The following is a 144,179-nucleotide window of genomic DNA, read 5'->3' as shown; positions in this document are numbered from 1 at the left end:
AAAAGGTAAAACACTTAGATTTATTTCGTAATGTTCGTAAACGTTTGGCATAAATTGCTCAAAAGGGGAAACGTTTGGTTTTGTTTCGTAACGTTTGTAAACGTTTAGATTAAATTGCTAAAAAGGTGAAACGCCTGCATTGGTTTCGTAACGTTTTAAAGGTGTGGATTTCTTTCGTAACATTTGTAAACACTTGGCTTAAATCGCTAAAAAGGTGAACCGTTTGGTTTTGTTTCGTATCATTTGTAAATGTTCGTCTTAAATCGCTAAAAAGGTTAAACGTTTGTCTTAAATCGCTAAAAAGGTGACACATTTGGATTTGTTTCGTAACGTTTGTAAACGTTCGATTAAATTGCTAAGAAGGGGAAATGTTTGGATTTGTTTCGTAACGTTTCTAAACGTTTGTCTTAAATTGCTAAAACAAGGAAACATTTGTATTTGTTTCGTAACGTTTCTAAACGTTTGGCTTAAATCGCTAAAAAGGTGAATTTTTTGGATTTGTTTCGTAACATTTGTAAATGTTTGGCTTAAATTGCTAAAAAGAGGAAACACTTGGATTTGTAAACGTTTGGCTTAAACGCTTGGATTTGTTTCGTAACGTTTGTAAACGTTTGGCTTAAATCGCTAAAAAGGCGAAACATTTGGATTTGTATCTTAACGTTTGTAAACGTTCGACTTAAATCGCTTAAAAGGTGAAACGTTTGGATTTGTTTTGTAATGTTTGTAAACGTTTGGCTTAAATCACTAAAAAGGTGAAACGTTTGGATTTGTTTCATAACGTTTGTAAACGTTTGGCTAAAATTGCTAAAATGCTTAAACACTTGGAATTGTTTCGTAACGTTTGTAAAGGATTGGCTTAAATTTCTAAAAAGATGAAACGTTTGGATTTGTTTCGTAACGTTTGTAAACGTTTGACTTAAATCGCTAAAAAGGTCAAACGTTTGGATTTGTTTCGTAACATTTGGCTTATATTGCTAAAATGGGGAAACATTTACAAACTTTACGAAACAAATCAAAACGTTTTACCTTTTTAGCAATTTAAAACAAATGTTTCCCCATTTTAGCGATTTAAGCCAAACGTTTTCAAACGTTACGAAACAAATTCAAACGTTTTGACATTTTTTGTGATTTAAGCCAAACGTTTACAAACGTTACGAAACAAATCCAAGCGTCTCACCTTTTTAGCAATTTAAGCCAAACATTTAAAAACGTTACGGAACAAAACCAAAAGTTTCACATTTTTGGCGATTTAAGTCAAACGTTTTACAAAAGTTACGAAACGAATCCAAACGTTTCACATTTTTAGTGATTTAAGCACTACGTTTATAAACGTTCCGAAACAAATCCAATCTAAACGTTTCCCCATTTTAGCGATTTAAGCCGAACGTTTTGTTTCAAAACCTTTGGTTTAAATTGCTAAAAAGGTGAAACATTTGGATTTGTTTTCTAATGTTTGTAAACGTTTAGCTAAATTCGCTAGAAACGTTTGGATTTGTTTCGTAATTTTTTAAACGTTTGGTTTAAATCGCTAAAATGGGGAAACGTTTGGATTTGTTTTGTAACGTTTGTAAACGTTTGGCTAAATCGCCAAAAATGTGAAACGTTTGGATTTGTTTCGTAACGTTTGAAAACGTTTGGCTTAAATCCCTAAAAAGGTGAAACAATTGGATTTGTTTCGTAACATTTGTAAACGTTTGGCTTAAATCGCTAAAAAGGTGAAATGTTTGATTTTGGTTTGTAACGTTTGTAAATGTTTGGCTTAAATCGCTAAAAATGTGAAACGTTTGAAATTGTTTTATAACGTTTGTAAATGTTTGGCTTAAATAACTAAAATGGGGAAACATTTGGACTTATTTCGTAACGTTTGTAAACGTTTGGCTTAAATTGCTAAGAATGGGAAACGTTTGGATTTGTTTTGTAACGTTTATAAACGTTTGGTTTAAATCGCTAAAAAGGTAAAACGTTTGGTTTTCTTTCGTAACGTTTGTAAACGTTTGGCTTAAATCGCTAAAAAGGTGAAACGTATGGATTTGTTTCGTAACGTTTGTAAACGTTTGGCTTATATCGCTAAAAAGGTGAATCGTTTGGATTTGTTTTGTAACGTTTGTAAACGTTTGGCATTAATCGCTAAAAAGGTGAAACATTTGGATTGGTTTTGAAACATTTATAAATGTTTGGCTTAAATTGCTAAAAATGTAAAACGCTTGGATTTTTTTTGTAACCCTTGTAAACGGTTGGCTTTGTTTCATAACGTTTGTAAAGCCTTTGGCTTAAACCGCTAATAATGTAAGACGTTTGCATTTGTTTAGAAACGATTTAAACGTTTCATTTTGTTCCGTTACGTTTGTAAACGTTTGGCTTAAATTGGTAAAAATGTGAAACGTTTGGATTTGTTTTGTAAATTTTATAAATGTTTTGCTTAAATCGCTAAAAAGGTGAAACGTTTGGTTTTGTTTCATAACGTTTGTAAACGTTTGGCTTAAATCGCTTTAAAGGTGAAACGTTAGGATTTGTTTCGTAACGTTTGTAAATGTTTGGCTTAAATCGCTAAATGTGAAACGTTTGGATTTGTTTGGAAACGTTTGGCTTAAATCGCTAAAAAGTTGAAACGTGTGGATTTGTTTTGTAACGTTTGTAAACGTTTGGCTTAAATCGCTACAATAGGTAAAACGTTTGGATTTGTTTCGTAACGTTTGTAAACATATGGCTTAAATTGCTAAAAATCTAAAATACTTAGATTTGTTTCGTAACGTTTGTAAACGTTTGGCTTAAATCGCTCAAAAGGTGAAATGTTTGGTTTTGTTTCGTAACGTTTGTAAAAGTTCAGATTAAATTGCTAAGAAGGTGAAATGCTTGGATTTGTTTCGTAACATTTTAAACGTTTGGATTTGTTTCGTAACATTTGTAAACTCTTGGCTTAAATCGCTAACAAGATGATACGTTTGGTTTTGTTTCGTAATGTTTGTAAACGTTCAATTTAAATCGCTAAAAAGGTTAAACGTTTGGCTTAAATAGCTAAAAAGGTGACACGATTAGATTAGTTTCGTAATGTTTGTAAACGTTCGAATTAAATTGCTAAAAAGGTGAAATGTTTGGATTTATTTTATAACGTTTCTAAACGTTTGGCTTTACCTACTAAAACAAGGAAACGTTTGGATTTATTTCGTAACGTTTGTAAACGTTTGGCTTAAATCGCTAAAAAGGTGAATTGTTTGGATTTGTTTCGTAGCGTTTGTAAACGTTTGGCTTAAATTGCTGAAAAGAGGGAACGCTTGGAATTGTAAACGTTTGGCTTAAATTGCTAAAAAGGTGAAACGCTTAGATTTGTTTCCTAACGTTTGTAAACGTTTGGCCTAAATCGCTAAAAAGGGGAAACGTTTTGGATTTGTTTCGTAGCGTTTGTAAACGTTTGGCTTAAATTGCATTAAAAGTGAAACGTTTGGATTTGTTTCGTACCATTTGTAAACGTTCGGCTTAAATCGCTAATAAGGTGAAACGTTTTGATTTGTTTCGTAACGTTTGTAAACGTTTGGCTTAAATTGCTAAAAAGGTGAATCGTTTGGATTTGTTTCATAACGTTTGTAAACGCTTTGCTTAAATCGCTAAACAGGTGAAACATTTGGTTTTGTAAGGTTATGAAACAAACCCAAACGTTTAAAAACTTAGGAAACAAATCCAAACGTTTCACCTCTTTAGAGATTTAAGCCGAAGCGTTTATAAATGTTTGGCTTAAATCGCTAAAAAAGTGAAACGTTTGGATTTGTTTCATAACATTTGGTTTCAATTGAAACGTTTGGATTTGTTTCGTAATGTTTGTAAATGTTTGGCTTAAATTACTAAAAAGGTGAAATATTTGGATTTGTTTCGTAACGTTTGTAAACGTTTGGCTTAAATCGCTGAAAAGGTGAAACATTTAGATTTGTTTTGTAACGTTTGTAAACGTTTGGCTTAAATCGCTAAAAAAGTGAAACGTTTGCATTTGTTTCATAACGTTTGTAAACGTTTGGCTTAAATCGCTAAAAAGGGGAAACGTTTGGATTTGTTTCATAACGTTTATAAACGTTTGACTTAAATCGCTAAAAAGGTGAAACTTTTGGATTTGTTTTGTAACGTTTGTAAAAGTTTGGCTTAAATCAGTAAAAAGGTGAAACGCTTGAATTTGTTTCATAACGTTTGTAAATGTTTTGCTTAAATTGCTAAAAAGGTGAAACGCTTGGAATTGTTTCGTAATGTTTGTAAACGTTTGGCTTAAATCGCTAAAAAGGTGAAACGTTTGGATTTATTTTGTAACGTTTGTAAACGTTTGGCTTAAATCGCTAAAAAGGTCAAAGGTTTGGATTCATTTTGTAACGTTTTAAACGTTTGGATTAAATCTGTAAAATGGGAAACGTTTGGATTTGTTTCGTAACATTTGTAAACGTTTGGTTTAAATCGCTAAAAAGGTGAGACGTTTGGATTTGTTTTGTAACGTTTGTAAACGTTTGGCATAAATCGCTAAAGATGTGAAACGTTTGTATTTGTTTTGTAACGTTTGTAAACATTTGACTTAAATTGCTAAAAAGGTGAAACGCTTGGATTTGTTTCGTAACGCTTGTAAACGTTTGGCTTTGTTTCGTAACGTTTGTAAAACGTTTGGCTTAAATCGCAAATAATGTAAAACATTTGGATTTTTTTCGTAATGTTTTAAACGTTTGGTTTTGTTCCATTACGTTTGTAAACGCTTGGCTTAAATTGCTAAAAATATGAAACATTTGGATTTGTTTTGTAATGTTTATTAACGTTTGGCTTAAATCGCTAGAAATGTGAAACGTTTGGTTTTGTTTCGTAACGTTGGTAAACGTTTGGCTTAAATCGCTAAAAAGGTGAAACGTTTGGATTTGTTTCATAAAATTGTAAACGTTTGGCTTAAATTGCTAAAAAGGTGAAACATTTGGATTTGTTTCGAAACATTTGTTAACGTTTGGCTTAAATCGCTAAAAAGGTGAAACGTGTGGATTTGTTTTGTAACGTTTGTAAACGTTTGGTTTAAATCGCTACAAAAGGTGAAACGTTTGGATTTGTTTCGTAACGTTTGTAAATGTTTGGCTTAAATTACTTAAAAGGTGAAACGTTTTGATTTGTTTCGTAACGTTTGTAAATGTTTGGCTTAAATTGCTAAAAGGGTAAAACCCTTAGATTTGTTTCGTAATGTTTGTAACTGTTTGGCTTAAATCGCTCAAAAGGTGATACGTTTGGTTTTGTTTCGTAATGTTTGAAAACGTTCAGATTAAATTTCTAAAAAGGTGAAACTCTTGGATTTGTTTTGTAACGTTATAAAATTTTGAATTTGTTTCGTAACATTTGTATAAGCATGGCTTATATCGCTAAAAAGGTGAAATGTTTGGTTTTGTTTCGCAACGTTTGCAAACGTTCGGCTTAAACCGCTAAAAAGATTAAACGTTTTGCTGAAATCGCTATAAAGGTGACACGTTTGGATTTGTTTCGTAACGTTTGTAAACGTTCAAATTAAATTGTTAAAAAGGAGAAATGTTTGGATTTGTTTCGTATCGTTTCTAAACGTTTAGCTTAAATTGCTAAAACAAGAAAATAATCGGATTTGTTTCGTAACGTTTCCAAACGTTTGGCTTAAATCGCTAAAAAGGTGAAACCTTTGGATTTGTTTCGTAACGTTTGGCTTAAATTGCTAAAAAGTGAAAACGCTTGGATTTGTAAATGTTTGGCTTTGCTAAAAAGGTGAATCGCTTGGATTTATTTCGTAACATTTGTAAACGTTTGGCTTAAATCGCTAAGAAGGTGAAACATTTTGATTTTTTTCGTAACGTTTGTAAACGTTTGGCTAAAATTGATTAAAAGGTGAAACGTTTGGATTTGTTTCGTAACATTTGTAACGTTAATCTTGAATCGCTAAAAAGGGGAAACATTTGGACTTTGTCACGACCCAATTTCATGGATCGCGACCGGCGCTAGGGCATGGGTATGGTCGTACCAAAACCCGTAGCAAGCCTAGCGGATAACCTTATAAAGAAATAAACCTGCAAGAAAACCACTGCTCGGGGGCAACCGAGACTCCAACCTAAGTCTAGCAGTTTAAACAACAGTTCTAATATCACAACTTGATAATAATCCGAAACTAGAAATCATGCATCAAACATAATAATCCAATGTAACATGCCAAAGTATAACAATATAAAAGTCGTACCACTACGACAAACCAAAGTATAAGATAATCGTGAATGACTAACTAGTTCTACTGCGGTCTAAGAGTATAAAACAGTTGACTAGCTTTATTAAACAAAAGAACCTCCGAAGGAATCAAGAAATCGGAGATCGACCAACTCTCTCAAATCATAAGCCTTGAAAAATTGGGAAAACAACGGGGTCAGATATACTGAGATGAGTTCATAATGCTATTTACATTTATTAAGTTTAAGACCCTTAAAACAAAATCCTTTTATACTAATATACTTATATACTTGATTATGGAATACAGTATTGAAATGAAATCCCAAAGTATATATATATCCCAAAGTATAATCCAAAGCAGATGGGAATAAATCCTCATCGAATCCCAAAGTAGGCCAGACATTGGTCAGCCAATCCCAAAGTACTTACCGGCGCACACAGTCTCGATACTCACCTATCGAGTAGCTCGTTTCAATCCAGATCCATAATCATTAAAAACAGTTCGCAAATAGTTGTAATACTAAAATAATTTGCTGTATAATAAAGCGGTAAATAACACTACAAACTCACTGCTTGCTTATCCACGTGATAATCTTGGCAAACAGCTAACCCTGCATAACAGCTAACCCTACAATCCATTTCCAAAGTAATTCCAAAATATAACAACAAGTTAAGCATGATTGAGTTCCCCTTTGAAATCATAATTCGGAAGCTTATATAACTTGAAAACCTTAAAACCAAAGTGAAATCCCAAAGTAGTGAATTATCCTTCAAGCTTAATCTCACATATCGGACGACCCAAGTCTATCCCGACTCAAAGATACCAAAGTAAATCAAAGTATGAATCCGGAACCTTTAAATCAAAACATTGCTCATTTGAAAATACGGAACTCAACCTAGCTTAACAACACAGATGCACATTTACATCAAACCCAAAACTAGCCACACTTGGCTAAAACACCCAAAGTAGACACAAGCGTGTCACAACACTTAAATAGGTTCTAAATATGCATATGAGTTCACCAACTCAGATATGAAAATAGATAAGCCAAATCAACCATTTACATGGCATAACAATTCCACCTTATATATTAACAACATGAAATCAAGCCAATGATCTTTAAATAATGCCAATATGTTACAAACATCTAAAACATCCTTAGAATCATTTATGGGCAGCCACTTATGTCTTGAGCAACAATCAAGTCAAAACAAGTTGAATACATGCAGTACGAATCCAAAAACTAACCTTAAATCTATCAAACAAGCCAAACAACATCAAGTTGAATTCATTGACCTACACCAGCCCTAAGTATGGATGTTCAGCAGTATAACATCCCTCGAAATAAGTAATTAATCATGACAATATCAAACCAAAGTCCTAGCATTCAATTCCATCGTTTTACATTGTAACTCTAGAGTGTAATTCAACCACAACACATACTAGAATCATCCTAACATACAATTCAAATTTGACATGATGAAAACAGTAAGTAAAATCATAATAGCAACGCAACAACGAATCTATAGAGCAATAACATGTTTAAACGAGAGAAACGGCACATACCGCGACAAGAATTACAAAACGAATCGAGGAACAAAGAAATTAGATTAGATCAGCCCCTTCAACACCCAAAGTCGCTGGAAAACAAAGATTGAACTATTACGAATCAAACAAAACGAAGGAGTAATGATAAACACGAGAAAAGATGAACGAAATACCAACCAAAGTCCGAAATTGAGAGGGGAGGGTGAAACAAGGATCAATCTCAGAGAGTGAAAGTGTTTTAGGTCGGCTAGGGTTACTAGGAATGAAATAAAAGTGTTTAATATCAGATAAGAGTCTATTTATATGCCAAAGAAATTGAATTTACACGACAGGCGCGATGCGAGGCGCGATGGCCCAACGCGCCTGCCGTCGTGCCTTCAACAAAGGCACAACAAGCCTGGGGCGCGTTGCGAGGCACGATGGCTTATCGCGCCTTCCAACGCGCCTCAAAATCAGATCCCACGGTTATCTTTCTTTCGGGCACAGCATATCCGAAAATGAGCCCGATCCAACGGTGCAATTGGGGGAAATGGATGTTTTATCAAAAGATGTCAGATTAAGAAGGCACACGAACACATCATCAATTATAATCCGGATACAAATCAAATTGCTATCGAAAACCAACACGAAACATGTGCTAATTCCATCATAAACGATCTAGAATCAAGACGGAAACACGACGAAATCATGACGGAAAATCACGGGATATTACAGATTTGTTTCGTAATTTTTGTAAACGTTTGGCTTAAATTGCTAAAAAGGTGAATCGTTTGGGTTTGTTTCGTAACGTATGTCAACGCTTGGCTTAAATCGATAAATAGGTGAAACGTTTTATTTTGTAAGGTTATGAAAAAAAACCAAACGTATAAAACCTTACGAAACAAATCGAAACGTTTCACCTTTTTAGCGGTTTAAGACGTAACATTTATAAACGTTTGTCTTAAATCGCTAAACAAGGGAAGCCTTTGGATTTTTTTTTCATAACGTTTGGTTTAAATTGAAAAGTTTAGATTTGTTTTGTAACATTTGTAAACGTTTGACTTAAATTACGAAAAGGTGAAATGTTTGGATTTCTTTCGTAACGTTTGTAAACATTTGGCTTAAATCGCTAAAAAGGTGAAACATTTGGATTTGTATCGTAACGTTTGTAAACGTTTCACTTAAATCTCTAAAAAGGTGAAACGTTTGGATTTGTTTTGTAACGTTTGTAAAAGTTTGGCTTAAATTGATAAAATGGTGAAACGTTTGGATTTGTTTCGTAATGTTTGTAAACATTTGGCTTGAATTGCTAAAAAGGTGAAACGGTTGGAATTATTTCGTAACGTTTGTAAACGTTTGGCTTAAATCGCTAAAAAAGTGAAACGTTTGAATTTGTTTAGTAACGTTTGGCTTAAATCGCTAAAAAGGTCTAACGTTTGGATTTGTTTCGTAACGTTTTAAATGTTTGGCTTAAATCGCTAAAAAGGTGAAACGTTTTGATTTGTTTAGTAACGTTTGGCTTAAATCGCTAAAAAGGTCTAACGTTTGGATTTGTTTCGTAACGTTTTAAACGTTTGGCTTAAATCGCAAAAATGGGAAACATTTGGATTTGTTTTATAACGTTCGTAAATATTTGGCTTAAATCGCTAAAAAGGTGAAACGTTTGGATTTGTTTTGTAACGTTTGTAAACGTTTGGCATAAATCGCTAAAAAGGCGAAACATTTGGATTTATTTTGTAACGTTTATAAACGTTTGGCTAAGATTTCTAAAAAGGTGAAACGCTTGGATTTGTTTCGTAACGCTTGTAAACGTTTGGCTTTGTTTCGTAGCGTTTGTAAAAAATTTGGATTAAATCGCGAATAATTTAAAACGTTTGGATTTGTTTCGTAACGTTTTAAACGTTTTGTTTTGTTTCGTTACGTTTGTAAACGTTTGGCTTAAATTGCTAAAAATGTGAAACGTTGGGATTTGTTTTGTTAAGTTTATAAACGTCTAACTTAAATAGCTAAAAAGGTGAAACGTTTGGTTTTGTTTCGTAACGTTTGTAAACGTTTGGCTTTAATCGCTAAAAAGGTTAAACATTTAGATTTGTTTCTGTTTACACTGGCCCAAAAAGAGCTCATATGGGCTAATTCGGGTTTTTGAGTCCAAAAGCTATTTATTTATCTCTTTTAATTTAATATTTTCTTATATATTTTTAGTTTAATATTTATCTAAATAAGAGATTGTATCTCATTAGGTTAGATTTTCTTACTAGGGTTTGTCCCCTATAAATAGTTAGCTTTAGGTTTGTATTCTGTACAACTCAAATTATCAATCAAACACAAACTTCAAAGCCCTGCGCTTTTCTATCCCAAATCCTCGTTGTTGGTTAACTTATGAGTAGGAGTAGTTCAAACAATAATCTCGCCTGGGGTTCTTAACCTCCAGATTAATGTTTTAATTTATATAAATCAAACCCCGTTCTACTTTTCGGACCGAACCGGTTAAAGCATCGATCCACAGTACCCATCTATAAATTCAAAGATTCGAGTTTGGAAATATTTCCATGCGAACATCTTTTGGCGACTCCACTAGGGACGCGTTTATGGTGAGCACAAAACCGGAACGACGAAGGAAAGTTACAGGTGCACTTGTTAACATACCCGAGTCCAATCCGAAGTAGGTCGCACATTGTCAGGCGATTCAAACTCAGGCTTGGAGGCGATCATGCCAAAGGGTGACAAGTCAGGGTTTCGGATGCCTGGGGACTTACGCACCCCCAACTAGAACAATGACTGTCAAGTTACATCCGCATGGGGACTTACGCACCCCCCGCTGGGACAAAGACCGTCGACCTCGTAGTCAAGTATCTGAACCAAGTACATGAGGAGACAAATGATTATGTCCGCGACCTACCTCCCACTCGCCCCTCAAGGACACACGCCGATTTCATAAGTGATGAGATAGCCTAAAAAATCGGCGGGTACTTGATGGGCGATTAATCAGATGGGTGATGCCATCAAAACAGTGATGAATGGTCACACAATCATTCAAAGGGAGATAAACGCGGATCTTGGTAGGTTAACAAGTGTTCATGGAATCATTGGCGGAAGTCTTGTCGGGGTCGTCGAGACTGCAAATAGAGTGGCCGAGTTGCCCCAAACATCGAATAGATTTGGAGTTCAGGGGGTATCGGCCAAACAAGGGCATCAACCCAACGGGTTCGGCATCCAAAATGGGTCAATAAGTATTTGAATCACCCATATGCCGAGTCTTCATATAGGGATGAGTATGTTGGGTACTGGAGGGTCTAATCTGAAGAAGGTTGCGCATCGTCAGAAGATTCAAACTCAGGCTTGGAGGCGATCATGACAAAGGGTGACAAGTCAGGGTTACAGCTGCCTGGGGACCTATGCACCCCCCGCTAGAACAATGACTGTCGAGTTACAGCCGCTTGGGGACTTACGCACCCCCCGCTGGGACAAAGACTGTCGACCTCTTAGTCGAGCATCCAAACCAAATACATGAGGAGGAGACAAATGAATATGTCCGCGACCTACATCCCACTCGCCCCTCAAGGTCACGTGCCGATTTCATAAGTGTGATGAGATAGCCCAAAAATTGGCGGGTACTTGATGGGCGATGAATAAAGTGGGTGAGACCAAAATAATGATTGGTGATTACACGGTCATTCAAATTGAGATAAAGGCGAATACTAGTATCTCAATCATTTGTGAAAGTCTTGTCAGGGAAACAAATCATCAAGGATGCCAATACAAGGGGCGAGTTGCCTCAAACATCAAATGGACTGAAGAGTCCATGGGATATCGGCTGAGCAAGGGTAGCAACCCAACAAGTTAAACATCCAAAATTTGTTAGTTAATATTTGGATTCGCCCTTATACCGATTTTTCATAGAGGGGCGAGTATAATAGGTACAAGAGGGAGAGTACCAAGTTCTCAACCCCCAAGTCTCCAGGTGCCGAGTCCTTAGCCTTCAAATCCTTAGATGCTGAGTACTACACTGATTATTCGGCGTTGGGCGAATCTAAATGTTGAGGGCACGATCAGTCACTATCTACCTTGATGGGTCCTTTCAAGTTGACCACGTCGGCGATCATTCAGAATGAAGTGGATAGAGGGTGAGTATCAGTTGCCCCAACAAAGGGCAAGTACCAACTCCTCAATTATTATGTCCTCAGGGCGAGTATTATAGGTGCCAAAGGGTGAATAACAAGTTCATAGGTTTTTGAGTACACAAGTGATCCATATAACTTTTGGTGAAGTGGGTGGCACATTGGCAGATGATCCATATACCTTTAGGCGAGTCAAGAGCTGGGAGCATGACGAAAGTCTTGTTAGGGTAACATATCGCCGATAGAAGGGCCGAGTTGCCCCAAACACCGAATAGACTCGGAGTCCAAGGGGTATCGGCTAAATGAGGGCAAAATCCAAACAAGTTCGGCGTCCAAAATAAGTCAAAATGCCGGGGAGCATAGCAAATTGTCATTCACTTTGGTGAGTTCTTCTAAATTTTGAAATTTGGGCGATCTAGTGGGTGATTACATTGTATCGCGAGGTGATTGAGCATCTCAATAAAAGAGTTCTTCTACCTTTAGAGAGAGAGTATTATCAACTCCAAAGGGCAACTTAATAGAGGGAGAGTACCAAGCCCTCGTTCCCTAACAAAATTGGCGAGTCATGAGGTTAAGGTTGTGATGTTACCATTTTACAATGAAATGGGTGATGGTGATTCTTGGGATGAACCTCATAAGATCAAGAAGTGGCCATGTTTGGTTGCCCAAATTTATTCAAGACGAGGCCTTGAGATGCATGTTGGCAACTTTTCAGTGATGGGTGATGTTTTAAGGGCGAGGCAAAGTACTTTGGGCCACGGTCGATCCTTATCTATCTCGATGAGTCCTTGTCATGTCAAAATTTGGGTGATTTAGCATGGCTATCATCCAAAATGAAAGCAAGGCAACAGTTGGGCGATTATTTTTGCGTGGCAAGATTATTGAGCATCTCAATGGAGGTTACGTTTAAGGATTCGTCTTCTTCAACCATTAGAGGGCGAATATTATCAAGCCCAGAGGGCGAAGATCATTAGTATCAATAGAGGGTGGGCATCGTGAGCACCGATTCATATAGGGGCGAGTAAAATGTTGGGGGCACGGATGATCTCCATCCAAGTTGATCAATCAAGACTCGATACGAAATAGACCGATAGAGGTTGTTGGGCGACCTTAAATATTAAGGGTGTGGCTAATCTATATCGGCTTGAATGAGACCTTTTAAATTGAACACTTCCAATATTTGGGTGATTTGCTTGGGCGATCATAAAAAATGGATGACAAGTCAACATTTGGGCGATTAAATTCGTTAAAGAAATAGTTCATGGACTTCATGGTAAATATAGGGACATTGTTTGACCGATATGATATGGCAAGAAAATACGTGGTTAAAGCGAATATATTGAGACTAATGAGCTGAATAGGAATCAGGTGGTTATCAAAAATATAGCTAGCTGATTATTATTTTGTTATGGAGAGGAAAAAATCTTAATAAATAATCGGCAAATGAAATTGGTGGTCTTTTGTTTAGCGATAAGTGGCGAGGACAGATGGAGAAATTGATCCATCAAAGAGCAACTTTGGACGATACTACATTTATGGCCAATCAAAAGGTGAATATTGATGTTTATGAAATTTAATTGGCCAATTAAATTGTGGTGTTAGATGGCTATTTAATAGTTGGACAAAATGCCTTTCTTTTATCATGGCTAGAGGGGTCCACTGTTGTTGCGCACATAATAAGGAAAAGGGAGGAAATGGTGCATCTTTGGACCTTTAAACAATCAACCAAATATAGACACTTCAAAAGCAATTTTATTTGATCGGCTACATTTGTTCACTCACAACTGAGTTAAAATTAGCCGATTAGATAATTAGTTGTCCATATTCTACATATAATCGGCCACAAACAAACATATAGTAGGTTCACTTATGGAATAAATATTGAGATCGGCAAAACATTTATCATTCTAAAATTTTATGACAATGAGGCCGATCAATTTTACAGTTACAAGAAATCTGATCGCCCAGAATAAATGTCGAAAATTTAATTTAATTTTCGGTTTGAGGGACCGATTAATAAATGATTTATGACATGCGATAAACTACATCTCTTCACCTTCCTTGACATCCAGACAAAAAAACGTGGGGGGCATTGTTTACACTGGCCCAAAACGAGCTCATATGGGTTAATTCGGGTTTTTGAGCCCAAAAGCTATTTATTTATCTCTTTTAATTACTAGTCATTTTCTTATATATTTAGTTTAATATTTATCTAAATAAGAGATTGTATCTCATTAGGTTAGATTTTCTTACTAGGGTTTGTCCCCTATAAATAGTTAGCTTTAGGTTTGTATTCTCTACAACTCAAATTATCAATCAAACACAAACTTCAAAGCCCCGCGCTTTTCTATCCCCAACCCCCACGGTTGGTTAACTTAGGAGTAGGAGTAGTTCAAACAATAATCTCGCCTGGGTTTCTTAACCTCCAGATTAATGTTTTAATTTAGATAAATCAAACCCTGTTCAACTTTTCGGACCGAAATGGTTAAAGCATCGATCCACACAGTACCCATCTATAAATTCAAAGATTCGAGTTTGGAAATATTTCCACGCGAACAGTATCGTAACGTTTGTAAACGTTTGGCATAAATCGCTAAAAAGGTTAAACGTTTGGATTTGTTTCGTAACGTTTTTAAATGTTTGGCTTAAATCGCTAAAAAGGTGAAACGTGTGGATTTGCTTCGTAACGTTTGTAAACATTTGGGTTAAATCGCTACGAAAGGTGCAACGTTTGGATTTGTTTCGTAACATTTGTAAACGTTTGGTTTAAATTGAAAAAAAGGTAAAACACTTAGATTTGTTTTGTAACGTTTGTAAATGTTTTGCTTAAGTCGCTCAAAAGGTGAAACGCTTGGTTTTGTTTCTTAACGTTTCTAAACGTTCAGATTAAATTTGTAAAAAGGTGAAACGCTGGCTTTGTTTCGTAACGTTTTAAATGTTTGGTTTGTTTCGTAACATTTGTAAACGCTTCGCATAAATCGCTAAGAAGGTGAAACGTTTGGTTTTGTTTCGTAACGTTTGTAAACATTCGGCTTAAATGGCTAAAAAGGTTAAACGTTTGGCTTAAATCGTTAAAAAGGTGACACGTTTGGATTTGTTTCCTACCGTTTGTAAACATTCGAATTAAATTGCAAAAAAGGTTAAATGTTTGAATTTATTTCGTAACGTTTATAAACGTTTGGCTTAATTTGCTAAAAGAAGGAAATGTTTGGATTTGTTTCGTAATGTTTGTAAACGTTAGGCTTAAATTGCTAAAAAGGGGAAACGCTTGGATTTGTAAACGTTTGGCTTAAATTGCTAAAAAGGGGAAACGCTTGGATTTGTTTCGTAACATTTGTAAACGTTTGGCTTAAATCGCTAAAATGGTGAAACATATGGTTTTGTTTTGTAACGTTTGTAAACGTTTGGCTTAAATCGCTTCAAAAGGTGAAACGTTTGGATTTGTTTCGTAACGTTTGTAAACGTTTGTCTTAAATTGCTTAAAAGGTGAAACTCTTCGATTTGTTTCGTAACGTTAATAAACGTTTGGCTTAAATTTGCTAAAAAGGTAAAATACTTATATTTTTTTTGTAACGTTTATAAACGTTTGGCTTAAATCGCTCAAAAGGTGAAACGTTTAGTTTTGTTTCGTAACGTTTGTAAACGTTCAGATTAAATTGCTAAAAAGAAGAAATGTTTGGATTTATTTCGTATCGTTTATAAACGTTTGACTTAAATTGCTAAAACAAGGAAACGTTTAGATTTGTTTTGTAACGTTTGTAAACGTTTGGCTTAAATTGCTAAAAAGGGGAAACACTTGGAGTTGTAAACGTTTGGCTTAAATTGCTAAAAAGGTGAAACGCTTGGATTTGTTTCAGAAAGTTTGTAAATGTTTGGCTTAAATCGCTAAAAAGGTGAAACGTTTGGATTTGTTTCGTAACGTTTGATTTAAATTGCTCAAAAGGTGAAACATTTGGATTTGTTTCGTAACATTTGTAAACGTTCGGCTTAAATCGCTAAAAAGGTGAAATGTTTGGATTTGTTTCGTAACGTTGTAAACGTTTGGCTTAAATTGCTAAAAAGGTGAATCGTTTGGATTTGTTTCATAACGTTTGTAAACGCTTGGCTTAAATCGATAATATAGGTGAAACATTTGGTTTTGAAAGGTTATGAAACAAAACCAAACGTTTAAAACCTTACGAAACAAATCCAAAGGTTTCACTTTTATAGCGATTTAAGCCGTAACGTTAATAAACGTTTGGCTTCAATCGCCAAAAACAAGAAACGTTTGGATTTCTCTCATAACGTTTGCTTTAAATTTAAACATTTGGACTTGTTTCCTAACGTTTGTAAACGTTTGACTTAACTAAAAAGGTGAAATGTTTGGATTTCTTTCGTAACGTTTGTGAATGTTTGGCTTAAATCGCTAAAAAGGTGAAAAGTTTGGATTTGTATCGTAACGTTTATAAACGTTTGGCTTAAATCGCTAAAAAGGTGAAACGTTTGGATTTGTTTCGTAACGTTTGTAAATGTTTGGTTTAAATTGCTCAAAAGGTGAAACGTTTGGATTTGTTTCGTAACATTTGTAAATGATCGGCTTAAATCGCTAAAAAGGTGAAATATTTGGATTTGTTTCGTAACGTTGTAAACGTTTGTCTTAAATTGCTAAAAAGGTGAATCGTTTGGATTTTTTTCGTAATGTTTGAAAACGTTTGGCTTAAATCGCTCAAAAGGGGAAACATTTGGTTTTGTTTCGTAACGTTTGTAAACGTTCAGATTAAATTGCTAAAAAGGTGAAACGCTTGGATTTGTTTTGTAACGTTATAAACGTTTGGATTTGTTTCGTAACATTTGTAAACGCTTGGCTTAAATCGCTAAATAGGTGAAATGTTTGGTTTTGTTTCGTAACTTTTGTAAACGTTCAGCTTAAATCGTTAAAAAGATTAAACGTTTTGCTTAAATCGCTATAAAGGTGACACGTTTGGATTTGTTTCGTAACGTTTGTAAACGTTCAAATTAAATTGATAAAAAGGAGACATGTTTGGATTTGTTTCGTATCGTTTCTAAACGTTTGGCTTAAATTGCTAAAACAAGGAAACATTCAGATTTGTTTCGTAACGTTTTTAAATGTTTGGCTTAAATCGTTAAAAAGGTGACACCTTTGGATTTGTTTCGTAACGTTTGTAAACGTTTGGCTTAAAATTCTAAAAAGGGAAACGCTTGGATTTGTAAACGTTTGGCTTAAATTGCTGAAAAGGGGAAACGTTTAGATTTGTTTTGTAGCGTTTGTAAACGTTTGGCTTAAATCGCTAAAAAGGTGAAACGTTTGGACTTGTTTCCTAACGTTTGTAAACGTTTGGCATAAATTTATAAAAAGGTGAAACGTTTGGATTTGTTTTGTAATGTTTGTAAAAGTTTGGCTTAAATCGCTAAAAAGGTGAAACGATTGAATTTGTTTCATAGCGTTTGTAAAAGTTTTGCTTAAATTGCTAAAATGGTGAAACGTTTTGATTTGTTTCCTAACGTTTGTAAACGTTTGGCATAAATTTCTAAAAAGGTGAAACGTTTGGATTTGTTTTGTAATGTTTGTAAAAGTTTGGCTTAAATCGCTAAAAAGGTGAAACGATTGAATTTGTTTCTTAGCGTTAGTATATGTTTGGCTTAAATCGCTAAAAAGGTAAAACGTTTGGATTTGTTTCGTAACGTTTGTAAACGTTTGGTTTAAATCGCTAAAAAGGTGAGACGTTTGGATTTGTTTTGTAACGTTTGTAAACGTTTGGCATAATTCGCTAAAAATGTGAAACGTTTGGATTTGTTTTATAACGTTTATAAACATTTAACTTAAATTGCTAAAACTGTAAAACGCTTGGATTTGTTTAGTAACGCTTGTAAACGTTTGGCTTTGTTTCGTAACGTTTGTAAAACTTTTGGCTTAAATCGCAAATAATGTAAAACGTTTGGATTTTTTTCGTAACGTTTTAAATGTTTGGTTTTGTTTGGTTACGTTTGTAAACGTTTGCCTTAAATTGCTAAAAATGTGAAACGTTTGGATTTCTTATATAAAGTTTATAAAAGTTTGGCTTAAATCACTAAAAAGGTGAAACGTTTGGTTTTGTTTCGTAACGTTGGTAAACGTTTGGCTTAAATCGCTAAAAAGGTCAAACGTTTGGATTTGTTTCGAAATGTTTGTAAACGTTTGGCTCAAATCGATAAAAAGGTGAAACGTGTGGATTTGTTTTGTAACGTTTGTAAATGTTTGGTTTAAATCGCTACAAAAGGTGAAACGTTTGGATTTGTTTGGTAATATTTGTAAACGTTTGGCTTAAATTGCTTAAAAGGTGAAACGCTTTGATTTGTTTCGTAACGTTTGTGAACGTTTGTCTTAAATTGCTAAAAAGGTGAAACGCTTGGATTTGTTTTGTAACGTTATAAACGTTTGGATTTGTTTCGTAACATTTGTAAACGCTTAGCTTAAATCGCTAAAAAGGTGAAATGTTTGGTTTTGTTTCGTAACTTTGGTAAACGTTCGGCTTAAATCGCTAAAAAGATTAAACGTTTTGCTTAAATCGCTATAAAGGTGACACGTTTGGATTTGTTTCGTAACGTTTGTAAACGTTCAAATTAAATTGCTAAAAAGGAGAAATGTTTGGATTTGTTTCGTATCGTTTCTAAACGTTTGGCTTAAATTGCTAAAACAAGGAAACATTCAGATTTGTTTCGTAACGTTTCTAAACGTTTGGCTTATATCGCTAAAAAGGTGAAACCTTTGGATTTGTTTCGTAACATTTGTAAACGTTTGGCTTAAACTGCTAAAAAGGGAAACACTTGTATTTGTAAACGTTTGGCTAAAATTACTTAAAAGGTGAAACGTTTGGATTTGTTTCGTAATATTTGTAAATGTTCTGCTTAAATTGCTAAAAAGGTCAAACGTTTGGATTTGTTTCGTAACGTTTGTAAACGATTGCCTTAAATTGCTAAAAAGGTGAATCGTTTAAATTTGTTTCATAACGTTTGTAAACGCTTGGCTTAGATCGATAAAAAGGTGAATCGTTTTGTTTTGTAAGGTTATCAAACAAAACCAAACGTTTAAAACCTTACGAAACTAACCCAGACGTTTCACCTTTTTAGCGGTTTACGATATAACGTTTATGAACGTTTGGCTTAAATCGCTAAACAGGTGAAACGTTTGGATTTTTTTCATAATGTTTGGTTTAAATTGAAACGTTTGGATTTGTTTTGTAACGTTTGTAAACGTTTGACTTAAATTACTAAAAGGTGAAATGTTTGGATTTCTTTCGTAACGTTTGTAAACGTTTGGCTTAAATCGCTAAAAAGGTGAAACATTTGGATTTGTATCGTAACTTTTGTAAACGTTTGGATTACATCTCGAAAAAGGTGAAACGTTTGGATTTGTTTTGTAACGTTTATAAAAGTTTGGCTTAAATCGCTAAAAAGGTGAAACGATTGAATTTGTTTCATAGCGTTTGTCAAAGTTTTGCTTCAATTGCTAAAATGGTGAAACGTTTGGATTTGTTTCCTAACTTTTGTAAACGTTTGGCATAAATTTCTAAAAAGGTGAAACGTTTGGATTTGTTTTGTAATGTTTGTAAAAGTTTGGCTTAAATCGCTAAAAAGGTGAAACGATTGAATTTGTTTCATAGCGTTTGTATAAGTTTTGCTTAAATCGCTAAAAAGGTAAAACGTTTGGATTTGTTTCGTAACGTTTGTAAACGTTTGGTTTAAATAACTAAAAAGGTGAGACGTTTGGATTTGTTTTGTAACGTTTGTAAACGTTTGGCATAAATCGCTAAAAATGTGAAACATTTGGATTTGTTTTATAACGTTTATAAACATTTAACTTAAATTGCTAAAAATGTAAAACGCTTGGATTTGTTTAGTAACGCTTGTAAAAGTTTGGCTTTGTTTCGTAACGTTTGTAAAACGTTTGGCTTAAATCGCAAATAATGTAAAACGTTTGGATTTTTTTCGTAACGTTTTAAATGTTTGGTTTTGTTTGGTTACGTTTGTAAACGTTTGGCTTAAATTGCTTAAAATGTGAAACGTTTGGATTTCTTTTATAAAGTTTATAAAAGTTTGGCTTAAATCGCTAAAAAGATGAAATGTTTGGTTTTGTTTCGTAACGTTGGTAAACGTTTGGCTTAAATCGCTAAAAAGGTGAAACGTTTGGATTTGTTTCGAAATGTTTGTAAACGTTTGGCTCAAATCGCTAAAAAGGTGAAACGTGTGGATTTGTTTTGTAACGTTTGTAAACGTTTGGTTTAAATTGCTACAGAAGGTGAAACGTTTGGATTTGTTTCGTAATGTTTGTAAACGTTTGGTTTAAATTGCTTAAAAGGTGAAACGCTTTGATTTGTTTCGTAACGTTTGTGAATGTTTGGCTTAAATTGCTAAAATGGTGAAACGCTTGGATTTGTTTTGTAACGTTATAAACGTTTGGATTTGTTTCGTAACATTTGTAAACGCTTGGCTTAACTCGCTAAAAAGGTGAAATGTTTGGTTTTGTTTCGTAACTTTGGTAAGCGTTCGGCTTAAATCGCTAAAAAGATTAAACGTTTTGCTTAAATCGCTATAAAGGTGACACGTTTGGATTTGTTTCGTAACGTTTGTAAACGTTCAAATTAAATTGCTAAAAAGGAGAAATGTTTGGATTCGTTTCGTATCGTTTCTAAACGTTTGGCTTAAATTGCTAAAACAAGGAAACATTCAGATTTGTTTCGTAACGTTTCTAAACGTTTGGCTTAAATCGCTAAAAAGGTGAAACCTTTGGATTTGTTTCGTAACATTTGTAAACGTTTGGCTTAAACTGCTAAAAAGGGAAACACTTGTATTTGTAAACGTTTGGCTTAAATTGCTGAAAAGGTGAAACGCTTGGATTTGTTTCGTAACGCTTGCAAATGTTTTGCTTAAATCACTAAAAAGGAAACGTTTGGATTTGTTTCGTAACGTTTGTAAACGTTTGGCTAAAATTGCTTAAAAGGTGAAACATTTTGATTTGTTTCGTAATATTTGTAAATGTTCTGCTTAAATTGCTAAAAAGGTGAAACGTTTGGATTTATTTCGTAACGTTTGTAAACGATTGCCTTAAATTGCTAAAAAGGTGAATCGTTTAAATTTGTTTCATAACGTTTGTAAACGCTTGGCTTAGATCGATAAAAAGGTGAATCATTTTGTTTTGTAAGGTTATCAAACAAAACCAAACGTTTAAAACCTTACGAAAGTAACCCAGACGTTTCACCTTTTTAGCGGTTTATGACATAACGTTTATGAACGTTTGGATTTTTTTCATAATGTTTGGTTTAAATTGAAACGTTTGGATTTGTTTTGTAACGTTTGTAAACGTTTGACTTAAATTACTAAAAGGTGAAATGTTTGGATTTCTTTCGTAACGTTTGTAAACGTTTGGCTTAAATCGCTAAAAAGGTGAAACATTTGGATTTGTATCGTAACTTTTGTAAACGTTTGGATTACATCTCTAAAAAGGTGAAACGTTTGGATTTGTTTTGTAACGTTTGTAAAACTTTGGCTTAAATTGCTAAAAAGGCGAAACGTTTGGATTTGTTTCATAACGTTTGTAAAATTTTGGCTTAAATCGCTAAAAAGGTCAAATGTTTGGATTTGTTTCGTAACGTTTTAAACGTTTGGATTAAATTACAAAAATGGGAAACATTTGAATTTGTTTTGTAACGATTGTAAACGTTTGGCTTAAATTGCTAAAAAGGTGAAACACTTGGATTTGTTTTGTCACGTTATAAATGTTTGGATTTGTTTGGTAACATTTGTAAACGCTTGTCTTAAATCGCTAAAAAGGTGAAATGTTTGGTTTTGTTTCGTAACTTTTGTAAACGTTCGGCTTAAATCGCTAAAAAGATTAAACGTTTTACTTAAATCGCTATATAGGTGACACGTTTGGATTTGTTTCGTAACGTTTGTAAACGTTCAAATTAAATTGCTAAAAAGGAGAAATGTTTGGATTTGTTTCGTATCGTTTCTAAACGTTTGGCTTAAATTGCTAAAACAAGGAAACATTCGGATTTGTTTCGTAACGTTTCTAAACGTTTGGCTTAAATCGCTAAAAAGGTGAAACCTTTGGATTTGTTTCGTAACGTTTGTAAACGTTTGGCTTAAACTGCTAAAAAGGGAAACGCTTGGATTTGTAAACGTTTGGCTTAAATTGCTGAAAAGAGGAAACTTTTAGATTTGTTTTGTAGCGTTTGTAAACGTTTGGCTTAAATCGCTAAAAAGGTGAAATGTTTGGATTTGTTTCCTAATGTTTGTAAACGTTTGGCATAAATTGCTAAAAAGGTGAAATGTTTGGATTTGTTTTGTAACGTTTGTAAAAGATTGGCTTAAATCGCTAAAAAGGTGAAACGCTTGAATTTAATTCATAGCGTTTGTAAAAGTTTTTCTTAAATTGCTAAAATGGTGAAACACTTGGAATTGTTTCGTAACGTTTGTAAACGTTTGGCTTAAATCGCTAAAAAGGTGAAACATTTGGATTTGTTTTGTAACGTTTGTAAACGTTTGGCTTAAATTGCTAAAAAGGTCAAACATTTGTATTTATTTCGCAACGTTTTAAACGTTTGACTTAAATCTGTAAAATGGGAAACGTTTGGATTTGTTTCGTAACATTTGTAAACGTTTGGTTTAAATCCCTCCAAAGGTGAGACGTTTAGATTTGTTTTGTAACGTTTGTAAACGTTTGGCATAAATCGCAAAAAATGTGAAACGTTTGGATTTGTTTTATAACGTTTATAAACATTTGACTTAAATTGCTAAAAATGTAAAACGCTTGGATTTGTTTAGTAACGCTTGTAAACGTTTGGCTTTGTTTCGTAACGTTTGTAAAACCTTTGGCTTACATCGCAAATAGTGTAAAACGCTTGGATTTTTTTCGTAACGTTTTAAACGTTTGGTTTTGTTCCTTTACATTTGTAAACGTTTGGCTTAAATTGCGTAAAATGTGAAACGTTTGGATTTGTTTTGTAAAGTTTATAAATGTTTGGCTTAAATTGCTAAAAAGGTGAAACGTTTGGTTTTGTTTCGTAAAGTTGGTAAAAGTTTGGCTTAAATCGCTAAAAAGGCGATACGTTTTGATTTGTTTCGTAAAATTGTAAACGTTTGTCTTAAATCGCTAAAAAGGTGAAACATTTGGATTTATTTCGAAACGTTTGTAAACGTTTGGCTTAAATCGCTAAAAAGGTGAAATGTGTGGATTTGTTTTGAAACGTTTGTAAACGTTTGGTTTAAATCGCTACAAAAGGTGAAACGTTTGGATTTGTTTCGTAACTTTTGTAAACGTTTGGCTTAAATTGCTTAAAAGGTGAAACGCATTGATTTGTTTCATAACGTTCGTAAACGTTTGGCTTAAATAGCTAAAAAGGTGAAACACTTGGATTTGTTTTGTAACGTTAAAACGTTTTGATTTGTTTCGTAACATTTGTAAACGCTTGGCTTAAATCGCTGAAAAGGTGAAATGTTTGGTTTTGTTTCGTAGCTTTTGTAAACATTCGGCTTAAATCGCTAAAAAGATTAAACGTTTTGCTTAACTCGTTATAAAGGTGACACATTTGGATTTGTTTCGTAACGTTTGTAAACGTTCAAATAAAATTGCTAAAAAGGAAAAATGTTTAAATTTGTTTCGTATCGTTTCTAGACGTTTGGCTTAAATTGCTAAAACAAGGAAACATTCGGATTTGTTTCGTAACGTTTCTAAACGTTTGGCTTAAATCGCTAAAAAGGTAAAACCTTTGGATTTGTTTCGTAACGTTTGTAAACGTTTGACTTAAATTGCTAAAAAGGGAAACACTTGGATTTGTAAACGTTTGGCTTAAATTGCTGAAAAGGTGAAACGCTTGGATTTGTTTCGTAACGCTTGTAAATGTTTGGCTTAAATCGCTAAAAAGGTGAAACGATTGGATTTGTTTCGTAACGTTTGTAAACGTTCGGTTAAAATTGCTTAATAGGTGAAACGTTTGGATTTTTTTCGTAACATTTGTAAATGTTCTGCTTAAATTGCTAAAAAGGTGAAACGTTTGGATTTGTTTCGTAACGTTTGTAAACATTTGGCTTAAATTGCTAAAAAGGTGAATCGTTTAAATTTGTTTCGTGACGTTTGTAAACGCTTGGCTTAAATCGATAAAAAGGTGAATCGTTTTGTTTTGTAAGGTTATGAAATAAAACCAAACGTTTAAACCTTACGAAACTAACCCAGACGTTTCACCTTTTTAGCGGTTTATGACGTAACGTTTATAAGCGTTTGGCTTAAATCGCTAAACAGGTGAAACGTTTGGATTTTTTTCATAATGTTTGGTTTAAATTGAAACGTTTGGATTTGTTTTGTAACGTTTGTAAACGTTTGACTTAAATTACTAAAAGGTGAAATGTTTGGATTTCTTTCGTAACGTTTGTAAACGTTTGGCTTAAATTGCTAAAAAGGTTAAACATTTGGATTTGTATCGTAACTTTTGTAAACGTTTGGCTTAAATCTCTAAAAAGGCGAAATTTTTGGATTTGTTTTGTAACGTTTGTAAAAGTTTGGCTTAAATTGCTAAAAAGGCGAAACGTTTGGATTTGTTTCGTAATGTTTGTAAACGTTTGGCTTAAATTGCTAAAAAGGTGGAACGCTTGAAATTATTTCCTAACGTTTGTAAACGTTTGGCTTAAATCACTAAAAAGGTGAAACGTTTGGATTTGTTTTGTAACGTTTGTAAATGTTTGGCTTAAATCGCTAAAAAGGTCAAACGTTTGGATTTGTTTTGTAACGTTTTAAACGTTTGGATTAAATCACAAAAATGGGAAACATTTGGATTTGTTTTGAAACGATTGTAAACGTTTGGCTTAAATTGCTAAAAAGGTGAAACGCTTGGATTTTTTTGTAACGTTTGGATTTGTTTCGTAACATTTGTAAACGCTTGGCTTAAATCGCTAAAAAGGTGAAATGTTTGGTTTCGTTTCGTAAATTTTGTAAACGTTCGGCTTAAATCGCTAAAAAGATTAAACGTTTTGCTTAAATCGCTATAAAGGTGACACGTTTGGATTTGTTTCGTAACGTTTGTAAACGTTTAAATTAAATTGTTAAAAAGGAGAAATGTTTGGATTTGTTTCGTATCGTTTCTAAACGTTTGGCTTAAATTGCTAAAACAAGGAAACATTCAGATTTGTTTCGTAACGTTTCTAAACGTTTGGCTTAAATCGAAAAAAATGTGAAACCTTTGGATTTGTTTCGTAACGTTTGTAAACGTTTGGCTTAAATTGCTGAAAAGAGGAAACTTTTAGATTTGTTTTGTAGCGTTTGTAAACGTTTGGCTTAAATCGCTAAAAAGGTGAAATGTTTGGATTTGTTTCCTAATGTTTGTAAACATTTGGCATAAATTGCTAGAAAGGTGAAATGTTTGGATTTGTTTTGTAACGTTTGTAAAAGATTGGCTTAAATCGCTAAAAAGGTGAAACGCTTGAATTTGTTTCATAGCGTTTGTAAAAGTTTTTCTTAAATTGCTAAAATGGTGAAACACTTGGAATTGTTTCGTAACGTTTGTAAACGTTTGGCTTAAATCGCTAAAACGGTGAAACGTTTGGATTTGTTTTGTAACGTTTGTAAACGTTTGGCTTAAATTGCTAAAAAGGTCAAACATTTGTATTTATTTCGCAACGTTTTAAACGTTTGACTTAAATCTGTAAAATGGAAAACGTTTGGATTTGTTTCGTAATATTTGTAAACGTTTTGTTTAAATCCCTCCAAAGGTGAGACGTTTGGATTTGTTTTGTAACGTTTGTAAACGTTTGGCATAAATCGCAAAAAATGGGAAACGTTTGGATTTGTTTTATAACGTTTATAAACATTTGACTTAAATTGCTAAAAATGTAAAACGCTTGGATTTGTTTGGTAACGCTTGTAAACGTTTGGCTTTGTTTCGTAACGTTTGTTAAATGTTTGGCTTACATCGCAAATAGTGTAAAACGCTTGGATTTTTTTCGTAACGTTTTAAACGTTTGGTTTTGTTCCTTTACGTTTGTAAATGTTTGGCTTAAATTGCGTAAAATGTGAAACGTTTGGATTTGTTTTGTAAAGTTTATAAATGTTTGGCTTAAATTGCTAAAAAGGTGAAACGTTTGGTTTTGTTTCGTAAAGTTGGTAAAAGTTTGGCTTAAATCGCTAAAAAGGCGATACGTTTTGATTTGTTTCGAAAAATTGTAAACTTTTGTCTTAAATCGCTAAAAAGGTGAAACGTTTGGATTTATTTCGAAACATTTGTAAACGTTTGGCTTAAATCGCTAAAATGGTGAAACGTATGGATTTGTTTTGTAACGTTTGGTTTAAATCGCTACAAAAGGTGAAATGTTTGGATTTGTTTCGTAACGTTTGTAAACGTTTGGTTTAAATTGCTTAAAAGGTGAAACGCTTTGATTTGTTTCGTAACGTTTGTAAACGTTTGGCTTAAATAGCTAAAAAGGTGAAACGTTTGGATTTGTTTTGTAACGTTAAAACGTTTTGATTTGTTTCGTAACATTTGTAAACGCTTGGCTTAAATCGCTAAAAAGGTGAAATGTTTGGTTTTGTTTCGTAACTTTTGTAAAATTCGGCTTAAATCGCTAAAAAGATTAAACGTTTTGCTTAAATCGCTATAAAGGTGACACATTTGGATTTGTTTCGTAACGTTTGTAAACGTTCAAATAAAATTGCTAAAAAGGAAAAATGTTTGGATTTGTTTCGTATCGTTTCTAGACGTTTGGCTTAAATTGCTAAAACAAGGAAACATTCGGATTTGTTTCGTAACGTTTCTAAACGTTTGGCTTAAATAGCTAAAAATGTGAAACCTTTGGATTTGTTTCGTAACATTTGTAAACGTTTGCTTAAATTGCTAAAAAGGGAAACGCTTGGATTTGTAAACGTTTGGCTTAAATTGTTGAAAAGGTGAAACGCTTGGATTTGTTTCGTAACGCTTGTAAACGTTTGGCTTAAATCGCTAAAAAGGTAAAACGTTTGGATTTATTTCGTAACGTTTGTAAACGTTCGATTAAAATGGCTTAATAGGTGAAACGTTTGGATTTGTTTCGTAATGTTTGTAAACGTTTGGCTTAAATTGCTAAAAAGATGGAACGCTTGGAATTATTTCTTAACGTTTGAAAACGTTTGGCTTAAATCACTAAAAAGGTGAAACGTTTGGATTTGTTTTGTAATGTTTGTAAATGTTTGGCTTAAATCGCTAAAAAGGTCAAACGTTTGGATTTGTTTCGTAACGTTTTAAACGTTTGGCTTAAATCACAAAAATGGGAAACATTTGGATTTGTTTTGTAACGATTGTAAACGTTTGGCTTAAATTGCTAAAAAGCTGAAACGCTTGGATTTGTTTTGTAACGTTATAAACGTTTGGATTTGTTTCGTAACATTTGTAAACGCTTGGCTTAAATAGCTAAAAAGGTGAAATGTTTGGTTTTGTTTCGTAACTTTTGTAAACGTTCGGCTTAAATCGCTAAAAAGATTAAACGTTTTGCTTAAATCGCTATAAAGGTGACACGTTTGGATTTGTTTCGTAACGTTTGTAAACGTTCAAATTAAATTGCTAAAAAGGAGAAATGTTTGGATTTGTTTCGTATCGTTTCTAAACGTTTGGCTTAAATTGCTAAAACAAGAAAACATTCGGATTTGTTTCGTAACGCTTCTAAACGTTTGGCTTAAATCGCTAAAAGGGTGAAACCTTTGGATTTGTTTCGTAACGTTTGTAAACGTTTGGGTTAAATTGCTAAAAAGGGAAACGCTTGGATTTGTAAACGTTTGGCTTAAATTGCTGAAAAGGGGAAACGTTTAGATTTGTTTTGTTGCGTTTGTAAACGTTTGGCTTAAATCGCTAAAAAGGCGAAACGTTTGGATTTGTTTCCTAACGTTTGTAAACGTTTGGCATAAATTGCTAAATGAAATGTTTGGATTTGTTTTGTAACGTTTGTAAAAGATTGGCTTAAATCGCTAAAAAGGTGAAACGCTTGAATTTGTTTCATAGCGTTTGTAAAAGTTTTTCTTAAATTGCTAAAATGGTGAAACGCTTGGAATTGTTTCGTAACATTTGTAAACGTTTGGCTTAAATCGCTAAAAAGGTAAAACGTTTGGATTTGTTTTGTAACGTTTGTAAACGTTTGGCTTAAATCGCTAAAAAGGTCAAACATTTGTATTTATTTCGCAATGTTTTAAACGTTTGACTTAAACCTGTAAAATGGGAAACGTTTGGATTTGTTTCGTAACATTTGTAAACGTTTGGTTTAAATCGCTACAAAGGTGAGACGTTTGGATTTGTTTTGTAACGTTTGTAAACGTTTGGCATAAATCGCAAAAAATGGGAAACGTTTGGATTTGTTTTATAACGTTTATAAACATTTGACTTAAATTGCTAAAAATGTAAAACGCTTGGATTTGCTTAGTAACGCTTGTAAACGTTTGGCTTTGTTTCGTAACGTTTGTAAAATGTTTGGCTTACATCGCAAATAGTTTAAAATGCTTGGATTTTTTTCGTAACGTTTTAAACGTTTGGTTTTGTTCCTTTACGTTTGTAAACGTTTGGCTTAAATTGCGAAAAATGTGAAACATTTGGATTTGTTTTGTAAAGTTTATAAATGTTTGGCTTAAATTGCCAAAAAGGTGAAACGTTTGGATTTGTTTCGTAAAGTTGGTAATAGTTTGGCTTAAATCACTAGAAAGGCGATACGTTTTGATTTGTTTCGTAAAATTGTAAACGTTTGTCTTAAATCGCTAAAAAGGTGAAACGTTTGGATTTATTTCGAAACGGTTGTAAATGTTTGGCTTAAATCGCTAAAAAGGTGAAACGTGTGGATTTGTTTTGTAACGTTTGTAAACGTTTTGTTTAAATCGCTACAAAAGGTGAAACGTTTGGATTTGTTTCGTAACGTTTGTAAATGTTTGGCTTAAATTGCTTAAAAGGTGAAATGCTTTGATTTGTTTCGTAACGTTTGTAAACGTTTGGCTTAAATAGCTAAAAAGGTGAAACGCTTGGATTTGTTTTGTAACGTTAAAACATTTTGATTTGTTTCGTAACATTTGTTAACGCTTGGCTTAAATCGCTAAAAAGGTGAAATGTTTGGTTTTGTTTGGTACCTTTTGTAAACGTTCGGCTTAAATCGCTAAAAATATTAAACGTTTTGCTTAAATCGCTATAAAGGTGACACATTTGGATTTGTTTCGTAACGTTTGTAAACGTTCAAATAAAATTGCTAAAAAGGAAAAAATTTTGGATTTGTTTCGTATCGTTTCTAGACGTTTGGCTTAAATTGCTAAAACAAGGAAACATTCAGATTTGTTTCGTAACGTTTCTAAACGTTTGGCTTAAATCGCTAAAAAGGTGAAACCTTTATATTTGTTTCGTAACGTTTGTAAACGTTTGGCTTAAATAGCTAAAAAGGGAAACGCTTGGAATTGTAAACGTTTGGCTTAAATTGCTGAAAAGGTGAAACGCTTGGATTTGTTTCGTAACGCTTGTAAATGTTTGGCTTAAATCGCTGAAAAGGTGAAACGTTTGGATTTGTTTCGTAATGTTTGTAAACGTTCGGCTAAAAATGCTTAATAGGTGAAACGTTTCGATTTGTTTCGGAACATTTGTAAATGTTCTGCTTAAATTGCTAAAAAGGTGAAACGTTTGGATTTGTTTCGTAATGTTTGTAAACGTTTCGCTTAAATTGCTAAAAAGGTGAATCGTTTAAATTTGTTTCGTAACGTTTGTAAACGCTTGGCTTAAATCGATAAAAAGGTGAATTGTTTTGTTTTCTATGATTATGAAACAAAACCAAACGTTTAAAACCTTTCGAAACTAACCCAGACGTTTCACCTTTTTAGCGGTTTAAGATGTAACGTTTATAAACGTTTGGCTTAAATCGCTAAACAAGTGAAATGTTTGAATTTTTTTCATAACGTTTGGTTTAAATTGAAACGTTTGGATTTGTTTGGTAACGTTTGTAAACGTTTGACTTAAATTACTAAAAGGTGAAATGTTTGTATTTCTTTCGTAACGTTTGTAAACGTTTGGCTTAAATCTCTAAAACGGTGAAACGTTTGGATTTGTTTTGTAACGTTTGTAAAAGTTTGGCTTAAATTGCTAAAAAGGCGAAACGTTTGGATTTGTTTCGTAATGTTTGTAAACGTTTGGCTTAAATTGCTAAAAAGGTGAAACGCTTGGAATTATTTCGTAAAGTTTGTAAACGTTTGGCTTAAATCGCTCAAAAGGGAAAACGTTTGGATTTGTTTCGTAACGTTTGTAAACGTTTGGCTTAAATCGCTAAAAAGGTCAAACGTTTGGATTTGTTTCGTAACGTTTTAAACGTTTGGCTTAATTCGCAAAAATGGGAAATGTTTGGATTTGTTTTGTAATGATTGTAAATGTTTGGCGTAAATCGCTAAAAAGGCGAAACGTTTGGATTTGTTTTGTAACGTTTATAAACGTTTGCCTAAAATTTCTAAGGTGAAACACTTGGATTTGTTTCGTAACGCTTGTTAACGTTTGGCTTTTTTCGTAACGTTTGTAAAACTTTTGGCTAAAATCGCTAATAATGTAATACATTTGGATTGGTTTCATAACATTTTAAACGTTTGGTTTTGTTTCGTTACGTTGGTAAACGTGTGGCTTAAATTGCTAAAAATGTGAAACGTTTGGATTTGTTTGCTAAGTTTATAAACGTCTAACTTAAATAGCTAAAAAGGTGAAACGTTTGGTTTTGTTTCGTAACGTTTGTAAACGTTTGGCTTCAATCGCTAAAAAGGTTAAACGTTTGGATTTGTTTCGTAACGTTTGTAGACGTTTGGCTCGCTAAAAAGGTTTAACGTTTGGATTTGTTTCGTAACGTTTGTAAATGTTTGGCTTAAATCGCTGAAAAGGTGAAACGTGTGGATTTGCTTCGTAACGTTTGTAAATGTTTGGGTAAAATCGCTACAAAAGGTGAAACGTTTGGATTTGTTTCGTAACGTTTGTAAACGTTTCGTTTAAATTGCTAAAAAGGTAAAACACTTATATTTGTTTCGTAACGTTTGTAAATGTTTGGCTTAAATCGCTCAAAAGGTGAAACGTTTGGTTTTGTTTCGTAACATTTATAAGCGTTCATATTAAATTTCTAAAAAGGTGAAACGTTGGCTTTGTTTCGTAATGTTTTAAACGTTTGGATTTTTTTTTGTAACATTTGGAAACGCTTGGTTTAAATTGCCAAGAAGGTGAAACGTTTGGTTTTGTTTCGTAACGTTTGTAAACATTCGGCTTAAATCGCTAAAAGGTTAAACTCTTGGCGTAAATCGTTAAACGTTCGAATTAAATTGCAAAAAAGGTTAAATGTTTAGATTTGCTTCGTAACGTTTATAAATGTTTGGCTTAAATTGCTAAAACAAGTAAATGTTTGGATTTGTTTCGTAATGTTTGTAAACGTTTGGCTTAAATTGCTAAAAAGGGGAAACTCTTGGATTTGTAAACGTTTGGCTTAAACTGCTAAAAAGGTGAAACGCTTGGATTTGTTTCGAAACGTTTGTAAACGCTTGGCTTAAATCGCTAAAAAGGTAAAACGTGTGGATTTGTTTTGTAACGTTTGTAAACGTTTGTCTTAAATCGCTACAAAAGGTGAAATGTTTTGATTTGTTTCCTAACGTTTGTAAACGTTTCGCTTAAATTGCTTAAAAGGTGAAACGCTTGGATATGTTTCGTAACGTTTGTAAACGTTTGGCATAAATTTTCTAAAAAGGTAAAACACTTAGATTTGTTTTGTAACGTTTGTAAACATTTGGCTTAAATCGCTCAAAAGGTGAAAAGTTTGGTTTTGTTTCGTAAGGATTGTAAACGTTCAGATAAAATTGCTAAAAACGTGAAACGCTTTGATTTGTTTCCTAACGTTTTAAACGTTTTGATTTGTTGCATAATATTTGTAAACGGTTGGCTTAAATCGCTAAAAAGGTGAAGCGTTTGGTTTTGTTTCGTAACGTTTGTAAACGTTCGGCTTAAATCGCTAAAAAGGTTAAACGTTTGGCTTATATCGTTATAAAGGTGACACATTTGGATTCTTTTTGTAACGTTTGTAAACGTTCGAATTAAATTGCTAAAAAGAAGAAATGTTTGGATTTGTTTCGTAACGTTTATAAACGTTTGGCTTAAATTGCTAAAACAAGGAAAAGTTTGGATTTGTTTCGTAACGTTTGTAAACGTTTGGCTTAAATTGCTAAAAAGCGGAAACGCTTGGATTTGTAAACGTTTGGCTTAAATTGCTAAAATGGTGAAACGCTTGGATTTGTTTCGTAACGTTTGTAAACGTTTTGCTTAAATCTCTAAAGAGGAGAAACGTTTGGATTTGTTTCGTAACGTTTGTAAATGTTTGGTTTAAATATCTTAAAAGGTGAAACGTTTGGATTTGTTTCATAACAATTGTAAACGTTCGGCTTAAATCGCTAAAAAGGTGAAATGTTTGGATTTTGTTTCGTATCGTTTGTAAACGTTTTGCTTATACTGCTAAAAAGTTGAATCATTTGGATTCGTTTCGTAACGTTTGTAAACGCTTGTCGTAAATCGCTAAAAAAGGTGAAACATTTGGTTTTTTAAGGTTATGAAACAAAACCAAACGTTTGGAACCTTACGAAACAAATCCAAACGTTTCACGTGTTTAGCGATTTAAGCCGTAACGTTTATAAAAGAGTGGCTTTAATCGCCAAAAAGGTGAAACGTTTGGATTTGTTTCATAACGTTTATAACCGCTTAGCTTAAATCGATAATATAGGTGAAACGTTTGGTTTTGTAAGGTTATGAAACAAAACCAAACGTTTAAACCCTTACGAAACAAATCCAAACGTTTCACCTTTTTAGAGATTTAAGCCGTAACGTTAATAAACGTTTGGCTTCAATCGCCAAAAAGGTGAAACGTTTGGATTTCTTTCATAACGTTTGCTTTAAATTGAAATATTTGGATTTGTTTCGTAACGTTTGTAAATGTTTGACTTAACTAAAAAGGTGAAATGTTTGGATTTCTTTTGTAATGTTTGTAAATGTTTGGCTTAAATCGCTAAAAAGGTGAAAAGTTTGGATTTGTATCGTAACGTTTGTAAACGTTTGGCTTAAATTGCTAAAAAGGTGCGTTTGGATTTGTTTCGTAACGTTTGTAAACGATTGGTTTAAATTGCTCAAAAGGTGAAACGTTTGGATTTGTTTCGTAACATTTGTAAACGATCGGCTTAAATCGCTAATAAGGTGAAATGTTTGGATTTGTTTCGTAACGTTGTAAACGTTTGTCTTAAATTGCTAAAAAGGTGAATCGTTTGGATTTGTTTCGTAACATTTGTAAACGCTTGGCTGAAATCTCTAATATAGGTGAAACGTTTGGTTTTGTAATATTATGAAACAAAACCAAACGTTTAAAACCTTACTAAACAAATCCAAACGTTTCACTTTTTTAGCGATTTAAGTCGTAACGTTAATAAACGTTTGGCTTCAATCGCTAAAAAGGTGAAAGGTTTGGATTTCTTTCATAACGTTTGCTTTTAATTGAAACATTTGGATTCGTTTCGTAACGTTTGTAAACGCTTGTCGTAAATCGCTAAAAAAGGTGAAACATTTGGTTTTTTAAGGTTATGAAACAAAACCAAACGTTTGGAACCTTACGAAACAAATCCAAACGTTTCACGTGTTTAGCGATTTAAGCCGTAACGTTTATAAAAGAGTGGCTTTAATCGCCAAAAAGGTGAAACGTTTGGATTTGTTTCATAACGTTTATAACCGCTTAGCTTAAATCGATAATATAGGTGAAACGTTTGGTTTTGTAAGGTTATGAAACAAAACCAAACGTTTAAACCCTTACGAAACAAATCCAAACGTTTCACCTTTTTAGAGATTTAAGCCGTAACGTTAATAAACGTTTGGCTTCAATCGCCAAAAAGGTGAAACGTTTGGATTTCTTTCATAACGTTTGCTTTAAATTGAAATATTTGGATTTGTTTCGTAACGTTTGTAAATGTTTGACTTAACTAAAAAGGTGAAATGTTTGGATTTCTTTTGTAATGTTTGTAAATGTTTGGCTTAAATCGCTAAAAAGGTGAAAAGTTTGGATTTGTATCGTAACGTTTGTAAACGTTTGGCTTAAATTGCTAAAAAGGTGCGTTTGGATTTGTTTCGTAACGTTTGTAAACGATTGGTTTAAATTGCTCAAAAGGTGAAACGTTTGGATTTGTTTCGTAACATTTGTAAACGATCGGCTTAAATCGCTAAAAAGGTGAAATGTTTGGATTTGTTTCGTAACGTTGTAAACGTTTGTCTTAAATTGCTAAAAAGGTGAATCGTTTGGATTTGTTTCGTAACGTTTGTAAACGCTTGGCTGAAATCTCTAATATAGGTGAAACGTTTGGTTTTGTAATATTATGAAACAAAACCAAACGTTTAAAACCTTACTAAACAAATCCAAACGTTTCACTTTTTTAGCGATTTAAGTCGTAACGTTAATAAACGTTTGGCTTCAATCGCTAAAAAGGTGAAAGGTTTGGATTTCTTTCATAACGTTTGCTTTAAATTGAAACATTTGGATTTGTTTCGTAACGTTTATAAACGTTTGACTTAACTAAAAAGGGGAAATATTTGGATTTCTTTCGTAACGTTTGTAAATGTTTGGCTTAAATCGCTAAAAAGGTGAAACATTTGGATTTGTTTCATAATGTTTGTAAACGTTTGGCTTAAATCGCTAAAAGGGGAAAACGTTTTGATTTGTTTTGTAACGTTTGTATATGTTTGGCTTAAATCGCTAAAAAGGTGAAACGTTTGGATTTGTTTCGGAACGTTTGGCTTAAATTGCTAAAAATGTGAAACACTTGGAATTGTTTCACAACGTTTGTAAACGTTTGGCTTAAATCGCTAAAAAGGTGAAACGTTTGGATTTGTTTTGTAACGTTTGTTAACGTTTGACTTAAATCGCTAAAAAGGTGAAACACTTGGAATCGTTTCGTAACGTTTGTAAACGTTTGGCTTAAATCGCTTGATTGATAAAATGTTTGGATTTGTTTTGTAAACGTTTGGCATAAATCGCTAAAAAGGTCGAACGTTTGGATTTGCTTCGTAACGTTTGTAAACGTTTGGCTTAAATCGCTAAAAAGGTGAAATGTTTGGATTTATTTTGTAACGATGTAAACGTTTGGCAGAAATTGCTAAAAAGGTGAAACGTATGGATTTGTTTCGTAACGTTTGGGTTAAATCGCTAAAAAGGTGAATCGTTTGGATTTGTTTTGTAACGTTTGTAAACGTTTGGTATAAATCGCTAAAAAGGTGAAACTTTTGGATTTGTTTTAAAACGTTTATAAACGTTTGGTTTAAATTGCTAAAAAGGTAAAACGCTTGGATTTGATTCGTAACCCTTGTAAACGTTTGGCTTTGTTTCGTAACGTTTGTAAAGCGTTTGGCTTAAATCGCTAATAAAGTAAGACGTTTGGATTTGTTTAGAAACGTTTTGAACGTTTAGTTTTGTTCCGTTACGTTTGTAAACGTTTGGCTTAAATTGCTAAAAATGTAAAACGTTTGGATTTGTTTTGTAAAGTTTATAAATGTTTGGCTTAAATCGCTAAAAAGGATAAATGTTTGGATTTATTCCTCAACGTTTGTAAACGTTTGGCTTACATTGCTAAAAAGGTGAATCGTTTGGATTTGTTTCATAACATTTGTAAACGCTTTGCTTAAATCGCTAAAAAGTTGAAACGTTTGGTTTTGCAAGGTTATGAAACAAAACTAAACGTTTAAAACATTACGAAACAAATCCAAACGTTTAAAACCTTACGAAACAAATCGCTAAAAAGATAAAACGTTTGGATTTGTTTCGAAACGTTTGTAAACGTTTGGCTTAAATCGCTAAAAAGGTTAAACTTGTGGATTTGTTTGGTAACGTTTGTAAACGTTTGGTTTAAATCGCTACAAAAGGTGAAACGTTGGGATTTGTTTCGTAACGTTTGTAAACGTTTGGCTTAAATTGATTAAAAGGTGAAACGGTTTGATTTGTTTCGTAATGTTTGTAAACGTTTGGCTTAAATTGCTAAAAAGGTAAAACACTTAGAGTTGTTTCGTAACGTTTGAAAACGTTTGGCTTAAATCGGTCAAAAGGGGAAACATTTGGTTTTGTTTCGTAACGTTTGTAAACGTTCAGATTAAATTGCTAAAAAGGTGAAACGCTTGGATTTCTTTTGTAACGTTATAAGTTTTTGGATTTGTTTCGTAACATTTGTATACGCTTGGCTTATATCGCTAAAAAGGTGAAATCTTTGGTTTTGTTTCGTAACGTTTGCAAACGTTCGGCTTAAATCGCTAAAAAGATTAAACTTTTTACTTAAATCGCTATAAAGGTGACACGTTTGGATTTGTTTCGGAGCGTTTGCAAAGGTCCAAACTAAATTGCTAAAAAGGAGAAATGTTTGGATTTGTTTCGTATCGTTTGTAAATGTTTGGCTTAAATTGCTAAAACAAGGAAACATTCGGATTTGTTTTGTAACGTTTCTAAACATTTGGCTTAAATCGCTAAAAAGGTGAAACCTTTGGATTTGTTTCATAACGTTTGTAAACGTTTGGCTTAAATTGCTAAAAAGGGGAAACGCTTGGATTTGTAAATGTTTGCCTTAAATTGCTAAAAAGGTGAAACGCTTGGATTTGCTTCGTAACATTTGTAAACGTTTGGCTTAAATCGCTAAAAAGGTGAAACGTTTGTAAACGTTTGGCTAAAATTGCTTAAAAGGTGAAACGTTTGGATTTGTTTCGTAACATTTGTAAACGTTCTTCTTGAATCGCTAAAAAGGTGAAACATTTGGATTTGTTTCTTAAATTTTGTAAACGTTTGGCTTAAATTGCTAAAAAAGTGAATCGTTTGGATTTGTTTCGTAACGTTTGTAAACGCTTGGCTTAAATCGATAAAAAGGTGAAACGTTTTGTTTTGTAAGGTTATGAAACAAAATCAAACGTTTAAAACCTTACAAAACAAATCCAAACGTTTCACCTTTTTAGCAGTTAAAGACGTAACGTTTATAAACGTTTGGCTTAAATCGCTAAACAGGAGAAACGTTTGGATTTTTTCATAACGTTTGGTTTAAATTGAAACGTTCGGATTTTTTCGTAATGTTTGTAAACGTTTGACTTAAATTACTAAAAGGTGAAATGTTTGGATTTCTTTCTCAACGTTTGTAAACGTTTGGCTTAAATCGCTAAAAAGGTGAAACATTTGGATTTGTATCATATCGTTTGTAAACGTTTGGCTTAAATCTCTAAAAAGGTGAAACGTTTGGATTTGTTTTGTAACGTTTGTAAAAGTTTGGCTTAAATTGCTAAAAAGGTGAAACATTAGGATTTGTTTCGTAATGTTTGTAAATGTGTGGCTTAAATTGCTAAAAAGGTGAAAGAGAGTACTGTGAATAATTGGCCTAATGTAATTTTAAAGGTTGATTTCCAAAGGTTGATTTCTAGAAGTTGACAAATTGTGACTTCAGAGGTTGATTTCCAAAGGTTGATTTCTAGAAGTTGACAAATTGTGACTTCAGAGGTTGATTTCCAAAGGTTGATGTCTAGAAGTTGACAAATTGTGACTTCAGAGGTTGATTTCCAAAGGTTGATGTCTAGAGGTTGACAAATTTTCTAAAGGATGATTTTCAAAGGTTGATTTTTAGAGGTCGACTACTCCAGAAGTTAAATCAAAAAGGTCAAAGTCCATTTGTAGAAGATTAAACCCAAATTTGAGATGGCCATAATATATTAATTTAAATGGCCCATAAGCCCAAGAAGTCTATTCCAGAAGAAAAGAAGTTAAAAAGCACGTGCAGCAGAAACAGAGACACGATTGACAGTTCTTGAAAGTGGGGAAGAACGTGTGCAGTTAACAGTTTTCAAAGGATAAAGCTATAAATAAGAGAAGAGAAGCCAATTTGCAGCCCCCGATCAAATCCAACAAAAACCAGCCCAAAGGCAAAAACACTCAGCACTTAGCAATTTTAATTTCTTCAATCAGTAAAGAACTTTACGATTGAACTTCTGCATTTTTTACTCAAACACTTGTATTTTCATTTCATTCAATTAGTAAACACATTTACAATTGGATTCTTTGTTTTAGCATTACTTGATTGGAGTACTTGTTATAAGGTTAACCAAACCCCAATCGCTCGTTTTAAGAAGTTAAGTTACATTTTGGAATCCGCTTCCTGGCACGCCCGCATTTCACACACTTGTTGTTACAAACGCAAAATGCTAGTAACAATTTTTGGCACGCCTAGTGGGACACTAAGAGTTATGGCTAGAACTCGAAGTGAAAAAAGAAAAGACGTTATTGAATCCCAGGATACAGTGGATGATCCTACTACTACAAATGTAGGACATGGAGACTATGTGGCTCACATGGTCAGAAGCATTGAAAAAGAAAATTTGCCTCTAGGAGAGGAAAGTGATGATGTGCCTCATGGCTTTGGAGAGCAATAGACACCAACTCGGCGAAAATCTGAGCCAAGATTGGTAGAGGCTTTAGACATGCTGTCAAAAGCCATGTTAGACATGAAACAGACTCAGGCTAGCTTTAACCAAGCACAGGCCGAGTTGACCAAGAAACATGAGGTGATGGATAAGAAGCAATTCGAAATGGAACGCTATTTGGCAGAATTGATAGTTGCTGTCAAAGTATCATCTCATGGTGGTGATGTACCAGAGGATGTCAACACGGCCAAATAAAATCCTAACGGACTCGGGGGGCAGTCATCTGCAGGAATCCAGGAGATTGGGAGCACTAGTCATGTGCCAATCTCGAACCCACCCTCTGAAGAAAGGTATGTACCTCCTCACAAAAGAGATGAACTTGTTCATTTTAATTCAATTAAAACTAATAATCAAACTGACCGGAATTCTAGGCCGTTTAATTCAGGTGCTAATCAACCTGCCATGGATGATCCAGAGGTTAACCAAAATTACACTAAACCTCTGGGCACTAGGGGCAATTATTTTCCCCAAGAGAGGAACCAACCTCTGCCATACCAACCTCTAGCACGGCCAATTGACATGGAGGCAGTGAGAGAGGCTGTCCAGGAGTTGTATGGTCCAGGTCTGAGACAAGTAGACCGACCTCAATTCCACAAACCATATCCAGACTATATTGACAGGGAAAATCCTTATCCTAGAGGATATAAGATCCCAAAGTTTTCATTATTTTCTGGAGAGGATGGCCACTCCACTATTGAACATGTTGCTAAATTTACTGTTCAGTGTGGGGTTTTGGCCAACCTTGACAATATTGCCAATTTTAAGTTACGTTTGTTCCCTAATTCCTTAACAGGTACGGCTTTTACATGGTATGCCACCTTACCAAGGAACTCAGTGTTAACATAGGCAGAGATGGAAAGATTGTTCCACACCCAGTTCTACCGGGCTGAGCCGGAGATTTGTATTGTTGAGTTATCCAGAATTTCTCAAAGGTCTGGAGAGGATGCCGACATGTATATCTATCGCTTTAAGAAAATGAGAAGCAGGTGCAAGATTGTCCTCCCAGAAACTGAGTATGTGAAAATGGCTCAGAGGGGCTTAGACATTGAGCTCCGGAAAAAGTTCCAAGGGATGGAGTTCAGGGACTTTTATGAGTTAGCTGCCAAAGTCTCTGAATATGAGGAACTCCTAAGAGAAGAAAGCCACAAGAAGAAGGTGGCAATGGGCACTTACTATCAAGAGGTGGGAGCATATGAAACCGCAGTAGCCGACCTCACGGCCACCGGTTCATGCACCTGCCCTATGTTGATTAAGAAGGCACCTGATGGCTGGAAGAAACAACAAAATTCTAATGCCCAACCTCTGTACACTTTTGAGGTATCAAAAACAGAAGAAATTTTCGACTTTCTGTTGAAAGAGAAGTTCATTACTCTGCCTCCTAATCATAAAATGCCTTCAAAGGAAGAGTTGAAAGGCATAGAATATTTCAAGTTCCACAACTCCTGGATCCACTCAACCAATTCTTGTTGGGGGTTCAAAAATATTATACATGATAGGATTGCCAAGGGAGTTTTGAAATTCCCAGAAAAGAAAGAGGCACTTGTAATAGATGAGGATCCTTTCCCAGCAGTGGCGTCTGTGAATGCCAGTGACCTTTCAGAGCTTGACTTGAGGTTGTTGTTGGACATAAAGAGAAAGCTCAGGATCAGAGAACAAAATGATCAAAGAGTTGAAAGGGAGAGGAGATCAGAGGTGAAGCGAGATTACAGAGGAGAGAGAGAAGGCAGCTATCTGGTTCTAGAAACTCTAATAATTTTGTTTCTACTAACCGTCCTCCTTTGAAAAAGCAAAACAGGGCCTCTTACTATCAAAGAAGGCTAGAAAGGCATGTCTTCCCGGAGAGGCGATCCTTCGTGTGGAAGAGGGAGGAACGGCCAAATGCTCCTTTGGCACCTAGGGAGGAAAAGCCAAAAGCTCCTTTGGCACTTAGAGAAAAACAGCCAGAAGTTCCTTCCACCTTTGAAAACCGAAAGAAATAACAAAGATTTGTGGTACCGCCATTGGTCTCTCCTAGTCCAAGGTGGCACACCAATTATCACAAGAAGTTTCCGCCTCCACTAACAAGAACTCAAAAGAGGAGGCGCCAGAGGTTGAGGGCTGCTGCAAGAAATGAGTGGTAGTCCAGACACTTGGAAAACCCTAGAAAAGTTGTTGAGGAAAAGGGGTCAAAAGAGATCTTAATTGAGAAGGAGCAACCTGGAAGCCAAAAATCTTATGAGGCAGAGGAAGTGAAAAATAAAACTTCCCACGTGCCTTCGAAGAAGAAAATTTCAGACATGGAGTTAGAAGCTTTTCTTGAAGGGGAATTTGCAGGAGATGGCATGAACTTAGATGACCTCCTAGAAGATGACATGGAGGTGGATGATCTCGTGGATGAGGAAATCCTAAAAGAGGGCATGAGACTAAATGACCTCTTGAAAGAGGATATTGATGATACTCCACCAGTTAAGGAAAGCGGCAAATTTCAGAGGAGATCTCTAGAAAATGGTGATTCAGATTCGGACACAGAAGGTGGGAAGTAAACCTCCATCAAAGTTGGTGAAATCGAAATCCCCCTCACTTGCAATGCTTTTACTCTAATCCTGCCAAAAGATTTTAAAGGTCCAGATGTGCATGGGACCTTGGATGATTCTGATGAGGTAGAGGAAATGCAGAGGGAGGAACCTAAATTCCCAAAGGATGGGTGTCGCAGTCAGGTTACTATACAAGAGCGAACTGATGGAGGACCAAAGAGGGTAATTTTTGACAAACCAGCATTGGCGATGACCAAACACATCAAGCCTCTGTATATTAAAGCTCACTTCAATGGCAGGCCAACCTCCAGGGTCCTAATTGATAATGGATCGGCAGTCAACATTATGCCATTCAAAATGCTACACCTTCTGGGAAAAACTACAGAAGACCTCATTTCAACAGAGGTTACTGTGTCTGCCTTTACTAGAGAACTTACAAAAACTATTGGTGTTCTCCCAGTAGAGGTAATGGTTGGAAGCAAGACTTCTCTATCTGCTTTCTTTGTGGTGAATTCATCAGCTAGCTACCAAGCTCTTTTGGGACGAGATTGGATTCATGCTAACTGGTGTGTGCCTTCATCTCTGCATCAATTTTTGCTCTTTTGGAAACGAAATGAGGTGGAGGTGGTATGGGCATATACAAAACCATTCACCACTGCCACCAACATGGTTGAAGCCCGTTATTATGATTCATGTGTTGGCCCCATCAAGTTCACTGGAAGAAATAAAAAGGGCAAATCAAAGGAAAGCAAACCTCTGGAGATTCATGAGGAGGTCAAAAAGAAAGCAGAAGAAATTTTGGGATCAACGGCTATTGTTCCTTACAACAAGCCGTGATCCTCAATCATAATTGAAGAAATTAATGATTAAGCTCACCTCCAGTGAGTTTGCAGCAGCTGCATCTGCTATCTTAAAAGAACTTATGCAGTACATTATGGAAAGAATTATGGAGGAAAATAACTTGGCAGAGGTTTTAGATGCTAAAGTAGTTTATGAAGAAGAAGAAGTTTCTGAAGATCATGAGATTGGCTTGGAGGAGCTAGAACAAGCACCTCCTTGGATAGATGATGAAGCCATCAATGTTAGAGAGGAGTTAGAAGAAGTGAATCTTGGAACCTCTGAGGAACCTCAGGTAACTTTTGTTAGTAAAAACCTAGAGGTTGGTTTAAAAACAAAATTAACTGTACTCTTGCAGGAATACAAGGATTGCTTTGCATGGAAATATTCTGATATGCCGGGGTTAAGCAGGACATTGGTAGAACATCGGCTTCCTATTAAGCCCGAGTTTCAGCCATACCGCCAACCGCCAACCTCCAAGAAGAGTGTCAAAAGAAGTTGAATTAAAGGTAAAAGAAGAAATTGAAAAATTGTGTAAAGCAGACTTTATTAGGCCTGCTAAATATAGTAATTGGTTGGCAAATGTTGTTCCAGTGGTTAAAAAGAACGGAAAACTTAGAATATGCATAGACTTTAGGGACATAAATAAAGCAACTCCTAAAGATATTTGTGCCATGCCAATTGCTGACACTCTTATTGATGCTACAGCTAATCATTCTCTTTTGTCTTTTATGGATTGTTTTGCTGGATATAACCAGATTATGGTGGCTAAAGAAGACATCTCCAAAACGGCATTTAGATGTCTAGGATCTATTGGGACATTTGAATGGGTGGTCATGCCGTTTGGTTTACGTAATGCTGGTGCAACATATCAGAGGGCTATGAATGCCATCTTCCACGACCTCTTAGGTAAAACTATGGAGGTTTATATTGATGATGTTGTTGTAAAATCAAAACTAGTAAAATATCATTTGAAAAATCTAGAGGAGGCATTTAAGAGGATGAGAGTTCACTGTTTAAAACTCAATCCTCTGAAATGCGCCTTTAGGGTAAAAGCTGGAAATATTTTGGGGTTTTTGGTCCATGAAAGAGGCATTGAAGTGGACCAAAACAAAACCAAAGCTATTCGAGAAGCTAAACCGCCTAGAAATAAAACAGAACTTCAGAGGTTTCTTGGGCAGGTTAATTACCTAAGGAGATTTATATCTAATCTTGCAGGAAAAACAAAAGTGTTCTCAGAACGGTTGAAATTAAAAAAGGAGGATGTGTTCAGATGGGAAACCATCCATTAAGAGGCTTTTGATGAAATTGAGGATTATCTAATGAAGCCTCCTGTATTGATGCCTCCCAAAAAGGGTATACCTCTGAGGTTGTACATTTCAGCAGCTGAAGGTTCAATTGGGTGTCTGCTAGCCCAGAGCAACCAAGATGGACATGAACAGGCTATTTATTATTTGAGCCGTTCGATGACATCTACAGAGGTTAGATACACTCTTATCATGAAATTGTGTCTGGCTTTGTTTTTTGCCTGCACTAAGTTAAGACACTATCTGCTTAGTAATAGAGTTTATGTGGTGTCTCAAACCGATTTGATGAAATATATGCTAAACAAACCTGTTTTATCTGGCAATATTGGGAAGTGGTTATTCAGTTTGGCAGACTTTCATCTGATTTATCATCCCCAGAAATCAGTCAAAGGTCAGGCTCTAGCAGATTTCCTAGCCGACCATCCATGTATAAACCTAGGAGATGAAAGTAAATTTGACTTGCCGGTTTTTATGAATGAACATAGACCTTGGATGCTTAAATTTGATGGGTCTAGTACAGATAGGTCTGCTGGTGCTGGAATCATAATAGTGTCACCTTCTTGTCTTTTAATCTTGACTTTGAATGTAAAAATAATCAATCTGAGTATGAGGCTTTGATTATTGGTTTAGAAATTCTCCTAGATTTAGGTGCTAAAAAGGTCAAAATAATTGGAGATTCTCAATTGGTTATTAGACAAGTGTCTGGCGAATATAAATGCATGAGTTACTACTTAACCTCTTATTATGCTATTGCTATGCAGTTAATAGAGAGTTTTGAAGAGGTTGAATTGGTGCATGTTCCTAGAGAGGAAAATTGGAATGCCGATGAATTATCACAGCTAGCATCTGGCCTACGTCTGTCGGAGGAGTTAACCCACCGACTAGTAATGGTACAAAGAAAAACTCACCCTTCAATTTTTAAAAGAGGAGTACAGCTAGATATTTTCAATATTGATGATAACTTAGTACAGGATTGGAGGAGAGACATTAAAAAGTACTTGGAGAATCCTAGCAAGAAGATGATGTATAAAGTAAGAGTGAGAGCTGTTAACTATGTGCTCATAGAAGATGTTTTATACAGAAGAGGATTCGACAACCTATTGCTAAAATGCCTTGGAACTACAGAGGCACTAAAGGTCATGAAACAAACTCATGAAGGAGTTTGTGGAGCACATCAATCTGGAGTGAAAATGAGATGGCTGATCCGAAGGCATGGTTACTTCTGGCCATCTATCCTTAAAGATTGCATGACTTTTGCAAAGGGTTGTCAATCGTGCCAAAGGTATGGAAACATACAAAGACTTCCAGCTGCTGAGTTGAAGTGTGTCATCAAACCATGGCCATTCAGAGGTTGGGCCGTAGATTTGATAGGTAAAATATATCCTCCGTCTTGTAAAAATCACAGTTTCATAATTGTAGCTACTGATTATTTTACCAAATGGGTAGTCGCTAAGCCATTGGTAAAAGCAGAGCAAAAAGATGTGAGTAAATTTATTAAAGAGGAAATCATCCATCAATTTGGAATTCCACAATCAGTAACTACTAACCAGGGCACAATGTTCACTGGTAAGGAGATGCAAGAATTTGCCACTGATTATGGAATAAAATATTGACCTCTATACCTTATTATGCTCAGGCCAGTGGCCAAGCTGAATCTTCTAATAAGATTATCATCAACATAGTTCAAAAGATGTTGGAAGAAAATCCAAGGGATTGGCATCGAATTTTATTAGAAGCACTCTGGGCATATTGCATCTCTAGGCGAAATGCTACTGGAGTAAGTCCATTTATGCTAACCTATGGTCATGATGCAATGTTACCCATGGAGGTGGTGATGAGGTCGTTGAGAGTAGCTAAGCAGAATCATTTGACTCCAGAAGATTACAATGAAACCATGATGATGGAGTTAGAAAATTTAGAAGAAGGGAGACTTCAGGCTTTAAGCAATATGATTATACAGAAGAAGAAAGTCTCCAAAAGCTACAACAAGAAAGTTAGACCTAAGACATTTCATGAGGATGAGCTAGTATGGAAGTTGATCTTACCCCTTGGTACTACAGACAGAGAATATGGGAAATGGTCTACTAATTGGGAAGGGCCATTCTTAGTCCACAAGGTGATGAAGGGGAATGCATACTGGCTATCAAGTCTAGAGGGTGAGCCTCATAAAAAATTTATTAATGGAAAGTACTTGAAGAAATACACTCCCACCATCTGGTAGAAATACAACTTAGAAATGACTTAATGGCTTTTAGCCATACATGTACTGCAGATTATGTAACTTGTTTTAGCAATATCAGTACATGAGTTGTAACATTGTGGCTTTTAGCCGAGTGTATTATCAGATTTTTAGGAGTTTGGATATTTTGGCTAAACCTGTACTTTTTCATTAACTTATGGATTTTGGCACAAGTTGTAATGTGATGGCTTTTAGCCATTTTTGATAATTAAAATTCTAAAGTTTGGCTACTTTAGCTAAATTGGTGAGGCTATAATTAATCGACTATGGAAAATTAATACCAGAAGTTTGTTCTAGAAGTTGACTTCTAAAAGTTGATTCCTAGAAGTTCCAGAAGTTGATTGTTCAGTTGATCCTCTAGAAGTTGATTTCAAGAGTTGATTGTCAAAGGTGGAAAGTAATCTAGCCACCACCTAGAAATAATAAAAGAAATATGGGAAATGGTCACTTAGAAAAGACCATGCAAGACACCTTAGAGTTGACTGGCAAGGTTGCCATGAGATTCCATAAAAGCTCATTTAGCAGAAGATTTATAGAAGCCCATAGGAGGAAGGGGAAAAGATAAGTGATAGAACTTTAATTTGTTTTTCCACTATCATAGTGTCAAACTCCTACTATAAACAATTTATAAGTTCTCTATTCCTTTAAGACTTCTTAAACTTTGGCTAACTAAGCTAAAAGTATAAAAAGAAAATTCAACAACATTCATCAACAAACAAAAACGGCCCTGTAATGCAATGCATGGCTGCAAGTGACAAATGTGCTTTGTTCGTGAAACAAGTCCTGGTATGGACATCACATCACTACACAAGTATATGGCAAAATCCATCTTCATACCAGGAACATAAATACATAGTGAAAATGCAATGCATGGCTGTACCTGTAAGTGAATCTTGCTGTGGAACACAACAAGCAAACAAACGGCTGGAGAGCCATCTTCACACCAAGATTTTTGAAGTTTAGAAAGTACCTAAATGGCGTCTCTGTAATGCAATGCATGTACAAGTGTATATGTGCAGGTGTACGTGTCACGAAGCAAGGACTGGCCAAAAGGCCGTGTGAGGAAAAGTGTCCTGTTATATAAAAAGAAAATCCAAAAGCCAAAGGCAAAGTCTTTTGGTTAAACAAAAGTCACCAAGTCTAAAGTTAAACTACATAACACAGTTCATACACAAAATAAAAGAAAATAAGCAAAGAGCTGTGGTGGTGGTGGTTGTAGAGGAAGCCAACATTGGAGTATGTGAAGAATCTGAGAAAAGGCCTTACAACTTGCTCCACCTCGATTGGCAAACAACTTTGTCTTGACAAACCTTAGCACAATTTTGTACCCATAAAGCCATGTCATTTTTCTTCTCTTGAATGGTAGTATGAAGGGGCTGGAGTTCGGAGTTGATTTCTTGATATTCCTCGGCTAGAAGCTTGCCTTCCAGCACAAGATCAAGTTGCTTACTCTTTAAAGCTAGAATAGCAGTTTCCAGTTGCTCAATCTCCTTTTCAAAGGCCTCACCACTAGCTTCTAGATCTCGGAGTTTTTGGGCCACTTCTTGCCTTTTAGATCCCAAAGATAAATACCTGACATTATCTGCTTTTGAAGATTTCAGCTTGGGGAGGTCATTTTACTCGATCTCAACACAAGACCTCCACAAGTTGAGCGAGCCCATAATATCTTTCTCTAATTCATCAGTGACGATGGAGTCAGGAACAAGGCGTAGAACATGGAGAGAGGAAATGAGATCTTCCTTCTGGGAATCTGTAACAATAGAAATGTGCTGGCCGAGGATATGCTTGACTAAAGAAATAGCTCTCTCGACGTCAGCCGGCAAAGGGACAAAAGAAACACTAGCTTCTGGGGTGCTCATCTCGTCCAAGAAGTTTTAGTCTACCAGGTCTTCGTCTTCTGCTATTATCGAAGAAAGCTTCTTAATTTGGGATAAAGGTTCCTGAAGAAGAATTTGAAGTAAGGTTAATATCCAAACAAAAATATAATTAAAAAACTTATCTTAACATCCTCGGATTCAGTGGAGGTAGCAGAATCTTTTTCAGAGGCCGACTTGGAGCCTTTGGAAGCAGACTCAGAAGCTGACTTAGAGCCTTTGGAAGCAGACTCAGAAGCTGACTTAGAGCCTTTAGAAGCAGACTCTGACTTGGAGCCTTTGGAAGTTTGCTCAGGGCTGACTTAGAGCCTTTGGAAGTTGGCTCAGAGGCTGACTTGGAGCCTTTAGAAGTTGACTCGGAGGCCGACTTGGAGCATTGCTCCTTTGAATGATCCATACTTGAGAAGATTTCAATGAAATGAGCTAGATAACTATGACAGATAATAAAGACCAAGAAAGATGATTACCTTGTGTGTCAAGGACTCCATCATCCTCCGTATCCATGGCTGCCTCGGAATCAACATCTAGCGTTATTTCTTCTATTTGAGCGGCTTTTGTAAATAAAAAATCAAAAGTCAATGTCAAATGGATGAAACATATTAAGCATAAGAAACGAAAGTGAAACAGATTTACCTTGAAGTAGGTCCGGAAGTTGATCATCTTCTGAATCATCTTCTAAGACCACAGTCTCAGGAGGTCCAGTATGTCGTTTTTTGGCTACTTTGAGGAGTCTCCCTGACTGCCTAGTCTTAGGCAGTTCTGTCCTCTCAAAAGCCGATTCCGAAGAAGTGTCACCATTCTTTCTTTTAGCTTGTGTCTTAGGCAATTCCGTCTTCTCAAAAGATGACTCTGAAGAGGTGTTGGATTCTTTTTTTTAGCCTGTTTCTTAGGCTTGCTCACTGGAGTAGGCCTTTGAGGAGGTTGAACTAGCAGCCTTCCTTCTTTCCCTACAAAGGTGTAAAGAATTAGAGGTAGAAAACAATAGAAGACAAGTTATAAAGATGAAGTTGTTACCTGCATTTTTGGACAGAATAAGTTGAAACCGCTCGTCCCACCAAGAGGCAAAGTCATATGGAATCAAATTCTCCACCACAGGACAACGATAATAACCATATACCTTAACAAGCTGCTCTACAATAGATCTTGTCCACTCACCATCATGTTGTTCAAGGAAAGGATGAATTTGAGAAAGGTTAAGCCCAAACTGCCTACCCCAAAGGCTACTCATGTACAACTTTGACACACAATGTTGACTAGAAGCACGAGTAGAGAAGGCTTGAGATCCTCCCAAAAATAACATCCTAGAGGTAGTAAAGGCACAAAAGAGCTTTCTTTTGATAAGGAGGAGCGCACTTGACTTCCCTGAGAAAATGTCCATCCACTGAGGAATATGTGAGTGATGATCAAAAACGGACAAAGCCGAGGCTTCCCTAGCGGTGCGTTCAACGAGAAAATCAAAGACAGTGGTCTCCCCAAAACAACACTTGACTGCCAAAAGATCCACAATAGGAGTGCACAAAGTATACCCACTGCTACACCCATTAGCTCTGGGAAGTAGGAAAAAATCCACAACTGCAGCAACCACACATGACCATCTAACTTGGCCAAGAGGTGAGTAGTAACAGACTGCTCAAAAGCATAGTAAAGGGCGCCTAACAACACAGGCCCCAAAGCCATAAAAGTCTCGTTGGCTTGATTACTTGCAAGCTTCCCATATTCCTTGGTAGGAGTGCCGGAGGAGGGGCACATGATGAACTTGCATATTAGGACCCATAGAAACTCGGTATGTTCTTCTAAAGAAGGAGTTGTTGTTAAGACACTCCACTTGGAAACACACGCCGGGTAACTCGGACAAATTGGATAGGAATAGAGGTCTTTCGTCTCCACCTCAAACAAACAAGGGGCGTCAAATCCAATAACCGGAAGGCCGGTGAGCATGAAGACATCATTTAATGTAATTGACATCGGACCGAAAGGAAAAATATAAGAATTGGCCGAACTACTCCAATAGCGAAGAAAGGATCTGCACATACCAGCCTTCAGCTCAATATGTCTGTCGCTTATCTCTATCAGCTGGAGTAAACCCAGTCTCCGCCAATCCCTCTGAAAGTAAGGACGTAGACGAGCCACCCAATCCGTCCATTTAGGAGGCTGTCGAGGCCATGACTTAATGGCGGAAGTAATATCAGAAGCCCTTGTCACTTCACAATCCCATACTAATACGTCGCTCGCATGCATAGGGTAGGGAGGAGCTTCTGGAGTAGCTTTATTGCCAATGCCCTGGATGATGAGACCTTTTTTCAAAAGGGGAGTTAAAGAGGTGTCCTTGCCGAGAAAGCAATAGTTTTAAATAAACAAGACTAAGGTGAAAATCGGCTAAAAAAAATCTCTAGTACAAAACTTACTGGAAGGTGACATAAGGTGGAAAAGGAGCAAGGGCCGATGGATCCAGAATTTGTCTATAGAACTCCTGAAAAAGAGAAGCATTTGCTCACAACATGAAACACAGTCTCAAAAAGAAAAAGGGAGTTCACCATGACATACCTTTTCAATAGCATCCTTACGACCAGGAATCCCCACTAGGAGAGGAGAAATAGGGACACTCACAGTCCTGCTGACTGGTGCCGTAGTAGTTATCCCAAAACCTGTAAGTGCAAATTTGAATTTTCATATGCATTTTAAAAATTGGCTAAAACAAAAGCAAAAGAAATTGGTTTTTGCAAATTCTCAAAGTAAAATAAACATAAACCAATCACTTAGCCAATTTGAGTTTCTAAATGGTTGATGTAAAGCTAAAACAAACATGGTTCAAGTGGAATATCAAAATTTAGGCCTAAAAAGTCAAATAGGGCCTTAAGTGTTCATTAAACTTAACCACCTAGAAATTTGCAACTTCTAAAGGCTTGGAATATTCTATCTAATAGCCTCAAGAATTTACAAATTCCTAGTAGTATTATTGGTATCCTAAACCATTAAAATAAAACCTGCATCAAAATTCACACCAACCAATCCAATCATAAAAGCAGGTAATACAGTGGTTTACCTTTGCCTGGAGGAGAAGAGGTGGATGGTATAGCAAAGGGGTTGAAAGCCGGCCTTTGAGCCGCGAAGTCAGAGAAAGTAGTAGCTACCAATTTAGGAGAACCTGCAAATATCAATATACAAATGTATTCAACCATCCAGAAGACAAAATGCATCTAAAGTCCTAAAAATCAACTCTTACCCGTTGATAGGGTTACAGTTTGTTGCAAAGGTTTAGTCACTACATTGGGTTGGAAGGGTGGTGTAAATAAGGTACCATCAGCTAGAAAAAGGACCAACGGCTCTTTTGAAGCCGGAGTAAGGTCTGAAATTGATGCCAAACACTATTAAGCAATGGATCTAAATGGTTCTTGGCATTAAGTTAACATTTTGAATAATTGAACTTAGTTGTTTTAGCATTGAAGTAAATGTTAAGCAATTAAATTCAAATTGTTTAAGATTGAAGTGCATAAGATAAAATCACAATCTTACGTAAATCAAGAAGGATCAAGCATCACACAACAATAGCTAAATCCTAGGAGTTTGATTTCAAAAAAAAAAAAATTTACCTGAGATGTTTGTTGGCGGAAAGCCAGGAGTTTGTGTCTTAGAATTAAAGGCAGGTGTAGTAGCTACAATTTCCGCCACCAAGTTGGTTGGCGAACCGCCATCTACAAAAGTAGCAAAGGAAGTAAAAATCACAGCATGCTAAAATCATTAGCATTTAAAATTCAAATGTTGACATTGAATCAAGTTTAAAGTTCAAATGTTGACATTAAATCAAGTCCAGGCAATTGAAAGTTCAAATGTTGACATTGAATTAAGTTTAGGCAATTGAAAGTACAAATGTTGACATTGAATCAAATTCGAACAAATTAAGGCTTAAATGTCGACATTAAACCGAATTTTGACAAGTAAATTCGAGAATTGACACAAACCAAAATTTCAAAGAGAGTTCATACATTCCTTCAAAACACCCAAAATTACAAAATTTTTTGTATAATTTTTCTTTTAGTGAATTAATTAATCCTAAACAATTAATTAATCAAATCTGAAATAATTAACTAATTGAAAACAAAAAAAAAAAGAGAAAAGAAACTTACCTGCTGCAATGGCCGGAGAGGAGCTCGCTGCCATGGCTGCCGTGGGGAAGCTGTTGTCTGCCCTTGCTGCCGCGGAAGTCAGCTGCTGGGAGCAGCCGCCGGTTAGCAGTTGCTGGCCAGAACCTCTGCACACCTGCTGCTGAAGGATGCCGCCGCTGCTGCTGGGCAAAGAAGATGCCGCTGCTGCCAAGGAGGACGCTGCCGCTGACGGAAAAGAAGATGCCGGTGTGGTCACCATCGGGTTGCAGCTGGAGCTTGGCGAGAGAAAAGACGGCGAGCTGTTGGGGTAGAATGTTGTGGCTGCTAGCGAGGAACGGGCCGCTGTCGGTGATGTTGAGGCGGACGGAGCTGCTTCCGGCGATGAAAGAGCAGGTGAAACGTTTGGATTTGTTTCGTAACGTTTGTAAACGTTTGGCTTAAATTGCTTAAAAGGTGAAACGCTTTGATTTGTTTCGTAGCGTTTGTAAACTTTTGGCTTAAATTGCTAAAAAGGTGAAACGCTTGGATTTGTTTTGTAACGTTATAAACGTTTGGATTTGTTTCATAACATTTGTAAACGCTTGGCTTAAATCGCTAAAAAGGTGAAATGTTTGGATTTGTCTCGTAACGCTTGTAAACGTTTGGCTTTGTTTCGTAACGTTTGTAAAACTTTTGGCTTAAATCGCTAATAATGTAAAACGTTTGGATTGGTTTCATAACGTTTTAAACGTTTGGTTATGTTTCGTTGGTAAACGTGTGGCTTAAATTACTAAAAATGTGAAACGTTTGGATTTGTTTTGTTAAGTTTATAAACGTCTAACTTAAATTGCTAAAAAGGTGAAATGTTTGGTTTTGTTTCGTAACGTTTGTAAACATTTGGCTTCAATCCGTAAAAAGGTTAAACGTTTGGAATTGTTTCATAACGTTTGTAAACGTTTGGCTTAAATCGCTAAAAAGGTTTAACATTTGGATTTGTTTCGTAACGTTTGTAAATGTTTGGCTTAAATCGCTGAAAAGGTGAAACGTGTGGATTTGCTTCGTAACGTTTGTAAACGTTTGGGTAAAATCGCTACAAAAGGTGAAACGTTTGGATTTGTTTCGTAACGTTTGTAAACATTTGGTTTAAATTGCTAAAAAGATAAAACACTTAGATTTGTTTCGTAACGTTTGTAAATGTTTGGCTTAAATCGCTCAAAAGGTGAAACGTTTGTTTTTATTTCGTAACATTTATAAAAGTTCAGATTAAATTTCTAAAAAGGTGAAACGTTGGCTTTGTTTCGTAATGTTATAAACGGTTGGATTTTTTTTTTGTAACATTTGTAAACGCTTGGTTTAAATCGCTAAGAAGGTGAAACGTTTGGTTTTGTTTCGTAACGTTTGTAAACATTCGGCTTAAATCGCTAAAAGGTTAAAAGTTTGGCATAAATCTTTAAAAAGGTGACACGTTTGGATTTGTTTCGTAATGTTTGTAAACGTTCGAATTAAATTGCAAAAAAGGTTAAATGTTTGGATTTGCTTCATAACGTTTATAAACGTTTGGCTTAAATTGCTAAAACAAGTAAATGTTTGGATTTGTTTCGTAATGTTTGTAAACGTTTGGCTTAAATTTCTAAAAAGGGGAAACACTTGGATTTGTAAACGTTTGGCTTAAACTGCTAAAAAGGTGAAACGCTTGGATTTGTTTCGTAACGTTTGTAAATGTTTGGTTTAAATTGCTTAAAAGGTGAAACGTTTGGTTTTGTTTCATAACATTTGTAAACGTTCGGCTTAAATCGCTATAAAGGTGAAATGTTTGGATTTTGTTTCGTATCGTTTGTAAACTTTTTGCTTATATTGCTAAAAAGGTGAATCATTTGGATTCGTTTCGTAACGTTTATAAACGCTTGTCTTAAATCGCTACAAAAGTGAAACATTTGGTTTTGTAAGGTTATGAAACAAAACCAAACGTTTAAAACCTTACGAAACAAATCCAAACGTTTCACGTGTTTAGCGATTTAAGCCGTAACGTTTATAAAAGAGTGGCTTCAATCGCTAAAAAGGTGAAACGTTTGGATTTGTTTCATAACGTTTGCGTTAAATTGAAACATTTGGATTTATTTTGTAAGGTTTTTAAACGTTTGACTTAACTAAAAAGGTGAAATGTTTGGATTTCTTTCGTAACGTTTTTAAATGTTTGGCCTTAATCGCTAAAAAGGTGAAACGTTTGTATTTGTATTGTAACGTTTGAAAACGTTTGGCTTATATCGCTAAAAAGCTGAAACGTTTGGATTTGTTTCGTAAAGTTTGTAAACGTTTGGCTTAAATCGCTAAAAAGGTCAAACGTTTGGATTAGTTTTGTAATGTTTGTATACGTTTGGCATAAATCGCTAAAAAGGAGAAACGTTTGGCATAAATCGCTAAAAAGGAGAAACGTTTGGCTTTGTTTTGTAACGTTTGTAAACGTTTGACATAAATCTCTAAATAGGTGAAACGTTTCGATTTGTTTTGTAACGCTTATATACGTTTGGCTGAAATTGATAAAAAGGGGAAACGCTTCGATTTGTTTCGTAAGGCTTGTAAACGTTTGGCTTTGTTTCGTAACGTTCGTAAAACGTTTGGCTTAATTCACTAATAATGTAAAATGTTTGGATTTGTTTCGTAACGTTTTAAATGTTTGGTTTTGTTCCGTTACGTTTGTAAATATTTGGTTTAAATTGATAAAAATGTGAAATGTTTTGATTTGTTTTGTAATATTTATAAACGTTTGGCTTTAATCGCTAAAAAGGAGAAACGTTTGGTTTTGTTTCGTAACGTTTGTAAACGTTTGGCTTAAATCACTAAAAAGGTAAAAAGTTTGGATTTGTTTCGTAATGTTTGTAAACATTTGGCTTAAATCTCTAAAAAGGTGAAACGTTTGGATTTGTTTCGTAACGTTTGTAAATGTTTGGCTTAAATCTCTAAAAAGGTGAAACGTATGGATTTGTTTCGTAACGTTTGTAAACGTTTGGCTTAAATCGCTAAAAAGGTGAAACGTGTGGATTTTTTTTGTAACGTTTGGCTTAAATCGCTACAAAAGGTGAAACGTTTGGATTTGTTTCATAAAGTTTGTAAACGTTTGGCTTAAATCTCTAAAAAGGTGAAACGTTTGGATTTCTTTCGTAACGTTTGTAAATGTTTGGCTTAAATCGCTAAAAAGGTGAAACGTTTGGCTTTTTATCGTAACGTTTGTAAACGTTTGGCTTAAATCGCTAAAAAGGGGAAACGTTTGGATTTGTATCATATCGTTTGTAAATGTTTGGCTTAAATTGCAGAAAAGGGGAAACGTTTGGATTTGTTTCGTAACGTTTGTAAACATTTGGCTTAAAACGCTAAAAAGCGGAAACGTTTGGATTTATTTTGTAACGTTTGTATATGTTTGGATTAAATTGCTAAAAAGGTCCAACGTTTGGAATTGTTTCGTAACGTTTCAAACGTTTGGCTTAATTAGCAAAAATGGGAAACGTTTGGATTTGTTTTGTAACGATTGTAAATGTTTGGCTTAAATCGCTAAAAAGGCGAAACGTTTGGATTTATTTTGTAACGTTTGTAAACGTTTGGCATAAATTGCTAAAAAGGCGAAACGTTTGGATTTGTTTTGTAACGTTTATAAATGTTTGCCTAAAATTTCTAAAAAGGAGAAACGCTTGGATTTGTTTCGTAACGCTTGTAAACGTTTGGCTTCGTTTCGACATTTGTAAAACTTTTGGCTTAAGTCCCTAATAATGTAAAACGTTTGGATTTGTTTCCTAACGTTTTAAACGTTTGGTTCTGTTTCATTACGTTTGTAAACGTTTAGCTTAAATTGTTAAAAAATGTGAAATGTTTGGATAGGTTTTGTTATTTTTATAAACGTCTAATTTAAATTGCTAAAAAGGTGAAACGTTTGGTTTTGTTTCGTAACGTTAGTAAACGTTTGGCATAAATCGCAAAAAAGGTTAAACGTTTGGATTTGTTTCGAAACGTTTGTAAACGTTTGGCTTAAATCGCTAAAAAGGTTAAACGTTTGGATTTGTTTCGTAACGTATGTTAATGTTTTGCGTAAATCGCTAAAAAGGTGAAACATGTGGATTTGCTTCATAACGTTTGTAAACGTTTGGGTTAAATCGCTACAAAAGGTGACACGTTTGGATTTTTTTCGCAACAATTGTAAATGTTTAGTTTATATTGCTAAAAAGGTAAAACACTTAGATTTTTTTCGTAACGTTTGTAAATGTTTGGCTTAAATCGCTCAAAGGTGAAACGTTGGTTTTGTTTCGTAACGTTTATAAACGTTCAGATTAAATTTCTAAAAAGGTGAAACGTTGGCTTTGTTTCGTAACGTTTTAAACGTTTGGATTTTTTTGTAACATTTGTATACGCTTGGTTTAAATCGTTAAAAAGGTGAAACGTTTAGTTTTGTTTCGTAATGTTTGTAAACATTCGACTTAAATCGCTAAAAAGGTTAAACGTTTTCCTTAAATCGTTAAAAAGGTGACACGTTTGGATTTGTTTTGTAATGTTTGTAAACGTTCGAATTAAATTGCAAAAAAGGTTAAATGTTTCGTAACGTTTATAAACTTTTGGCTTAAATTGCTAAAACAAGGAAATGTTTGGATTTGTTTCGTAATGTTTGTAAACGTTTGGCTTAAATTCTAAAAAGGTGAAACGCTTGGATTTGTTTCGTAACATTTGTAAATGTTTGGCTTAAATCGCTAAAAAGGTAAAAGATGTGGATTAGTTTTGTAACGTTTGTAAACGTTTGGCTGAAATCGCTACAAAAGGGGAAACGCTTGGATTTGTTTCGTAACGTTTGTAAACGTTTGGCTTAAATCGCTAAAAAGGTAAAACGTGTGGATTGGTTTTGTAGCGTTTGTAAACGTTTGGCTTAAATCGCTACAAAAGGCAAAACGTTTGGATTTTTTTCGTCACGTTTGTAAACGTTTGGCTTAAATTGCTAAAAAGGTAAAACGTGTGGATTAGTTTTGTAACGTTTGTAACATTTGGCTTAAATCGCTACAAAAGATGAAACATTTGGATTTGTTTCGTCACGTTTGTAAACGTTTGGCTTAAATTGCTTAAAAGGTAAAAGGTGTGGATTAAATCGCTAAAAAGGTGAAGCGTTTGGTTTATATCGCTATAAAGGTAACACATTTGGATTTGTTTCGTAACGTTTGTAAACGTTCGAATTAAATTGCTAAAAAGAAGAAATGTTTGGATTTGTTTCGTAACGTTTATAAACGTTTGGCTTAAATTGCTAAAACAAGGAAACGTTTGGATTTGTAAATGTTTGTCTTAAATTGCTTAAAAGGTAAAACGCTTGGATTTGTTTCGTAACGTTTGTAAACATTTGGGTGAAATCGCTAAAAATGTGAAATGTTTGGATTTGTTTCGAAACATTTGTAAACGTTTGGTTTAAATTGCTCAAAACGTGAAACATTTGGATTGGTTTCGTAACATTTGTAAACGTTCGGCTTAAATCGCTAAAAAGGTGAAATGTTTGGATTTGTTTCGTAACGTTTGTAAACGTTTGGCTTAAATTGCTAAAAAGGTGAATCGTTTGGATTTGTTTCGTAACGTTTGTAAACGCTTGGCTTAAATCGCTAAAAAGGTGAAACGTTTGGTTTTGTATGGTTATGAAACAAAACCAAACGTTTAAAACCTTATGAAACAAATCCAAACGTTTCACTTTTTTAGCGATTTAAGCCGCAACGTTAATAAACTTTTGGCTTCAATCGCCAAAAAGGTGAAACGTTTGGATTTTTTTCATAGCGTTTGCTTTAAATTGAAACATTTGGATTTGTTTCGTAACGTTTGTAAATGTTTGACTTAACTAAAAGGGTAAATGTTTGGATTTCTTTCGTAACGTTTGTAAACGTTTGGCTTAAATCACTAAAAAGGTGAAACATTTGGATTTGTATCGTAACGTTTGTAAACGTTTGGCTTAAATCTCTAAAAAGGTGAAACGTTTGGATTTGTTTTGTAACGTTTGTAAAAGTTTGGCTTAAATTGCGAAAAAGGCGAAATGTTTGGATTTGTTTCGTAATGTTTGTACACGTTTGGCTTAAATTGCTAAAAAGGTGAAACGCTTGGAATTTTTTTGTAACGTTTGGCTTAAATCGCTAAAAAGGGGAAACGTTTGGATTTGTTTCGTAGCGTTTGTAAACGTTTGGCATAAATCACTAAAAAGGTCAAACGTTTGTATTTTTTTTCGTAACGTTTTAAACGTTTGGCTTAAATCGCAAAAATGGAAACGTTTGGATTTGTTTTGTAACGATTGTAAATGTTTGGCTTAAATCACTAAAAAGGCGAAACGTTTGGATTTATTTTGTAACGTTTGTAAACGTTTGGCATAAATCGCTAAAAAGGCGAAACGTTTGGATTTGTTTTGTAACGTTTATAAACGTTTGCCTAAAATTTATAAGAAGGTGAAACGCTTGGATTTGTTTCGTAACGCTTGTAAACGTTTGGCTTTGTTTCTTAACGTTTGTAAAACTTTTGGCTTAAATCGCTAATAATGTAAAACGTTTGGATTTGTTTCATAACGTTTTAAACGTTTGGTTTTGTTTCGTTACGTTTGTAAACGTTTGGCTTAAATTGCTAAAAATGTGAAACGTTTGGATTGGTTTTGTAATTTTAATAAACGTCTAACTTAAATTGCTAAAAAAGTGAAACGTTTGGTTTTGTTTCGTAACGTTTGTCTTAGATCGCAAATAAGGTTAAACGTTTGGATTTGTTTCGTAACGTTTTTAAATGTTTGGCTTAAATCGCGAAAAAGGTGAAACGTGTGGATTTGCTTCGTATCGTTTGTAAACGTTTGGGTTAAATCGCTACAAAAGGTGAAACGTTTGGATTTGTTTCGTAACGTTTGTTAATGTTTGGTTTAAATTGCTAAAAAGGTAAAACACTTAGATTTGTTTAGTAACGTTTGTAAATGTTTGCCTTAAATCGCTAAAAGGTGAAACGTTTGGTTTTGTTTTGTAAAGTTTATAAACGTTCAGATTAAATTTCTAAAAAGGTGAAACGTTGGCTTTGTTTCGTAACGTTTTAAACGTTTGGATTTTCTTTGTAACATTTGTAAACGCTTGGTTTAAATTGCTTAGAAGGTGAAACGTTTGGTTTTGTTTCGTAATGTTTGTAAACATTCGGCTTCAATCGCTAAAAAGGTTAAACGTTTGGCTTAAATTGTTTAAAAGGTTACACGTTTGGATTTGTTTTGTAATGTTGGTAAACGTTCGAATTAAATTGCAAAAAAGGTTAAACGTTTGGATTTGTTTCGTAACGTTTATAAGCGTTTGGCTTAAATTGCTAAAACAAGGAAATGTTTGGATTTGTTTCGTAATGTTTGTAAACGTTTGGATGAAATTGCTAAAAAGGGGAAATGCTTGGATTTGTAAACGTTTGGCTTAAATTGCTAAAAAGGAGAAACGCTTGGATTTGTTTCGTAACGTTTATAAATGTTTCGCTTAAATTGCTAAAAAGGTAAAACGTGTGGATTAGTTTTGTAACGTTTGTAAACGTTTGGCTTAAATCGCTACAAAAGGTGAAACGTTTGGATTTGTTTCGTCACGTTTGTAAACATTTGGCTTAAATTGCTTAAAAGGTAAAACGCTTGGATTTGTTTCGTAACGTTTGTAAACGTTTAGCTTAAATTTTCCAAAAAGGGAAAACACTTAGATTTGCATTGTAGCATTTGTAAACGTTTGGCTTAAATCGCTCAAAAGGTCAAACGATTGGTTTTGTTGCGTGACGTTTGTAAACGTTCATATTAAATTGCTGAAAAGGTGAAACGCTTTGATTTGTTTCCTAACGTTTTAACGTTTGTATTTGTTTCGTTATATTTGTAAACGGTTTGCCTTATTCGCTAAAAAGAGGAAACGTTTGGTTTTGTTTCGTAACGTTTGTAAACGTTCGGCTTAAATCACTAAAAAGGTTAAACATTTGGATTTATTTCGTAACGTTTGTAAGCGTTCGAATTAAATTGCTAAAAAGAAGAAATGTTTGGATTTGTTTCGTAACTTTTATAAACGTTTGGCTTAAATTGCTAAAATAAGGAAACGTTTGGATTTGTTTCGTAATGTTTGTAAACATTTGGCTTAAATTGCTAAAAAGCGAAAACGCTTGGATTTGTAAACGTTTGGCTTAAATTGCAAAAAAGGTGAAACGCCTTGATTTTTTTCGTAACGTTTGGCTTAAATCACTAAAAAGGTGAAACGTGTGGATTTGTTTTGTAACATTTGTAAATGTTTGGCTTAAATCGCTACGAAAGGTGAAACTGTTGGATTTGTTTCGTAACGTTTGTAAACGTTTGGCTTAAATTGCTTAAAAGGTAAAACGCCTGGATTTGTTTCGTAACGTTTGTAAACGTTTGGCTTAAATTTGCTAAAAAGGTAAAACACTTAGATTTGTTTTGTAGCGTTTGTAAACATTTGGCTTAAATCGCTCAAAAGGTGAAACGTTTGGTTTTGTTTCGTAACGTTTGTAAACGTTCGGCTTAAATCACTAAAAAGGTTAAACTTTTGGCTTAAATCGCTATAATGGTGACATGTTTGAATTTGTTTCGTAAAGTTTGTAAATGTTCGAATTAAATTGCTAAAAAGAAGAAATGTTTGGATTTGTTTCGTAACGTTTATAAACATTTGGCTTAAATTGCTAAAACAAGGAAATGTTTGGATTTGTTTCGTAACGTTTGTAAACGTTTGGCTTAAATTGCTAAAAAAGGGAAACGCTTGGATTTGTTTTACAACGTTTCTAAATGTTTGGCTTAAATCGCTAAAAATGTGAAATGTTTGGATTTGTTTCGTAACATTTGTAAACGTTTGGTTTAAATTGCTCAAAAGGTGAAACGTTTGGATTGGTTTCGTAACATTTGTAAACGTTCGGCTTAAATTGCTAAAAAATTTAAACGCTTGGATTTGTTTCGTAACATTTTTAAACGTTTGGCTTAAATTGCTAAAAAGGTGAATCGTTTGGATTTGTTTCGTAACATTTGTAAACGCTTGGCTTAAATCGCTAAAACGGTGAAACGTTTGGTTTTGTAAGGTTATGAAACAAAACCAAACGTTTAAAACCTTACGAAACAAATCCAAACGTTTCACTTTTTTAGCGATTTAAGTCGTAGCTTTAATAAACGTTTGGCTTCAATTGCCAAAAAGGTGAAACGTTTGGATTTGTTTCATAAAGTTTGCTTTTAATTGAAACATTTGGATTTGTTTCGTAACGTTTGTAAACGTTTGACTTAGCTAAAAAGGTGAAATGTTTGGATTTGTTTCGTAACGTTTGTAAATGTTTGGCTTAAATCGCTAAAAAGGTGAAACGTTTGGATTTGTATCGTAACGTTTGTAAACGTTTGGCTTAAATCGCTAAAAAGGAGAAACGTTTGGATTTGTTTTGTTACGTTTGTAAACGTTTGGCTTAAATTGCTTAAAAGGGGAAACGTTTGGATTTGTTTCGTAACGTTTGTAAACGTTCGGCTTAAATCGCTAAAAAGATGAAAGGCTTGGATTTCTTTCGTAACGTTTGTAAACGTTTGGTTTAAATGGCTAAAACGGTGAATCGTTTGGATTTTTTTCGTAGCGTTTGTAAACGCTTGGCTTAAATCGCTAAAAATGTGGAACGTTTGCTTTTGTAAGGTTATGAAACAAAACAAAACTTTTAAAACCATACGAAACAAATCCAAACGTTTCACCTTTTTAGCAATTTAAGTCGTAACGTTTATAAAATGTTCGGCTTAAATCTCCAAAAAGGTGAAACGTTTGGATTTGTTTCATAACGTTTGGTTTAAATTGAAACATTTGGATTTGTTTCGTAACGTTTTTAAACCTTGGTCTTAAATTACTAAAAAAGTGAAATGTTTTGATTTTTTTCATAACGTTTGTAACGTTCGGTTTAAATTGCTAATACGGTGAAACTTTTTGATTTGTTTTGTAAATTTTGTAAACGTTTGGCTTAAATCGCTTAAAAGGTGAAACGTTTGGATTTGTTTCATAACGTTTATAAACGTTTGGCTTAAATTGCTAAAAAGGGGAAATGTTTGGATTTGTTTTTAACGTTTGTAAATGTTTGGCTTAAATCGCTAAAAAGGTGAAACGTTTGGATTTGTTTCGTAATGTTTCTAAACGTTTGGCTTAAATCGCTAGAAAGGTGAAACGTTTGGATTGTTTCGTAACGTTTGTAAACGTTTGGCTTAAATCGCTAAAAAGGTGAAACGTTTGGATTTGTTATGTAACGTTTGTAAAAGTTTTCCTTAAATCGCTAAAAGGTGAAACGTTTGGATTTGTTTTGTAACGTTTGTAAACGTTTGGCTTAAATTGCTAAAAAAGGTGAAACGCTTGGAATTGTTTCGTAACGCTTGTAAACGTTTGGCTTAAATCGCTAATGAGGTGAAACATTTGGATTTGTTTCTTAACGTTTGTAAACATTTGGCTTAAATCACTAATAAGGTCGAACGTTTGGATTTGCTTCGCTACGTTTTAAACGTTTGGCTTAAATTGCTAAAATGGGAAACGTTTGGATTTGTTTCGTAACGTTTGTAAACGTTTGGCTTAAATCTAAAATGGGGAAACGTTCGTATTTGTTTTGTAACATTTGTAAACGTTTGGCATAAATCGCTAAAAAGGTGAAACGTTTTGATTTGTTTTGTAACGTTTGGCTTAAATTGCTAAAAAGGGGAAACGTTTGGATTTGTTTCGTAACGTTTGGCTTAAATCGCTAAAAAGGTGAAACGTTCGGATTTGTTTCATAACGTTTATAAACGGTTGGCTTAAATCGCTAAAAAGGTGAAATGTTTGGATTTGTTTTGAACGTTTGTAAATGTTTGGCTTAAATCGCTAAAAAGGTGAAACGTTTGGATTTGTTTCGTAACGTTTCTAAACGTTTGGCTTAAATCGCTAAAAAGGTGAAACGTTTGGATTTGTTTCGTAACGTTTGTAAACGTTTGGCTTAAATCGCTAAAAAGGTGAAACGTTTGGATTTGTATCGTAACGTTTGTAAACGTTTGGCTTATATCGCTAAAAAGGTGAAACGTTTGGATTTGTTTCATAACGTTTGTAAACGTTTGGCTTAAATTGCTTAAAAGGGGAAACATTTGGATTTGTTTCGTAGCGTTTGTAAACGTTCGGCTTAAATCGCTAAAAAGATGAAAGGCTTGGATTTCTTTCGTAACGTTTGTAAACGTTTGGTTTAAATGGCTAAAAAGGTGAATCGTTTGGATTTTTTTCGTAGCGTTTGTAAACGCTTGGCTTAAATCGCTAAAAATGTGGAACATTTGCTTTTGTAAGGTTATGAAACAAAACAAAACTTTTAAGACCATACGAAACAAATCCAAACGTTTCACCTTTTTAGCAATTTAAGTCGTAACGTTTATAAAACGTTCGGCTTAAATCTCCAAAAAGGTGAAACGTTTGGATTTGTTTCATAACGTTTGGTTTAAATTGATACATTTGGATTTGTTTCGTAACGTTTTTAAACCTTAGTCTTAAATTACTAAAAAAGTGAAATGTTTTGATTTTTTTCATAACGTTTGTAACGTTCGGTTTAAATTGCTAATACGGTGAAACTTTTTGATTTGTTTTGTAAATTTTGTAAACGTTTGGCTTAAATCGCTTAAAAGGTGAAACGTTTGGATTTGTTTCATAACGTTTATAAACGTTTGGCTTAAATTGCTAAAAAGGGGAAATGTTTGGATTTGTTTTGAACGTTTGTAAATGTTTGGCTTAAATCGCTAAAAAGGTGAAACGTTTGGATTTGTTTCGTAATGTTTTTAAACGTTTGGCTTAAATCGCTAGAAAGGTGAAACGTTTGGATTGTTTCGTAACGTTTGTAAACGTTTGGCTTAAGTCGCTAAAAAGGTGAAACGTTTGGATTTGTTATGTAACGTTTGTAAAAGTTTTGCTTAAATCGCTAAAAGGTGAAACGTTTGGATTTGTTTTGTAACGTTTGTAAACGTTTGGCTTAAATTGCTAAAAAGGTGAAACGCTTGGAATTGTTTCGTAACGCTTGTAAACGTTTGGCTTAAATCGCTAATAAGGTGAAACATTTGGATTTGTTTCTTAACGTTTGTAAACATTTGGCTTAAATCACTATTAAGGTCGAACGTTTGGATTTGCTTCGCAACGTTTTAAACGTTTGGCTTAAATTGCTAAAATGGGAAACGTTTGGATTTGTTTCGTAACGTTTGTAAACGTTTGGCTTAAATCTAAAATGGGGAAACGTTCGGATTTGTTTTGTAACATTTGTAAACGTTTGGCATAAATCGCTAAAAAGGTGAAACGTTTTGATTTGTTTTGTAACGTTTATAAACGTTTGGCTTAAATTGCTAAAAAGGGGAAACGTTTGGATTTGTTTCGTAACGTTTGTAAACGTTTGGCTTAAATCGCTAAAAAGGGGAACGTTTGTAAACGCTTGGCTTAAACCGCTAAAAAGGTGAAACGTTTGGATTTGTTCCGCAACGATTGAAAACATTTGGCTAAATCGCAAAAAAGGTGAAACGTTTGGTTTTGTTTTGTAAAGTTTGTAGACGTTCGTCTTAAATCGCTTAATAGGTGAAACGTTTGGATTTGTTTTGTAACGTTTGTAAACGTTTGGCTTAAATCGCTAAAAAGGATAAACGTTTAGATTTTATTCGTAACGTTTGTAATGTTGGCTTAAATTGCTAAAAATGTGTAACGTTTGGATTTTTTTTCGTAACATTTTAAAAGTTTGGTTAGAAAGGTGAAAGAATTGGATTTGTTGCGTAACGTTTATAAACGTTTGGTTTAAATTGCTAAAAAGTTTAAACGCTTGGATTTGTTTTGTAACGTTTGTAAACGTTTGGCGAATTCGCTAAAAATGTGAAAAGTTTTGATTTGTTTCGTAACGTTTGTAAACGTTTGGCTTAAGTCGCTAAAAAGGGGAAATGATTGGATTTGATTCGTAACGTTTGTAAACGTTTAGCTTAAATTGCTGAAAAGGTGAAACGCTTGGATTTGTTTCGTAACGTTTGTAAACTTTTAGCTTTATTTCCTAAAAAGTTGAAACGTTTGGATTTGTTTCGCAACGTTTGTAAAGGTTTTGCTTAAATTGCTAAAAAGTTGAAACGCTTGGATTTGTTTCGTAATGTTTGTAGACGTTTGGCTTAAATTCCTAAAAAGGTTAAACGGTTGGATTTGTTTCGTAACGTTTGTAGACATTTGGCTTAAATTGATAAAAAGGTGAAACGTTTGGATTCGTTTCATACCGTTTGTAAAGGTTTGGCTTAAATCCCTAAAAAGGTGAAATGTTCGGATTTGTTTCGTAATGTTTGTAAACGTTTGGCTTAAATTGCTAAAAAGGTGAAACCCTTGGATTTGTTTCATAACAGTTGGCTTAAATGGTTAAAAAGGTGAAACGCTTGGATTTGTTTCGTTACGTTTGTAAACGTTTGGCTTAAATTGCTAAAAAGGTGAAACGCTTGGTTTTTGTTTCTTAACGTTTGTAAACGTTTGGCTTAAATTGCTAAAAATGTGAAACGTTATGATTTTTCTCGTAACGTTAGTAAACGTTTGGCTTAAACCGCTAAAAAGGTGAAACGTTTTGATTTGTTTCATAACGTTTGTAAACGTTTGGTTTAAATCGCTAAAAAGGTGGATTTGTTCCGTAACGTTTGAAAACGTTTGGCTAAATCGCAAAAAAGGTGAAACGTTTTGTTTTGTTTTGTAATGTTTGTAAACGTTCGGCTAAAATCGTTAAAATGGTGAAACATATGGATTTGTTGCGTAACGTTTGTAAACGTTTCGCTTAAACTTTTAAAAAGTTGAAACGCTTGGATTTGTTTAGTAACCTTTGTAAACGTTTGGCGTAAATTGGTAAAAATGTGAAAAGTTTGGATTTGTTTCGTAATGTTAGTAAACGTTTGGCTTAAGTCGCTAAAAATATGAAACGTTTGGTTTTGTTTCGTAACGTTTGTAAACGTTCGGCTTAAGTCGCTAAAAAGGGAAACATTTGGATTTGTTTCGTAACTTTTGTAAACGTTTGGCTTAAATTGCTAAAAAGGTGAAACGCTTGGATTTGTTTCATAACGTTTGTAAACATTTGGCTTTAATTCCTAAAAAGGTGAAACGTTTGGATTTGTTTCGCAACGTTTGTAAACGTTTGACTTTAATTGCTTAAAAGTTGAAACGGCTGTATTTGTTTCATAACGTTTGTAAACGCTTGGCTTAAATTCTTAATAAGGTTAATCGCTTGTATTTTTTTCGTAACATTTGTAAACGTTTGGCTTACATTGCTAAAAAGGTGAAACTTTTGGATTTGTTTCGTAGTGTTTGGAAACGTTTGTCTTAAATTGCTAAAAAGGTGAAACATTTGGATTTGTTTCGTATCGTTTGTAAACGTTTGGCTTAAATCCCTAAAAAGGTGAAATGTTCGGATTTTTTTCGTAATGTTTGTAAACGTTTGGCTTAAATTTCTAAAAAGGTGAAATGCTTTGATTTGTTTCGTAACGTTTGTAAATGTTCGGTTTAAATCGCTAATACGGTGAAACTTTTTGATTGGTTTTGTAAATTTTGTAAACGTTTGGCTTAAATCGCTAAAAAGGTGAAACGTTTGGATTTGTTTCATAACGTTTATAAACGGTTGGCTTAAATCGCTAAAAAGGTGAAATGTTTGGATTTGTTTTGAACGTTTGTAAATGTTTGGCTTAAATCGCTAAAAAGGTGAAACGTTTGGATTTGTTTCGTAACGTTTCTAAACGTTTGGCTTAAATCGCTAAAAAGGTGAAACGTTTGGATTTGTTTCGTAACGTTTGTAAACGTTTGGCTTAAATTGCTAAAAAGGTGAAACGTTTGGATTTGTCTCGTAACGTTTGTAAACGTTTGGCTTAAATCGCTAAAAAGGTGAAAAGTCTGGATTTGTTTCATAACGTTTGTAAACGTTTGGCTTAATTTGCTTAAAAAGGGAAACGTTTGGATTTGTTTCGTAACGTTTGTAAACGTTTGGCTTAAATCGCTAAAAAGATGAATGGCTTGGATTTCTTTCGTAACGTTTGTAAACGTTTGGTTTAAATGGCTAAAAAGGTGAATCGTTTGGATTTTTTTCGTAGCGTTTGTAAACGCTTGGCTTAAATCGCTAAAAATGTGGAACGTTTGGTTTTGTAAGGTTATGAAACAAAACAAAACTTTTAAGACCATACGAAACAAATCCAAACGTTTCAACTTTTTAGCAATTTAAGTCATAACGTTTATAAAACGTTCGGCTTAAATCTCCAAAAAGGTGAAACGTTTGGATTTGTTTCATAAGGTTTGGTTTAAATTGAAACATTTGGATTGGTTTCGTAACGTTTGTAAACGTTGGTCTTAAATTACTAAAAAAGTGAAATGCTTTGATTTGTTTCGTAACGTTTGTAAACGTTCGGTTTAAATAGCTAATACGGTGAAACATTTTGATTTGTTTTGTAAATTTTGTAAACGTTTGGCTTAAATCGCTAAAAAGGTGAAACGTTTGGATTTGTTTCATAACGTTTATAAACGGTTGGCTTAAATCGCTAAAAACGTGAAATGTTTGGATTTGTTTTGAACGTTTGTAAATGTTTGGCTTAAATCGCTAAAAAGGATAAACGTTTGGATTTGTTTCATAACGTTTGGCTTAAATCGCTAAAAGGGTGAAACGTTTGGATTTGTTTCGTAACGTTTGTAAACGTTTGGCTTAAATCGCTAAAAAGGTGAAACGTTTGGATTTGTTTTGTAACGTTTGTAAAAGTTTTGCTTAAATCGCTAAAAAGGTGAAACGTTTTGATTTGTTTTGTAACGTTTGTAAACGTTTGGCTTAAATTGCTAAAAAGGTGAAACGCTTGGAATTGTTTCGTAACGCTTGTAAACGTTTGGCTTAAATCGCTAAAAAGGTGAAACATTTGGATTTGTTTCTTAATGTTTGTAAACGTTTCGCTTAAATCGCTAATAAGGTCGAACGTTTGGATTTGCTTCGCAACTTTTTAAACGTTTGGCTTAAATTGCTAAAATGGGAAACGTTTGGATTTGTTTCGTAACGTTTGTAAACGTTTGACTTAAATCTAAAATGGAGAAACGTTTGGATTTGTTTTGTAACATTTGTAAACGTTTGGAATAAATCGCCAAAAAGGTGAAACGTTTTGATTTGTTTTGTAACGTTTATAAACGTTTGGCTTAAATTGCTAAAAAGGGGAAACGTTTGGATTTGTTTCGTAACGTTTGTAAACGTTTGGCTTAAATCGCTAAAAACGGGAAACGTTTGTAAACGCTTGGTTTAAACCGCTAAAAAGGTGAAATGTTTGGATTTGTTCCGCAACGATTGAAAACATTTGGCTAAATCGCAAAAAAGGTGTAACGTTTGGTTTTGTTTTGTAAAGTTTGTAAACGTTCGTCTTAAATCGCTTAAAAGGTGAAACGTTTGGATTTGTTTTGTAACGTTTGTAAACGTTTGGCTTAAATCGCTAAAAAGGAGAAACGTTTAGATTTTGATCGTAACGTTTGTAAACGTTGGCTAAAATTGCTAAAAATGTGTAACGTTTGGATTTTTTTTCGTAACATTTTAAAAGTTTGGTTAGAAAGGTGAAAGAATTGGATTTGTTGTGTAACGTTTATAAACGTTTGGCTTAAATTGCTAAAAGTTTAAACGCTTGGATTTGTTTTGTAACGTTTTCAAACGTTTGGCTTAAGTCGCTAAAAATGTGAAAAGTTTTGATTTGTTTCGTAACGTTTGTAAACGTTTGGCTTAAGTCGCTAAAAATATGAAATGTTTGGTTTCGTTTCGTAACGTTTGTAAACATTCGACTTAAATCGCTAAAAAGGGGAAATGATTGGATTTGATTCGTAACGTTTGTAAACGTTTAGCTTAAATTGCTGACAAGGTGAAACGCTTGGATTTGTTTCGTAACGTTTGTAAACTTTTGGCTTTATTTCCTAAAAAGGTGAAACGTTTGGATTTGTTTCGCAACGTTTGTAAAGGTTTTGCTTAAATTGCTAAAAAGTCGAAACGCTTGGATTTGTTTCGTAACGTTTGTAGACGTTTGGCTTAAATTCCTAAAAAGGTTAAACGCTTGGATTTGTTTCGTAACGTTTGTAAACATTTGGCTTAAATTGCTAAAAAGGTGAAATGTTTGGATTCGTTTCGTACCGTTTGTAAACGTTTGGCTTAAATCCCTAAAAAGGTGAAATGTTCGGATTTGTTTCGTAATATTTGTAAACGTTTGGCTTAAATTGCTAAAAAGGTGAAACCCTTGGATTTGTTTCGTAACGGTTGGCTTAAATGGTTAAAAAGGTGAAACGCTTGGATTTGTTTTGTTACGTTTGTAAAAGTTTGGCTTAAATTGCTTAAAAGGTGAAACGCTTGGTTTTTGTTTCGTAACGTTTGTAAACGTTTGGCTTAAATTGCTAAAAATGTGAAACGTTATGATTTTTCTCGTAACGTTTGTAAACGTTTGGCTTAAACCGCTAAAAAGGTGAAACGTTTTGATTTGTTTCTTAACGTTTGTAAACGTTTGGTTTAAATTGCTAAAAAGGTGAAACGTTTGGATTTGTTCCGTAACGTTTGAAAACGTTCGGCTTAAATCGCTAAAATGGTGAAACGTTTGGATTTGTTGCGTAACGTTTGTAAACGTTTGGCTTAAATTGCTAAAAAGTTGAAACGCTTGGATTTGTTTAGTAACGTTTGTAAACGTTTGGCGTAAATCGCTAAAAATGTGAAAAGTTTTGATTTGTTTCGTAACGTTTGTAAACGTTTGGCTTAAGTCGCTAAAAATATGAAACGTTTGGTTTTGTTTCGTAACGTTTGTAAACGTTCGGCTTAAATCGCTCAAAAGGGGAAATGATTGGATTTGATTCGTAACATTTGTAACGGTTTGGCTTAAATTGCTGAAAATGTGAAACGCTTGGATTTGTTTCGTAACGTTTGTAAACTTTTGGCTTTAATTCCTAAAAAGGTGAAACATTTGGATTTGTTTCGCAACGTTTGTAAGGGTTTGGCTTAAATTGCTAAAAATTTGAAACGCTTGGATTTGTTTCGTAACGTTTGTAGACGTTTGGCTTAAATTCCTAAAAAGGTTAAACGCTTGAATTTGTTTTGTAATGTTTGCAAACGTTTGGCTTGCATTGCTAAAAAGGTGAAACTTTTGGAAAGGTGAAATGTTTGGATTCGTTTCGTACCGTTTGTAAACGTTTGGCTTAAATCCCTAAAAAGGTGAAATGTTCGGATTTGTTTCGTTATGTTCGTAACCGTTTGGCTTAAATTGCTAAAAAGGTGAAACCCTTGGATTTGTTTCGTAACTGTTTGCTTAAATGGTTAAAAAGGTTAAACGCTTGGATTTGTTTCGTTACGTTTGTAAACGTTTGGCTTAAATTGCTAAAAAGGTGAAACGCTTGGTTTTTGCTTCGTAACGTTTATAAACGTTTTGCTTAAATTGCTAAAAAGGTAAAACGTTATGATTTTTCTCGTAACATTTGTAAACGTTTGGCTTATACCGCTAAAAAGGTGAAACGTTTTGATTTGTTTCATAACGTTTGTAAACGTTTGGTTTAAATCGCTAAAAAGGAGAAACGTTTGGATTTGTCCTTTAACGTTTGAAAACGTTTGGCTAAATCGCAAAAACGGTGAAACGTTTTGTTTTGTTTTGTAATGTTTGTAAACGTTCGACTTAAATTGCTAAAATGGTGAAACGTTTGGATTTGTTGCGTAACGTTTGTAAACGTTTGGCTTAAATTGCTAAAAAGTTGAAACGCTTGGATTTGTTTAGAAACGTTTGTAAACGTTTGGCGTAAATTGCTAAAAATGTGAAAAGTTTTGATTTGTTTCGTAACGTTTGTAAACGTTTGGCTTAAGTTGCTAAAAATATGAAACGTTTGGTTTTGTTTCGCAACGTTTGTAAACGTTCGGCTTAAATCGCTAAAAAGGGGAAATGATTGGATTTGATTCGTAACGTTTGTAAATGTTTAGCTTAAATTGCTGACAAGGTGAAACGCTTGGATTTGTTTCGTAACGTTTGTAAACTTTTGGCTTTAATTCCTAAAAAGGTGGAACGTTTGGATTTGTTTCGCAACGTTTGTAAGGGTTTGGCTTAAATTACTAAAAAGTTGAAACACTTGGATTTGTTTCGTAACGTTTGTAGATGTTTGGCTTAAATTCCTAAAAAGGTTAAACTCTTGGATTTGTTTCGTAACGTTTGCAAACGTTTAGCTTGCATTGCTAAAAAGGTGAAACATTTGGATTTGTTTCGTAGCGTTTGTAAACATTTGGCTTAAATTGCTAAAAAGGTGAAATGTTTGGATTCGTTTCGTACCGTTTGTAAACGTTTGGCTTAAATCCCTAAAAAGGTGAAATGTTCGGATTTGTTTCGTAATGTTTGCAACCGTTTGGCTTAAATTGCTAAAAAGGCGAAACCCTTGGATTTGTTTCATAACATTTGTAAACGATTGGCTTAAATGGCTAAAAAGGTGAAACGCTTTGATTTGTTTAGTTACGTTTGTAAACGTTTGGCTTAAATTGCTAAAAAGGTGAAACGCTTGGTTTTTATTTCGTAACGTTTGTAAACGTTTGACTTAAATTGCTTAAAATGTGAAACGTTATGATTTTTCTCGTAACATTTGAAATGTTTGGCTTAAACCGCTAAAAAGGTGAAACGTTTTGATTTGTTTCATAACGTTTGTAAACGTTTGGTTTAAATCGCTAAAAAGGTGAAACGTTTGGATTTGTTCCATAACGTTTGAAAACGTTTGGCTTAAATTGCTAAAAAGGTGAAACGCTTGAAGTTGTTTCGTGACGTTTGTAAACGTTTGGCTTAAATTGCTAAAAAGGTGAAACGCTTGGTTTTTGTTTCGTAACGTTTGTAAATGTTTGGCTTAAATTGCTAAAAACTTGAAATGCTTGGATTTGTTGCGTAACGTTTGTAAACTTTTGGCGTAAATCGCAAAAAATGTGAGAAGTTTGGATTTGTTTCGTAACGTTTGTAACGATCGGCTTGAGTGGCTAAAAATATGAAATGTTTGGTTTTGTTTCGTAACGTTTGTAAACGTTCGGCTTAAATCGCTAAAAAGGTGAAATGTTTGGATTTGTTTCGTAACGTTTGTTAATGTTTGGCTTAAATCGCTAAAAAGGTGAAATGTTTGGATTTGTATCGTAACGTTTGTAAACGTTTGTCTTAAATTGCTTAAAAGGGGAAACATTTGGATTTGTTTCGTAACATTTGTAAACGTTCGGCTTAAATCGCTAAAAAGATGAAAGGCTTGGATTTCTTTCGTAACGTTTGTAAACGTTTGGTTAAAATGGCTAAAAAGGTGAATCGTTTGGATTTTTTTCGTAGCGTTTGTAAACGCTTGGCTTAAATCGCTAAAAATGTGGAACGTTTGGTTTTGTAAGGTTTTTTTATGAAACAAAACAAAACTTTTAAGACCATACGAAACAAATCCAAACGTTTCACCTTTTTAGCAATTTAAGTCGTAACGTTTATAAAACGTTCGGCTTAAATCTCCAAAAAGGTGAAACGTTTGGATTTGTTTTATAACGTTTGGTTTAAATTGAAACATTTGGATTTGTTTCGTAACGTTTGTAAACGTTGGTCTTAAATTACTAAAAAAGTGAAATGTTTTGATTTGTTTCGTAACGTTTGTAAACGTTCAGTTTAAATCTCTAATACGGTGAAACTTTTTGATTTGTTTTGTTAATTTTGTAAACGTTTGGCTTAAATCGCTAAAAAGGTCAAACGTTTGGATTTGTTTCATAACGTTTATAAACGTTTGGCTTAAATCGCTAAAAAGGTGAAATGTTTGGATTTGTTTTGAACGTTTGTAAATGTTTGGCTTAAATCGCTAAAAAGGTGAAATGTTTGGATTTGTTTCGTAACGTTTCTAAACGTTTGGCTTAAATCGCTAAAAAGGTGAAACATTTGGATTTGTTTCGTAACGTTTGTAAACGTTTGGCTTAAATCGCTAAAAAGGTGAAACGTTTGGATTTGTTTTGTAACATTTGTAAAAGTTTTGCTTAAATCGCTAAAAAGGTGAAATGTTTGGATTTGTTTTGTAACGTTTGGCTTAAATTGCTAAAAAGGTGAAACGCCTTGAATAGTTTCGTAACGCTTGTAATCGTTTGGCTTAAATCTCTAATAAGGTGAAACATTTGGATTTGTTTCTTAACGTTTGTAAACGTTTGGCTTAAATCGCTAATAAGGTCGAACGTTTGGATTTGCTTCGCAACGTTTTAAACGTTTGGCTTAAATTGCTAAAATGGGAAACGTTTGGATTTGTTTCGTAACGTTTGTAAACGTTTGGCTTAAATCAAAAATGGGGAAACGTTTGGATTTGTTTTGTAATATTTGTAAACGTTTGGCATAAATCGCTAAAAAGGTGATTTTTGATTTGTTTTGTAACGTTTATAGATGTTTGGCTTAACTTGCTAAAAAGGGGAAACATTTGGATTTGTTTCTGAACGTTTGTAAACGTTTGGCTTAAATCGCTAAAAAGGGGAAACGTTTGTAAACGCTTGGCTTAAACCGCTAAAAAGGTGAAACGTTTGGATTTGTTCCGCAACGATTGAAAACATTTGGCTAAATCGCAAAAAAGGTGAAACGTTTGGTTTTGTTTTGTAACGTTTGTAGACGTTCGTCTTAAATCGGTTAAAAGGTGAAACGTTTGGATTTGTTTTGTAACGTTTGTAAACGTTTGGCTTAAATCGCTAAAAAGGATAAACGTTTAGATTTTATTCGTAACGTTTGTAATGTTGGCTTAAATTGCTAAAAATGTGTAACGTTTGGATTTTTTTCGTAACATTTTAAAAGTTTCGTTAGAAAGGTGAAAGAATTGGATTTGTTGCGTAACGTTTATAAACGTTTGGTTTAAATTGCTAAAAAGTTTAAACGCTTGGATTTGTTTTGGAACGTTTGTAAACGTTTGGCGAAATCGCTAAAAATGTGAAAAGTTTTGATTTGTTTCGTAACGTTTGTAAACGTTTGGCTTAAGACGCTAAAAATATGAAATGTTTGGTTTTGTTTCGTAACGTTTGTAAACATTCCACTTAAATCGCTAAAAAGGGGAAATGATTGGATTTGATTCGTAACGTTTGTAAACGTTTAGATTAAATTGCTGAAAAGGTGAAACGCTTGGATTTGTTTCGTAACGTTTGTAAACTTTTGGCTTTATTTCCTAAAAAGGTGAAACGTTTGGATTTGTTTCGCAACGTTTGTAAAGGTTTTGCTTAATTTGCTAAAAACTTGAAACGCTTCGATTTGTTTCGTAATGTTTATAGACGTTTGGCTTAAATTCCTAAAAAGGTTAAACGCTTGGATTTGTTTCGTAACGTTTGTAAACATTTGGCTTAAATTGCTAAAAAGGTGAAACGTTTGGATTCGTTTCATACCGTTTGTAAACGTTTGGCTTAAATCCCTAAAAAGGTGAAATGTTCGGATTTGTTTCGTAATGTTTGTAAACGTTTGGCTTAAATTGCTAAAAAGGTGAAACCCTTGGATTTGTTTCGTAACGGTTGGCTTAAATGGTTAAAAAGGTGAAACGCTTGAAGTTGTTTCGTGACGTTTGTAAACGTTTGGCTTAAATTGCTAAAAAGGTGAAACGCTTGGTTTTTGTTTCGTAACGTTTGTAAATGTTTGGCTTAAATTGCTAAAAACTTGAAATGCTTGGATTTGTTGCGTAACGTTTGTAAACTTTTGGCGTAAATCGCAAAAAATGTGAAAAGTTTGGATTTGTTTCGTAACGTTTGTAACGATCGGCTTGAGTGGCTAAAAATATGAAATGTTTGGTTTTGTTTCGTAACGTTTGTAAACGTTCGGCTTAAATCGCTAAAAAGGTGAAATGTTTGGATTTGTTTCGTAACGTTTGTTAATGTTTGGCTTAAATCGCTAAAAAGGTGAAATGTTTGGATTTGTATCGTAACGTTTGTAAACGTTTGTCTTAAATCGCTTAAAAGGGGAAACATTTGGATTTGTTTCGTAACATTTGTAAACGTTCAGCTTAAATCGCTAAAAAGATGAAAGGCTTGGATTTCTTTCGTAACGTTTGTAAACGTTTGGTTTAAATGGCTAAAAAGGTGAATCGTTTGGATTTTTTTCGTAGCGTTTGTAAACGCTTGGCTTAAATCGCTAAAAATGTGGAACGTTTGGTTTTGTAAGGTTTTTTTATGAAACAAAACAAAACTTTTAAGACCATACGAAACAAATCCAAACGTTTCACCTTTTTAGCAATTTAAGTCGTAACATTTATAAAACGTTCGGCTTAAATCTCCAAAAAGGTGAAACGTTTGGATTTGTTTTATAACGTTTGGTTTAAATTGAAACATTTGGATTTGTTTCGTAACGTTTGTAAACGTTGGTCTTAAATTACTAAAAAAGTGAAATGTTTTGATTTGTTTCGTAACGTTTGTAAACGTTCAGTTTAAATCTCTAATACGGTGAAACTTTTTGATTTGTTTTGTTAATTTTGTAAACGTTTGGCTTAAATCGCTAAAAAGGTCAAACGTTTGGATTTGTTTCATAACGTTTATAAACGTTTGGCTTAAATCGCTAAAAAGGTGAAATGTTTGGATTTGTTTTGAACGTTTGTAAATGTTTGGCTTAAATCGCTAAAAAGGTGAAATGTTTGGATTTGTTTCGTAACGTTTCTAAACGTTTGGCTTAAATCGCTAAAAAGGTGAAACATTTGGATTTGTTTCGTAACGTTTGTAAACGTTTGGCTTAAATCGCTAAAAAGGTGAAACGTTTGGATTTGTTTTGTAACATTTGTAAAAGTTTTGCTTAAATCGCTAAAAAGGTGAAATGTTTGGATTTGTTTTGTAACGTTTGGCTTAAATTGCTAAAAAGGTGAAACGCCTTGAATAGTTTCGTAACGCTTGTAAACGTTTGGCTTAAATCTCTAATAAGGTGAAACATTTGGATTTGTTTCTTAACGTTTGTAAACGTTTGGCTTAAATCGCTAATAAGGTCGAACGTTTGGATTTGCTTCGCAACGTTTTAAACGTTTGGCTTAAATTGCTAAAATGGGAAACGTTTGGATTTGTTTCGTAACGTTTGTAAACGTTTGGCTTAAATCAAAAATGGGGAAACGTTTGGATTTGTTTTGTAACATTTGTAAACGTTTGGCATAAATCGCTAAAAAGGTGATTTTTGATTTGTTTTGTAACGTTTATAGATGTTTGGCTTAACTTGCTAAAAAGGGGAAACATTTGGATTTGTTTCTGAACGTTTGTAAACGTTTGGCTTAAATCGCTAAAAAGGGGAAACGTTTGTAAACGCTTGGCTTAAACCGCTAAAAAGATGAAACGTTTGGATTTGTTCCGCAACGATTGAAAACATTTGGCTAAATCGCAAAAAAGGTGAAACGTTTGGTTTTGTTTTGTAACGTTTGTAGACGTTCGTCTTAAATCGCTTAAAAGGTGAAACGTTTGGATTTGTTTTGTAACGTTTGTAAACGTTTGGCTTAAATCGCTAAAAAGGATAAACGTTTAGATTTTATTCGTAACGTTTGTAATGTTGGCTTAAATTGCTAAAAATGTGTAACGTTTGGATTTTTTTCGTAACATTTTAAAAGTTTCGTTAGAAAGGTGAAAGAATTGGATTTGTTGCGTAACGTTTATAAACGTTTGGTTTAAATTGCTAAAAAGTTTAAACGCTTGGATTTGTTTTGGAACGTTTGTAAACGTTTGGCGAAATCGCTAAAAATGTGAAAAGTTTTGATTTGTTTCGTAACGTTTGTAAACGTTTGGCTTAAGACGCTAAAAATATGAAATGTTTGGTTTTGTTTCGTAACGTTTGTAAACATTCCACTTAAATCGCTAAAAAGGGGAAATGATTGGATTTGATTCGTAACGTTTGTAAACGTTTAGATTAAATTGCTGAAAAGGTGAAACGCTTGGATTTGTTTCGTAACGTTTGTAAACTTTTGGCTTTATTTCCTAAAAAGGTGAAACGTTTGGATTTGTTTCGCAACGTTTGTAAAGGTTTTGCTTAAATTGCTAAAAACTTGAAACGCTTCGATTTGTTTCGTAATGTTTATAGACGTTTGGCTTAAATTCCTAAAAAGGTTAAACGCTTGGATTTGTTTCGTAACGTTTGTAAACATTTGGCTTAAATTGCTAAAAAGGTGAAACGTTTGGATTCGTTTCAAACCGTTTGTAAACGTTTGGCTTAAATCCCTAAAAAGGTGAAATGTTCGGATTTGTTTCGTAATGTTTGTAAACGTTTGGCTTAAATTGCTAAAAAGGTGAAACCCTTGGATTTGTTTCGTAACGGTTGGCTTAAATGGTTAAAAAGGTGAAACGCTTGGATTTGTTTCGTAACGTTTGTAAACGTTTGGCTTAAATTGCTAAAAAGGTGAAACGCTTTGTTTTTGTTTCGTAACGTTTGTAAACGTTTGGCTTAAATTGCTAAAAATGTGAAACGTTATGATTTTTCTCGTAACGTTAGTAAACGTTTTGCTTAAACCGCTAAAGAGATGAAACATTTGGATTTATTTCATAACGTTTGTAAACGTTTGGTTTAAATCGCTTAAAAGGTGAAACGTTTGGATTTGTTCCGTAACATTTGAAAACGTTTGGCTAAATTGCAAAAACGGTAAAACGTTTTGTTTTGTTTTGTAATGTTTGTAAACGTTCGGCTTAAATTGCTAAAATGGTGAAAAGTTTGGATTTGTTGCGTAACGTTTGTAAACGTTTGGCTTAAATTGCTAAAAAGTTGAAACGCTTGGATTTGTTTAGTAACGTTTGTAAACGTTTGGCGTAAATCGCTAAAAATGTGAAAAGTTTTGATTTGTTTTGTAACGTTTGTAAACGTTTGTCTTATGTCGCTAAAAATGTGAAAAGTTTTGATTTGTTTCGTAACGTTTGTAAACGTTTGGCTAAAGTCGCTAAAAATATGAAATGTTTGGTTTTGTTTCGTAACGTTTGTAAACATTCGACTTAAATCGCTAAAAAGGGGAAATGATTGGATTTGATTCGTAACGTTTGTAAACGTTTAGCTTAAATTGCTGACAAGATGAAACGCTTGGATTTGTTTCGTAACGTTTGTAAACTTTTGGCTTTAATTCTTAAAAAGGTGAAACGTTTGGATTTGTTTCACAACGTTTGTAAGGGTTTGCCTTAAATTGCTAAAAAGTTGAAACGCTTGGATTTGTTTCGTAGCGTTTATAGACGTTTGGCTTAAATTCCTAAAAAGGTTAAACGCTTGGATTTGTTTCGTAACGTTTGCAAACGTTTGGCTTGCATTGCTAAAAAGGTGAAACTTTTGGCTTTGTTTCGTAGCGTTTGTAAACATTTGGCTTAAATTGCTAAAAAGGTGAAATGTTTGGATTCGTTTCGTACCGTTTGTAAACGTTTGGCTTAAATCCCTAAAAAGGTGAAATGTACAGATTTGTTTTGTAATGTTTGTAACCGTTTGGCTTAAATTGCTAAAAAGGCGAAACCCTTGGATTTGTTTCGTAACGTTTGTAAATGTTTGGCTTAAATTACTAAAAAGGTGAAACGCTTGCATTTGTTTAGTTACGTTTGTAAACGTTTGACTTAAATTGCTAAAAAGGTGAAACGCTTGGTTTTTGTTTCGTAACGTTTGTAAACGTTAGGCTTAAATTGCTAAAAATGTGAAACGTTATGATTTTTCTCGTAACGTTTGAAATGTTTGGCTTAAACCGCTAAAAAGGTGAAACGTTTTGATTTGTTTCATAACGTTTGTAAACGTTTGGTTTAAATCGCTAAAAAGGTGAAACGTTTGGATTTGTTCTGTAACGTTTGAAAACGTTTGGCTAAATCGCAAAAAAGGTGAAACGTTTTGTTTTGTTTTGTAATGTTCGTAAACGTTCGGCTAAAATCGTTACAATGGTGAAACGTTTGGATTTGTTGCGTAACGTTTGTAAACGTTTCGCTTAAATTTTTGAAAAGTTGAAACGCTTTGATTGTTTAGTAACATTTGTAAACGTTTGGCGTAAATCGGTAAAAATGTGAAAAGTTTGAATTTGTTTCGTAACGTTAATAAACGTTTGGCTTTAATTGCTTAAATTTGAAACGGCTGTATTTGTTTCGTAACGTTTGGCTTAAATTCCTATTAAGGTTAATCGCTTGGATTTTTTTCGTAACATTTGTAAACGTTTGGCTTACATTGCTAAAAAGGTGAAACTTTTGGATTTGTTTCGTAGCGTTTGTAAACGTTTGTCTTAAATTGCTAAAAAGGTGAAACATTTGGATTTGTTTCGTACAGTTTGTAAACGTTTGGCTTAAATCCCTAAAAAGTTGAAATGTTCGGATTTTTTTCGTAATGTTTGTAAACGTTTGGCTTAAATTGCTAAAAAGGTGAAACCCTTGGATTTATTTTGTAACGTTTGTAAACGTTTGGCTTAAATTGCTAAAAAGGTGAAACGCTTAAAGTTGTTTCGTTACGTTTGTAAACGTTTGGCTTAAATTGCTAAAAAGGTGAAATGCTTGGTTTTTGTTTCGTAACGTTTGTAAATGTTTGGCTTAAATTGCTAAAAACTTGAAATGCTTGGATTTGTTGCGTAACGTTTGTAAACTTTTGGCGTAAATCGCAAAAAATGTGAAAAGTTTGGATTTGTTTCGAAACGTTTGTAACGATTGGCTTAAGTGGCTAAAAATATGAAACTTTTGGTTTTGTTTCGTAACGTTTGTAAATGTTCAGCTTAAATCCCTAAAAAGGGGAAACGTTTGGATTTGTTTCGTAAAATTTGTAAATGTTTGGCTTAAATCGCTAAAAAGGTGAAATGTTTGGATTTGTATCGTAACGTTTGTAAACGTTTGGCTTAAATCGCTAAAAAGGTGAAACGTTTGGATTTGTTTCGTAACGTTTGTAAACGTTTGGCTTAAATTGCTTAAAAGGGGAAACGTTTGGATTTGTTTCGTTACGTTTGTAAACGTTTGGCTTAAATCGCTAAAAAGATGAATGGCTTGGATTTCTTTCGTAACGTTTGCAAACGTTTGGTTTAAATGGCTAAAAAGGTGAATCGTTTGGATTTTTTCGTAGCGTTTGTAAACGCTTGGCTTAAATCGCTAAAAATGTGGAACGTTTGGTTTTGTAAGGTTATGAAACAAAACAAAACTTTTAAGACCATACGAAACAAATCCAAACGTTTTACCTTTTTAGCATTTTAAGTCGTAACGTTTATAAAACGTTCGGCTTAAATCTCCAAAAAGGTGAAACGTTTGGATTTGTTTCATAACGTTTGGTTTAAATTGAAACATTTGGATTTGTTTCGTAACGTTTGTAAACGTTGGTCTTAATTTACTAAAAAAGTGAAATGCTTTGATTTGTTTCGTAACGTTTGTAAACGCTCGGTTTAAATCGCTGATACGGTGAAACTTTTTGATTTGTTTTGTATATTTTGTAAACGTTTGGCTTAAATCGCTAAAAAGGTGAAACGTTTGGATTTGTTGCATAACGTTTATAAACGTTTGGCTTAAATCGCTAAAAAGGTGAAATGTTTGGATTTGTTTTAAACGTTTGTAAATGTTTGGCTTAAATCGCTAAAAAGGTGAAATGTTTGGATTTGTTTCGTAACGTTTCTAAACGTTTGGCTTAAATCGCTAAAAAGGTGACACGTTTGGATTTGTTTCGTAACGTTTGTAAACGTTTGGCTTAAATCGCTAAAAAGGTGAAACGTTTGGATTTGTTTTGTAACGTTTGTAAAAGTTTTGCTTAAATCGCTAAAAAGGTGAAACGTTTTGATTTGTTTTGTAACGTTTTTAAACGTTTGGCTTAAATTGCTAAAAAGGTGAAACGCCTTGAATAGTTTCGTAACGCTTGTAAACGTTTGGCTTAAATCGCTAAAAAGGTGAAACATTTGGATTTGTTTCTTAATGTTTGTAAACGTTTGGCTTAAATCGCTAATAAGGTCGAACGTCTGGATTTGCTTCGCAACTTTTTAAACGTTTGGCTTAAATTGCTAAAATGGGAAACGTTTGGATTTGTTTCGTAACGTTTGTAAATGTTTGGCTTAAATCTAAAATGGGGAAACATTTGGATTTCTTTTGTAACATTTGTAAACGTTTGGCATAAATCGCTAAAAAGGTGAAACGTTTTGATTTGTTTTATAACGTTTATAAACGTTTCGCTTAAATTGCTAAAAAGGGGAAACGTTTGGATTTGTTTCGTAACGTTTGTAAACGTTTGGCTTAAATCGCTAAAAAGGGGAAACGTTTGTAAACGCTTGGCTTAAACCGCCAAAAAGGTGAAACGTTTGGATTTGTTCCACAACGATTGAAAACATTTGGCTAAATCGCAAAAAAAGTGAAATGTTTGGTTTTGTTTTGTAAAGTTTGTAAACGTTCGTCTTAAATCGCTTAAAAGGTGAAACGTTTGGATTTGTTTTGTAACGTTTGTAAACGTTTGGCTTAAATCGCTAAAAAGGAGAAACGTTTAGATTTTATTCGTAACGTTTGTAAACGTTGGCTTAAATTGCTAAAAATGTGTAACGTTTGGATTTTTTTTCGTAACATTTTAAAAGTTTGGTTAGAAAGGTGAAAGAATTGGATTTGTTGTGTAACGTTTATAAACGTTTGGTTTAAATTGCTAAAAAGTTTAAACGCTTGGATTTGTTTTGTAACGTTTGTAAACGTTTGGCGAAATCGCTAAAAATGTGAAAAGTTTTGATTTGTTTCGTAACGTTTGTAAACGTTTGGCTTAAGTCGCTAAAAATATGAAATGTTTGGTTTTGTTTCGTAACGTTTGTAAACATTCGACTTAAATCGCTAAAAAGGGGAAATGATTGGATTTGATTCGTAACGTTTGTAAACGTTTAGCTTAAATTGCTAACAAGGTGAAACACTTGGATTTGTTTCGTAACGTTTGTAAACTTTTGGCTTTATTTCCTAAAAAGGTGAAACGTTTGGATTTGTTTCGCAACGTTCGTAAAGGTTTTGCTTAAATTGCTAAAAAGTCGAAACGCTTGGATTTGTTTCGTAACGTTTGTAGACGTTTGGCTTAAATTCCTAAAAAGGTTAAACGCTTGGATTTGTTTCGTAAGGTTTGTAAACATTTGGCTTAAATTGCTAAAAAGGTGAAACGTTTGGATGCGTTTTGTACCGTTTGTAAACGTTTGGCTTAAATCCCTAAAAAGGTGAAATGTTCGGATTTGTTTCGTAATGTTTGTAAACGTTTGGCTTAAATTGCTAAAAATGTGAAACGTTATGATTTTTCTCGTAACGTTAGTAAACGTTTGGCTTAAACCGCTAAAAAGAGGAAACATTTGGATTTGTTTCATAACGTTTGTAAACGTTTGGTTTAAATCGCTTAAAAGGTGAAACCCTTGGATTTGTTTCGTAACAGTTGGCTTAAATGGTTAAAAAGGTGAAACGCTTGGATTTGTTTCGTTACGTTTGTAAACGTTTGGCTTAAATTGCTAAAAAGGTGAAACGCTTGGTTTTTGTTTCGTAACGTTTGTAAACGTTTGGCTTAAATTGCTAAAAATGTGAAACGTTATGATTTTTCTCGTAACGTTAGTAAACGTTTGGCTTAAACCGCTAAAAAGATGAAACATTTGGATTTGTTTCATAACGTTTGTAAACGTTTGGTTTAAATTGCTTAAATGGTGAAACTTTTGGATTTGTTCCGTAACGTTTGAAAACGTTTGGCTAAATCGCAAAAACGGTGAAACGTTTTGTTTTGTTTTGTAATGTTTGTAAACGTTCGGCTTAAATTGCTAAAATGGTGAAAAGTTTGGATTTGTTTCGTAACGTTTGTAAACGTTTGGCTTAAATTGCTAAAAAGTTGAAACGCTTGGATTTGTTTAGTAACGTTTGTAAACGTTTGGCGTAAATCTCTAAAAATGTGAAAAGTTTTGATTTGTTTCGTAACGTTTGTAAACGTTTGGCTTAAGTCGCTAAAAATATGAAACGTTGGGTTTTGTTTCATAACGTTTTTAAACGTTCGGCTTAAATCGCTAAAAAGGGGAAATGATTGGATTTGATTCGTAACGTTTGTAACGTTTTGGCTTAAATTGCATAAAAGGGGAAATGATTGGATTTGATTCGTAACGTTTGTAAACGTTTAGCTTAAATTGCTGACAAGGTGAAACGCTTGGATTTGTTTCGTAACGTTTGTAAACTTTTAGCTTTAATTCTTAAAAAGGTGAAACGTTTGGATTTGTTTCGCAACGTTTGTAAGGGTTTGGCTTAAATTGCTAAAAAGTTGAAACGCTTGGATTTGTTCCGTAACGTTTGTAGACGTTTGGCTTAAATTCCTAAAAAGGTTAAACGCTTGGATTTGTTTCGTAACGTTTGCAAACGTTTGGCTTGCATTGCTAAAAAGGTGAAACTTTTAGATTTGTTTCGTAGCATTTGTAAACATTTGGCTTAAATTGCTAAAAAGGTGAAATGTTTGGATTCGTTTCGTACCGTTTGTAAATGTACGGATTTGTTTTGTAATGTTTGTAACCGTTTGGCTTAAATTGCTAAAAAGGCGAAACCCTTGGATTTGTTTCGTAACGTTTGTAAATGTTTGGCTTAAATTACTAAAAAGGTGAAACGCTTGGATTTGTTTAGTTACGTTTGTAAACGTTTGACTTAAATTGCTAAAAAGGTGAAACGCTTGGTTTTTGTTTCGTAACGTTTGTAAACGTTTGGCTTAAATTGCTAAAAATGTGAAACGTTATGATTTTTCTCGTAACGTTTGAAATGTTTGGCTTAAACCGCTAAAAAGGTGAAACGTTTTGATTTGTTTCATAACGTTTGTAAATGTTTGGTTTAAATCGCTAAAAAGGTGAAACGTTTGGATTTGTTCCGTAACGTTTTAAAACGTTTGGCTAAATCGCAAAAAAGGTGAAACGTTTTGTTTTGTTTTGTAATGTTTGTAAACGTTCGGCTAAAATCGTTAAAATGGTGAAACGTTTGGATTTGTTGCTTAACGTTTGTAAACGTTTCGTAACGTTTGTAAACGTTCCACTTAAATCGCTAAAAATATGAAACGTTTGGTTTTGTTTCGTAACGTTTGTAAACGTTCCGCTTAAATCGCTAAAAAGGGAAAATTTGGATTTGTTTCGTAACTTTTGTAAACGTTTGGCTTAAATTGCTAAAAAGGTGAAACAGTAATATCCCATATTTTTATAATTATTATTTTTTAATTATTTCAAATTTACATTTTAAATTTTGTATTCCGTCAAGCTTTAAATAATTTATTATTATTATTATATATTTTTATTTAATTTAATTTTAGTCACTCGTTGATTGGATCGTGGTTCGATTCGTGTTTAGTGTGTATTATTAAATTTTAAAAGAAAAAAAAAAGGAAAAATAAACCATATGAATGCCATGCAATGCAACGTTGGTCATTCTTAGGCATGCTCTCCTCCTACTTGATTTTCACATGATTGGGCCATAAATAAATCCTAGGCCAAAAGCCCATGCAATCCCTTATCATGAGTATTGCAGCTATAACATGAACTTATGTTTCACTTATTTACATACAACCTGAGGCTTATTTCCCTCCTATTTCATCTGTTCACGTTTCTATTTTCCAAAACCTAATATTTTCATTCCCTTCTAAACAACATCAGCGCCATTCTTCCAAGCATTCTGAGATCAGAAAATCTCATCAATCATCTATCTTCATTTGTTCCATTCATTCACGTTAATCCGGTAAGTAATCGTTTAACTCGTTCTTGGTTTCGACATCGCATCACCGGTCTTAACTATTGTCGCTTTCGTTTAGGTATAATTATGAGTTGTGTTGATTCGTTTATCTATTTCGATTGTTCTCTACCATCGCTACGTTTCGGAATCAATTGGCCCTGTTTAGCTTGACAAATCGAACCTCATCCCATCTCTGAATCATCAAGCTTGTTGTTCTCCAAACGACCCGTCGACTGTTCGTACTTCAGAGACGAACCAGAGTTAGATTGCTTGTCAAGTTTCACGTGGAATAGCAAGCAGTGAGTTTATATCTCTATTTACCTCTTTATTAAGCAAATGTTATATTTTGTATATTTATATGTATAAACAGCTTTCGAACTGTTTTTCGGCATTGTGGATTTGATTTGGAACGTGCTACTCGATGGGCATCATCGGGACTGCGTGCGCACCGGTAATGATTATGGTATTGAGGTAGGTTTGAGATACGTCTCACCTTAGTGAGGGCACCGGTGGAAGATACGTCTCCTGGGCTCACTATTTATTAAGTGATAGTCGGGGATCGGTTATTGAGATACGTCTCACCGACACGACAATGGATTTAGAATTGTGGTTTAGGGTTTCATTGATAATCCATAATGAAAATGTTTTATTAAACGTTTTAAAGGTTTTTAACTTAATAAATGTAAATGGTTATATAAACTCTACTCAGTAAATCTGACCCCGTTGTTTTCCCAAATTTTCCAGGTTTGTGATTTGAGCATTTGGTCGATCTCCGTTTCTTCATTCTCAGAGGTTCTTTATTTATTCCAGAAATAAAGTGTCGAACTATTTTAAACTCTTAGACCGCAGTAGTAGTTTCATATTATTCATGTCTTAGTCTTACGTTTATAGTTTTGACTATTGTTTGTTGGATTGATCCAACTATTACTTTATCGCTTTTGGTATGATTACAGTGTTTATGGTATTTATATTATATTGCCATACTGTTGGAGATTATTCTGAGATAAGTGTACTTTAAATATATATATATTGCTTTATGTACTGCTAGACTAGGCTGAAGTCTCGGTTGCCCCCGAGCATGTGGTTTTATGCAGGTACATTATTTTAAACGTTATAAATTGGTTATCCGCAACTCTAGCTACGGGTTTTGGTACAACCATACCCATACCCTAGCGCCGGTCACGATTCATGAAAATGGGTCGTGACAGAAACGCTTGGATTTGTTTCATAACGTTTGTAAACATTTGGCTTTAATTCCTAAAAGGGTGAAATGTTTGGATTTGTTTCGCAACATTTGTAAACGTTTGGCTTTAATTGCTAAAAAGTTGAAATAGCTGTATTTGTTTCGTAACGTTTGTAAACGTTTGCCTTAAATTCCTAATAAGGTTAATCGCTTGGATTTTTTTCGTAACATTTATAAACGTTTGGCTTACATTGCTAATAAGGTGAAACTTTTGGATTTGTTTCGTAGCATTTGTAAACGTTTGTCTTAAATTGCTAAAAAGGTGAAACATTTGGATTTGTTTCGTACCGTTTGTAAACGTTTTGCTTAAATCCCTAAAAAGGTGAAATGTTCGGATTTTTTTCGTAATGTTTGTAAACGTTTGGCTTAAATTGCTAAAAAGGTGAAACCCTTGGATTTGTTTTGTAACGTTTGTAAACGTTTGGCTTAAATTGCTAAAAAGGTGAAACGCTTGAAGTTGTTTCGTTACGTTTGTAAACGTTTGGCTTAAATCCCTAAAAAGGTGAAATGCTTGGTTTTTGTTTCGTAATTTTTGTAAATGTTTGGCTTAAATTGCTAAAAACTTGAAATGCTTGGATTTGTTGCGTAACGTTTGTAAACTTTTGGCGTAAATCGCAAAAAATGTGAAAAGTCTGGATTTGTTTCGTAACGTTTGTAACGATTGGCTTAAGTGGCTAAAAATATGAAACGTTTGGTTTTGTTTCTTAACGTTTGTAAACGTTTGGCTTAAATCGCTAAAAAGGTGAAACGCTTGGTTTTTGTTTCGTAACGTTTGTAAATGTTTGGCTTAAATTGCTAAAAACTTGAAATGCTTGGATTTGTTGGGTAACGTTTGTAAACTTTTGGCGTAAATCGCAAAAAATGTGAAAAGTTTGGATTTGTTTCGTAACATTTGTAACGATTGGCTTAAGTGGCTAAAAATATGAAACGTTTGGTTTTGTTTCGTAACGTTTGTAAACGTTCGGCTTAAATCACTAAAAAGGGGAAACGTTTGGATTTGTTTCGTAACATTTGTAAACGTTTGGCCTAAATTGCTAAAAAGGTGAAACGCTTGGATTTGTTTCGTAACGTTTGTAAACGTTTGGCTTTAATTCCTAAAAAGGCGAAACGTTTGGATTTGTTTCGCAACGTTTGTAAACGTTTGGCTTAAATTGCTAAAAAGTTAAAACGCTTGAATTTGTTTCGTAATGTTTGTAAACGTTTGGCTTAAATCGCTAAAAATATAAAAAGTTTGGATTTGTTTCGTAACGTTTGTAAACGTTTGGCTTAAGTTGCTAAAAAGGAGAAATGTTTGGTTTTATTTCGTAACGATTATAAACGTTCGGCTTAAATCGTTAAAAAGGGAAACGCTTGGATTTGTTTCGTAACTTTTGTATACCTTTGGCTTAAATTGCTAAAAAGGTGAAACGCTTAGATTTGTTTCGTAACGTTTGTAAACGTTTGGCTTAAATTCCTAAAAAGTGAAACGCTTGGATTTGTTTCGCAACGTTTGTAAACGTTTGGCTTAAATTGCTAAAAAGTTGAAACATTTGGATTTGTTTCGTAACGTTTATAAACGTTTGGCTAAAATTTCTAAAAAGGTGAGACTCTTGGTTTTCTTTCGTAACGTTTGAAAAGGTTTGGGATAAATAGCTTAAAAGGGGAAACGTTTGGATTTGTTTTGTAACATTTGCAAATATTTGGCTTAAATAGCTAAAAAAGTGAAATGTTTGGATTGGTTTCGTAACGTTGTAAATGTTTGGGATATATAGCTAAAAAGGTGAAACGTTTCGAGCTGTTTTGTAACATTTTTAAATGTTTGGTACAAATAGCTAAAAAGGTGAAACGTTTGGATTTGTTTTGTAACGTTTGTTAACGTTTGGCTTAAATCGCAAAAAAGTAAAATTTTTGGATCTGTTTCTTAATGTTTGGCTTAAATGGGAAACGTTTGATTTGTTTCGTAACGTATGTAAACGTTTGGCTTAAATTACTAAAAAGGTGTAAAGCTTGGATTCGTTTCGTAACGTTTGTAAACGTTTGGCTTAAATTGCTAAAAAGGTGAAACACTTGGATTTGTTTCGTAACGTTTGTAAATGTTTGTGTTAAATTGCTAAAAAGGTGAAATGTTTGGATTTATTTCGTAACGTTTGTAAACGTTTGGCATAAATCGCTAAAAAGGTGAAATGTTTTGATTTGTTTTGTAGCGTTTGTAAACGTTTGGCATAAATCATAAAAAGGTGAAACGTTTGGATTTGTTTGGCAACATTTGTAAACGTTTTGCTTAAATTGCCTAATAGGCGAAACGTTTGGATTTGTTTCGTAACGTTTGTAAACCTTTTGATTTAATCGCTAAAAAGGTGAAAAGTTTAGATTTGTTTCGTAACGTTATTAAACGTTTGGCTTAAATCGCTAAAAAGGTGAAACGTTTAGATTTGATTCGCAACGTTTGTAAACGTTTGGCTTAAATTGCTAAAAATGTGAAACATTTGGATTTTTTTTTGTAACATTTTAAAAGTTTTTTTAGAAAGGTGAAACAATTGGATTTGTTGCATAACGTTTGTAAACGTTTGGCTTAAATTGCTAAAAACTTGAAACGCTTGGATTTGTTGCGTAACGTTTGTAAACTTTTGGCGTAAATCGCAAAAAATGTGAAAAGTTTGGATTTGTTTCGTAACGTTTGTAACAATTGGCTTAAGTCGCTAAAAATATGAAACGTTTGGTTTGTTTCGTAACGTTTGTAAACGTTCGGCTTAAATCGCTAAAAAGGGGAAATGTTTGGATTTGTTTCGTAATATTTGTAAACATTTGGCTTAAATTGCTAAAAAGGTGAAACGCTTGGATTTGTTTTGTAACGTTTGTAAACGTTTGGCTTTAATTCCTAAAAAGGCGAAACGTTTGGATTTCGTTTGCAACATTTTCTAAACGTTGGCTGAAATTGCTAAAAAGTTGAAACGTTTGGATTTGTTTCGTAACGTTTGTAAACGTTTGGCTTAAATCGCTTAAAATGTAAAAAAGTTTGGATTTGTTTCGTAACGTTTGTAAACGTTTGGCTTAAGTTGCTAAAAAGGTGAAACGTTTGGTTTTGTTTCGTAACGATTGTAAACGTTCGGCTTAAATCGCTAAAAAGGGGAAACACTTGGATTTGTTTCGTAACTTTTGTATACGTTTGGCTTAAATTGCTGAAAAGGTGAAACGCATGGATTTGTTTGGTAACATTTGTAAACGTTTGGCTTAAATTACTAAAAAGGTGAAACGCTTGGATTTGTTTCGCAACGTTTGTAAACGTTTGGCTTAAATTTCTAAAAAGGTGAAAAATTTGGATTTGTTTCCTAACAACGTTTGGCTTAAATCGCAAAAAAAGTGAAACGTTTGGATTCGTTTCGTAACATTTGTAAACGTTTGGCTTAAATTGATAAAAAGGCAAAACGTTTGGATTTGTTTCGTAACGTTTGTAAACGTTTGGCATAAATCACTAAAAAGGTGAAATGTTTTGATTTGTTTTTTAGCGTTTGTAAACGTTTGGCATAAATCACTAAAAAGGTGAAACGTTTGGATTTGTTTGGTAACATTTGTAAACGTTTTGCTTAAATTGCCAAATAGGCAAAAAGTTTTGCTTTGTTTCGTAACATTTGTAAACCTTTTGCTTTAATCGCTAAAAAGGTGAAAAATTTGGATTTGTTTCGTAACGTTTTTAAACGTTTGGATTAAATCGCGAAAAAGGTGAAACGTTTGAAATTTCGTAACGTTTGTAAACGTTTGGCTTAAATTTCTAAAAAGGTGAAACGCTTGGATTTGTTTCGTAACGTTTGTAAACGTTTGGCTTAGATTGCTAAAAAGGGGAACCGTGTGATTTGTTTCATAACGTTTTAAACGTTTAGTTTTGTTTCGTAACATTTTTAAACGTTCGGCTTAAATCGCTAAAAATGTGGAACGTTTTTATTTGTTTCGTAATGTTTCTAAAAGTTTGACTTAAATCGCTAGAAAGGTAAAACGTTTGTATATGTTTCGTAACGCTTGTAAACGTTTTGCTTAAATTGCTAAAAAGGCGACACGTTTGGATTAGTTTCGTAGCATTTGTAAACGTTTGGCTTAAATCGCTAAAAAGGTTAAACGTTTCGTTTTGTTTTGTAACATTTGTAAAAATTTGGCTTAAATCGCTAATAACGTGAAACATTTGGATTTATTTCGTCACGTTTGTAAACATTTTTCTTAAAATGCTCAAAAGGTGACACGTTTAGATTTGTTTCGTAACCTTTGAAAACTTTTGGCTTAAATCGCTACAAAGGTGAAACGTTTGGATTTATTTCATAATGTTTGTAAATGTTTGTCTTAAACCGCTAAAAAGGTAAAATATTTGGATTTGTTTCATAACATTTGTAAACGTTTGGTTTAAATCGCTAAAAACGTTAAACGTTTGGATTTGTTGCGTAATGTTTGTAAACTTTTGGCGTAAATCGCAAAAAATGTGAAAAGTTTGGATTTGTTTCGTAACGTTTGTAACGATTGGCTTAAGTGGCTAAAAATATGAAACGTTTGGTTTTGTTTCGTAACATTTGTAAACGTTCGGCTTAAATCGCTAAAAAGGGGAAATGTTTGGATTTGTTTCGTAACATTTGTAAACGTTTGGCTTATATTGCTAAAAAGGTGAAACGCTTGGATTTGTTTCGTAACGTTTGTAAACGTTTGGCTTTAATAAAAAGGTGAAACGTTTGGATTTGTTTCGCAACGTTTGTAAACGTTTGGCTTAAATTGCTAAAAAGTTGAAACGCTTGAATTTGTTTCGTAATGTTTGTAAACGTTTGGCTTAAATCGCTAAAAATGTAAAAATTTTGGATTTGTTTCGTAACGTTTGTAAACGTTTGGCTTAAGTTGCTAAAAAGGGGAAATGTTTGGTTTTGTTTCGTAACGATTATAAACGTTCGGCTTAAATCGCTAAAAAGGGAAAACGCTTGGATTTGTTTCGTAACTTTTGTATACGTTTGGCTTATATTGCTAAAAAGGTGAAACGCTTAGATTTGTTTCGTAACGTTTGTAAACGTTTGGCTTAAATTCCTAAAAAGTGAAACGCTTGGATTTGTTTCGCAACGTTTGTAAACGTTTGGCTTAAATTGCTAAAAAGTTGAAACACTTGGATTTGTTTCGTAACGTTTGTAAACGTTTGGCTTAAATTTTTAAAAAAGTGAGACTCTTGGTTTTCTTTCGTAACGTTTGTAAAGGTTTGGGATAAATAGCTTAAAAGGGGAAACGTTTGAATTTGTTTTGTAACATTTGTAAATGTTTGGCTTAAATCGCTAAAAATGTAAAAAGTTTGGATTTGTTTCGTAACGTTTGTAAACGTTTGGCTTAAGTTGCTAAAAAGGTGAAACGTTTGGTTTTGTTTCGTAACGATTGTAAACGTTCGGCTTAAATCGCTAAAAAGGGGAAACACTTAGATTTGTTTCGTAACTTTTATATACGTTTGGCTTAAATTGCTGAAAAGGTGAAACGCATGGATTTGTTTGGTAACGTTTGTAAACGTTTGGCTTAAATTACTAAAAAGGTGAAACGCTTGGATTTGTTTCGCAACGTTTGTAAATGTTTTTCTTAAATTGCTAAAAAGGTGAAAAATTTGGATTTGTTTCCTAAAAACGTTTGGCTTAAATCGCAAAAAAAGTGAAACGTTTGGATTCGTTTCGTAACATTTGTAAACGTTTGGCTTAAATTGATAAAAAGGCAAAACGTTTGGATTTGTTTCGTAACGTTTGTAAACGTTTGGCATAAATCACTAAAAAGGTGAAATGTTTTGATTTGTTTTTTAGCGTTTGTAAACGTTTGGCATAAATCACTAAAAAGGGGAAACGTTGGATTTGTTTGGTAACATTTGTAAACGTTTTGCTTTAATTGCCAAATAGGCGAAACGTTTTGCTTTGTTTCGTAACATTTGTAAACCTTTTGCTTTAATCGCTAAAAAGGTGAAAAATTTGGATTTGTTTCGTAACGTTTTTAAACGTTTGGATTAAATCGCGAAAAAGGTGAAACGTTTGAAATTTCGTAACGTTTTAAACGTTTGGCTTAAATTTCTAAAAAGGTGAAACGCTTGGATTTGTTTCGTAACGTTTGTAAACGTTTGGCTTAGATTGCTAAAAAGGGGAACCGTGTGATTTGTTTCATAACGTTTTAAACGTTTAGTTTTGTTTCGTAACATTTTTAAACGTTCGGCTTAAATCGCTAAAAATGTGGAACGTTTTTATTTGTTTCGTAATGTTTCTAAAAGTTTGACTTAAATCGCTAGAAAGGTAAAACGTTTGTATATGTTTCGTAACGCTTGTAAACGATTTGCTTAAATTGCTAAAAAGGCGACACGTTTGGATTAGTTTCGTAGCATTTGTAAACGTTTGGCTTAAATCGCTAAAAAGGTTAAACATTTCGTTTTGTTTTGTAACATTTGTAAAAATTTGGCTTAAATCGCTAATAACGTGAAACATTTGGATTTATTTCGTCACGTTTGTAAACATTTTTCTTAAAATGCTCAAAAGGTGACACGTTTAGATTTGTTTCGTAACCTTTGAAAACTTTTGGCTTAAATCGCTACAAAGGTGAAACGTTTGGATTTATTTCATAATGTTTGTAAATGTTTGTCTTAAACCGCTAAAAAGGTAAAATATTTGGATTTGTTTCATAACATTTATAAACGTTTGGTTTAAATCGCTAAAAACGTTAAACGTTTGGATTTGTTGCGTAATGTTTGTAAACTTTTGGCGTAAATCGCAAAAAATGTGAAAAGTTTGGATTTGTTTCGTAACGTTTGTAACGATTGGCTTAAGTGGCTAAAAATATGAAACGTTTGGTTTTGTTTCGTAACATTTGTAAACGTTCGGCTTAAATCGCTAAAAAGGGGAAATGTTTGGATTTGTTTCGTAACATTTGTAAACGTTTGGCTTATATTGCTAAAAAGGTGAAACGCTTGGATTTGTTTCGTAACGTTTGTAAACGTTTGGCTTTAATAAAAAGGTGAAACGTTTGGATTTGTTTCGCAACGTTTGTAAACGTTTGGCTTAAATTGCTAAAAAGTTGAAACGCTTGAATTTGTTTCGTAATGTTTGTAAACGTTTGGCTTAAATCGCTAAAAATGTAAAAATTTTGGATTTGTTTCGTAACGTTTGTAAACGTTTGGCTTAAGTTGCTAAAAAGGGGAAATGTTTGGTTTTGTTTCGTAACGATTATAAACGTTCGGCTTAAATCGCTAAAAAGGGAAAACGCTTGGATTTGTTTCGTAACTTTTGTATACGTTTGGCTTATATTGCTAAAAAGGTGAAACGCTTAGATTTGTTTCGTAACGTTTGTAAACGTTTGGCTTAAATTCCTAAAAAGTGAAACGCTTGGATTTGTTTCGCAACGTTTGTAAACGTTTGGCTTAAATTGCTAAAAAGTTGAAACACTTGGATTTGTTTCGTAACGTTTGTAAACGTTTGGCTTAAATTTTTAAAAAGGTGAGACTCTTGGTTTTCTTTCGTAACGTTTGTAAAGGTTTGGGATAAATAGCTTAAAAGGGGAAACGTTTGAATTTGTTTTGTAACATTTGTAAATGTTTGGCTTAAATCGCTAAAAATGTAAAAAGTTTGGATTTGTTTCGTAACGTTTGTAAACGTTTGGCTTAAGTTGCTAAAAAGGTGAAACGTTTGGTTTTGTTTCGTAACGATTGTAAACGTTCGGCTTAAATCGCTAAAAAGGGGAAACACTTAGATTTGTTTCGTAACTTTTATATACGTTTGGCTTAAATTGCTGAAAAGGTGAAACGCATGGATTTGTTTGGTAACGTTTGTAAACGTTTGGCTTAAATTACTAAAAAGGTGAAACGCTTGGATTTGTTTCGCAACGTTTGTAAATGTTTGGCTTAAATTGCTAAAAAGGTGAAAAATTTGGATTTGTTTCCTAAAAACGTTTGGCTTAAATCGCAAAAAAAGTGAAACGTTTGGATTCGTTTCGTAACATTTGTAAACGTTTGGCTTAAATTGATAAAAAGGCAAAACGTTTGGATTTGTTTCGTAACGTTTGTAAACGTTTGGCATAAATCACTAAAAAGGTGAAATGTTTTGATTTGTTTTTTAGCGTTTGTAAACGTTTGGCATAAATCACTAAAAAGGGGAAACGTTTGGATTTGTTTGGTAACATTTGTAAACGTTTTGCTTTAATTGCCAAATAGGCGAAACGTTTTGCTTTGTTTCGTAACATTTGTAAACCTTTTGCTTTAATCGCTAAAAAGGTGAAAAATTTGGATTTGTTTCGTAACGTTTTTAAACGTTTGGATTAAATCGCGAAAAAGGTGAAACGTTTGAAATTTCGTAACGTTTTAAACGTTTGGCTTAAATTTCTAAAAAGGTGAAACGCTTGGATTTGTTTCGTAACGTTTGTAAACGTTTGGCTTAAATTGCTAAAAAGGGGAAACGTGTGATTTGTTTCGTAACGTTTTAAATGTTTAGTTTTGTTTCGTAACATTTTTAAACGTTCGGCTTAAATCGCTTAAAATGTGAAACGTTTTTATTTGTTTCGTAATGTTTCTAAAAGTTTGACTTAAATCGCTAGAAAGGTAAAACGTTTGTATATGTTTCGTAACGCTTGTAAACGTTTTGCTTAGATTGCTAAAAAGTGACACGTTTGGATTAGTTTCGTAGCATTTGTAAACGTTTGGCTTAAATCGCTAAAAAGGTTAAACGTTTCGTTTTGTTTTGTTGCATTTGTAAACGTTTGGCTTAAATCGCTAATAACGTGAAACATTTGGATTTATTTCGTCACGTTTGTAAACGTTTTGCTTAAAATGCTCAAAAGGTGACACGTTTAGATTTGTTTCGTAACCTTTGAAAACTTTTGGCTTAAATCGCTACAAAGGTGAAATGTTTGGATTTATTTCGTAGTGTTTGTAAATGTTTGTCTTAGACCGCTAAAAAGGTGAAACATTTGGATTTGTTTCATAACATTTATAAACGTTTGGTTTAAATCGCTAAAAAGGTTAAACGTTTGGATTTGTTGCGTAATGTTTGTAAACTTTTGGCGTAAATCGCAAAAAATGTGAAAAGTTTGGATTTTTTTCGTAACGTTTGTAACGATTGGCTTAAGTGGCTAAAAATATGAAACGTTTGGTTTTGTTTCGTAACATTTGTAAACGTTCGGCTTAAATCGCTAAAAAGGGGAAATGTTTGGATTCGTTTCGTAACATTTGTAAACGTTTGGCTTAAATTGCTAAAAAGGTGAAACGCTTGGATTTGTTTCTTAAAGTTTGTAAACGTTAGGCTTTAATTCCTAAAAGGGTGAAACGTTTGGATTTCTTTCGCAACGTTTGTAAACGTTTGGCTTAAATTGCTAAAAAGTTAAAACGCTTGAATTTGTTTCGTAATGTTTGTAAACGTTTAGCTTAAATCGCTAAAAATGTAAAAAAATTGGATTTGTTTCGTAACGTTTGTAAACGTTTGGCTTAAGTTGCTAAAAAGGGGAAATTTTTGGTTTTGTTTCGTAACGATTATAAACGTTCGGCTTAAATCGCTAAAAAGGGAAAACGCTTGGATTTGTTTCGTAACTTTTGTATACGTTTGGCTTAAATTGCTAAAAAGGTGAAACGCTTAGATTTGTTTCGTAACGTTTGTAAACGTTTGGCTTAAATTCCTAAAAAGTGAAACGCTTGGATTTGTTTCGCAACGTTTCTAAACGTTTGGCTTAAATTGCTAAAAAGTTGAAACACTTGGATTTGTTTCGTAACGTTTGTAAACGTTTGGCTTATATTTTTAAAAAGGTGAGACTCTTGGTTTTCTTTCGTAACGTTTGTAAAGGTTTGGGATAAATAGCTTAAAAGGGGAAACGTTTGGATTTGTTTTGTAACATTTGTAAACGTTTGGCTAAAATGGCTAAAAAAGTGAAATGTTTGGATATGTTTCGTAACGTTTGCAAATGTTTGGGATATATAGCTAAAAAGGTGAAACATTTGGAGCTTTTTTGTAACATTTGTAAATGTTTGGGATAAATAGCTAAAAAGGTGAAACGTTTGGATTTGTTTTGTAACGTTTGTTAACGTTTGGCTTAAATCACAAAAAAAGTGAAATTTTTGGATCTGTTTCGTAACGTTTGTAAACGTTTGGCTTAAATCGCTAAAAATGGGAAACGTTTGGATTTGTTTCGTAACGTATGTAAACGTTTGGCTTAAATTACTAAAAAGGTGTAAAGCTTGGATTTGTTTCGTAATGTTTGTAAACGTTTGGCTTAAATTGCTAAAAAGGTGAAACACTTGGATTTGTTTCGTAACGTTTGTAAATGTTTGGCTTAAATTGCTAAAAAGGTGAAAAATTTGGATTTGTTTCCTAACCTTTGTAAACGTTTTGCTTAAATCGCAAAAAAAGGGAAACGTTTGGATTCGTTTCGTAACATTTGTAAACGTTTGGCTTAAATCGTTAAAAAGGCAAAATGTTTCGATTTGTTTCGTAACGTTTGTAAACGTTTGGCATAAATCGCTAAAAAGGTGAAATGATTTGATTTGTTTTGTAGCGTTTCGAAACGTTTGGCATAAATCACTAAAAAGGTGAAACGTTTGGATTTGTTTGGAAACATTTGTAAACGTTTTGCTTAAATTGCCTAATAGGCGAAACGTTTGGATTTGTTTCGTAACGTTTGTAAACCTTTTGCTTTAATCGCTAAAAAGGTGAAAAGTTTAGATTTATTTTCGTAACGTTTTTAAACGTTTGGCTTAAATCGCTAAAAAGGTGACACGTTTAGATTTGATTCGCAACGTTTGTAAACGTTTGGCTTAAATTGCTAAATGTGAAACGTTTGGATTTTTTTTCGTAACATTTTAAAAGTTTTGTTAGAAAGGTGAAACAATTGGATTTGTTGCGTAATGTTTGTAAACGTTTGGCTTAAATTGCTAAAAACTTGAAACGCTTGGATTTGTTGCGTAACGTTTGTAAACTTTTGGCGTAAATCGCAAAAAGTGTGAAAAGTTTGGATTTGTTTCGTAACGTTTGTAACGATTGGCTTAAGTCGCTACAAATATGAAACGTTTGGTTTGTTTCGTAACGTTTGTAAACGTTCGGCTTAAATCGCTAAAAAGGGGAAATGTTTGGATTTGTTTCATAACATTTGTAAACGTTTGGCTTCAATTGCTAAAAAGGTAAAACGCTTGGATTTGTTTCGTAACGTTTGTACACGTTTGGCTTTAATTCCTAAAGAGGTGAAACGTTTGGATTTGGTTCGCAACATTTGTAAACGTTTGGCTTAAATTGCTAAAAAGTTGAAACGTTTGGATTTGTTTCGTAACGTTTGTAAACGTTTGGCTTAAATCGCTAAAAAATGTAAAAAGTTTGGATTTGTTTCGTAACGTTTGTAAACGTTTGGCTTAAGTTGCTAAAAAGGTGAAACGTTTAGTTTTGTTTCGTAACGATTGTAAACGTTCGGCTTAAATCGCTAAAAAGGGGAAACACTTGGATTTGTTTCGTAACTTTTGTATACTTTTGGCTTAAATTGCTGAAAAGGTGAAACGCATGGATTTGTTTGGAAACGCTTGTAAACGTTTGGCTTAAATTACTAAAAAGGTGAAACGGTTGGATTTGTTTCGCAACGTTTGTAAACGTTTGGCTTAATTTTCTAAAAAGGTGAAACTCTTGGTTTTCTTTCGTAACGTTTGTAAAGGTTTGGGATAAATAGCTAAAAAGGGGAAATGTTTGGATTTGTTTTGTAACATTTGTAAACGTTTGGCTTAAATAGCTAAAAAAGTGAAATGTTTGGATCTGTTTCGTAACGTTTGTAAACGTTTGGCTTAAATCGCTAAAAAGGTGAAACGTTTGGATTTGTTTCGTAACGTATGTAAACGTTTGGCTTAAATTACTAAAAAGGTAAAAGGCTTGGATTCGTTTCGTAACGTTTGTAAACGTTTGGCTTAAATTGCTAAAAATGTGAAACACTTGGATTTGTTTCGTAGCGTTTGTAAATGATTGGCTTAAATTGCTAAAAAGGTGAAAATTTGGATTTGTTTCCTAACCTTTGTAAACGTTTGGCTTAAATCGCAAAAAAAGTGAAACATTTGGATTCGTTTCGCAACATTTGTAAACGTTTGGCTTAAATCGATAAAAAGGCAAAACGTTTGGATTTATTTCGTAACGTTTGTAAACGTTTCGCATAAATCACTAAAAAGGTGAAATGTTTTGATTTGTTTTGTAGCGTTTGTAAACATTTGGCATAAATTATTAAAAAGGTGAAACGTTTGGATTTGTTTGGTAACATTTGTAAACGTTTTGCTTAAATTGCCAAATAGGCAAAACGTTTTGCTTTGTTTCGTAACTTTTGTAAACCTTTTGCTTTAATCGCTAAAAAGGCGAAACATTTGGAATTGTTTCGTAACGTTTTTAAACGTTTGGATTAAATCGCAAAAAAGGTGAAACGTTTGAAATTCGTAAAGTTTGTAAACGTTTGGCTTAAATTTCTAAAAAGGTGAAACGCTTGGATTTGTTTCGTAACGTTTGTAAACGTTTCGCTTAAATTGCTAAAAAGGGGAAACATGTTATTTGTTTCGTAACGTTTAAAACGTTTAGTTTTGTTTCGTAACATTTTTAAATGTTCGGCTTAAATCGCTAAAAATGTGAAACATTTTTATTTGTTTCGTACAGTTTCTAAAAGTTTGACTTAAATCGCTAGAAAGGTAAAACTATGGGTTAATTATATATAAAATCACCACCTTTACACGAAATTGCAAAAATAACACGACCTTTAAAACGTGGCAATTCAGGGCAGCACCTTTCATTTCTTTTCAAAAATAACACGGGCACATTTTTAGTGGTATTTTTGCTAACGTGGCGTGACACGTGGCACTCTCATCGGGTGTCCAAGTCTGCAAAATTTTATCAAAAAACTTGTCCATGTTATTTTTGAAAAGAAATGAAAGGTGATGCCCTGAATTGACACGTTTTAAAGGTCGTGTTATTTTTGAAAATTCGTGTAAAGGTGATGATTTTATATGTAATTAACCCTAAAACTTTTGTATATGTTTCGTAACGTTTGTAAACATTTTGCTTAAATTTCTAAAAATGTGACACGTTTGGATTAGTTTCGTAGCATTTGTAAACGTTTGGCTTAAATCGCTAAAAAGGTTAAACGTTTCGTTTTGTTTTGTAACATTTGTAAACGTTTGGCTTAAATCGCTAATAACGTGAAACGTTTGGATTTGTTTCGTCACGTTTGTAAACGTTTTGTTAAAATTGCTAAAAAGGTGACACGTTTGGATTTGTTTCGTAACCTTTGAAAACTTTTGGCTTAAATCGCTACAAAGGTGAAACGTTTGGATTCATTTCGTAATGTTTGTAAATGTTTGTCTTAAACCGCTAAAAAGGTGAAACATTTGGATTTGTTTCATAACATTTATAAACGTTTGGTTTAAATCGCTAAAAAGGTTAAACGTTTGGATTTGTTGCGTAACGTTTGTAAACTTTTGGCGTAAATCGCAAAAAATGTGAAAAGTTTGGATTTGTTTCGTAACGTTTGTAACGATTGGCTTAAGTGGCTAAAAATATGGAACGTTTGGTTTTGTTTCGTAACATTTGTAAACGTTCGGCTTAAATCGCTAAAAAGGGGAAACGTTTGGATTTGTTTCGTAACATTTGTAAACGTTTGGCTTAAATTGCTAAAAAGGTGAAGCGCTTGGATTTGTTTCGTAACGTTTGTAAACGTTTGGCTTTAATTCCTAAAAACGTGAAACGTTTGGATTTGTTTCGCAACGTTTGCAAACGTTTGGCTTAAATTGCTAAAAAGTTGAAACGCTTGAATTTGTTTCGTAACGTTTGTAAACGTTTGGCTTAAATCGCTAAAAATGTAAAAAGTTTCGATTTGTTTCGAAACGTTTGTAAACGTTTGGCTTAAATTGCTAAAAAGGGGAAATGTTTGGTTTTGTTTCGTAACGATTATAAACGTTCGGCTTAAATTGCTAAAAAGGGAAAACGCTTGGATTTGTTTCGTAACTTTTGTATAGGTTTGGCTTAAATTGCTAAAAAGGTGAAACGCTTAGATTTGTTTCGTAACGTTTGTAAACGTTTGGCTTAAATTCCTAAAAAGTGAAACGCTTGGATTTGTTTCGCAACGTTTGTAAACGTTTGGCATAAATTGCTAAAAAGTTGAAACACTTGGATTTGTTTCGTAACGTTTGTAAACGTTTGGCTTAAATTTTTAAAAAGGTGAGACTCTTGGTTTTCTTTCGTAACGTTTGTAAAGGTTTGGGATAAATAGCTTAAAAGGGGAAACGTTTGGATTTGTTTTGTAACATTTGTAAACGTTTGGCTTAAATCGCTAAAAAAATAAAATGTTTAGATCTGTTTCGTAACGTTTGTAAATGTTTGGGATATATAGCTAAAAAGGTGAAACGTTTGGAGCTGTTTTGTAACATTTGTAAATGTTTGGGATAAATAGCTAAAAAGGTGAAACGTTTGGATTTGTTTTGTAACGTTTGTTAACGTTTGGCTTAAATCGCAAAAAAAGTGAAAGTTTTGGATCTGTTTCGTAACGTTTGTAAACGTTTGGCTTAAATCGCTAAAAATGGGAAACGTTTGGATTTGTTTCGTAACGTATGTAAACGTTTGGCTTAAATTACTAAAAAGGTGTAAAGCTTGGATTTGTTTCGTAACGTTTGTAAACGTTTGGCTTAAATTGCTAAAAAGGTGAAACACTTGGATTTATTTCGTAACCTTTGTAAATGTTTGGCTTAAATTGCTAAAAAGGTGAAAAATTTGGATTTGTTTCCTAACCTTTGTAAACGTTTGGCTTAAATCGCAAAAAAAGGGAAACGTTTGGATTCGTTTCGTAACATTTGTAAACGTTTGGCTTAAATCGATAAAAAGGCAAAATGTTTGGATTTGTTTCGTAACGTTTGTAAACGTTTGTCATAAATCTCTAAAAAGGTGAAATGATATGATTTGATTTTGTAGCGTTTGTAAACGTTTGACATAAATCACTAAAAAGGTGAAACGTTTGGATTTGTTTGGTAACATTTGTAAACGTTTTGCTTAAATTGCCTAATAGGCGAAACGTTTGGATTTGTTTCGTAACGTTTGTAAACCTTTTGCTTTAATCGCTAAAAAGGTGAAAAGTTTAGATTTGTTTCGTAACGTTTTTAAACGTTTGGCTTAAATCGCTAAAAAGGTGAAACGTTTAGATTTGATTCGCAACGTTTGTAAATGTTTGGCTTAAATTGTTAAAAATGTGAAACGTTTGGATTTTTTTTCGTAACATTTTAAAAGTTTGGTTAGAAAGGTGAAACAATTGGATTTGTTGCGTAACGTTTGTAAACGTTTGGCTTAAATTGCTAAAAACTTGAAACGCTTGGATTTGTTGCGTAACGTTTGTAAACTTTTGGCGTAAATCGCAAAAAATGTTAAAAGTTTGGATTTGTTTCGTAACGTTTGTAACGATTGGCTTAAGTCGCTAAAAATATGAAACGTTTGGTTTGTTTCGTAATGTTTGTAAACGTTCGGCTTAAATCGCTAAAAAGGGGAAATGTTTGGATTTCTTTCGTAACATTTGTAAACGTTTGGCTTAAATTGCTAAAAAGGTGAAACGCTTGGATTTCTTTCGTAACGTTTGTAAACGTTTGGCTTTAATTCCTAAAAAGGTGAAACGTTTGGATTTGGTTCGCAACATTTGTAAACGTTTGGCTTAAATTGCTAAAAAGTTGAAACGTTTGGATTTGTTTCGTAACGTTTGTAAACGTTTGGCTTAAATCGCTAAAAATGTAAAAAGTTTGGATTTGTTTCGTAACGTTTGTAAACGTTTGGCTTATGTTGCTAAAAAGGTGAAACGTTTGGTTTTGCTTCTTAACGATTGTAAACGTTCGGCTTAAGTCGCTAAAAAGGGGAAAGACTTGGATTTCTTTCGTAACTTTTGTATACGTTTGGCTTAAACTGCTGAAAAGGTGAAACGCATGGATTTGTTTTGTAACGTTTGTAAATGTTTGGCTTAAATTACTAAAAAGGTGAAACGCTTGGATTTGTTTCGCAACGTTTGTAAACGTTTGGCTTAAATTGCTAAAAAGTTGAAACACTTGGATTTGTTTCGTAACGTTTGTAAACGTTTGGCTTAAATTTCTAAAAAAGGTGAAACTCTTGGTTTTCTTTCGTAACGTTTGTAAAGGTTTGGGATAAATAGCTAAAAAGGGGAAATGTTTGGATTTGTTTTGTAACATTTGTAAACGTTTGGCTTAAATAGCTAAAAAAGTGAAATGTTTGGATCTGTTTCGTAGCGTTTGTAAATGTTTGGGATATATAGCTAAAAAGGTGAAACGTTTGGAGCTGTTTTGTAACATTTGTAAATGTTTGGGATAAATAGCTAAAAAGGTGAAACGTTTGGATTTGTTTTGTAACGTTTATTAACGTTTGGCTTAAATCGCTAAAAAAGTTAAATTTTTGGATCTGTTTCGTAACGTTTGTAAACGTTTGGCTTAAATCGCTAAAAAGGTTAAACGGTTGGATTTGTTTCGTAACGTATGTAAATGTTTGGCTTAATTTACTAAAAAGGTGAAAAGCTTGGATTCGTTTCGTAACGTTTGTAAACAGTTGGTTTAAATTGCTAAAATAGTGAAACGCTTGGATTTTTTTCGTAACATCTGTAAACGTTTGGCTTAAATTGCTAAAAAGGTGAAAAATTTGGATTTGTTTCGTAACATTTTTAAACGTTTGGCTAAAATCGCTAAAAAGGTGAAACGTTTGGATTTGTTTTGTAACGTTCGTAAATGTTTTGCTTAAATCGCTAAAAAGGTGAAACGTTTTGATTTGTTTTGTAAGTTTAGTAAACGTTGGCTTCAATCAGTAAAAGGAAAAACGTTTGGATTTGTCTCGTAACGTTTGTAAATGTTTGGCATAAATCGCTAAAAAGGTGAAATGTTTGGATCTGTTTCGTAACGTTTTAAACGTTTGGCTTAAATCGCTATAATGGCGAAACATTTGGATTTGTTTTGTAATGTTTGTAAACGTTTCGCTTAAATTGCTAAAATGGTGAAATGTTTGGTTTTGTTTCTTAACGTTTGTAAACGGGCTTAAATCTCTAAAAAGATGAAACTTTTGAATTTGTTTCGTAACGTTTGTAAACGTTTGGGTTAAATTGCAAAAAAGGTGAAACGCTCTGATTTGTTTCGTAACATTTGTAAACGCTTGACTTAAATTACTAAAAAGGTGAAACGCTTGAATTTGTATTGGAATATTTGTAAACGTTTGGCTTCAATTGCTAAAAAGTTGAAACGCTTGGATTTGTTTCGTAACGTTTGTAAACGTTTGGCTTCAATCGCTAAAAAAGCGAAACGTTTTAAATTTAGTAATGTTTTTAAACGTTTGGCTTAGATTACTAAAAACATGAAACGCTCGAATTTGTTTCGGAACATTTGTAGACGTTTGGCTTAAATTGCTAAAAAGGTGAAACGCTTGGTTTTATTTCGTAACGTTTGTAAGGGGTTTGGCTTAAATCGCTTAAAATATGAAACGTTTGGATTTGTTTCGTAATGTTTTAAACGTTTTGTTTTGTATCGTAACGTTTATAAATGTTTGGCTGAAATCGCTAAAAAGGAGAAACGTTTGGATTTGTTTCGTAACGTTTGTAAACGTTTAGTTTAAATTTCTAAAAACGCAAAATGTTTGGATTTGTTTCGTAACGTTTGTAAACGTTTGGCTTAAATTGCTAAAAAGGTGAAACGCTTGGATTTGTTTCATAACGTTTTAAACGTTTGGTTTTATTTCATAACGTTTGTAAATGTTTTTCGTAACGTTTGTAAACGTTTGGCTTATATCGCCAAAAAGGCTAAACGTTTTCGTAACGTTTCTAAACGTTTGGGTTAAATTGCTAAAAACGTGACACGTTTGGATTTGTTTCGTAACCTTTGTAAACGTTTGGCTTAAATCGCTAAAAAGGTGATTCATTTGGTTTTGTTTCATAACCTTTGTAAACGTTTGGCTTAAATCACTAAAAAGGTGAAACATTTGGATTTATTTCGTAACGTTTGTAAACGTTTTTCTTAAATTGCTAAAAAGGTGACACGTTTGGATTTGTTTCGTTACCTTTCACTACTGGAAAACGCATGTTTAGAGATGGATTTTCTCGACGGACTGGAAATCCGTCGCTAAACATGTAATTGGCTACGGAAAACGGCGACGGACTCAGATCCGTCGCCGAACTCCAAGAAATTATGGCGGGATTCAACCCGCCAAAATTTAGCGACCACATTGCCGACGGCTTGCAATTGTCGTCGCTAAATTGAGCGACGACTTGCAATTGCCGTCGCTAATTTGAGCGACGGACATTGAAATCTGTCGCTGATGTGATAAAATGCAGCGTTTAAACTAGGTTATTTAGAGACGGATTAAAATATAACCCTTTATTTAAACGCTGCATTTTGGGTTGAATTTTACTGACAGTTTTGAAAATCCGTTGGTAAAATCCAACCTAAAACGCTGCTGCCGTCCCGTCCCCTTCTTCATCATCTTCTTTTATTTTTTTTCCTAGTTATCTTTTCCCCTTCCCCCTCTTTTTCTTTCCTTTTCCCCTTCCCCCTCTTTTCTTTCCCTTTCCCCATTCCCCCTCTTTTCTTTCCCTTTCCCCTTCCACCTTCCCCTTCCCCTCTTTTCTTTCCCCTTCCCTTCACTGCCATTTCCGGTCGCCGCCGACCGTCTGGCCCTGCATTCCATTCGTCGCCGTCAGCCAACACCGGAGATAAGTGAGTTTTGTTTCATTGTATATAATTTTTTAGTTATAATTTTAATTATAAAAAATTTATTTATTTTGTTTCATTTTATAAAAATAAAAAATAGCCCCCACCGCCTACTGCCGATCCATTTGCTGCCTCCGCCTACTGCTGACCGCCGACCGCCCAACTCCGACCGCTGTCCGCCTTTGCTCTGCCGCCGCTGTCCAACCCTACTAAGTAAGTGTTATGTTTAATAATTTATTATAATATGTTAATTAGTTTAATTTATTGTAATATGTTAATTAGTTTAATTTATTATAATTAGGTTAATTTTATTTAGGTTTAATTCCTAAAAAAATCACGAACTTTACACGAAATTTCATTTTAATCATGACCTTTAAAAGTTGCCATTTAAAGGCACGAACTTTCATTTTGTTTCAAATCTATCATTTCAGTGTATTTTTGTTGACTAAATTCTTCAATAAACCATTAATGAAAGACCCAAATTATAAATCGACATTAAATCTTATTATCTTTTAGTTAGAGTATATAGGATTAGGAATTTTTTGTTCGATAAAATACACCGGATTTTACTTTGGTGATAGATTTGAAACAAAATGAAAGTTCGTGCCTTTAAATGACAACTTTTAAAGTTCATGATTAAAATAAAACTTCGTGTAAAGTTCATGATTTTTTTAAGAATTAACCCTTTTATTTATTAGGTTATTTAATAATTCAATTAGGTTAATTTACTAGGTTGGTTGATTTATTAAGTTTGTTAGTTTATTAAGTTTGTTGATGATAATTAATAATTACACTAAATTAGTATTATTAGGTTAAATAAGTATTACTAGGTTATTAGTATATTCAATTATTGTAGTTAATTATAATTAAAATAATGTTAGATTAGTATCAATTTAAAAATTATTTTACGATAATATTAAATTAGATAACAAGAATTAAATTTTTACTATAATTAGTTGAAATCAAAATAAGATTATCATAATTTTATTTAGAATTAGTTAATTATGACACGATGTTAGGTTAATTTTTAAGTCAATTAATGTTTAAGTTAGTTATTTTTGACAAAATTATCATGAATTGGTGTGTTGTGTATTATTAAAATGTATTGTTTCTTTGCAGGCTTTCCCTGAAAAATGGATGGTGCTCATTTTTAGGGGAAATGCTGCCGGATTATTGTTTGAAAAATATATAATAACTATGAATTTAATTAGTTGAAGTATATATATATTTTTAGTATTATGAAAAATGATTCGCATGTATGATTGTAGGTCTGTGTTCTATTGGCGGTTGTTGATAGTCGTTGTTGTCAGGTCTCTTTCGCCCTTCAGTTGCGGTTCTACTCTACAACAAGTATCGTTATTTATTGTTTTTTATTTTTTTTAAGTGAAGTAGACTGGATAAACTTAAATAAAAAACAGAAAAAATATTTTATTCACACCGAATAAAATCTCACCTAGCCGTAGAAAACCCATCCCGTGTCCTCAAGAGATTAAACGACACGGGATTGTACGTGTGTACAGTTTGCAAAACTAGTGTCTACGTAATTTGATCACGGGAAAAAATATATGTATAGATGCGGTAGAAAAATATTTGGTAGTTTTACGTCGTATGTTCTCCGGGTGGCTATCTAGTATAGGCTGTGTAACGCTATTTCCTAACGGAATATGTATTTGACGTTATTCAGCATATATATGATAATGCACTTGGAGAACTGTGCCGGAAGGCTGCCAAATATTTTTCTCCGTATTTATGCATATATCGTGATCTTATTAAGTAGACCCAATTTTTATAAAAGGTATAAGGCCCTACCTTTTTAGCATTCAATTACATTGGCTTTGCTTTCACCGAGTATTAAACCCACCAAAATGTATGTGCTACAGAAATGAATTCAGATCGCAGTTGGGTGTATTATGGGAGACTAGTCAGAGGATTGTTGACTGAAGAGTACATTAGTAACGTTAGGTGATTTCTGAACTTTGCGGAGCAACACCTCGAGTATATGAGAGGAACTGAGATTAAATTCCCTTGCCCGAAACCCAAATGTCAGAATACTACTTTTTGAACTATTGACGAAGTGGAGTTACATCTCTACATAGACGGGTTTGTGAGTAATTACCACGTCTGGACTCACCAAGGTGAGAAAAATAGGAGGGTCGAGGTGCCTGCTACTGTTCTGCAAGGTGACAAAATGTGGGAGCAGAGAAATAAAGGTGAGGGTTGCAGTTTGTTCCAGAGAATGGTAAATGATGTTGGTGGTCCTGAAGTAAGGCCAGAAGAGCCTCTGAATGCGGAAGCTCAGAAGTTTTATGATATGATGCGTGCGGCCGAAGAACCCATATGGCCTGGGAATGACAGACACTCCACTTTGTCTGCAGCCATAAATTTTTTAGAATGCAAGTGCCGATATCAAGCGTCTAACGGTCTGATGAATGAAATGAGCGAGTTTGTACATCAATTGATACCTAAAGACAATAAGTTAGCGAAGAACTCGTACAACATTAAAAAGCTAGTTAGAGGGCTTGGGTTTCTAGCAGAGGTGATTCACTACTGCAAAAATATGTGTATGACATATTGGGATAAGGATGCGGGTTTGACTGTGTGTAAAGTTTGCGGCCATGACAGGAGGAAACCACCTACTGCGGGTAATTCTAAAAGAAGAAAGACAAATGTGCCTTTTAAAAAAATGCATTACTTTCCTATAACTCCGAGGCTGCTGAGGTTGGATGCTTCAAGGGCAACAGCTAAATATATGAGGTGGCACGCCGAGCACGAGATGGAGAATAGTATGATGAATCATCCGTCTGACTCGACGGCTTGGAAACACTTCTCGGAGTTACACCAAGATTTTTCATCCGAAGTTAGACATATCATATTGGGTTGTGTACGGATGGGTTTCAACCATTTGGTGCATTTGGGCAACAATACTCGTCATGGCCGGTAATTGTGACTCCGTACAACTTGCCTCCTGGCATGGCTATGAAAGATGAGTTCATGTTTCAAACGGTTCTTGTTCCCGGACCCAATAGTTCAAAAGCCATTTTAGATATTTTCCTGCAGCCGCTAATAGCAGAACTGAACCATTTGTGGGAATTTGGGACGCGAACATATGACATTCATAGGTGGAAAAAATTTCAATTGAAAGCCGCTCTCATGTGGACGATCAATAATTTTCCAGCTTATTCAATGCTGTCTGGATGGAGCACATTAGGTAAACGGGCATGTCTTCACTGTTTGGAAGAAACAAATGCAATTACTATTCCGAAAAGTGGTAAACAATCGTGGTTTGCTTGCCACAGAAAGTTCTTACCAAAGGAACATTCGTACCGTAATAACAGTACGGATTTTAAAAAGGGCTACAAAGAAAAAATATCATTTAGGGGATACAGAATTGGAGAGAAAATTGAACAAGAGATTGATAGCCTGGGTTTTAAAAAGGCATACGAGGTCGGAGCTCATGATACGAATGCTCAGAAATCAAAGCATCATGGGTGGCATAAGAAAAGCATATTCTGGGACTTTCCGTATTGGAAGATGAATATGATTCATCATAATCTGGATGTCATGCATACTGAGAAAAATGTATTTGAAAACATTTTCAATACAGTGCTTAATGTTTGCGGGAAGACCAAAGATCATGTTAAGTCCAGAGAAGAGTTGAATGATATTTGTAATCGTCCGGATTTGGCTTTTAATCCATCAACCGGGCGATATCCGAAGGCATTATATGCTTTAGACAAAAAAGAAAAACAAGTTCCATTGGAATGGGTCAAAGAGTTGAGTTTCCGGATGGACATATGTCCAATTTGGGAAGGTGTGTCGATCTGAAAAAGCTGAAAATGATCGGTATGAAAAGCCACGCTGTCATGTTTTCATGCAGCGTCTTTTGCCAATTGCTTTTTGATAACTTCTTCCTCCGTCCGTATGGGAACCTATTGCAGAGTTGAACATCTTCTTTAAAGACCTGACTTGCACATCGCTTAAAGAGGACTACCTACCGGAGTTGAGCATCTTCTTTAAAGCCGGCCGGACCTGGTACTGGAGCGGTTCAACATACCGGAGGCTCGATGTCTGCTTTGAAGGATAAGTCTGTTTTGGTATATGTCTTTTATTTCAATTATTACTTATGTTATATTTTTTAAAATGAACTTATAAATTACTAAATTTGTCTGGTAGGCTAGGGAGCTGGGGCGCGAGCAGACACATGCTGAGGTGCACAAGTTGATGCATACATTGAAGGCTGACCCGACCAAATTCGTGGACGAGCGCACGAGGATTGCGGCTGTAAGTATTTCATTAAATATAATTGTTTGAAAGTAGTATTTAAATCGTTTGAGTAGTTAAATAGTTTGAATATAATATATAGCTCAATTGAATTAAGTGGCTTTGTTGTTGAGATGTGTTATTTTGTACAATTTTAAGTTTGCAGGATTTCCCTGAAAAATTGGTGATGTTCATTTTATAAACGAAATGCTGCCGGATTTTTGTTAAAAATAACATTTAAGTTTTATTTGTACAAGTATCAGAATTCATATTTAACTAATTGATTTACGTTATTCTTGTAGGAGCGTTTTGAGCAGGAGATGCTGTCCGCCACACAAACGGCCGAGGGGATTACAGCCTCTACCCCAGACCCGGATCAAGTTTATCTCGCTGTTGAGGGGGTGAGGAAACAGCGTATCTACTGATTAGGCTCAGTTGGTTCTGAGCACGTCGCATCGCAGCGGGGTACTTCTAGTAGACGAGCCGGCAGCTCCTCTCAGACCGTGTCGCCAGCCGCCGACGAGAGGTTCCGTACTGATCTCATCGCTCAGTTCGCGGATATGATCCGTGATCAGGTCCAGATTGCGGTTGCAGCGGCGATGCAGAAGCGGGCCCAGGGAGGTGTGCTACTGTAACACCCCGTAATTTTCCGGCTTGTTACGATGAGTTTTTCAATGTGTTTTGGGTTGATGTTTGGTGGTTTAGTTCCTTTGAACTTTGGTTTGCACAATAGTTATTTCGATGTTTGAGCTTGTTTTGAGTGCGATTTGGGCCGTGTGGATCGACCTTGGGCTTAAGGCCTAGAAAATCAATATTTTTGGAAGCAGGGGGTGTATCACGGGCGTGACAGGAGAATCACGGTCGTGATACACCATCACGGGCGCGATTGAGACATCTCGGGCGCGACGCAGCACTGTTGGGTTCGCTGTTTTGCTATAAATAGCTCCTTAACTCGATTCTTTCAGCCCTTTTTCACCCTATCAGAACTAATGCGACCCTACACTCAGATAAACCCTATTTCTATCATTCCTATATGATCCTTGGTTGTTTTTAACAATTGATTGGTGATTATATATTCGTTTTGCAATTTCTACTCGATTTGCTTGTGGTGTTCTTCGTTGGTGTGATTGTGACTCTTGTTGCTTCTTGTCCAGACCCTTCCCTAGGGTTTCATAATTATTTAATCTTATTACTCTTCATTCTAAGGTAATGATTTCAATCTCTTATGTATTGGTGAATCGTTGTCATGTGTTTTGCGTAGAATGGCATGATTTAGGGTGTTTTGGAGTTTGGAACTTATTGTTCAATGGTGTGAGATTTATGATTTGAATAATATGTTTTAAATGGATTTTAATATGATTTTAATATGATGTATTATGATTGGAATTGGATTTTCATAATTTAAACAACGAATTGGCTAATTCTAGGTTTGTATGAAATTGATTCGTTTAGCGATTTGTTAAAGTGTTGAATCTGAGTTATTTGGGATATTATGTGTTTGTGCTACAATGGCTAATGATCTAATGATTTAAGATATAGAAGTGAGAATTGGGTTTGATCTATTTTGTAAAAATCTCTACGATTTGCGAAATTGACAATTTTATGAAAGTTAAACGCTATGATTGCAAAATGGTTTTCAAATGCTATACCTACTGATATAATATATTCTAAGTGATGTTTTACAGGTTTTAAATCAGTAATAACATACTTTGGTTCATCAAATGTTGGTTTTGAATCGTTTGGCTAGTTTAGGCAATTTTTGGCAAAATTTCCATGTTTGATTATTTGAGTGCTTTGGCTTAATTTTGGTTTTGATCAAATTGTTAATGGCTGGAAACTTTATTTATAAAACGGTTTTGAACACATATAAAGATATTAGTTTCATCTTAGTTTGTTGGGTTAAACAATTGGGTTAAAGGCATGTAAGGTGTTAGATTGTGTGTATTGTTTTGGCTAAGCTATTTTAGGTTCAAGATGAAAATTGAAAGGCGTTAAATCTTTTGATTCCATTTAAGTGTATTTACTTTGGGTGTTACTTGCCAAGTGTTTGCAAGTTATTTGGCTTAATTGCTTATCATGATTTTGGCATTATTAAGTTAGGGAATGAGTTCTTATTTTAAACTTGGTTTTATTTAAGGATCGGATTTACTTTGGTTTTACTTTGGCTTATGGTTGGGTCGGGTTAGACTTGTGTCGCCCGACATGTTGTGTTGAGCTATACTACAGTTAAGGCTAACACACTACTGTCACGACCCAATCTCAGGGCCGAGACCGGCGCTAGGGAATGGGAGTGGTTGCTCCGAAACCCGTAGCAAGCCTAAAAACGTAAAATAATTTTTTGCGAAACGTAAACGTCATGCATGACATACATAGACACGTGTCATGCAGAAACACATGTCAGGCACACATATCCTCTGGCAATCACAATATATATAACGCAGCAAGCGTAAAACGTTTAAAACTTTAAAACGTTAAAGTTATATTTACAGAAAACTATACATACAAGCTTACTTGCAAAATACTTATCTACTGCAGCTCTAAGAGTAAAGTACTGTTTCTTTACATACTAAAAAATACAGACTTCTGGAAGTAGGATAGAAGTCCGTTGCTTCAAAACGTCTTTTGTCCTGAAAGGAAATCTGTGAGGGGTCAGTATATTGGGATATACTGAGTGAGTTCATACATTTACTTATAAGTATTCAAATAAAATATAAAACTGTAATCAATTATATGCAGCCAAGTACAGGATCCGATTGAAACCTTAATCCTCAAACATACTAATAATCAATCGAGCAACCCAACCATAAATATCAATTGCGAGTCCAACTCGCTGGTGGCCCAGCCACTAGATACGGGGACTCCAGACTACACCGTAACCGAGTACTCTCTCGTTTCAAAATCAATAACCCAATCGTAAATTTCATATTCATCATCAGCTCCCAGCTGAGTCATATCAAAACTGGTGATCACACAGTCCTATTGTCGCCCAATAGGTAGCACGTTCCATCAGATCAATACTGGTTTCAAATCAAGCATATGCGCAATTCATGTAAAAGTTTCGCATATAAAACATGCAGTTCAAATATAAAGCAATATAAAATAATTGCTTAAATAAATACTTTAAAAGCAAATCGTATAAACTCACAGAAAACGCTTATCCAAAAATACGTCGGGGCTTTAGAACGTCAAGCTTCCCGAACTACTGGTCCAGCTGCCTCTTGCCTCGCCGGATCTAAAACAAATTTTAAAACATTTGACTTGTATTAGATTCCTATTCTAAGATTGACTCTAGACTCAAGACTCGACATACTGAACTTTTATTAACCGTCGTGCTTCTCACGTGATTATCCCGATAAACCGTATCAAACTCGTTTATGGATAAAATATCACTTCCAGTCAATTCTCGTTTAACCTTGTTAGGTTAACGTCTCAAATTAATCGATTACTAGTCCATTTCAAAGCTTGATATGCGCGTATATAATTTTCTCGAAAAACTAGGTCGATTGGCGAAAACACTGTGCGTACGCGCGTCTGCCTGTGCGATTGCACAGGGGACTGTGCGTCCGCACGGTGTGACGGTGCGTTCGCACAGTCCTAGAAGACTGTGCGTTCGCACAGTCCATGACTGTGCGTTCGCACAGTCACCTGACTGTGCGTTGGCACAGTCCTGCTGTGCGTTCGCACAGTCCTGCTGTGCGTTCGCACAGTTCGGCTGTGCGACGCTTTTGCCCGGAAATCGCTTTCCGACGTGCTCCATCGTGCCAAAACGCTCAAAATGTAACTAAAACGCTATTTCTAACCTCAAAACACCCAAATACGATCCTATAATCGAATAAACGATAAAATCGTTTCGTGGCCTAAAACTTTGAATCGATATAACTCAAAATATAATCAACGAAACGGTAAAACGTCAAGCTTACCGTGATTACCCGTTGAAATACAATCGTTTAGAGTTATAGAACGTCGAAAACGGACGAGAAACGGAAACCGCGTGACGAACCGTCGAGAACGAAGCGAGAGAGAAATGAGAAGATGAAGATGAAGGTATGGATCCTTCATCTGAGGGTTTTATATATATATCTGGCTAATTTGCACTTTGGTCCTTGAAACTTTTCAAAAGTTTCAATTTAGTCCAAAACCTATCCGCGTCCAAATTTTAAACAGTCTCCGATCGACTTCAAACTTTTACCATAAATACTATAAATTATTTCGCGGACTTTGGCGAAATAAAATCTGTCACGGGATTTATAATTTATTTTATATTAATTTCTGAAGTTAAATCCTCAAATCCCGCTAATTAACTTATTAAAATTTATTCTAAATTCCCGATATAATTAAATTAAATTCTCCTTAATTTAATTTATCGGAAATCTCGACACGTGGCACGACTTAATTACTTTAAAATATTTTGGGGTATTACATTCACCCCCCCTTAAAATAAATTTGTCCTCGAATTTAAAAATTAGCCACGTACCTTGAGAGAATAGATATGGGTACTTCTGTCTCATATCCTCTTCTGTCTCCCACATGCACTCTTCTACAGATTGACTTCTCCAAAGAACTTTCACCATTGGAATTCTCTTCGTTCGCAATTGTCGTATCTGCGTATCGACAATCTGCACTGGCCGTTTTTCGTATGTTAGTTCCTCGCTCACGTCCACCACTTGTGGTTGAATTATTCGAGAAGGGTCTGGTACATATTTCCGGAGCATGGAAATATGGAAGACAGGGTGAACTTGCGATATCTCTGATGGCAAGTCTAGCTTGTAGGCGACTGAGCCTATACGTTCTATAATTTGATAAGGTCCGACATATCTCGGAGCCAACTTGCGCTTCTTTCCGAAACGAATCACTCCCTTCATCGGTGATACTTTGAGAAACACGTAGTCTCCGACTTGAAATTTGATATCCTTTCTCTTGGGGTCCGCGTAACTCTTCTGTCGACTGGAAGCAGTGTCCAGACGTTGCTTTATCAAGGGTACTTTTTCTGACGTAATCTGGATGATCTCGGCTCCAGTGAGCTTTCGCTCACCGACTTCATCCTAACAGATAGGGGATCGACACTTGCGACCATATAACGCTTCGTAAGGAGCCATCTCGATGCTCGAATGATAGCTGTTGTTGTAGGCAAATTCGACTAGAGGTAGGTACGTATCCCAACTACCTCCGAAATCTAGTACGCATAGCCGAAGCATATCTTCTAACGTTTGAATCGTCCGCTCAGACTGGCCTTCTGTCTGAGGGTGAAACGCAGTGCTGAAATTCAATCGCGTTCCTAACGCGTCTTGTAAGCTCTTCCAGAAATGAGAGGTAAATACGGAACCTCTGTCTGAAACGATTGACACAGGAACTCTGTGTAGGCTCACGATCTTATCGATGTACTCTTGAGCTAGCTTTGCTGCCCAATACGTCGTCTTAATAGGTATGAAGTGCGCTGACTTCGTCAAACGATCCACGATTACCCAAATGGAATCAAAACCTTTTTGCGTCTTGGGAAATCCAACTACGAAATCCATCGTGATTTGCTCTCACTTCCACTCCGGGATGGGTAACGGTTGAAGAAATCCGTAAGGTCGCTGATGTTCCAATTTGACTTGCTGACAAGTCGGGCACTTCGCCACGAACTCCGCAATGTCCTTCTTCATTCCGCTCCACCAATACGTTGTCTTGATGTCATGGTACATCTTTGTGGAACCAGGATGAACGCTATAGATCGTTCCATGAGTCTCTTCCATGATTTTCTGTCTCAAAGTTTCAATGTCTGGTACACACATTCGATTGCCGTATTTCAGTATTCCATTGACGATACTGAAATCTTGACTCTTTTCTTGTTGAACTTCTTCAATTAAATGCTTTAATTGAGGGTCGTCTGCTTGCAACTCTTTGATCTGATCAATCAACGTCGATCGTATCGTTAGCTGAGCCATTAGGTTTCCGAGAGATAAAATTTCGAACTCAACCCCTTTGCTAAACATCGTATAAATCTCGTTGATTAACGGTCTCTGCCATGTCGTCATAACGTGCGCGAGACTTCCTGCTGACTTCCTACTTAAGGCATCTGCCACTACGCCGGCCTTGCCTGGATGGTATTGTATCGTACAGTCATAGTCTTTCAGTAACTCCATCCATCGTCGCTGTCTGAGGTTTAACTCTCGTTGATCGAAAATGTACTTCAAACTTTTATGATCTGTAAAGATCTCGCACATAGCGCCGTATAAATAATGTCTCCAGATCTTCAGCGCAAAAATCACCGCAGCTAATTCTAGATCATGCGTTGGGTAGTTCGTCTCATGCTTCTTAAGCTGTCGCGACGCGTACGCTATTACTCGACCATGTTGCATAAGGACACATCCTAGTCCAACTCTTGATGCGTCACAGTAAACTGTGAATCCTTCTGTTCCTTCTGGTAATGCTAAGACTGGTGCTGTCGTCAGACACTCTTTCAGTTTTAGAAAACTGAGTTCACACTGGTCTGTCCAGTTGAATTTCGCGTTCTTCTGAGTTAACTTCGTCAAAGGTACAGCGATCTTCGAAAAGTCCTGTACAAATCGTCTGTAATATCCTGCCAAACCAAGGAAACTTCTAACTTCCGTAACCGATTCAGGTCGCTTCCATTCTATTACTGCTTCAATCTTCTTTGGGTCAACCTTAATGCCACTTTGCGACACCACATGACCTAAGAAAGCCACTTCCGTTAGCCAAAATTCACATTTCGAGAATTTGGCGTAAAGCTGATGCTCTCTTAGCGTCTGTAGTACTATCCGCAGATGTTGAGCATGCTCTTCTTCTGAACGTGAATAGATCAAAATATCGTCGATAAACACGATCACGAACTGATCCAAGTACGGTTTGAATATCCTATTCATTAAATCCATGAAGGCTGCTGGGGCGTTCGTCAATCCGAATGACATAACGAGAAATTCGTAATGACCGTATCGAGTCCGAAAAGCAGTCTTCTCAACATCATCATCACGAATCTTCAACTGATGATAGCCTGATCTCAAGTCGATCTTGGAAAAATACTTTGCTCCTTGTAACTGGTCGAACAAATCAACGATTCTAGGTAACGGATACTTATTCTTAATCGTCACCTTGTTAAGCTGTCGATAATCGATACATAGTCGAAGCGATCCATCTTTCTTTTTCAAGAATAGCACTGGTGCACCCCTCGGGGATACACTTGGTCTGATGAAACCGCGATAGAACAACTCTTCTAGCTGATCCTTAAGTTCTTTAAGCTCTGCTGGCGCCATTCGATAAGGAGGTATCGATATCGGCTTCGTGCCAGGAGCCAATTCGATACAAAACTCAATCTCGCGATCTGGGGGTAATCCAGGTAATTCCTCTGGAAAAACGTCTGGGTACTCCGACACCACTGGTACATCACTTAAATTCACACTTTTCTTCTCCATATCTCGTACTATCGCTAAGAATCCTTGACATCCCTTCTTTAACATGCGACAAGCTTTAATAGCTGAAATAATACTCGTAGAAGATTCCATCTTGTCACCCTGAATTGAAACCGCTTCAATTCCAGGCGTGTTAAACGTTACTGTCTTCTTTCGACAATCCACATTGGCATAGTGCTGAGCTAGCCAATCCATTCCTAGTATGACGTCAAAAGCTAATACCTCGAGTAAAATCAAGTCGACTAACAATTCTCGTCCTTGAACTCTCACAGGACAAGACGGATAAACGATACTAATCTCCACACTTTCTCCGACTGGAGTAGCTACGGACAAGGGATTCCTAAGATACGCTGGTTGCACTCCTAACTTACTAGCGAAACTAGGCGAAACAAACGAATGCGTAGCGCCCGGATCAAATAAAATTAATGCGTCTTGAGAAGCGATAGGAAAAGTACCTTGCACCACCGCATTGGAAGCCTGAGCCTCCTGAGGATTCAATGCAAAGACCCTAGCCTGACTCCCGCCAGCCTGCGAAGTCTGACCAGTACCGCGTCCTCCGCCATTTCTGCCTCCACGATTTGCATAACCACGGCCTCTCTGGCCAGTGAAGGTACTTCCTGTCTGATCATACCCTGACGCTGCATGCTGTGCAGTTCTCTGCTGCTGATAAGAAGGATGTACTACTGTAGTCATCGAACCCTGAGGTATCTGCCTCGGACAATCTCTAGCAAAGTGACCTCGTTGACCGCAGTTAAAACACGCTCCAGTAGCAATGTAACACGCGCCGTAGTGTCTCCTATTACAGTTCAGACATAAAGGAACTCCGCCTCCCATATCACTCATCGATCTGGCACTAACTCCGGTGCCTGAAGTACTAACTCTAGTTCCATACCGAGCTTTCTTATTTCTCTGCTGACGTGATGGGGGTCGAGAATAAATCCTAACGTATGATTGGGTAGGTGCGCTCTGTACGCTACGAAACACATCATTCCTCACAGGCGCAACATTGGAAGGATCGGGAATCCTTCCAAAACGAATCAGAGAAACTTCCATTTACCTAGCGCTATCGATCAGTTGCACTAGGGTTCTCCCGATATTAGACGTCAGACTCACAAATTCAGCTCCTAGACCTTCTACAAACCTTGAGTTCACTCTAACTGGGTCTGTAGTCAGGTCTGGTGCAAACCTACTCACCCTGGTAAACTCCGTCACATACTCCTGCACAGACCGATTGCCTCTACTTAGGGTTAACCACTGACTACGATAACTTTCCGTCACTGCATAGGGTAAAAAGTATTCCCTGAAGTGGTTTGCAAATTCAGCCCAGGTCATAGTATCCATGGTTGGCTGAATGTGCTGCTGAAACCAATCTTTCGCGGGTCCTTTCATTGACATTTCAACCATAATGATGGTCTGTCTCTCATTAGCTTGCAGGCGTCGAGCGTTACGTTCTACTTCTTCGAGGAAATCGAGAGCATCGCCTAAGCCGTCAAACTTAGTTGGCTTAAGGCGCATATAAGCCAAGACGACATCTCGGTCAGTGAAAGCCACGTTACGTAACTGTTGATGTTGTAATTGTTCACGATGCATATTCTGCACCTCTGCCTGATTGGCTTGCATATCCGCAATTCCCGTAAGAAACTGATTCAGATCAAAACCCACAACATTAGGTTGCTGGGCTTACGCTTGCACTCCAGGTGCCTGCGCCTGGGCCTCTTGGCCACCACCTCCTCCCTGAACAGAAGACTCATCTTGAGCTTCTGGATGGACGTCATGCGCCCCTTCTATAACGTTTCGTGCTGCAGCGGCAGCTCGCTCTACTTCTTGTCTTTGGTCAGACATCCTGACCAAGACAAACAGCATTACTTAGCCACATAATCGCATATTATCTCAAACGCATATCGTATTAAACGCGCATCTCATCACATGCGAACACACACGTATAACAGACTCACATCCTAGAGGAAAGCTGAAAGTTTGAAAATCAAATGAATACGCAACAAAGACAAGACTCGAGTCCTATGTGCTGCAGTAGAATCCTAGGAAAATCAATCACTCTTCTAACATAAGCAATGGTAACTGGACCATGCTCTGATACCAGCATTGTCACGACCCAATCTCAGGGCCGAGACCGGTGCTAGGGAATGGGAGTGGTTGCTCCGAAACCCGTAGCAAGCCTAACAACGTAAAATAATTTTTCGCGAAACGTAAACGTCATGCATGACATACATAGACACGTGTCATGCAGAAACACATGCCAGGCACACATATCCTCTGGAAATCACAATATATATAACGCAGCAAGCGTAAAATGTTTAAAACTTTAAAACGTTAAAGTTATATTTACAGAAAACTATACATACAAGCTGACTTGCAAAATACTTATCTACTGCAGCTCTAAGAGTAAAGTACTGTTTCTTTACATACTCAAAAATACAGACTTCTGGAAGTAGGATAGAAGTCTGTTGCTTCAAAACGTCTTTTGCTTCAAGTAGGATAGAAGTCCGTTGCCACTAGATACGGGGACTCCAGACTACACCGTAGCCGAGTACTCTCTCGTATCAAAATCAATAACCCAATCGTAAATTTCATATTCATCATCAGCTCCCAGCTGAGTCATATCAAAACTGGTGATCACACAGTCCTATTGTCGCCCAATAGGTAGCACGTTCCATCGGATCAATACTGGTTTCAAATCAAGCATATGCGCAATTCATGTAAAAGTTTCGCATATAAAACATGCAGTTCAAATATAAAGCAATATAAAATAATTGCTTAAATAAATACTTTAAAAACAAATCGTATAAACTAACAGAAAACGCTTATCCAAAAATACGTCGGGGCTTTAGAACGTCAAGCTTCCCGAACTACTGGTCCAGCTGCCTCTTGCCTCGCCGGATCTAAAACAAATTTTAAAACATTTGACTTGTATTAGAATCCTATTCTAAGATTGACTCTAGACTCAAGACTCGACATACTGAACTTTTATTAACCGTCGTGCTTCTCACGTGATTATCCCGATAAACGGTATCAAACTCGTTTATGGATAAAATATCACTTCCAGTCAATTCTCGTTTAACCTTGTTAGGTTAACGTCTCAAATTAATCGATTACTAGTCCATTTCAAATCTTGATATGCGCGTATATAATTTTCTCGAAAAACTAGGTCGATTAGCGAAAACACTGTGCGTACGCGCGTCTTCCTGTGCGATTGCACAGGGGACTGTGCGTCCGCACGGTGTGACTGTGCGTTCGCACAGTCCTAGCAGACTGTGCGTTCGCACAGTCCATGACTGTGCGTTCGCACAGTTGACTGTGCGTTCGAACAGTCCTGCTGTGCATTCGCACAGTTCGGTTGTGCGACGCTTTTGCCCGGAAATCGCTTTCCGACGTGCTCCATCGTGCCAAAACGCTCAAAACGCAACTAAAACGCTATTTCTAACCTCAAAACACCCAAATACGATCCTATAATCGAATAAACGATAAAATCGTTTCGTGGCCTAAAACTTTGAATCGATATAACTCAAAATATAATCAACGAAACGGTAAAACGTCAAGCTTACCGTGATTACCCGTTGAAATACAATCGTTTGGAGTTATAGAACGTCGAAAACGGACGAGAAACGGAAACCGCGCGACGAACCGTCGAGAACGAAGCGAGAGAGAAATGAGAAGATGAAGATGAAGGTCTGGATCCTTCATCTGAGGGTTTGATATATATATCTGGCTAATTTGCACTTTGGTCCTTGAAACTTTTCAAAAGTTTCAATTTAGTCCAAAACTTATCCGTGTCCAAATTTTAAACAGTCTCCGATCGACTTCAAACTTTTACCATAAATACTATAAATTATTTCGCGGACTTTGGCGAAATAAAATCCGTCACGGGATTTATAATTTATTTTATATTAATTTCTGAAGTTAAATCCTCAAATCCCGCTAATTAACTTATTAAAATTTATTCTAAATTCCCGATATAACTAAATTAAATTCTCCTTAATTTAATTTATCGGAAATCTCGACACGTGGCACGACTTAATTACTTTAAAATATTTTGGGGTATTACAACTACTTTGGGAAAACTCTTGGGTTTTGAAAGGACTATATAAGTATTTTAGAACTTTGGTTTCATTTTAAAAGATGAGAACTCACCTAAGCTTAACTTGCCTAATTTTGTTATTCGGTTTGTATGGATACTTTGGTTGTGCCTTGGTTGTGTTTTGAAATGCTAGTCCTACGTGGTGTCTAGTAATCTTAGAGTTAGGGGTTGATCATATTTTAACTTATATAATGTTTTAGACCCGTCGACTGCTCGTGCTACGGAGTCTACCCAGGGTTAGCTATTTGCCAAAATTCACGTGGATAAGTAAGAAGTGAGTTTATAGTGTTATTTAACGCTCTATTAAGTACCGCAAGTTATTTTAGTATATCAAGTGTTTGTGAAATGTTTTAAGGATTATGGATCTGGATGGAAACGAGCTATTCGATAGGCTCGTATCGAGACTGTGTGCACCGGTAAGTACATTAGGGTTGGCTGACCAATGTCTGGCCTACTTTGGGAATCGATGAGGATTTGTTCCCATCTACTTTGGGTTATATACTTTGGGATTTCATTTCAATACTGTTTTCCATAATCAAATATATATCTTAGTATTAAAGGATTTGTTTTAAGGGTTTTAAACTTAATAAATGTAAATAGCATTATGAACTCATCTCAGTATATCTGACCCCGTTGTTTTCCAAACTTTCCTGGTTTATTATTTTGAGAGCGTTGGTCATCTCCGATATTTTGATTCCTTGGAGATCTTTCTATGTTATCAGACTAGTATACTGTTTTACTTCTTAGACAGCAGTAGAACTAGCTGTCTCTATTATTGTATTTTGGTTTGTCGTAGTGGTACGAACTTAATATTATTATACATTGGTATGTTACATTGGATTATTTATTATATGAGGCATGTTTTATAGTTTCGAATTGCTATTAAGTAATTATATTAGAACTGCTATATAAGTTGTTAGACTTAGGCTGAAGTCTCGGTTGCCCCCGAGCATTGGTTTTCTTGGAGGTTATATTGAATATAAGGTTTTCTGCGAGGCTTGCTACGGGTTTCCGTACGACCATACCCATACCCTAGCGCCGGTCGCGATCCATGAAAATGTGTCATGACAAAGTTAGGTTGCTTGAGCTCTTATTATGAAAAGATTGTGTTTTTATTAAAATGTTTTTCAAATTTACAAATGTTTTGAATACGTTTTATAAAATATTATTTCGGGTTTGACATGGGTTACCCAAATTTGGGAGTTGAGCTCGGTAGTTGTAATGACTCGGCTAACTCGATGGTTTTGTGGATTGAGATACTTTAGAAATTTCAAAGCAATTGATTTAATTGAGGAGATATCTTCGGATATTGATTTTGTTTTTAACTGTGGAACTCAACTAAATTTGGAACTCTTCTGGTTGACTTTAAACTTCAAATGAATTTCGATGCGTACTTTTGAAAGATGATATATTATAGGTTGATTTTATTACGAAAATTCAAAACTGGTTGTAGCATGTCTTGATTTTGTCTTTTAGGTATGTTGAGTTAATTGGCTGTATGGCATGCTTGGATAGTTTATGAATTGTAGAATTCGTAATCTCTTAGTAATAATTGTGTTGCATAACTCGCACGTTTGGGTTGAATTATATTAATTGTTTTGCTTTGCCTCTTCGTGCGGAGTAGCACGTGAGATGTATTATTTCGCGCGGTCATGGTTGGCTTACCTTGTTGTTTGATTTTATTTTATGAGTAGGACCTTCGTTTAAACTCTATATTTCTTTAATCTTGGTTTCGAGTTACGTTGGGTTTAGTGTGTTGTTTTGTGGATCGAGGTTTTAGGGTTTTGAGATGAGTAAGTTAAAGAAAGTGTTTCCTTTGTGGTTTTAGATTATCCTGAACAAGGATGTTGGAAATTCTTATTCGAAGAGATAGATCGATGTATTAATACACTAGTGTTTTTCATCGAGATTGGATGATGCGATGCGCGAACTGGTGGGTTGTTTTGTAGAAACATATGTGATGTATTGTTTTTCTTTGAGTTATGTTTAAGCTTAGTGGGAGTTTATTGTCGCATAAGAGATTTTATAGTAGTTATCGGTTTAAATTGTTATGTTAGTATCATATCATTTGGTGGATTGCAAGTATGGAGTTTGAGAAATATTTTGAGACTATCGAGTTCACATCTCACAGAGGGTAATGTCTAGCAAATGTTTCATCGGGAAATTGATTTTAAACGTTAATTTGTTAAACGTATTTGAAATGTTTTTATCACGTAATTGTGCCCAGACATATCATGAACATGCATTTTTGTATGTCACGAATAGAAAATTGTATTTAGCACTGAGTATGTTCACTAAGTAAAAGAGAAATAAAAAATTGATACATGCATAATAGTACATGCATCACGTGCATTAAAATGGTTAGAGTTGGATGCAACTCTTTGGGGATGAGAGCTGTCATCCCCCTGGCGCACAATTATGTAAGATGAATTTTTGGCAATTAAGTGTTTCGAGAAAAATGTTTTGAAACGAACTCGCGAGTCACCTTGGTATAAATGTATTTATAAAGTTGATGAATTTCAAATGATTTTGAAATTTTTACCGAAAGGTAGCTAGACAAATACTCTGTGATGATAGTGATGAATGAAGGACGATTGCGTTACAATGATCAGTTTTATGCTATCTAAATACCTGTGTTTTTTTTTTGGAATTAGTATTGGATATAAGGTTGCATTCGAGTTATTGTTGTAATAAGTATGATAGGATTTTGAGGTCAGATTGGAAGGCATGCGTGCTAACTTCCGAGTTATGATTTGAGAGTTGTTGGATTAGGGGATTTGGTTATGCTCAACGTGTGTGTGTATATTGTGATTTTAAAAGAAGTTTGGATTGTGCGAGCGAGGATATTTTCAATATAAATTTATTTTCCCATTTTGATAAAGGATAAAAATTTATCAAGTTTGAACTAAAGAGAATAATAATTTTGTTAGTTGGAACTATTTTATATATTTGCAAACTTACTTAAAAATAAGGTATAACTACGAAATTCAAAATTCGTATGTTTAAAAAAAAAAATTAATGTGTTTATAAAATGGAAGGTTTTTCCAACAGTAAAAGTATTTTGGTTTTAAATATAAAAGGAGTTATAAGATATTAAATTCTTTTAAAGAGAAGTGGGAAGTTGTAATATTTTGTGATCTGAATTATTTCCCTATAAGTTTGGTTTTGAGCAGCACCAATGATCCGATTACTGGTGAATGTGATTTAGGTGAACTCTTGTTAGCAAGGTTACTGTAATATTTGGCGAAACAATTTTGAGAATTTCACTTTGGCTCGGATTTATGAGTTAGCTAATTCGAGGATCGTGATGAGTAGGTTTCGACAATAAAGGTTGGTTGATCGATACTGTTGGTTGTGAATTTTTGTTGTTGAAAATTTGATATCGTTTTGTTTGGTTGTTTAACCTTTTGTGTGCGGCATAGATTTAGTTTGTGAAACAAAATTGGTATGTATGTTTTGTATTTAATTACATTAGGTAACTTCGGGCTGTATGCTTTCTTGGTATGAGTGGAAAAATCTTTCTGAATGAGTCGGTTTGTATGTAACTTGGGGATTTCGTCATCATAGATTAAAGTGATATATTCTTTGGATTGTCGGTAGGTGTGTACGTGTTTATTGATTCGTTAAGGTTGATGGTATTGTAGAGCTTAGTCCTTGTCGTGTGTACAAATCAATTTTCATGATGCGTTAAAGTTGGCTGATTTATATTAGCGAAAACCTTATCTTGTTAATTTTGGACTAGACTATTCGTTTGATATAACGAGTTTATTTATATCTTTGATATGGGATAATAGGTGTAGAGATGTTATGCAGGTGACGAGTATTGCATGATGTTATTAATGGGGATTTTGAGGTTTTCATTTAAAGTGTTAGATTTTGGTATTGTAAGAATTGCGATTATAGTTTCGGGCTTGTCCTTGCACCTTGTCAAGGTTGTCTTGATAGCTGTTTGAACTCGAATGAGTTTAGTAACCTTCCTTGTGAGAATGTTTAATGTTTATAGTTGAATAATCTTGGAGGTTTATATTTTGTTTAATCAAGTAATAGTTGGAGTACTGAACTGTCGAATTTTTAATTTTGCTTATACGTGGTGTGAAAATTTGGGTTGTTGTTTTATGTAAGTGGTGATTTGAGTTATCATTCGAGGTACAACTTTTCGAGTTGTGGTTATGCAAGTGCGTAGGTTGATGAGTGGAAGTATGCATATGGTTTCAGTTTTAATTCGGTTATACAGTTGGGGAGTATACTTAGGGGACGGAGTCCATTATGTGGAATTGTTATCTTTCTTTTCTTGAGGTACGTTGGGTTTTGCATTGCTTCAAATATTCGATGCTATTTTAGTACTTTGGATTTGTGTTATATGTTTTACTTTGGTTGCCTTGTGCGCGTATATCGTGTTTTGTGCTTTGTTTGTGTTGTGTTAAAATCGAGGCAATTTTGTTTTTAAGTTGGAGAGAATGTAACACCCCGTATTTTTTCAGCTTGTTACGATGATTTTTTCAATGTGTTTTGGGTTGATGTTTGGTGGTTTAGTTCCTTTGAACTTTGGTTTGGGTTGCACAATAGTTATTTCGATGTTTGAGCTTGTTGTGAGTGCGGTTTGGGCCGTGTGGATCGACCTTGGGTTTAAGGCCCAGAAAATCAATATTTTTGGATGCAGGGGGTGTATCACGGGCGTGACAGGAGCATCACGGTCGTGATACACCATCACATGCGCGATTGAGACATCTCGGGCGCGACGCGGCACTGTAGGGTTTGCTGTTTTGCTATAAATAGCTTCTTAACTCGATTCTTTCAGCCCTTTTTCACCCTATCAGACCTAATGCGACCCTACACTCAGATAAACCCTATTTCTATCATTCCTATATGATCCTTGGTGGTTTTTAACAATTGATTGGTGATTATATATTCGTTTTGCGATTTCTACGCGATTTGCTTGTGGTGTTCTTCGTTGGTGTGATTGTGACTCTTGTTGCTTCTTGTCCAGACCCTTCCCTAGGGTTTAATACTTATTTAATCTTGTTATTCTTCATTCTAAGGTAATGATTTCAATCTCTTATGTATTGGTGAATCGTTGTCATGTGTTTTGCGTAGAATGGCATGATTTAGGGTGTTTTGGAGTTTGTAACTTATTGTTCAATGGTCTGAGATTTATGATTTGAATAATATGTTTTAAATGGATTTTAATATGATTATAATATGATGTATTGTGATTGGAATTGGATTTTCATGATTTAAACAACGAATTGGCTAATTCTAGGTTTGTATGAAATTGATTCGTTTAGCGATTTGTTAAAGTGTTGAATCTGAGTTATTTGGGATATTATGTGTTTGTGCTACAATGGCTAATGATCTAATGATTTAAGATATAGAAGTGAGAATTGGGTTTGATCTATTTTGTAAAAATCTCTACGATTTGCGAAATTGACAATTTTATGAAAGTTAAACGCTATGATTGCAAAATGGTTTTCAAATGCTATACCTACTGATATAATATATTCTAAGGGATGTTTTAAAGGTATTAAATCAGTAATAACATACTTTGGTTCATCGATTGTTGGTTTTGAATCGTTTGGCTAGTTTAGGCCATTTTCGGCAAAATTGCCAGGTTTGATTATTTGAGTGCTTTGGCTTAATTTTGGTTTTGATCAAATTCTTAATGGCTGGAAACTTTGTTTATAAAACGGTTTTGAACACATATAAAGATATTAGTTTCATCTTAGGTTGTTGGGTTAAACAATTTGGTTAAAGGCATGTAAGCTGTTAGATTGTGTGTATTGTTTTGGCTAAGCTATTTTAGGTTCAAGATGAAACTTGAAAGGCGTTAAATCTTTTGATTCCATTTAAGTTGTGTATTTAAGTGTATGCACTTTGGGTGTTACTTGCCAAGTATTGGCAAGTTATTTGGCTTAATTGCTTATCATGATTTTGGCATTATTAAGTTAGGGAATGAGTTCTTATTTTAAACTTGGTTTTATTTAAGGATCGGATTTACTTTGGTTTTACTTTGGCTTATGGTTGGGTCGGGTTAGACTTGTGTCGCCCGACATGTTGTGTTGAGCTATACTACAGTTAAGGCTAACACACTACTTTGGGAAAACTCTTGGGTTTTGAAAGGACCATATAAGTATTTTAGAACTTTGGTTTCGTTTTAAAAGATAAGAACTCACCTAAGCTTAACTTGCCTAATTTTGTTATTTGGTTTGTATGGATACTTTGGTTGTGCCTTGGTTGTGTTTTGAAATGCTAGTCCTATGTGGTGTCTAGTAATCTTAGAGTTAGGGGTTGATCAGATTTTAACATATATAATTTTTTAGACCCGTCGACTGCTCGTGCTACGGATTCTACCCAAGGTTAGCTGTTTGCCAAGATTCACGTGGATAAGCAAGCAGTGAGTTTACAGTGTTATTTACCGCTCTATTAAGTACCGCAAGTTATTTTAGTATATCAAATGTTTGTGAACTGTTTTAAGGATTATGGATCTGGATTGAAACGAGCTACTCGATAGGCTTGTATCGAGACTGTGTGCACCGGTAAGTACTTTGGGATTGGCTGACCAATGTCTCGCCTACTTTGGGAATTGATGAGGATTTGTTCCCATCTACTTTGGGTTATATACTTTGGGATTTCATTTCAATATTGTTTTCCATAATCAAATATATATCTTAGTATAAAAGGATTTGTTTTAAGGGTTTTAAACTTAATAAATGTAAATAGCATTATGAACTCATCTCAGTATATCTGACCCCGTTGTTTTCCAAACTTTCCTGGTTTATGATTTTGAGAGCGTTGGTCATCTCAGATCTTTTGATTCCTTGGAGATCTTTTTATGTTATCAGACTAGTATACTGTTTTACTTCTTAGACCGCAGTAGAACTAGCTGTCTCTATTATTGTATTTTGGTTTGTCGTAGTGGTACGACCTTTATATTATTATACATTGGTATGTTACATTGGATTATTTATTATATGAGGCATGTTTCATAGTTTCGAATTGCTATTAAGTAATTATATTAGAACTGCTATATAAGTTGTTAGACTTAGACTGAACTCGGTTGCCCCCGAGCATTGGTTTTCTTGCAGGTTATATTGAATATAATGTTTTCCGCGAGGCTTGCTACGGGTTTCGGTACGACCCATAACCTAGCGCCGGTCGCGATCCATGAAATTGGGTCATGACAGCTACCCACCCCTCCACCACCGCCTCTACCGGTTACTGATGACGGTGTCACAATTGATGACACCACAGACTTGTAGTATTGTTGTGTAGGAACGTTTTTGGTATACAAATTTCATGTATCGTACGTTTATATATATATATATATATATATATATATATATATATATATATATATATATATATATATATGTCTGTTATATTTTCTGTTTTGTCTATCTTTTTGGCAATTTATGTGTATTTAAACAGTGTTTAATTTAATTAAAAAGCCGGAAAACGGCAAAATTCGGCTCGGCTTTAGCATATTTCCCGACGGAAGTGTTTGGTTTTGCGACGGATTTGGTATGTCGCTAAACCATACAATTCTGTCAAAAGGACCCATTTGGCGACGGACAGTTGTCCGTCGCCAAATACATCGTGGGACGTCGTCAAAGGCGTCGTCCCACGGCGTATTTGGCGACAACTGTCGCCATTTGGCGACGGATTTAGCTGTGGCGTCGCTAATCCATTTAGCGACGCCACAAATACCGACGGACACTGTCCGCCGGCAAATCCGTTGAGAAACCATTTCCCGACGGATTTAGTCTTTTTAGTGACGGAAAAATCCGTCACTAAAAAGCTGTATTTTAGTTGAGTTTGTAAACGTCTGGCATAAATCGCTAAAAAGGTGAAACGTTTGGATTTGTTTTGTAACGTTTGTAAATATTTGACTTAAATCGCTAAAAAGGTGAAAAGTTTGGATTATTTTTATAACGTTTGTAAACGTTTGCCTTAAATCGCCAAAAAGGTGACACATTTGGATTAATTTCGAAACATTTATAAATGTTTGGCTTAAATCGCTAAAAAGGTGAAACGTTTGGATTAATTTCGTAACATTTGTAAACGTTTGGCTAAAACCGCTAAAAAGGTGAAACGTTTGGATTTATTTCGTAACGTTTGGTAAGGTTTGGCATAAACCGCTAAAAAGATGAAACGTTTGGATTAATTTCGTAACATTTGTAAACATTTCGCTAAAACCGTTAAAAAGGTGAAACGTTTGGATTTATTTCGTAACGTTTGTAAACGTTTGGCTTAAACCGCTAAAAAAGTTGAAACATTTGGATTTATTTCGTTACGTTTGTAAACGTTTCGCTTAAACCGCTAAGAAAGTGAAATGTTTGGATTTGTTTCATAACATTTGTAAACGTTTGGTTTAAATCTCTAAAAAGGTGAAACGTTTGAATTTGTTCCGTAACGTTTGAAAACGTTTAGCTAAATCGCAAAAAAGGTGAAACGTTTGGTTTTGTTTCGTAACGTTTGTAAATGTTCAGCTTAAATCGCTAAAAAGGTGAAACATTTGGATTTTTTTCGTTATGTTTGTAAACGTTTGGCTTAAATCGCTAAAAAGGTGAAACGTTTTGTTTTGTTTCATAACCTTTGAAAAGGTTCGATTTGAATCGCTAAAAAGGTGAAATGTTTGGTTTGTTTCGTAACGTTTTAAACGTTTGGATTTGTTTCGTAACGTTTGTAAACGTTTGGCTTCAATCACTAAAGAGGTGAAACATTTGGATTTGTTTTCTGACGTTTGTAAACGTTTGGCTTAAATCACTAAAAATGTGAAACGTTTGGATTTGTTTCGTGACGTTAACAAACGTTTGGTTTTGTTTCGTAACGTTTATAAACGTTTGGCTTAAATTGCTAAAATGGGGAAACATTTGGTTTTATTTTGTAACATTTGTAACGTTTGTATTTTTTTTCGTAACGTTTTGTTTTCATAACGTTTGTAAACGTTTGGCTTAAATCGCTAGAAAGGGGAAAAATTTGTATTTGTTTCGTAACGTTTGTAAACGTATGGCTTAAATCGCTAAAAAGGTGATACGTTTCGTTTTGTTTCATAACATTTGTAAACGTTTGGCTTAAATCACTAAAAAAGTGAGACGTTTGGTTTTGTTTCGTAACGTTGTAAACATTTGGATTTGTTTCGTAACGTTTTAAACATTTGGTTTTGTTTCGTAATGATCATAAACGTTTGGCTATAATCGCCAAAAAGGTCAAACATTTTGTTTTGTTTCGTAACGTTTGTAAACGTTTGGCTTAAATCGATAAAAAGGTGATCAAATGTTTGGAAACATATCGATTTGTTTCGTAACGTTTGTTTCGTAAAGTTTCCAACGTTTGGTTTTTTTTCGTAACATTTGTAAACGTTTGGCTTAAATCGCTGAAAAAGGTGAAAATTTTGGTTTTGTTTCGTAATGTTTTCAAATGTTTGGCTTAAATCGCTAAAAATGTGAAACATTTGGATTTGTTTCGTAACGTTTGTAAACGTATGGCTTAAATCGCTAAAAAGGTGAAACGTTTCGTTTTGTTTCGTAACATTTGTAAACGTTTGGCTTAAATCACTAAAAAAGTGAGACGTTTGGTTTTGTTTCGTAACGTTTGTAAAAATTTGTTTTTATTTTCGTAACGTTTTAAACGTTTGGTTTTGTTTCGTAATGATCATAAACGTTTGGCTATAATCGCTAAAAAGGTCAAACATTTTGTTTTGTTTCGTAACGTTTGTAAACGTTTGGCTTAAAACGATAAAAAGGTGATCAAATGTTTGGAAACGTATCGATTTGTTTCGTAACGTTTGTTTCGTAAAGTTTTCAACGTTTGGTTTTGTTTCGTAACATTTGTAAACGTTTGGCTTAAATCGCTGAAAAAGGTGAAAATTTTGGTTTTGTTTCGTAATGTTTTCAAATGTTTGGCTTAAATCGCTAAAAATGTGAAACATTTGGATTTGTTTCGTAACGTTTGTAAACGTATGGCTTAAATCGCTAAAAAGGTGAAACGTTTTGTTTTGTTTCGTAACATTTGTAAACGTTTGGCTTAAATCACTAAAAAAGTGAGACGTTTGGTTTTGTTTCGTAACGTTTGTAAAAATTTGTTTTTATTTTCGTAAGGTTTTAAACGTTTGGTTTTGTTTTGTAATGATCATAAACGTTTGGCTATAATCGCTAAAAAGGTCAAACATTTTGTTTTGTTTCGTAACGTTTGTAAACGTTTGGCTTAAATCGATAAAAAGGTGATCAAATGTTTGGAAACGTATCGATTTGTTTCGTAACGTTTGTTTCGTAAAGTTTTCAACGTTTGGTTTTGTTTCGTAACATTTGTAAACGTTTGGCTTAAATCGCTGAAAAAGGTGAAAATTTTGGTTTTGTTTCGTAAAGTTTTCAAACGTTTGGCTTAAATCGCTAAAAAAGTGAAACATTTGGATTTGTTTCGTAACGTTTGTAAAGGTTTAGGTTCAATCGCTAAAAAGGTGAAACGCTTGGATTTATTTCGTCACGTTTGTAAACGTTTGGCTTAAATCTCTAAAAAGGGGAAACGTTTAGTTTTGTTTCGTAACGTTTGTAAGCGTTGGCTTTGTTTCGTAACGTTTGTAAACGTTTGGCTTAAATTGCTAAAAAGGTGAAACGTTTGAATATGCTTCAAAACGTTTTAAACGTTTGGACTTTTTTCGAAACGTTTGGATTTGTTTCGTAACATTTGTAAACGTTTGGCTTCAATCACTAAAAAGGCGAAACGTTTGGCTCAAATTGCTAAAAAGGTGAAACGTTTGGATTTGTTTCGTAACGTTTGTAAATGTTTGGCTTAAATTGCTAAAAAGGTGAAACATTTGGATTTGTTTCCTAACCTTTATAAATGTATGGCTTAAATCGCTAAAAATGTGAAACATTTGAATTTTTTTCGTAACGTTTGTAAACGTTTGGTTTAAATAGCTAAAAACGTGAAACGTTTCGATTTGTTTGATAACGTCTGTAAACGTTTGGGTTATATTGCTAAAAAGGTGAAACGCTTGGATTTGTTTCGTAACGTTTCTAAACGTTTGGCTGAAATTGCTAAAAAGGGGAAACGTTTTGATTTGTTTCGTAACGGTTGTAAACGTTTGGGTTAAATTGCTAAAAAGGTGAAACGCTTGGATTTGTTTCGTAATCTTTGTAAACGTTTGGCTTAAATTGCTAAAAAGGTGTAACGTTGGGATTTGTTTCGTAACGTTTGTAAACGTTTGGCTTAAATTGCTAAAAAGGTGAAACGCTTGGTTTTGTTTCGTAATGTTTGTAATTGTTTGGCTTAAATCGCTTAATATGAGAAACGTTTTGATTTGTTTCATAACATTTTAAACGTTTGGTTTTGTTTCATAATGTTTGTAAACGTTTGGCTTAAATCGCTAAAAAGGTGCAACGTTTGGATTTGTTTCGTAATGTTTGTAAACATTTGGCTCAAATCGCTAAAAAGGTGAAACGTTTGGATTTGTTTTATAACGTTTGTAAACGTTTTGCTTAAATCGCTATAAAGGTGAAACATTTGGATTCATTTCGTAAGGTTTGTAAACGTTTGGCTTAAATCGCTAAAAGGGCGAAACGTTTGGATTTATTTCGTAACATTTTTAAACGTTTGGCTTAAATTGCTAAAAAGGAAAAACGTTTGGATTTGTTTCCTAACGTTTGTAAACGTTTGGATTTATTTCGTAACATTTTTAAATGTTTGGCTTAAATCGCTAAAAAGATGAAACGTTTGGATTTGTTTCGTAACGTTTTTAAACGTTTAGCTTAAATTGATAAAAAGGTATAACGCTTGGATTTGTTTCGTAACGTTTGTAAACGTTTGGCTTAATTCGCTAAAAAGGTGAAACGTTTGGATTTGTTTTGTAACGTTTGTAAACGTTTGGCTTAAATTGCTAAAAATGGAAAACGTTTGTATTTGTTTCATATGTTTGTAAATGTTTTGCTTAAGTCGCTAAAAAGGTGAAACGCTTGGATTTGTTTCATACGTTTGTAAACGTTTTACTTAAATCGCTAAAAAGGTGAAACGATGGGTTTTGTTTCATAACGTTTGTAAACGTTTGACTTAAATCGCTAAAAAGATGAAATATTTGGATTTGTTTCATAACGTTTGTGAATGTTTGGCTTAAATTGCTAGAAAGGAGAAACGCTTGGATTTGTTTTGTAATGTGTATAAATGTTTGGCTTGATTATCTAAAAAGGTGAAACGCTGGATTTTGTTTCGTAATGTTTGTAAACCTTTGTCTTAAATTGCTAAAAATGTAAAATGTTTGGATTTTTTTCGTTATGTTTTAAACGTTTGGTTTTTATTCGTAACGTTTGTTAACGTTTGGCTTAAATCGCTATAAAGTTGAAACGTTTGGATTCGTTTCGTAACGTTTGTAAACGTTTGGCTTATATCGCTAAAAAGGTGAAACGTTTGGATTTGTTTCGTAACGTTTGTAAACTTTTGGCTTAAATCGTTAAAAAGGTGAAACGTTTGGCTTAAATCGCTAAAAAGGTGAAACGTTTGAATTTGTTTCGTATCGTTTGTAAACGTTTGGCTTAAATTGCAAAAAAGGTGAAACGTTTGACTTTGTTTCGTATCCTTTGTAAATGTTTGGCTTAAATTGCTAAAAAGGAGAAATGCTTTGATTTATTTTGTATCCTTTGTAAACGTTTGGCTTAAATTGCTAAAAAGGAGAAACGCTTTGATTTGTTTCGTAATGTTTGTTTACGTTTGGCTTAAATTGCTAGCGTTTATAAATGCTTGGCTTAAATCGCTAAAAAGGTGAAACATTTGGATTTGTTTCGTACTGTTTATAAATGTTTGGCTTAAATCGCTAATAATGTGAAACGTTTGGATTTGTTTAGTAACGTTTGAAAACATTTGGCTAAAATTGCTAAAAAGGTGGAAATGCTTGGATTTGTTTCGTAACGTTTGTAAACGTTTGGCTTAAATTGCTAGTAAGGTGAAACGCTTGGTTTTTTTTAGTAATATTTGTAAACGTTTGGCTTAAATTGCTAAAAATGGGAAACATTTGGATTTGTTTCGTAACGTTTGTAAACGTTTGCTAAAAAGGTGAAAAATTTGGATTTGTTTCATAACCTTTGTAAATGTTTGGCTTAAATCGCTAAAAAGGTGAAATGTTTGGATTTGTTTCGTAACGTTTGTAAACGTTTGGCTTAAATTGCTAAAAAGGTGAAACGCTTGGATTTGTTTTGTAACGTTTCTAAACGTTTGGCTTAATTTGCTAAAAAGGTGAAACGCTTGAATTTGTTTCGTAACGGTCGTAAACGTTTGGCTTAAATTGCTAAAAAGGTGAAACGCTTGGTTTTGTTTCGTAATGTTTGTAAACGTTTGGCATAAGTCGCTAAAAATATGAAACATTTGGATTTGTTTCGTAATGTTTTAAACGTTTGGTTTTGTTTTGTAACGTTTGTAATTGTTTGGCTTAAATCGCTAAAAAGGTGAAACGTTTCTATTTTTTTCGTAACGTTTGTAAACGTTTGGCTTATATCGTTAAAATGGTGAAATGTTTGGATTTGTTTTGTAATGTTTGTAAACGTTTGGCTTAAATCGCTAAAAAGGTGAAACATTTGGATTTTTTTGTCACGTTTGTAAACGTTTAGTTTAAATCGATAAAAAGGGAAAACGTTTGGATTTGTTTCGTAACATTTGGAAACGTTTGGCTTACATTGCTATAAAGGGGAAACATTTGGATTTGTTTAGTATTGTAAACGTTGGGTTTAAATCACTAAAAAGGTGAACTGTTTGGATTTGTTTCGTACAGTTTGTAAAGGTTTGGCTTAAATCGCTAAAAAGGTGAAATATTTGGATTTGTTTCGTAGCGTTTGTAAATTTTTTGCTGAAATTAATAAAAAGGTGACACGTTTAGATTTGGCTTAAATCGGTAAAAAACATTAAACGTTTGGATTTGTTTCTTAACGTTTGTAAACGTTTGGCTTAAATTGCTAAAAAGGCGAAATGTTTGGATTTGTTTCATAATGTTTGTAAACATTTGACATAAATCGCTAAAAACGGGAAACTTTTGGATTTGTTCCGTAAAGTTTTAAACGTTTGGCTTAAATCACTAAAAAGGGGAAACGTTTGGATTTGTTTCATTACATTTCTAAACGTTTGGCTTAAATTGCTGAAAAGGTGAAACATTTTGTTATATTTCGTAGCGTTTGTAAACATCAGTTTAAATCGCTAAAAAGGGGAAACGTTTGGATTTGTTTCATATCTTTTGTAAACGTTTGGCTTAAATTGCTAAAAAGGTGAAACGCTTGGATTTGTCTTGTAACGTTTTTAACGTTTCACTTTAATTCCTAAAAATATGAAATGCTTGGATTTGTTTCGGAACATTCGTAAACGTTTGGCTTAAATTGCTCAAAAGGTGAAACGCTTGGATTTATTTTGTAACATTTGTAAACGTTTGGCTTAAATTGCTTAAAAGGTGAAACGCTTGGTTTTGTTTCCTTACGTTTGTAAAGGTTTGGCTTAAATCGCTAAAAATGTGAAACGTTTAGATTTGTTTCGTAACATTTCAAACGTTTGGTTTTGTTTCGTAACGTTTGTAGAGATTTGGCTAAAATCGCTAAAAAGGACAAACGTTTGAATTTTTTTCTGTAAACGTTTGGCTTAAATTGCTAAAAAGGCGAAACGTTTGGATTTGTTTCTTAACGTTTGTAAACGTTTGGCTTAAATCACTAAAAAGGAGAAACGTTTGGATTTGTTTCGTATTGTTTGTAAACATTTGGCTTAAATTGCTAAAAATGAGATACGTTTGGATTTCTTTCATAATGTTTGTAAACGTTTGTCTTAAATCGCTAAAGAGGTGAATCGTTTGGATTTGTTTCGTAACATTTCAAAACGTTTGGCTTAAATCGCTAAGAAGGTGAAACGTTTGGATTTGTTTCGTATCGTTTGTAAACATTTGGCTTAAATCACAAAAAATGTGAAACGTTTGGATTTGTTTTGTAACCTTTGTAAACGTTTGGCTTCAATTGCTAAAGAGGTGAAACGCTTTGATTTGTTTCGTAATTTTTGTATACGTTTGGCTTAAAGTGCTAAAAAGGAGAAATGCTTGGATTTGTTTTGTAACGTTTAAAATATTTGGTTTTGTTTCGTAATATTTGTAAAGATTTGGCTTAAATCGCTAAAAATGAGAAACGTTTGGATTTGTTCGTAACGTTTGTAAACGTTTGGCTTAAATTGCAAAAAAGGCGAAACATTTGGATTTGTTTCTTAACGTTTGTAAACATTTGGCTTAAATCGCTAAAAAGTTGAAACGTTTGGATTTGTTTCGTAACGTTTGTAAACGTTTGGCTTAAATTGCTAAAAAGGCGAAATATTTGGATTTTTTTCATGTTGTTTGTAAACGTTTGGCGTAAATCGCTAAAAAGGGGAAAAAGTTTGGATTTTTGTTTCGGAACATTTTAAACGTTTGGCTTAAATTGCTGAAAAGGTGAAACGTTTGGTTTTGTTTCGTAGCGTTTGAAAACATTCAGCTTAAATCCCTAAAAAGGTGAAACGTTTGGATTTGTTCCGTAACGTTTGTAAACGTTTGACTAAAATTGCTAAAAAGGTGAAAAGCTTGGATTTGTCTTGTAACGTTTGTAAAGGTTTGGCTTTAATTCCTAAAAATATGAAATACTTGGTTTCGTTTCGTAACGGTTGTAAACATTTGTCTTAAATTGCTAAAAAAGTGGAACGCTTGGATTTGTTTTGTAACGTTTGTAAATGTTTGACTTAAATTGCTTAAAAGGTGAAACACTTGGTTTTGTTTCGAAACGTTTGTAAAGGTTTGGCTTAAATCGCTAAAAATGTGAAACGTTTGGATTTGTTTCGTAACTTTAGAAACGTTTGGTTTTTTTTCGCAATGTTTCTAAAGATTTGTCTTAAATCGCTAAAAAGGAGAAACGTTTGGATTTTTTTATAACGTTTGTAAATGTTCGGCTTAAATTGCTTAAAACGCGAAACGTTTGGATTTGTTTCTTAATGTTTGTAAACGTTTGGCTTAAATCGCTAAAAAGGGGAAATGTTTGGATTTGTTTCGTAATGTTTGTAAACGTTTGGCTTAATTTGCTAAAAAGGCGAAACGTTTGGATTTGTTTCTTAATGTTTGTGAACGTTTGTCTTAAATCGCTAGAGAGGTGAAACGTTTGGATTTGTTTCATAACATTTGTAAACGTTTGGCTTAAATCGCTAAGAAGGGGAAACGTTTGGATTTGTTTCGTATCGTTTGTAAACGTTTGGCTTAAATCGGAAAAAAGGGGAAACATTTGGATTTGTTTCGTAAACTTTGTAAACGTTTGGCTTAAATTGCTAAAAAGGTGAAATGCTTTAATTTGTTTCGTAACTTTTGTATACGTTTGGCTTATATTGCTTAAAAGGAGAAACGCTTGGATTTGTTTCGTAGCGTTTAAAATCGTTTGGCATAAATCGCTAAAGCGGTGAAACATTTGGATTTGTTACCTAGCATTTGTAAACGTTTGGCTTAAATGTCTAAAAAGGTGAAACGCTTGGATTTGTTTCATAAAGTCTGTAAATGTTTGGCTTAAATTTCTAAATTAGTGAAACATTTGGATTTGTTTCATAACCTTTGTAAACGTTTGGCTTAAATCGCTAAAAAGGTAAAACGTTTGGATTCAATTTATATGGTTTGTAAACGTTTGGCTTAAATTGCTAAAAAGGTGAAACGTTTGGATTTATTTCGTAACGTTTGTAAACGTTTGGCTTAAATCGCTAAAAAGGTGAAACATTTGGATTTGTTTTGTATCGTTTGTAAACGTTTGGCTTAAATTGCTAAAAAGGTGAATTGGTTGGATTCATTTCGTAACCTTAATAAACGTTTGGCTTAATTAGCTAAAAAGGTGAAACGCTTAGATTTGTTTCGTAACGTTTATAAACGTTTGGCTTAAATAGCTAAAAAGGGGAAACACTTGGATTTGTTTCATAAAGTTTGTAAACGTTTGGCTTAAATTGCTAAAAAGGTAAAAATTTGAATTTGTTTCGTAACGTTTTCTAAACGTTTGGCTTAAATCGCTAATGAGGTGAAGCGTTTGGATTTGTTTCATACGTTTGTAAACGTTCAGCTTAAATCGCTAAAAAGGTGAAATGTTTGGATTTGTTTTGTAACGTTTGTAAACGTTTGGCTTAAATTGCTAAAAAGGTGAAACGCTTGGATTTGTTTAGTAACGTTTATAAATGTTTGGCTTAAATTGCTAAAAAGGTGAAACATTTGGTTTTGTTTCGTAATGTTTGTAAACGTTTTGCTTAAATCGCGAAAAAGGTGAAATGTTTGAGTTTGTTTCGTAACGTTTTAAACGGTTTTTTTTTTGTTTCGTAATGTTTGTAAACGTTTGGCTTCAATTGCTAAAAAGGTGAAACGGTTGGATGTGTTTCGCAACGTTTGTAAACGTTTGGCTTAAATGTCTAAAAAGGGGAAACGCTTGGATTTGTTTCATAACGTCTGTAAATGTTTGGCTTAAATTGCAAAATTAGTGAAACATTTGGATTTGTTTCATAACCTTTGTAAACGTTTGGCTTAAATCGATAAAAAGGTGAAACATTTGGATTCATTTTGTATGGTTTGTAAACGTTTGGCTTAAATTGCTAAAAAGGTGAAACGTTTGGATTTGTTTTGTAACGTTTGTAAGCATTTGTCATAAATCGCTAAAAAGGTGAAACGTTTGGATTTGTTTTGTAACGTTTGTAAACGTTTGGCTTAAATTGCTAAAAAGGTGAAACGGTTGGATTTATTCCGTAACGTTAATAAACGTTTGGCTTAAATAGCTATAAATAGCTAAAAAGGTGAAACGCTTGGATTTGTTTCGTAATGTTTATAAACGTTTGGCTTAAATAGCTAAAATGGGGAAACGCTTGGATTTTTTTCATTACATTTGTAAACGTTTGGCTTAAATTGCTAAAAAGGTAAAACATTTGAATTTGTTTCATAACGTTTTCTAGAGGTTTGGCTTAAATCGCTCAAAAGGGAAAACGTTTGGATTTGTTTCTTACGTTTGCAAACGTTCAGCTTAAATCGCTAAAAAGGTGAAATGTTTGGATTTGTATCGTAACGTTTGTAAACATTTGGCTTAAATTGCTAAAAAGGTGAAACGCTTGGTTCTGTTTCGTAATGTTTGTAAACGTTTTTCTTAAATCACTAAAAATGTGAAACCTTTGAATTTGTTTCGTAACGTCTTAAACGGTTTGTTTTGTTTCGTAACGTTTGTAAACGTTTGGCTTCAATCGCTAAAAAGGTGAAACAGTTGGATTTGTTTCGTAACGTTTGTAAAAGTTTGGCTTAAATTGATAAATAGGGGAAACGTTTGGATTTGTTTTGTAACGTTTGTATTTGTTTCGCAACGTTTGTAAACGTTTGGCTTAAGTTGCTAAAAAGGTGAAACACTTGTATTTGTTTCGTAACGTTTATAAACGTTTGGCTTAAATTGCTAAAAAGGTGAAACGCTTGGATTTGTTTCATAACGTTTGTAAACGTTTGCCTTAAATTGCTAAAAAGGTGAAAAATTTGGATTTGTTTCGTAACCTTTGTAAACGGTGGCTTATATCGCTAAAAAGGTGAAATGTTTGGATTTCTTTCATATGTTTGTGAACGTTTGGCTTAAATCGCTAAAAAGGTGAAATGTTTGGATTTTTTTCGTTACGTTTGTAAACGTTTGGCTTATATTGTTAAAAAGGTGAAACTCTTGGATTTGTTTCGTAACGTTTATAAATATTTGTCTTAATTTGCTAAAAATGTGAAACGCTTGATTTTGTTTCGTAATGTTTGTAAACGTTTGGCTTAAATCGTTAAAAATGTGAAACGTTTGAATTTGTTTCGTAACGTTTTAAACGGTTGGTTTTGTTTCGTAATGTTTGTAAACGTTTAGTTTCAATCGCTAAAAAGGTGACACGGTTGGATTTGTTTCGTAACGTTTTTATACGTTTGGCTTAAATCGCTAAAATGGTGAAATGTTTGAATTTGTTTTGTAATGTTTGCAAACGTTTGTCTTAAATTGCTAAAAAGGTGAAACGCTTGGATTTCTTTCATAACGTTTCTAAACGTTTGGCTTAAATTTCTAAAAAAGGTGAAAAATTTGGATTTGTTTCGTAGCCTTTGTAAACGTTTGGCTTAAATTTCTAAAAACGTGAAAAATTTGGATTTGTTTCGTAGCCTTTGTAAACGTTTGGCTTAAATCGCTAAAAAGGTGAAACGTTTGGATTTGTTTCTACATTTGTAAACGTTTGGCTTAAATCGCTAAAAAGGTGAAATGTTTGGATTTGTTTCGTAACGTTTGTAAACGTTTGGCATAAATTGCTAAAAAGGAGAAACACTTGGATTTGTTTCGTAACGTTTATAAATGTTTGGCTTAATTTGCTAAAAATGGGAAACGCTTGGTTTTGTTTCGTAATGTTTGTAAACGTTTGGCTTAAATCGCTAAAAATGTGAAACGTTTGAATTTGTTTCGTAACGTTTTAAACAATACGTTTTGTTTCGTAACGTTTGTAAGCATTTTTCTTAAATCGCTAAAAAGGTGAAACGTTTGGATTTGTTTCGTAACATTTGTAAACGTTTGGCTTAAATTGCTAAAAGGATGAAACACTTTGATTTATTTCACAACGCTTGTATACGTTTGGTTTAAATTGCTAAAAAGGAGAAATGCTTAATTTTGTTTCGAAACGTTTATAAACGTTTGGCTTAAATTGCTAGCATTTTTAAATGTTTGGCTTAAATCGCTAAAACGGTGAAACATTTGGATTTGTTTCGTACCATTTATAAACGTTTGGCTTAAATCGCTAAAAAGGTGAAACGTTTGGACTTGTTTCGTAACGTTTGTAAACGTTTGGCTTAAATTTCTAAAAAGGTGGAAACGCTTGGATTTGTTTCCTAATGTTTGTAAACGTTTGGCTTAAGTTGCTAGTAAGGTGAAACGCTTGGTTTTGTTTCGTAAAATTTGTAAACGTTTGGCTTAAATTGCTAAAAATGTGAAACGTTTGGATTTGTTTCGTAATGTTTGCAAACGTTTGACTTGCATTGCTAAAAAGGTGAAAAATTTGGATATGTTTCGTAACCTTTGTAAACCTTTGGCTTAAATCGCTAAAAAGGTGAAATGTTTGGATTTGTTTCGTCACATTTGTAAACGTTTGGCGTAAATTGCTAAAAAGGTGAAACACTTGGATGTGTTTCGTAACGTTTGTGAACGTTTGGCTTAAATTGCAAAAAAGGTGAAAGTCATTGATTAGTTTCGTTGCATTTGTAAACTTTTGGCTTAAATTGCTAAAACGGTGAAACGCTTGGTTTTTGTTTCGTAACTTTTGTAAACGTTTGGCTTAAATTGCTAAAAATGTTAAATGTTTGGATTTGTTTCATAACGTTTGTAAACGTTTGGCTTCAATCGCTAGAAAGGTGAAACAGTTGGATTTGCTTCGTAACGTTTGTAAACGTTTGGCATAAATTGCTAAAAAGGTGAAACGTTTGGGTTTGCTTCGTAACGTTTTAAACATTTGGATTTGTTTCGTAACGTTTCTAAACGTTTGGCTTAAATTGTTTAAAAGGTGAAATGTTTGGTTTTGTTTCATAACGTTTGTAAACGTTCAGCTTAAATAGCTAAAAGGGTGAAACATTTGGATATGTTTTGTAACGTTTGCAAATGTTTTTCATAAATTGCTAAAAAGGTGAAACGCTTGAATTTGTTTTGTAATGGTTGTAAACGGTTGGTTTATATTTCTAAAAATATGAAATGCATGGATTTGTTTCGAAACGTTTGTAAACGTTTGGCTTAAAATTCTAAAAAGGTGAAACGCTTGGATTTGTTTCGTAACGTTTGTAAACGTTTGGCTTAAATTGCTAAAAAGGAAGAACGTTTGGATTTATTTCATAGCACATGTAAATGTATGGCTTAAATTGCTGAAAAGGTGAAACTTTTGGATTTGTTTAGTAATGTTTTAAACGTTTGGCTTAAATCCCTAAAAAGTGGAAACGTTTGGATTTGTTTCGTAGCATTTCTAAACGTTTGGCTTAAATTGCTGAAAAGGGGAAACGTTTAGTTTTGTTTACTAACGATTGTAAACGTTAAGCTTAAATCGCTAAAAAAGTGAAACGTTTGGATTGGTTTCATAACGTTTGCAAACGTTTGGCTTAAATCGCTAAAAAGGTGAAACGTTTGGTTTTGTTTCATATGTTTGTGAACGTTTGGCTTAAATCGCTAAAAAGGTCAAATGTTTGGATTTGTTTTGTAACGTTTGTAAAAGTTTGGCTTATATTGTTAAAAAGGTGAAAATCTTGGATTTGTTTCATAACGTTTATAAATATTTGGATTAATTTGCTAAAAATATGAAACGCTTGATTTTGTAACGTAATGTTTGTAAACGTTTGGCTTAAATCGCTAAAAATGTGAAACGTTTGGATTTGTTTCGTAACGTTTTAAACAATACGTTTTGTTTCGTAACGTTTGTAAGCATTTTGCTTAAATCGCTAAAAAGGTGAAACGTTTAGATTTGTTTCGTAACATTTGTAAACGCTTGGCTTAAATTGCTAAAAAGGTGAAACGCTTGTATACGTTTGGTTTAAATTGCTAAAAAGGAGAAATGCTTAAATTTGTTTCGAAACGTTTATAAACATTTGGCTTAAATTGCTAGCACTTTTAAACGTTTGGCTTAAATCGCTAAAACGGTGAAACATTTGGATTTGTTTCGTACCGTTTATAAACGTTTGGCTTAAATCGCTAAAAAGGTGAAACGTTTGGACTTGTTTCGTAAAGTTTGTAAACGTTTGGCTTTAATTTCTAAAAAGGTGGAAACGCTTGGATTTGTTTCCTAATGTTTGTAAACGTTTGGCTTAAATTGCTTGTAAGGTGAAACGCTTGGTTTTGTTTCGTAACATTTGTAAACGTTTGGCTTAAATTGCTAAAAATGTGAAACGTTTGGATTTGTTTCGTAACGTTTGCAAACTTTTGACTTACATTGCTAAAAAGGTAAAAAATTTGGATTTGTTTCGTAACCTTTGTAAACGTTTGGCTTAAATCGCTAAAAAGGTGAAATATTTGGATTTGTTTTGTAACATTTGTAAACGTTTGGCGTAAATCGCTAAAAAGGTGAAACACTTGGATATGTTTCGTAACGTTTGTAAACGTTTGGCTTAAATTGCTAAAAAGGTGAAAGTCTTTTATTAATTTCGTTGCGTTTATAAACTTTTGGCTTAAATTGCTAAAACGTGAAACGCTTGGTTTTTGTTTCGTAACTTTTGTAAATGTTTGGCTTAAATTGCTAAAAATGTTAAATGTTTGGATTTGTTTCATAACGTTTGTAAACGTTTGGCTTCAATCGCTAAAAAGGTGAAAAAGTTGGATTTGCTTCGTAACGTTTCTAAACGTTTGGCATAAATTGCTAAAAAGGTGAAACGTTTGGGTTTGTTTTGTAACGTTTTAAAGGTTTGGATTTGTTTCGTAACGTTTGTAAACGTTCAGCTTAAATCGCTAAAAAGGTGAAACGTTTGGATATGTTTTGTAACATTTGTAAATGTTTTTCATAAATTGCTAAAAAGGTGAAACACTTGAATTTGTTTTGTAATGGTTGTAAACGGTTGGCTTAAATTCCTAAAATTATGAAATGCATGGATTTGTTTCGGAACGTTTGTAAGCGTTTGGCTTAAAATTCTAAAAAGGTGAAACGCTTGGATTTGTTTTGAAACGTTTGTAAACGTTTGGCTTAAATTGCTAAAAAGGGAGAACGTTTGGATTTATTTCATAACGTATGTAGATGTATGGCTTAAATCGATGAAAAGGTGAAACTTTTGGATTTGTTTAGTAATGTTTTAAACGTTTGGCTTAAATCCCTAAAAAGTGGAAACGTTTGGATTTGTTTCGTAGCATTTCTAAACGTTTGGCTTAAATTGCTGAAAAGGGGAAACGTTTAGTTTTGTTTACTAACGATTGTAAACGTTAAGCTTAAATCGCTAAAAAAGTGAAACGTTTGGATTGGTTTCATAACGTTTGCAAACGTTTGGCTTAAATCGCTAAAAAGGTGAAACGTTTGGTTTTGTTTCATATGTTTGTGAACGTTTGGCTTAAATCGCTAAAAAGGTCAAATGTTTGGATTTGTTTCGTAACGTTTGTAAAAGTTTGGCTTATATTGTTAAAAAGGTGAAAATCTTGGATTTGTTTCATAACGTTTATAAATATTTGGATTAATTTGCTAAAAATATGAAACGCTTGATTTTGTAACGTAATGTTTGTAAACGTTTGGCTTAAATCGCTAAAAATGTGAAACGTTTGGATTTGTTTCGTAACGTTTTAAACAATACGTTTTGTTTCGTAACGTTTGTAAGCATTTTGCTTAAATCGCTAAAAAGGTGAAACGTTTGGATTTGTTTCGTAACATTTGTAAACGCTTGGCTTAAATTGCTAAAAAGGTGAAACGCTTGTATACGTTTGGTTTAAATTGCTAAAAAGGAGAAATGCTTAAATTTGTTTCGAAACGTTTATAAACATTTGGCTTAAATTGCTAGCACTTTTAAACGTTTGGCTTAAATCGCTAAAACGGTGAAACATTTGGATTTGTTTCGTACCGTTTATAAACGTTTGGCTTAAATCGCTAAAAAGGTGAAACGTTTGGACTTGTTTCGTAACGTTTGTAAACGTTTGGATTTAATTTCTAAAAAGGTGGAAACGCTTGGATTTGTTTCCTAATGTTTGTAAACGTTTGGCTTAAATTGCTTGTAAGGTGAAACGCTTGGTTTTGTTTCGTAACATTTGTAAACGTTTGGCTTAAATTGCTAAAAATGTGAAACGTTTGGATTTGTTTCGTAACGTTTGCAAACTTTTGACTTACATTGCTAAAAAGGTAAAAAATTTGGATTTGTTTCGTAACCTTTGTAAACGTTTGGCTTAAATCGCTAAAAAGGTGAAATATTTGGATTTGTTTTGTAACATTTGTAAACGTTTGGCGTAAATCGCTAAAAAGGTGAACACTTGGATATGTTTCGTAACGTTTGTAAACGTTTGGCTTAAATTGCTAAAAAGGTGAAAGTCTTTGATTAATTTCGTTGCATTTATAAACTTTTGGCTTAAATTGCTAAAACGTGAAACGCTTGGTTTTTGTTTCGTAACTTTTGTAAATGTTTGGCTTAAATTGCTAAAAATGTTAAATGTTTGGATTTGTTTCATAACGTTTGTAAACGTTTGGCTTCAATCGCTAAAAAGGTGAAAAAGTTGGATTTGCTTCGTAACGTTTCTAAACGTTTGGCATAAATTGCTAAAAAGGCGAAACGTTTGGGTTTGTTTTGTAACGTTTTAAAGGTTTGGATTTGTTTCGTAACGTTTGTAAACGTTCAGCTTAAATCGCTAAAAAGGTGAAACGTTTGGATATGTTTTGTAACATTTGTAAATGTTTTTCATAAATTGCTAAAAAGGTGAAACACTTGAATTTGTTTTGTAATGGTTGTAAACGGTTGGCTTAAATTCCTAAAATTATGAAATGCATGGATTTGTTTCGGAACGTTTGTAAGCGTTTGGCTTAAAATTCTAAAAAGGTGAAACGCTTGGATTTGTTTTGAAACGTTTGTAAACGTTTGGCTTAAATTGCTAAAAAGGGAGAACGTTTGGATTTATTTCATAACGTATGTAGATGTATGGCTTAAATCGATGAAAAGGTGAAACTTTTGGATTTGTTTAGTAATGTTTTAAACGTTTGGCTTAAATCCCTAAAAAGTGGAAACGTTTGGATTTGTTTCGTAGCATTTCTAAACGTTTGGCTTAAATTGCTGAAAAGGGGAAACGTTTAGTTTTGTTTACTAACGATTGTA

The 144,179-nt window shown here is 34.3% G+C and overlaps 2 protein-coding genes across 2 annotated transcripts; both read left to right on the top strand.

The window, feature by feature from the left end:
* Nucleotides 1-41,696: 41,696 nt before the first annotated feature.
* LOC126677299 (uncharacterized) lies at nt 41,697-45,199 on the top strand. Its single transcript, XM_050371850.1, has 6 exons — nt 41,697-41,966; nt 42,030-42,168; nt 42,266-42,852; nt 43,000-43,563; nt 43,740-44,513; nt 44,615-45,199. The coding sequence occupies exons 1-6, from the start codon at nt 41,697-41,699 to the stop codon at nt 45,197-45,199; spliced, it is 2,919 nt and encodes a 972-aa protein (XP_050227807.1).
* A 6,307-nt stretch (nt 45,200-51,506) lies between these two features.
* LOC126677298 (uncharacterized) lies at nt 51,507-106,586 on the top strand. Its single transcript, XM_050371848.1, has 4 exons — nt 51,507-51,587; nt 104,765-104,785; nt 104,914-104,995; nt 105,742-106,586. Exons 1-4 carry the CDS (start codon nt 51,507-51,509, stop codon nt 106,584-106,586), a joined length of 1,029 nt encoding a protein of 342 aa, XP_050227805.1.
* Nucleotides 106,587-144,179: the final 37,593 nt, after the last annotated feature.

The sequence above is a fragment of the Mercurialis annua genome, linkage group LG4 (assembly GCF_937616625.2).
Source record: "Mercurialis annua linkage group LG4, ddMerAnnu1.2, whole genome shotgun sequence".
In the NCBI taxonomy this organism is placed as follows: domain Eukaryota; kingdom Viridiplantae; phylum Streptophyta; class Magnoliopsida; order Malpighiales; family Euphorbiaceae; genus Mercurialis; species Mercurialis annua.
Note: the sequence above shows the minus strand (reverse complement) of the source record. Positions and strands in the feature narration are given on the sequence as shown.

What these genes read in the sequence shown, in the direction of transcription:
- LOC126677298 (XM_050371848.1), top strand. Translation starts at nt 51,507, where the DNA reads ATGTTGTGGCTGCTAGCGAGGAACGGGCCGCTGTCGGTGATGTTGAGG. An exon ending in TTCCGGCGATGAAAGAGCAG is followed by an intron (nt 51,588 to 104,764) that starts GTGAAACGTTTG and finishes GTTTCTTTGCAG; the next exon opens with GCTTTCCCTGAAAAATGGAT. An exon ending in GCGGTTCTACTCTACAACAA is followed by an intron (nt 104,996 to 105,741) that starts GTATCGTTATTT and finishes ATCTCTACATAG; the next exon opens with ACGGGTTTGTGAGTAATTAC.
- LOC126677299 (XM_050371850.1), top strand. Translation starts at nt 41,697, where the DNA reads ATGATTAAGCTCACCTCCAGTGAGTTTGCAGCAGCTGCATCTGCTATC. An exon ending in TTCAGAGGTTTCTTGGGCAG is followed by an intron (nt 42,853 to 42,999) that starts GTTAATTACCTA and finishes TATCTAATGAAG; the next exon opens with CCTCCTGTATTGATGCCTCC. An exon ending in AATTTGGAATTCCACAATCA is followed by an intron (nt 44,514 to 44,614) that starts GTAACTACTAAC and finishes TATTATGCTCAG; the next exon opens with GCCAGTGGCCAAGCTGAATC.